Genomic DNA, 114,412 nt, shown 5'->3' on the forward strand with positions numbered 1-114,412 from the left:
GAACGTGCGTTTGTTGAGAGGAAATCAGATAAAAATAACGATGATATCGTCGGTCGCAACACATAGTGGCGTAGAGCGAGTTTCCAAATTTTCCGTTTCACATAGTGGCGTATAGGTTTAGAGCTAGCTATTATCCAATAATAGTTCTTCCTTGTTAACTAGTAAAGATACAGTTTAATAGTTTGAACCTTAAACTTCAATTTCAAATGGAATCGGGCCACTGAGAGATAACAGTGGAGGAGTATTGACTCCGTTACTAGTGGCATATCCTTCAAAAACGTTTTGCTCGGAGACGTATTTTGTCCTTCACGTACGCCACTATGTGTTGCGGCCGACGATATGAAAGTAGATTGATATTAATCATTATGTAGACTTGCACTTGGAGTTGCTACTATGCTCTCAGGAAAGCACTACATGAAGATCGTCTAGGGCTCACACTAAAAACAAGGAAAAGTCGGAGGATATGCCCGCAAACAATTGAATATATGAATACAAAACCCACCCAAGTCCATACTGTGGCTAAATTGAGTTAAGCATGTGAAATTGTTGCTATACATAGGCCTGTCATATGTATGAAAAAACAACTCAAATTTATCCTCTGTGTCTATTGAGCATGTGAAAAATAGCATGTATGAAAGAACCACCCAAGTCCATGATTTGAGTCTTGTAACACATTGATTGAAATCCAGTATGTATAAAAGTCCGCTTGTAACACATTCATTGTTGGAGAGTGACTTTTGAAGAAAAAAAATGGGTTTAATAAAGGAAAGTGTGTGGTTTATATTACATGGCAGAATGCTTATCAACATTATACATACCTGTGTGCTTTATTTTGTATTATCTTACTAGTGGTAATCTCATTCCAACATTGTTGTCTTTGTTTATGATTCAAAAAACCACCCAGATTTAAAAAAAGTCCAGATTTAAAATGAACCCCACGAAGTCCCTGAAATGCTAATCGTCATACTTAAGGCCAGAGTAATCATGGTAATGGAAGACACATTTGTTCACGCCCGAATTTGAGATTTCTTGATATTTATCAACACTAAGATGTATTCTTTCACTTGAAACTGATAAAATACAACAGCTAATATTTACTCGTATTTTTGCTTGATTTGTTTCACTTTTTTCAACTCTAAAAAGTCACATGGCTCAAGACAGCTTAAGCAGTATACATACTTTTTATTGTACGTACAATATTGTATGTACAATATGTACGTTATTTAATCTATTGCCATTCTATTTCCAGTAATGTTTAAGTTCTAACGAATGTTTGATGACGTAAAATCGATAATATATTTCTGCTAGGTATTGTATGTAACATATTATTGATTTTTCGTCATCAAACATTCGTTAGAACTTAAACATTACTGGAAATAGAATGGCAATAGATTAAATAACGTACATATTGTACATACAATATTGTACGTACAATACTCGGAGTCTGAAGCGCGCTTTAGACTGCGCTGCATTCCTTTTTTTGATGAACAATTCATACGTTTCCATGCATGAAACCATTTAAAATCTCCAGTGACTGCCCAGCCAGTTTTCTCATGGATAGCTGAGCTGTTGAATCAGAACAGGAATGATGAGTTTTCCATGGTCAGGTCAGAGAGATTAGGGAATGATAAATTAAACTGGTCTACTACAGTAGACTAAAGACAGCTTAGTAAATTGGCGGGAAATATTGAATCAAAAATGCGCGAATGCGAAATATTTTGATTACGCGCGCGATTCGCTTAGCGTGACGCGGCGCAACTCTGCGCGTATGTCCAACGCAGTCTAGGCGCATTCGGTTTGTTGTTCACGCCAGCAAATGTGGTGTAAACAAAATAAAAATTTGCAGTCAAAATGCCACTTAGATTTTTTAATTATTTGAATTTTGGCGCACTGAAAGCAGACATTATAGATTTATTGGTGCAAAAAGATGCATATTTAGACCATGCACCAGATACAGCTGTTACAAGCGTGAAAGTCTTACCGTTTTAAAATATAAGGACGTTTTGTGCATAATTTTGACATTTTTTTACTAAAACATCGATTTCTCAGAGTTCACTTTTGACAATATTGCACAATTTTTGTGACAAGATAACTCGAAAAATATGCAAGCAAAAGGTAAACTTTTTGCACTATCGTTTAGAGTACATCAAAGCCAAGGGAAGGTTTTCTCATTTTTTCAAAATATTTGTTTTAAACAAAAATATACACCATTCTGTACAATTTTTAGCTTAAGGTTACACAAAGAGACGTATAAAAAACGTATAAAAGACGTATAAAGTTGTTCTCTAAAACAGAGTTTTCTCAGTAATCAAATATCGCAGCGAGTGAAATGTTGGTGCATTGGATGTAGCTTAACATTTTTGTGTGTGTTATATACAAATTATTAGAATAAATTAGAAAATCCTTCGTTTAAAGCATTTTTACCCACCATGTTCACAAGATCAAAAACACGTTCCATGAGGTTTTTTTCAAATGTGCGCTCCGTATAAATCCACACCGAGCGATTGTTTTCTTCTTTTTCGTATTGTATTACAAATCGATCAAAGAAATAATGTTGCCATGGGGAAGAACCAAATACAGTACCGATTAAATTTTAAAAGCCCGTTTTGGGGGAAAATTTTGGAGAATTTGCTTGAGAAAAAGCTGGTTTGTGAAATTATCGATATCTTGATTACGAGACGTTAATTTAGACATCTGAATACCTACATTATTTCTCAACATTCTGCCAATTGCTATTCCATTTGATTTTCACTCCAAATTGAAGCTAGTTTTGCAAAAACGAGGTTTTCCTCCATCGGTTCGTTCAAAATTTCAGCGCCGACATGCGTGTTTATTCTAAGAGCCATAATGCGGACGCGATTGTAATCATGTAAATTATTGCATCCAATTATAGTTATCATCCGCTTTGAGAACAGGCAATCGTGTAAGCTGATCGATGGCCGAGTGGATAGAGCATTGGACTGGGAATCTAGTATGAACTATTTTTGTGGGTTCGAGTCTCCGTGTGGCTGAATTTTCTTTTTTTTTCTCTTTCCTCATTTTTACTTCCTTTCTTTCCTCTTTTCTTTCTCCTTTCTTTTTCATTTCTTTCTTTCTTTCTTTCTTTTCGTTCATTTTCTTTCTCTCTCTTTTTCACTATTTCTTTATTTTTTCTTGCTCCTTTCTTTTTAGTTTTATTTGATTGATTCGCTGAGTGCAATGAATCGTGATTGATTGTTTTTCACTTTATATAATTCAGAAATTTGTAGGCCTGCTAAGTCTGTCTTGTTGATTTTCATCCCAAATTCGATTTACAAATAATTGTAATCAGGGGAATAGCAGCATTGATTTCATCAAAGATATCAAGGCTATAAATTCAAAATCAACACATTTTCCAGGGCGTAGCTTGACGAAGTGCCCCCAATTAATTTTAAAATTTTTAAAATCCTTGTGAAAATTGCCGAAAACGGCTTGTGGCACCCCCCCCCCCCCCCGGCATCCGAGCTCCGGGCACGAGCTAAGCTAAGTTTCATAGCCTTTTCATGTCTTGACCGTGGATCGATATTCTATTGTAAGTAGGCCTACGTCCCGGTACGCTTGTTCATTTTCTGCATGGCTGTTTCTGTTATGAACTTACGCCCCTCTGAAATCAAGCGCATGAAAAACTCTCGGCTAACCTTAATAGAGTGACAAAATTGCTTTTTTCACATGTTTTTTTCAATATTTCGAAAAAAAGAGACAAATTTCAAAAAAAATAAAAAAACCTTCCCTAAGTTCATGTCTCTTCTTTATGAAAAGCTAACTGAATTTTTTTTTATCAGAACGGATTTTTTGTCACAAAAAAATTTGGGTAAAAAAGTGTATTTTTGTGATTTTTTCAAAAACTCGAGATTTTTGAACAAATCTGACGTCACCATGGGATTCCTTGACTCATTTACTTTCCAAAAATGTATAGTTTTATATACTTTTGACATACAATATAATAATGATGCTCGAAAAGGTCCATGTTCTCTCCCATTACGCTGGCCTTAATACAGTTTAACCCGCTCATTTGCAAGTAAAACTTACCATATTGACCAGGTAAATATAACTGAAGGAATTAAAATGATACACAGGTTTTTCTCTCAAATTCACTTCCCATGGACTTGGGTGGGTTTTGTATTCATGTATTCAATTACAGACCTCGACTTCGCTGACGACATAGCACTATTGGCCGACAGTCTCAGTAATGCCGAAGAGCTACACCATCTTGTTGAGACTGCAGCACTAACAGTCGGTCTCAGCATGAACGCAAGAAAACCAAGGCATTGGTTTGCAATATGGCCGCATCCCAATCCAAACACTTGATGGAAGCGAGCTTGAAATAGTTGACGATTTCAAATACCTTGGGGCTTGGATTGGCATCTGTGAAAAGGATTTTAACATCAGGAAAGCCCAGGCATGGAGGGCCTGTAACAGCATGAACAAGATATGAAAGAGCAGCCTGCCTAGAAATCTTAAAACCAAGCTTTTCTCCACCACAGTCGAATCAGTTCTGATGTATGGTGCAGAAACCTGGACAATTACATCAAAGTTTAGGAAGGCGCTTGATGGTTGTTACACAAGACTACTGAGAAAAGCACTTAATGTTACCTGGCAGTCGCACACCACAAATAAGGAGCTGTACGGTAATCTCTTCCCAATCCACGAAAGGTTGAAAACTAAAAGGCTAACATTTTCTGGACACTGTGCCAGAGGTGAAACAGAGGCAGCTTTCAGAGTTTTGCTGTGGCAGCCTACGCATGGTAAAAGATCAGGAGGACAACCTCGGAAAGACTACATTAAGCAACTAATCGAGGGTACTGGGCTAGAGAGACAAGACATTAGGAACTGCATGCAGAACAGAGTCGTGTGGACTAGACAAGTCGACATAAGTAAGTAAGCGTTGTTATCAGCGTAACAAAAATAATGACTCATATTAAAATATCAATATAAACAAACGACAAACATCCAAAGAAGACATAATATACCAAAGACAAAGTATTAAAAGAATACAATCATACCCCGAATAACTGCCAAGAAAAGAATCAACAACTCACGATTTCACAAAAGCTTTTTATAACTTACCCTTAAATAAACTTAAATTAAGTGGGGGATGTCCTATAAAACATTACGTATAGGAAGGAAGTATACTACCATAAGATATTTTTAGAAAAAATTGAAGAGTTGTTTGCATAAATAATTTGTTTTGCCTCCTATTTTGTTACCTCGCTAGGAAATGTGCGACTTCATTGTTTCAAGATATATCCATTTAAACAACAAAGGTAGAATTGCTAAACATTTATGCAGAAATTTCAATTGACTTTTCCTCTTTAATATGTGACACGATCTGGTCCATGGGGGCCAAAGGCGGGAAATTTGAAACTGAGATAAAGGTAAAAATATGGAGTAAAAAAACAATAAAATACATAAGAAAGTAGACATCAAAAAACTTTATAACTTATGAACCAAGTATGCTAGACCTTTGGTGTTTTCAGTAAATGATAGACTATTGAATGTGTAATGTAATAATTACAATAACTCATTTTTCAAAAAAAAACCCAGATCATGTCACATAATTAACTTGTACCTTGATAGAGGAGCAATTTTCTTTTTGTCTTTAAATTACAACCAGTATTAGCGAAATAACAAATTTGTCTAAAATAACGATTTCATGTAAGGTTTCATAGTAGTTGCCCCTTATTTCAGTGTAATAGGTGTATTTTTTACGATTGACGTGATAAATTCTTATGAAGTTCATTTAATTTTTTACAAATATAATGATAACAATCATATATCAACCATTTGTCTAAGCTATACAAATGTACCTTTTAGTGCGGTGCACCAATAGCAATTACCTGATAATCAAACCAAACTATAAGATGAAAGGATCCGTCTCATCAAACATAATTATAATATGATTAACTGAAGTAATTAGCATGTAATTTTGTATCATCGTAAAAAAATCGTTTCTTTTTTTAAATTCTGATGAAACTTTAAATTCTTAATCCGCCCAGACTACTACTCGCCGCTACAGTGCTTCTACGATCAAATAATGACTTCTGAATGTAATTTTATATTCTTCATAGCTCCTGTGGGAAGAGAATTAAGGGCTTCAGTTACAAAAGTATTACAAAAATTATATATAATATTTCATGGCAACAGAATTGCATTTGTGTTCAAATTACACTTCAATTTGGTACACATCGTGAGCGTAAGGCAAGATTAAAGTTTTATACATTTACGCTTTTAAGTTGAATTCGTAATGAGATCTTACCCTCAATTGCAAACGTCTGACCCGGAAACATAATTTCTTGTACTTGTATAAAATATTATGTAGGCATTTGACGTAAGAGCATTTCAAAATCTTGCAGAGTGTTGCCATAACTATACCTCTTATATAACTAGGTACATATTTATCTGTAAACATGGTAATGAATAAACTGAATTTGATAAAATCTTAAGTAGCATTTATGCATTGATGAAACAGATCTTTTAGAAAATCTTGCGCGAGTCGGATTGCCCATTTTCTGGATAGCGAAAAGCTTATTATCAATAACTAAATTAAAAAGTACCTCATATTTGCGGTACAAGGTGATAGTAAAGTTTGTCAAGAACATTTTATATACAGCAGACGTAGTAATGTGGACAATTTGTTCACTAACGTTCTTTTTGTCTTTTGAATTACAATCTCCAAATGATTTCATCATTTAGTATTCAGTTTCGTAGTAGTTGTCGTAGTAGTTGTCCCTGATTTAAGTGTAATCATACATTTTTGCTCAGGGATTTTTTTGAAGATTGACGTGATAATTCTTATGAAATTCATTCATTTTTTACTATATCATTCATTTTGCCTAAACAATACAAACGTATTTTTATTTTTTATTATTATTTCGGTGCACCAATAGTAATTACCTGATAATCAAACCAAACCATAGGATGAAAGAATCCATCACATCAATATGATCAACACCAAGTATCAACATGTAATTTTGTATCTTCTAAAAATGTTTTTTTTTTTAAAATTCTGATGACACTTCATATTTAAATTCTTAATCCGCCCAGACTACTACTCCGTCTCTACAGTTCTTCTACAATCAAATAATGACTTCTGAAAGCAATTTTATATTCTCCACAGCTCCTGTGGGAAGAGAAGTAAGGGCTTCAGTTACAAAAGTATTACAAACAACAGGCGCGTATACAGACATCCAGCGCGAATTTCCTGGTGAGCTAAGAAATGATCATGAAACGTGTAAATATAACATATTGAAGCTTACAAATATGGTTTAAATTGGAATATAATTTGCGGGTAGCGGGCCTAAATTTGATATTTAAAAAGCTGAAAAGGTCAAATATGAGATTAATCTCATCAAAATCACCTGCATACAGGCATTTCTCTTCTCCCTTTCTCCAATTTCTCTTCTCTTTTGTTTGATACCTGGGAGCGTGCGCCCGTTTAAAAAGGGCGCTACTGAAAAAATATATTATATTTCATGGCAACAGAATTGTATTTGTGTTCAAATTACACTTCAATTTGGTACACATCGTGAGCGTAAGGCAAGATTACGATTAATAACTAAATTAAAATGTACTCCATTTTCGTGAAAGTAGAAAGTTTGTTAAGAACATTGTATTATATATCAGACGCAGAACCGTGGGATCTGCACATTTTTATATATGATTTTTCCATTTGAAACATCTGACCTACGAAACTGTTAAATATAACCATTTTGGTTGCATGGCCCCTATACTGAATAGCAAATACCTGGTAATCAAACGAAATTATTAGATGAAAGGACCCGTCTCATCTAATGTAATTAACATGATTAACACGAAGTAATTAGCATGCAATCTTGTAAAATAAAGTTTCTTTTTCAATTCCGATAAAGCCTAATTTTTATGTTCTTAATCCGCCTAGACTCCTACTCTGCTTTTACAAAGTGCTCCTATGATCACATAATGCACTTCTGAACATAATTATATATTCTCCACAGCTCAAGCACAGAAAATTAAGAGCTTCAGTCAAAGAAAGTATTAGAAAAACGTATGCAATGTTTTATGGCAATGGATACGCAATCGTGAGCGTAAGGCAAGATTTAAGTTTTATACATTAACGCTTTTAAGTTGAATTCTTAATGAGATTTCAACCTCAATTCCAAACGTCGACCCCGGAAAACACAGTTTCTTGTACTTTTATTATTAAGGATTCAATGCCCGTCTAGTGGTGTAAGAGCATTTAAAATCTTGGGATTTTATCATCAGAGAGGCAGAAGTTTGAAAAGCATGCACCAGCATGGACAATGATTGGAAAAGTAATCTGCCAAGCGACCTAAAGATCAAGCTATTTGCCATCACCGTATTATCTGTATTATACATTTTCATACATATTATTCTGTCATCTGATTGGTTAAAGTGGGGTCACACTTTGTTTTTTCTACCATGTCTTGCTTTCAGGCAGAAACAAACAAACACATGGTGATACCCTTCCTGAACCTACTATCACCTTGCGATAGGTCACGGGATACTCTTAGACAGTAAGATGATTTCGATGTGTCTGTGGAAGAGATGGTTACTGCACATTTCGAACCACAAAACGAATCTTAGCCGATCTCGCAGAATGAAAGCCACTGCCGCACAATCCACCAATAAAGTCTCGTTTAGCCTGCTAAGTTAACGGATGAGGATTTGTTTGGAATTATAATAGTTGGAGCAGAGCTGCAGATAGTGCTCACAAAAAGCAATTTAAATTTGAAAAAGTCGTCTTCGAGCAATATTTGAAAGCAAACAGGCTACTCATGGCGGTGTTGGAGAGGTTTCAATATTTTACGGTAAAGGTAAGCTTCAACCATGTGTGCTGTACATGCATATGGTCGAATCCAACCAAAAGTGTCCACGGGCCAAAAATAAAAGTCCGAAATAAAAATGTCTCCACAATTTTTTCCTTTTGCCCATTGATTGATGACATATTGGCCTTATAGGAACCAAAAGTGCCATTACTAATCTTGAAAAATAAATCCAGGACGTGTGATAGTAAATGTGATATCAAAACCCAATGTTACCTACGAATACCACTAGGATGCTTTCACTATCGCAATACTAATCAACCTATAACAAATGGAATATTCTCATTAACGCTTTTTTCGTGTAATGTAGACCACAGGGTGTCAGGAAAATGCTAGCTCAACCAGAAAATATTTGTTTTTATTTTTATAACGCGATCAATATGATCTTAGTAAATTTATGCTAGTTTATTTTTGAAAATGAAGTTTAGGTCAGTTTCTGTATTTTATTTATCAAATGAGTATGAATCAATTTACACATTGTATAAGAACGAGTAAGATATATGTTTTCAAGAATACTAGGAATTATAAGCATACACCTAACGCTTTATACAATGAAAAGGTGAACAAACCCGGGTATTCGTAGGTAACATGAGCGATTTAACAATATCTATATTGCGTTTAGAGGTTTTAAGTTTGCTATTATGGTAATGAATTAATAAAATGGTAGTTTTTAGAGCTCTTTCAGATGGTACGTCCAAATGAATAAATGCTATTACCTTAGATCAAAAATTTTTGATGCTTTTAGCAAGATTTTGACCACTTCATTTTGATATACAAGTAGTTAATCAGCAATTTTACATAATAAATAATTGTTGAATGAATCCGTATATGGGTAATAATAGTGTCCTGGGGTACCGCTTAAAGTTTTTGACAATTAATTTCCATTGGTAGCGACACTTCATTACACATGTCATGTATTATGCTGTATTCGTAAGTAACATTTCAGTATTTGTAGGTAAGAATTAGACTTTTGGTGGATATCCCAATCAAAACTTCATTTTATAAAGCACTTTGAATGTATCATTTTCTTTATGTGCGTTTATTGATACTTTAGACCCTATCATGTATTAATAATGTCGGTTCACAGCGGTTGAAAGAGTATTGAAGTAAGAAACAAAGGCATTAAAGTGACTTTAATTTGCTTAATTGCACACAACTCGCTTAAAACCGTTATTGCAGACTTGTGAAGTCCATCTTGGAGTCAGTTACGTCTTGTGGCCTTTCATTTGAGGGCAACTACAATTAGCTTTATACCAGGGTCCATCATTATGTTGTCTAGATCATGTGACAATGAGAACAGTCGTTTTTTCTTTTTTTTTTGTAGGTAACATTAGCGAAAACGTCAAAAGTTACCTTCGAATAAATCAATTTGGACACAAATTACTCAGACACCAGAAGGTCGGTAAACATTTAAAATGAAGCACACATGACAGTTGACAAATCCAAGTATTTATCCCTTCTAATCTTCTTTGAATCTGATTTTTTTTCAAATGAGCAGACCGTCGTCTATTTCAGTACATATTTTTCAACAATTAAGCCGTATTCAGTTTTGCATGGTGGGCATGTATGTGAATTCGCAACTTTCATTGACATATGATTTGATAGCAAACATACAGGCCTTCGTTATGTACCAATATGGGCATTGGCATGAATGGCGGTGTTTCACAATACTGTCATGATGTCAAATTGTATTCGTAGGTAACATTCGGTTACCGAAATTTACCTACGAATACTTGCTTTTATTGTTGACATCTCAGAAATATTTAAACGCAGGCTATTGAAACTTGGTAGAAATAAAGAGTGTATTACCCTGCACCTATTGCTTAACTATTGTTTACTATTCTCTAACTTTGTGGAAATGACACAGCTTTTAACATGTATTCGGAGGTAATGCATATTTTTTACCAAACCTACCTTTGTGCCATTTAGAATTGCTGGCAGCTAAACACAATAATAAAGATGCCTGAATGCAATGCATTTCAGTATTGGACATATCAAAGCTTGTATCAATTGTGCATTTATTAGTGATTTCCATTTTTAAAGATATATCTAGTGCTATGAAAAATTGTATTCGTAGGTAATGTAAAAAATACCACTCAAAAATGATCACAAAAATTCATAATTATGTACAAATATGTGAAAAATTGAACAGGCAATCTTTGAATACACGCCTTTCAGGAAATCAATTTAGATTCAATCCAATGACTTCTTTTCATAACTGATTTAGACGTTTTTAAAAATACTTTAAGAAATATTTTGAAAAAATGGGTAAAAATAGCATGTTTTGGGGTCTCTGTGTCTAAGTTTTTCACAGAAGGGGGTCTTATTATATATGGCGCGAAGCGTATGATCAAGGCGAATAAACACAATACAAAAATGAATGCCAATTGATTAATACTTTTTAAGTTATGGCCCTGAACATGCCGTGTACACTTTTCGTTGGATTCGACCATATACGTACATGTGTGTTCAATCAATAATACAAAAACAAGCCAAGGCCGGTCTAGCCTTGACTAGGCCTAGCCTACTGATGCCTAGTTAGGCCTAGGCCTCTGTCTCTTTTCATTGCGGGTTTGTTTATGTTGCGTGGGTCAATACTTCCCAATCTTACTACTAGACTTGAATACAAAAATACTAACCAAACGTATGCCAAAAATATGTATCAGGTGTATAAAATAAATATAGACTGCTCTTTATTCTGGAGATGGTGATAACAACCAGCCTTGATTCTCAGCAAGACTCTCTTGTATTTTCTTCCATCTTGACTTTTATAATTGACCAGGTACTAAGTAAAGAGGAGTTGTTATATGTCTCTTATTTTAACTATTTAAATAAGCTTTGGTAAGTACGCTTTCATTTAAATAAGCGGTGGTTAGTACGCTTTCATGTTAAAGAATTGAGTTAGCTTGAATTTCCCTGGACAAGGAGCTTACTGCTAATTGTCTCGTTGTAACCCGTACGAAACTCGGGGAGGTGATCCTGGCTGTGAAATGGAATATATTATATAGCTTAACTTAATGGAATATTATGGGGACATAGTGATCAGCGACAACTTGTAAAGTGTGCTGAGGCTTGTAGAACAACGTCTTCATGGTCTAGGCGTTGTGCCTGTGCGTAGCGCAATACAAATCACTGCGCTTTTTCTTTCTTTTTTCTATTTTTCTTTTAACTTGCCCTTAATATTCATACGCATTGACTCAGAAAAGAGGGGTTACATAATGAAGAACCCTCTCGGTATTATAAGGAAGAAACTAACTTCTATTTTTACTACCTACCTTTAGTTGCATAAAAACTAGTTTGATTACCCAAACATTCAACCCCATTCAGACTGTAGAATGAATTCAGCAACATGATATCAGCCTTCCAGTAATTATAATGACGAAAAGCAATGTTTAATACATATATTTTCCATCTTAGTTTACGAATTGTCGCCGATAGTCTTATACATGGGTTGTATTAATGTCAGCTCAGAATTAATTGTAAACTTAGACGAAGAAACTAGAATAACTATGTTCTCATGTTTTTCTCTGTCTGGATAAGATATACAGTTTCTAACTAAGGAATATTCAAAATCTGACGTGTCCGGGATTTTTGTTACTTAAAGCTTCTTTGTACCAGAGGGTGATTGGAAGGGTCATTTGCAGGCACTTTCAAGTCAATCACAATTGGTCTTGTTTTTAAAAACATGTAATTCATGTTACAATATCCTTGAGCAGTCATTTGATTACCCTTGAGGCCTTGTGGCCTAATATATTCCATATTTCGCTAATTACTCTGAACACATACGCAAAACAAGTGCACAAGGATTGTGAAATGAGGTACATAATAGTGTAGGAGTATTAGGCAGCTATTGAATAATGAATTATAAAATGAAACTAAATATACCATCAATATCCGTTTTCCGTAAAGAAACTGATAAAACCGATATATCTGTGGTAGATTGTTGCTTTCGACCGCCTCATCCGATTTCAATAAACAACTGAAGGTCGCATTAATATTTACGTCTTGCTGTGATGCAACAATCAAGACTACACAATAAAGCAACGTTTGTTTGAAAAGCTGCTTCGCCATTTTGTTTCTGCTTAAAATGTAAAAATGTAAAAACAGACTATTTCTGTTTCTTTTAATCGAGGAAAATTAAACAAAATTTCCAAGCCGTTAATAGCTGCTGAACGTTTATATTTACAGAATTCCAGATGAAATGGGATTACTCTGGGTTCTAATATTTTTTATTACATTAAGTTCGCTTTTTGAAAAATTAAAATTTTAATAAGCCCAAGAATATTCGCTTTCTATGATTATACTATATGGTGCATTCAACAACAATTCCCGGATTACGAGACATCCACCTGTAGACAGAATATTACAGGTGTTTCACTTGCCACGAGCTATATATGAAAGCCGATAGAAGACGTTGAATTAATACTACAACCCCTTTGAGTAGTCAGTAAGATTTAGTTTGAAAACGATAGTTCCTGGGATAGTTCAAGAACAGTTTAAGAACATACAAGAGATGTTGTCTATGTCGCAGACCCTTGTGTCAAATGTCTAGTTTAGATAGAGACTATGGGTCTATGACAAAGACTAATAGGAGAATTTTAGCTTGACCTGTTGAAATATATATAACTGTAATAATTTATTATGTAGGACAGTTTTGGTTGTACATACAGGTGTAGTAACAATAGTGTGTAATGGACTATGGATAATTATGTTACATTCGTAATAAATCCATGACTGTTTTTTTTTTCTGGATTTAATTTAAAGCGAACAACACACCCGCGCCCTTCTCCCCCCACACACTCACCGCCCACACCCCCTCCCCATACACACACCCCACACACTGACCTAAACATTTGAAAGAAAGAAATTCAAAAGGAAATAAACTACACCATCACCTTAATAATGTACTAATAAGCTACTAGACTACCCCGTAGTCCACTTGCCCATTGTGCATACTCTGGATATTGTATTTAAGCTTAAAACTCTGATTTAATTAATGTGTGCACAATTGATAGATTTTCACATCTGATCTTTTCAGTCACCCTACTCCCTCTGTTTGTTAGCTTCCCAAATGGACTACTGACTTTGGTTTGCGGTTTACATGCTTAACACGGCTGTCTATGAGCTTCTATGGATGAGATTGTCGGAAATCTGGCCTACTAAAATTGGCCATGATGTAATGCATCTTTAAATGGATCTGGCTTGTGATTGGTCGCCCAGATCTCGTTATGGTTTAAATCCTCCGGGTACCTGTCATTACCATTAATAACTACATGGAACACAAGTATGCGGCCTTTGTGTTGTGTAATTGCATGAACGCGTCAGTGAGTGCATGAGCACGTCTTGTATTTGCTTGCGGTTAAATTTGATTGATAAACAAGTATGATTGACAGTGTGAGTGTTAGGGACTTTGCCCGTTCAAAATCCCGTTTAAAATTGAAAGTCCATAGTCGATTTTTAACCTGGAATTTCGCGATTAATAAACTGGCAGATTCTAAAATCAGAATTGTTCAGTATTGAAGTGCCAATACAATTATGACATTATGATATGTTGCATTCAATAATATAAGCCTACGTACACTTTACTTTTACTGTCACTAATATAATTATATAAACTTTTTCATAACAATTTTATACTAGTATTTTGATGTAATAAATATCAGTATAATTTCGAGTTCAACTGAATGCTTTCATCATGATTAACATTAATAACATGCTTTTATTTATCAAAAATCGACTATGGCATAGTCTAATAAGCTACATATCTCATCAAAATATTGTTTGTGATTTAAAAAAATTAACACAATCATTCTAAGATGAGTAGGTAATAATACAGGGTATGTTTTGATAGCATAACCAAACAGCTCGTCCTGCCTCCTATAATCCCTTTAAGATTTAATAAACACAGCCAAATTAAAAAGTCGCCACTAGTTCCATCCCCACTTAATCAGAGTCTGATGAGTTTATGGCAAAATAATTTATATAATAATTGCTCACGATGATTAAACTTTTGATATCAAATTTGGTATCAACCTTCAAAGGAAAGTCAATATACATGTATATGTATTATATAAATTATTTTGCCTTAAACTCGTCAGACTCTGATTAAATTGGGATGGAACTAGTGGCGACTATTTAATTTAGCTGTGTTTATATAGTTTCCAACGTTGCGATATCGTAATTTAGTCGAAAAATACACCTTTGCCTAATTACGGATTGGTTATTATGTTTCATGGCATAATTGTATTTGTTTTCAAATTATAACTGAATTTGGTACCCATCGTAAAGGTAAGGTGAACTTCTGATTTTATACATATACGCTTTAAGTTCAAATCGTAACGAGATTTCAATCTCAACTCCAAAATTCCAACGTCTGATCCGGAACACATGACATTATATTCATGTGGAGATTAAACTAATCGTTTGAAGTAAACATTACATTGATAAGCTCTTGGATAGTGTTGGAAACGAACGCCTCATTCATCGTATCTTGTGTTTCAGTGTTTACTTGTACACAAAGGTATATAAAATACGAGTGACAATACATCTCAGATGTAAATTGGTTCTATCTTTATTGAATTGAAGATTAAGTTAAATTTATTCATGAAATTCTATTCTATTTTCTAATTTTATTAACTTATTGTGAGTTTAAAGTAGATCTAGCGTTCACAGTATATGATGAAACAATCTTCATGACATCTTGTCGAGTATTTTACTATCTCGCAAAAATAGCTACGAGCTAAATATTGATTAAATGAGCAATAAGGTGAAAGATATGATACAAGATGAAAGCAAAAGTTTGTCAAGAGCTTTGAGAATCTTTATTTTAGACGTAAAAACCCTCAGATAACCCAATGCAAACTTTGCCAATTTGGTCGAACTATTTCACTCGCTCATACTTTAAAATGTCCTGCAACTTAATCCTAAATCTTAGAACTAAATATTATATCTTGTATTCTGTATAAAGTTGAAACAGTCGCAAAAGCGCTACACGTTGTAGAGAGAATTGGATCCCATCTCTTCTATGACACATAAACTTGATAACCTGAACCTTACATACATCATATCACCATGATCACGTTACTTCTAAATATCAGGAGATGACAACGTAGGCCTATATGTTTTTAGTACAAGGTAACCATAGTTTATATATACACTTAACCTGAAAGAAGAGCTGAGAAGCCTAACACTTGAGAGCCCGCATTGAAGGTGAGCAAATTATGAATGAAGCTTTTCAACACGTTTCAAGGTTTTCAGATATCAAGAACTCGGAACAAAGGTATCTTGAAAGATGGGTCTGCAAATATCATATTTCTGAGGCTTGATATTGGTTGAGAGCATCGGTCTTATAGATTACCTTTGCAATCTCACAACGCCAATAAATATTTCATGAATTATTTGACTTAGTCTTCAAACCAAACAGATGCATTTCAAACACAAGTCTTGGATTTAATAAATCGTACAAAATATGTTGTTTTGTGACAGTGTACTTCAAACAGAAAGAGATCTGATTGGAAACAGCACTTGTGTACGAACTCCGAGCTTTATAATAGCCTGCAGCAAACCATTTAACGTTATAAAACAAGCTACAATCTTGGAAATAAGTACTTGGAACGCTTGGCACACTCTGCCGTAAATTCCGTGCAGAATTTCTAATGATCATTGAAATGACGTAAATTGTGCTTTGGAACCAACATGACATCTACAACCCTTCCCCCTCCGAGTCCCCCATCAATCAATGTTGGACAAATTGGGAAACCACTGAAGACATCAAGCATTTCTCAACATTGCATGGGGAAACGGGGTGACAAGCGTTCCAAGACTTATTTCCAAGATTGTAGGTAGTAAGGCTGGTGTAAGTTTACCCTTTGTATGAAACTTGGATAGCTTTTCTGTTACATTCTCGTTTCTGGGTTAATGCGTGCTTACTCTCAACGTCACATAATAATTCGCTTACATCAGGCAATAGTTCAGTATTGGTGAACTAGTTTTTGATTTTGAGCTGGCATTTTCAATTCGATTACAGTTGGTTTGCTGATGACTCTTATGATTCATGTACAGGCCAATTTGCTACTATGATGACGTCAGCAGTGGGCAATAGTAACTTTAATAGGAGAAAAATGTCATTAAATGGCATAAAAAATTGGAGAAATAGGCGAAATGTTTTATGTCACGAGATGTAGTATGCACAAAGGGATCACTAAGCAAATCACAGTAATACATATAGGCCTATTCTCATGCGTTAGATAAGTAAATTTACCCTAAAGAAGCCTGGTTTTATTTCAATAGCTGTTGATTTTCGGCGCTAGAGCAAACAAAATGGGGTCAACAGTTTCACAAGTTTCAGGATCAAGCTACTGCCGTTTGAGTACGGCCTTTTGAAAGGCTAGTCCGCCCTTGGGTCCAGTGACTTACTAAATAATTGATTTTGATTAAATCTAATATTTTCAAGTAAAGAATAATGGGAATGTTATCATGACTTATAAGTGAAAAGAAGTTGAAAATATTTCAACCAATAATAATAATCAACTTTTCAAAATTATTGTTCAAACGACAGTTTCGAATTCTTAAGTATTTCGAATACAAAACACCTGATCAAGATGACCCAGATATGCTATGCTTATGACAGTTTTCATTTAGTGATATAATCTTTAAAGCGAAGTAGGTAAATTGATTTTATGTCATTAACAACTTAATGTGTTATATTATCGTCGTGTTACTCGAAGAAGAAAAACAATTATTAAATGTAAAGGCTGCCATGCATGCAGTATCTTCAAATAATATGATTAATGAAAAACTCCCAAAACTTGAGAACATTAATGAATCGTTGATCGGAAAACAAAGCATCAAAATGACATAACTTCCCCGCCACAATTCTCTGGCAATTGTCACAGTTGTGTTAGGTACCCGAATTGTCGTGTACAATGTTCAACAAATAATATACCGAATTCAATGGCCTGATTTAATCACCATTCCACTGCAGTATTTGCACAATCACAGAATACAAGTGCGAAAAGATTGTGACTTGAGGTAACTCAAAAGGACTTGGTAAATCGAGGAAATAAGAGGCAGCAATTGAGTATCGTAGCAATTGTAGAATGAAACCAAATCTACTTAAGCACCATCTTTAATTGTTTTCCGTGAAGAAACGGAGGCCCTAAACAGAGTTGAGATTGACATGATTGATGACTACGACCTCCTTATCCGATTTCTCTACGGCAATAAAGGTAAAAGACTGCATCAATATTTACGTTTTGCTTCGAGAAGAGATAAAATGGTAAACAAAATAATAAAGAGCTCATCAACAAAAATGAGCATTTAGTTGAAAAGCGTAATCTTACTAACAGGAATGATCTAGAGTTTGTATTTCAAATGTACTTAAAAGATTACTTAAAAAATTATGCAAAGTGTACAAAAAGCGTGCTAATTGCGTAAGTACTGTAATGCTATATTGATGGCGAGCTAATGCTTTAGCATGTTAAAATAAGAACAAAGCCAAGAATATTTGATTGTAATAATTAAACTATACTACGTATAGTCTATTGAACAGGAATTCCTAGAATACGAGACATTCACCTGTAAAATATACCAGAGGTGTTTTGCTAAAGACAGGTGACTTTTCCACTCTATTTTTTATCTTAATAGTATCGCGAAGAGTCATATGAGACGCGTATTGAAGATATTGAATTGTGATAAACCTTCTGCGTACTCAGGAAGGTTTAGTTTTAAAGACGGTAGTTCAAGAACAGTTTCAGAATATTGCCAACACTGGAACAAAAGATGTGTCGAAGATATTGTAATTCTCCATCTGATATGAAGATAAACCAAGAGCCTTTGGCGAAGATTAAATGAATTATGATGTGCCACAATTTTGATAAGAATATGATCGTGTAATCATACATTATAAAAAATATATCACTATAAAAGCAATGACGTCATATTGTAAAAAAACTTCAACCTTTGTTTCACATTTCTGATGTGTTTTTTTAACTAAATGTTTCATTTCATGTTCAAACCCATTTCAATTGGATGAATTCCGACCTTGACCTCCACTCAGCTATCCCTCAACATGTGCACTCTTTTTGACCGGATTTAAATATTAATCCCAAACGAATTGTAATTAATGAACAATTCTATTTAAGATTAAAAGATTTAATAACATATCGTTAAATTTCGAATATTTAAGGTTACACATAGTTAAGGTTAATGTTATGCATAGTTAAGGTTACGCATTTTTAAACCTTGACGGACTGGGGCCCATTATCAACAAAAAAGTCAATGTCGCAACCCCAGCGGGACAGAGGCCGGAAATATCCATAGTGAGGACTTGTAACTAATAGAGTTTCGATATATAATGGCTCCGCGGGGCAAGAAACAAATTTGCGGATTTTGTATTTATTTTGTCATTTTTACCAATTAATTTCCCTCATTCTTCAGGCTCTGCCCTCTATCGGGGCTAATTTATAGTGTAAGCTTGATCGCTATTGTTTTGGAGCAATATTATTTAGAATGACCCGGTATTCTCGATGGGATATATACATATATCGATTTTTAAATAGAAACTGAATGTCATTGAGTTTGCAAAAAAAAATGTCTTATTGGGACAATGTGCGTGCGTAGCAAATATTTTGTATTTTTACACTATTTTGGCTCATGATCGGGGTGAATTTTGATGGAGCTCCTTGCTCCTTTGCTTTTTCTTTGCCTCCCCGATTTTTTCTTTCCTTTTTTAACAGAGGGGCACTTTTCCCTCCCCCTTCTCCGTTGGCTACGGTACTGCCTGAAGCTCCCAGGCATAGGAGACAGGAAAGCGGTATATGATGCGACGTGGCTTTCATAAATCCACAATTTGCCTATGCTGTTGGCTTGGTGTGTAGGGTTTAGGTATCTATCCGCAAACATTGTTCGTGTCCACTTCAGGAAGGTTTCCACCAGGTGTAAAAGTTCTCTACAACCATCAACTTTTCCTGCTATGAGATCCTTCAGTTGGCAGCCAATGTCTTGTTTGGTCTTGAGAAGGTCTAGCAGGAGATTTTAAATACGACCAAGAGCACAACTTATAGAGGGCATCCTTGGAATAATACTATCTTGAAGATGAACCAGTCAGTGGTCCACTTCTGCGGGCTCACTTGCACAAGCAGCGCATCGTAGTATAGTTGTGTTTTATTTCACGTATGTTAGGTGTGACTTGATACGATTCATGAACAAGCTGGATCACTGGATGCATATGCATTGGCCAAATCTAGCCAGGTCACAACTGCTTCTCAAGAATTTTGATTGGCATTAAGTAAGGTTTCCGTCATTGCTTGAGTATGTTTCACACATCCTGCGATACCAGGGAGAAAGTCTATGCACATAAAAGTGGTCAAGCGGTTGGAAGGACCTGAAAGAACATCTTTCCACTGACCTTGGTCAAAGTGATATTTCTAAACAATTCTGCTTTTGATTTGTCGGTTTTTTTCGGTATAAGGATAGCTTCTTCAACGCAAATACATGAAAATAGTTTTATTACGACCTTACAATTTCATAAAGTTGTTATTTAAAATTCCAATATGTTAATGATATTATTCCCCCATACTTTCACTCGCTAATTGATTTGTTCCTTGATGAATAAACATCGTGTCCTATTTCAAATTATTCCATTCTAATGAAACTTTATCCTTTAAGTGTTCCAGACTACTGCGTTTATTATGTGCTTCTATAAATTCACTTGTAAAGTATTTGTTCTAAAATTTTCTACAGCTCTTGGGAGAAGTGACTTAATTGTTTCAGTTAAGAAGAAACACCTGTTAGCCCTATTAGAGATTTGTTCATACATGTTTCATGGCACCATAATTGTATTTGTTTTCAAATTATTTCTAAATTTGGTACCCATCGTGAGCATAAGGCAAACTTCAGACTTTATACATTTACGCTTTTAAGTTGAAAATTCCAAACGTGCGATCCGGAGCACATGATAATTTCTAGCGCATGTTTATGTGCAGATTTTATTATTCGTTTGACGTAAGAAGTTGAAAACTTCTTGGATAGCGTTACTTTATTTAAGGAGAGTGTGGCTTTATTTAAGGAGATACTTACCTTTGAGTGTTTATTTTGTATACAAATGATAAGTGCGTCTCAATTATGTAACTCGTTGTTACATTTACAATGCAAATGGGTTCTATCTTCAGAAATCTATTTTGTTAAAAAAACGTCATGTGAGCTTCAAGTAGATACATTCACGGTATGATGAAACAGGTCTTTATGACATCTTACGCGATTCGGTTTTCTATACTCTCTGGTAAAGATAGCTACGAGCTGAATATCGAGTTAACTACGAGCTGAATCGATTAAATAAGGAACAAAGTAACTTTAATTCTGATATCAGTTGAAACAGTCGCATAAGCGCCACACGTTTTACCGCGGGAGAATCGGATCATGTCACAGCTCTTCTATTACACATAAACTGGATAGCCTGAACCTTCTATATGATATCACGTTACGTCCAAATATCAGGAGATAATAACGTATATGTTTTTACTACAAGGTAACAATAGTTTACATATACACTTAACCTGAAAGAAGAGTTGAGACGCCTAACACTTGAGAGCCCGCATTGAAGATGAGCAAATTATGAATGAAGCTTCTCAACACGTTTCAAGGTTTTCAGATATCATGAACTCGGAACAGAGGTGTCTTGAAAGATGGGTCTGCAAATATCATGTTTCTGATGCTTGATAATGGTTGAGAGCATCGGTCTTATAGATCACTTTTAACAGACGACTTCAATCTCACAACGCCAATAAACATTTCATGAATTATTTGATTTAGTCTTCAAACCAAACAGATCAATTTCAAACACAAGGCTTGGATTTAATAAATCGTACAAAATATGTTGTTTTGTGACAGTGTACTTGAATCAGAAAGAGATCTTATTGGAAACAGCACTTGTGTATGAATTCCGAGCTTAGCCTGCAGCAAACAAGATAATGTTATATAAAAAAGCTAGGTAGTAAGGCTGGTGTACGTTTATCCTTATGAAACTTGGATAGCTTTTCTGTTACATTCTCGTTTCTGGGTTAATGCGTGCTTACTCTCAATGTTACATAAAAATTTGCTTAAGCAGGCAAGAGTTCAGCATTGGTGAACCAGTTTTGAGCAAATTAGTATCCTTGGTGGTAAACATGGTAAATGGTGGTAAAGTTTGAATTGTCATCTGTTAGGGTATAAAAAACCTGGCATTTTCAAGTCGATTACAGTTGGCCTGCTAATGACTCTTTTATGATTGATGTAAAGGGCATTTTGGTGTTATAAAAAGGCACTATTGTCCTATGATGACGTCAGCAACGGGCAATAGTAACTTTAATAGCAGAAAAAAGTCATTAAATGACATTAAAAATGGGAGAAATAGATGAATTATTTTATGTCACGAGATGTAGTATTCCCTAAGGGATCAATTCAAAACTCGACCGGCGGTTACCCGCCGGCTCCGGGCGGTTGTCAGAGGTCATTGGTATACGAATATTTAAGAATGCGTGAGTAACAGGAAAATCAATTTTTCCTATTGTACTACATTTGTATAGAAACCACTTAAAATCACTCCACTTGAAAATTGTACGACTGGATGATATCAACCAGTCATGTGAATTAGGTGTGACGACTGACCTCATTACTGTAAGTGACTTATAAGTGAAAATAAGTTGAAAATATTTCAACCAATAATAATAAATAACTTTTCAAAAATTATTGTTCAAGCGACAGTTTCGATTTCGTAAGTATTTCGAATACAAAACACCTGATCAAGATGACCCAGATGTGCTATGCTTATGACAGTTTTCATTTAGTGATATAATCTTTAAAGCAAAGTAGGTAAATTGATTTTATGTCATTACCAACTTAATGTGTTATATTATCGTCGTGTTACTCGAAGAAGAAAAACAATTATTAAATGTAAAGGCTGCCTCGCATGCAGTATCTTCAAATAATATGATTAATGAAAAACTTCCAAAACCTGAGAACATTAATGAATCGTTGATCGAAAAAAAAGCATCAAAATGACGTAACTTCCCCGCCACAATTCTCAGGCAATTGTAACAGTTGTGTTAGGTACCCTAATTGTCATGTATATATATTACAATGTTCAACAAATAATATACCGGCCTGGTTTAATCACCGTTCCACTGCAATATTTGCACAATCACAGTGCGAAAAGATTGTGACTTGAGGTAACTCAAAAGGACTTGGTAAATCGTGGAAATAAGAGGCAGCAATTGAATATCGTAGCAATTGTAGAATGAAACCAAATCTACTTAAGCACCATCTTTAATTGTTTTCCGTGAAGAAACGGAGGCCCTAAACAGAGTGGAGATTGACATGATTGATGACTACGACCTCCTTATCCGATTTCTCTACGGCAATAAAGGTAAAAGAAGACTGCATCAATATTTACGTTTTGCTTCGAGAAGAAATAAAATGGCAACCAAAATAATAAAGACTAAACAGCTCATCAATTGCAAGAAATGAATATTTGGTTGAAAAACGTAACAGGAATGATCTAGAGTTTGTGTTATAAATGCACTTAAAATTTATAAATGTCTACTCCATTTAATCAAACATTCGCATTGTACTTTATTAAGTTAAAGCAAAATCAAACTTATGACACAACATTGAGAAATTCCAGACGTAGTGCTATTATCCAATAAGACTGAAATTTTAATCATATGTCTTTCTATTCGATTTTGAATTTGAAAGCTTAAACAATAAATTGCAATTATCGAAACGTGTTTCTAATAATGATTTCTAAGTTCTCTAAGTCTTATATTTATATGTTCTACTTTATGCACGTACGTAATGCTATATCGATGGTGAGCTAGTGCTTTAGTATGTTAAAATAAGAACAAAGCCAAGAATATTTGATTGTGATAATTAAAATATGCTACGTATAGTGTATTGAACACAAATTCCTAGATTACGAGACATTCACCTGTAGATGAAATATACCAGAGGTGTTTTGCTTAAGACAGGTGACTTTTCCACTCTATTTTATCTTAATAGTATCGCGAAGAGTCATATGAGACGCGTATAGAAGATGTTGGATTGCGATAAACCTTCTGCGTACTCAGGAAGATTTAGTTTTAAAGACGTTAGTTCAAGAACAGTTTAAGAATATTGCCAACACTGGAACAAAAGAATTTTGTGTGTGTCGTAGATATTGTAATTCTCCATCTGATATGAAGATAAACCAAGAGCCTTTGGCGAAGATTAAATGAATTATGATGAGCCACAATTTTAATAAGAATATGATCGTATCACCATGCATATAAAATTATATATCACTGTCGAAGCAGGCAATGACGTCATATTGCAAAAAACTTAACCAACCTTTATTTCACTAGGGAAGTGCCTGATTTCACATTTCTGATGTGTTTTTTCAGAACTAAATATTTCATTTCATATTCAAACCCATGAATTCCGACCTTGACCTCCACTCAGCTATCCCTCAATACATACACTATTTTTGCCAGGATTTAAATATAAATATCAAACGAATAATAATTAATGAACAATTCTATTTAAGATTAAAAGATTTTATCAATTAAAAGATTTTATAACATATTATCGTTAAATTTCGAATATTTAAGGTTACATATAGTTACTGTTACCCATTGTTAAACCTTGACGGGCTGAGGCCCATTATCAACAAAAAAAAAGTCAAGGTCGCAACCCCAGCGAGGCTGAGGCCGGAAACTTCCATAGTGAGGACTTGCAACTAATAGAGTTCCGATATATAATGGCTCCGCGGGGCAAGAAACAAATCTTAAGTTACCGATTTTTATTTATTTTTCATTTTGTCAATTAATATCCCTCAGGGGGGGGCGGCCAAGATTGGCTGAATTTTGACGTCGTCATTGGTTTTACACGTAAACACAAAAATGTCCCAAATTATTCCAAAACTGTACGTATGTTATTAAGCACTATTTTATCAGTCTAAATTCGTTGAGGTTCGCCAGTGAACCTCATTGTAAGTACTGTTTTTTGAATGTTTTGTATGAATAACGCACGGTATGTTTATGATATATACCTAAAATTTTTCCCCATTGTGTATCACGGTTAGCGTGGTGTAATGGTAAACGTTATCGCCTGCGGTGCATAGGGTCCCGAGATCGAGTCCCGCTCACTCCCGGCTATATTTTTTTTCTTCACATTCATTTTGAATCCCAACATATTTATTTTTATGTGAAAATTTATACATTCACTGAGAAATATATTTTGTGCATTTTTTTTTTCTGTAACGGGGCCAATAGAGCTAAAAACACAACTCGGCACGGGGCGTCCAATGTCCAGGCAGTGTTGCCATCATATTGTCTGTTTTGTTTACGATATTGGCTGTTGCCACAGTGAATAATGTAGTCCACCGTCGTCTGAATATCCCTCATTCTTCAGGTTCTGCCCTCTATCGGGGTAAACTGATAGTGTAAGTTTGATCGCTATTGTTTTGGAGCAATATTATTCAGAATGATCCGGTATCCTCGTTGGGATATATGCATATATCGATTTTTTGAAAAGAAACTGAATGTCTTTGAGTTTGCAAAAAAATTGTCTTTTTGGGACAATGTGCGAGCGTAGTAAATATTTGGTATTTTACACTATTTTGGCTCATGATCGGGGTGAATTTTGGTGGAAAACGGGCTCCTTGTTCCTTTTCTTTTCCATTGCCTCTCTTTCCTTTTTTGACAGAGGGGCATGGGCATTTTCCCCCGGCATTTCCCCTCCCCTTCTCTGTTGGCAACGCTACTGCCTGAAGCTCGCAGGCATAGGAGACAGGGAGGCGGTATATGATGCGACGTGGTTTTTTATAAATCCACAATTTTCCTATGCTGTTGGCTTGGTGTGTAGGGTTTAGGTATCTACCCGCAAACATTGTTCGTGTCCACTTCAGGAAGGTTTCCACCAGGTGTAAAAGTTCTCTACAACCATCAACGTTTCCTGCTATGAGATCCTTCAGTTGGCAGCCAATGTCTTGTTTGGTCTTGAGAAGATCTAGCAGGAGATTATAAATACGACCAAGAGCACAACTTATAGAGGGCGTCCTTGGAATAATACTATCTTGAAGATGAACCAGTTAGCATGGTTAGTGGTCCACTTCTGCGGACTCACTTGCACAAGCAGCTCATCGTAGTAGTTGTGTTTCATTTCACGTACCGTAAACGTTCGCCTAATGGCGCTTTTGGATTCTTAGAAATGTGAGAGCGCCATCCTTGTAAAATCTCAACAGCATTAAGGATACGTGTATGTTAAATTGAGCAACCTGGACATAATGCCTCAGAAAAAATATCGTGACATGACCCAATACTTTAGGTCACTAGGTTAGTTGCTAGAGCAGCAAATATTTTTGGGTTTCTTCAGGTATTCTTTCTCAAAGTGCCATTGGACTTAATTTGTAAATCGATTCATACGTTATATCTAACTCATTTTGGTAAATCTTTTTATAACATTGTAATTTCTTTATATTTGTTTAATATTCTTCAGTTCAAAATTACACCCTTCTATTGTCTGACCCGTTAGCTCAGTCGCTAGAGGGTGCGCCTTGAATGTTGAATGGTATTTGTTCGAATCTTGATTTCTGCCGCCACTTTTATGTGAAGAAGGGTCAAGAAATGGTTTTGGATTTTGTCCCCATTTTACGAAAGAATATTGTGAATTTTTTTAAATTTAATTTTAATTTTGTTATTTTTTTTAGGTAAATAGGCACTGCGAACAAACGGCAACAAAAACCGCTGACAAAATTTGCTCCACCTGCTACCTATCAATGCGTGATATATTCCACTACATTTAACAGTTAAATGACCTTTGAAAAATAGAACGGCCTCAATGTTTCAAATGGTGGAACTACATTACTTAATTCATTGATGCATATAAATGATCAGCTATTTTCGCTTGTCGTAAAAGGATCGAACCAAAGTAGATCAGACCATTGATCATATAACTATCAGACCACGAAGTAGTTACGTAACTCCGTGATGGTATCGGAACCAAGCACTGTTTGTATGGCGGGATCATTACGATCACGCTATTTTGGTATGCCTTTTTGTGTACTGATTGTTTCGATCGTGGTTCATTACTTAAGCGCGTGATCCCGTTGACATAGTAACATTACGTAACTTCGATACCGGGCTTCGATACTGAATAGTTGTTGAGTGCACATAATATGGAAAGCCATTGGGGTATTGTGTGCCTTCCAAGCGCCTTATAACATGTTCTCATTGTGTTGTGGAATCCTAGCCAGTATTCAATGATAGCTATAGAGGCCTTGCGTTTATCGATTGGCTCCAAACAAAGGATTTGAACCGGTTTCGTCCCCGTAATCATGGCGCAGTACAGTCCATTCAATCAAATGTTGTCATCAACCTATTTGATCGTAGTGCATTTTGTTATGTGTGTGAGACGAACTGTCGCGGTAGATGCAATCATGCTTTAGTTGAATGCATTTGAGTAGTCCGCCATATTTACGGGATGATATGTCATATGCACAGTCTCTATTCAGTTGGTCGTTGTATGATTTTGTTCGTTCACTCATTCAAATTTTATTTATATCATTTGAAGACTGAGCCTATTATGATACATCCTCGGTGGAACAGTTTCAAACAAATATAGCTAGGGATTATTGGGGCAGAGGTTATCTTTTGAATCCTCTTAGAGGGCTATCATTTTTTTCGGAAGAGGGGTCCCAAATTTACAAAAAGGCTGCGTCAATAAAATTGCGTACCTCCTATTTCGGCATCAAAAATTTTATGATCCCAAACCCCAAAATTGTATTGAAATCAGTCTTTTTGAATAAAATAATAAACTTTCTGTGGTCATCGTGTGACTCCCTACATTTTGATCATAAAACATTTTATGACCCCCTCCTATTATTCTTTCCAAGACTTTATGACCCCCGTATATTTGGGACCCCCCCCCCCTTTCGAATAAAATGATATACCTCTTATGACCACTGATGCATAGGCAAGGACACTCGCGCGAACTTAAAGACTTGTCGCACGCGACAGTTCGTCTCACACACATAACAAATGCCTATACAATCAAATAGGTTCATTACAACATTTGATTGAATGGATTGAGTTACTCTAAAATGAAACGATAAAAACAAAGAATCATGAAAAAAGACACATACAAGATAAAATAATAAAATTATATAAACAATGTTAAAGATAAAATCAAGAAAATAGAGAATAAAATTTCCTCAAATCAGAAAAAAAAAAACATTGACAGACATCATAATCTGTCAGAAATTACTGCATGAGATTCGAACCATCAATCTTCTCCACAAGTTCTCTTTATCCTCGCACTATAGTCTAATGCTCTGCTCACTGGGCCACAACGTATCAGGTGAATGATTACCGCATTATCATGAACAAGTTTGTTCGATCTTATTCATAATTGTATGTGTCGATAGGTTTCACCCTTTAACTACACGTACCCTTAATGATCAGTGATAATAGTCGGCTTTTACAGGGATGGCGCTCTCTCATTTCCATGAACTCTATAGCGCCATTAGGCGAACGTTTACGGTATGTTAGGTGTGACTTGATACCATTCATGAGTAAACTGGATCACTGAATGCATATGCGTTGGCCAAATATAGCCAGGTCACAATTACTGCTTTTCAAGGATTTTATTGGCATTAAGTAAGGTTTCCGTCATTGCTTCAGTATGTTTCACACATCCTGCATTACCAGGGAGAAATCCCTTCTGAATGGCTTGGTCTATGAACATAAATGTGGTCAAGCGGTTGGAAAGACCTAAAAGAACATCTTTCCACTGACAGTGGTCAAAGTGATATATCTAAACAATTCTGCTTTAGATTTGTGGGTTTTTTGGTATAAGGATAGTTTCTGCAACGCAAATACATGAAAAAAAGTTTTATTACGACCATACAATTTCATAAAGTTGTTATATAAAATTACAATATGTTAATGATAATATTCTCCCATACTTTTACTCGCCAATTGATTTGTTCCTTGATGAATAAACATCGTGTCCTATTTCAACTTATTTCATTCTGATGAAACTTCATCCTTTAAGTGTTCCAGACTACTGCTCTGCGTTTATTATGTGCTTCTATAAATTCATTTGTAAAGTATTTGTTTTTCTACAGCTCTTGGGAGAAGTGACTTAATTGTTTCAGTTAAGAAGAAACACATGTAGCCCTATTAGAGATTTGTTCATACATGTTTCATGGCACCATAATTGTATTTATTTTCAAATTATTTCTAAATTTGGTACCCATCGTGAGCATAAGGCAAACTTCAGACTTTATACATTTACGCTTTTAAGTTGAAAATTCCAAACGTCGGATCCGGAGCACATGATAATTTCTTGCGCATGTTTATGTGCAGATTTTATTATTCGTTTGACGTAAGAAGTTGAAACCCTCTTGGATAGTGTTGCTTTGTTTAAGGATAGTGTTGCTTTAAGGAGAGTGTTGCTTAAGAGGATACTTACCTTTGAGTGTTTATTTTGTACACAAATGACAAATGCGTCTCAAATTTAACTCTTTGTTACATTAACAATTGGTTCTATCTTCATTGAATTGCAGAATCAGTTTGCAGAAATCTATTTTGTTAAATAAACTTCATGTGAGCTTCAAGTAGATACATTCACGGTATGATGATACAGGTCTTTATGACATCTTACGCGAGTCGGTTTTCTATACTCTCTGGTAAAGATAGCTACGAGCTGAATATCGAGTTATCTACGAGCTGAATCGATTAAATAAGGAACAAAGTAACTTATCAGTTGAAAAAGTCGCATATGCGCTACACCTTTGACCGCAGGAGAATCGGATCACAGCTCTTCTATTACACATAAACTGGATAACATGAGCATTCTTTACATCATATCACGTTGATCAATCAAATATCAGGAGATGACAGCGTATAATGTTTTGACTACAAGGTAACCATAGTTTACATATACACTTAACCTGACAGAAGAGCTGAGAAGCCTAACACTTGAGAGCCCGTGTTGAAGGGCAAATTATGAATGAAGCTTCTCAACACGTTTTAAGGTTTTACAGATATCAAAATCTGGGAACAGGGGCATCTTGACATCACGAGATTTGGATACATGTACAAAATATGTTGTGTTGTGATAGTGAGTTTGAAACAGAAAGATCTTTGATTGGAAACGGCACTAAGTAGTTCCGACACTAGTTAGTTCCGACCTTAGCTCGTAGCAAACCAGTAACAATATTAATGTAAAGTACAATAATAAAGTAATAAAGTAACAATGTTAATCTAAAGTACAATAATCGATTCCCTGATTTAATCACCGTTCCACTACAATCATACACTATAAGTGCGAAAGGATTGTGACTTGGCACTGTTATTAGATTTGGACGGAACTTGTTTTTCGGAACTTATTGTTCTTGGAAACCATTTCAAAAGGCAACTCAAAAGAACTTTGGTATCTGAAGCACGTTATTGAAAATCGAGGAAATAAAAGGCAGGAATTGAATGTCATAGAAATTGTAAAATGAAACCAAATATACTTATGCACCATCTTTAATAGTTTTCCGTGAAGAACCGGAGGCCCTAAACAGAGTGGAAATTGACATGATTTATGCGTACGACCGCCTTTTCCGATTCCTCTACGCCTATAATAGGTAACAGAAGAATGCATCAATATTTACATTTTGTTTCGAGTAGAAACAAAATGATGACAAAATAAAATCTAAGCAACTTATCAATCGAAATAAATGAACATTTGTTTGAAAAGCGTAACAGGAATGTACTAGAGTTTCTGCTTAAAATGCTCTTAAGTAAGTTGCAAAGTTCTACCGCTTTTAATCAAATCTGAAGTAACGTTTTTCGCATTTGTTCTACTTGAAAAAGCATAATAAAATCGTGGCAACATTGAGAAATTACAGACGTAGTGATAAAATACGATTACTTCGGATTGAAATTTTCCTCACCTGTTTTTCCATTCGATTTTGATTTGGAAAGCTTTAAATGGTAAATTCCAATTATCGAAACGGATTTCAAATAAGGCGTTCTAAGTTTTTGTAACGTAAATATTCTACCTAGTGCACTTAATATGCCCTATCGATTGCGAACTATTGCTTTTGTACAGGGTGTCCTAGAAAAAACAGAACCCTCATTGCGCCCTCTTTTTCTCCTATTTCAGAAAAGTTTATCAAATATATTTTGGTAGATTACACAACCTTTAATCGTTAGCGTTAATAAACCGAAACACATATTTCAATCGGCTCACAATCGTTTACATACATACATTAGGCATTTATAATGCGCCATTTCATTTAGACCACGGCGCAACAAATAACAATAAATACAATAATGCAATGTGAAACAAAATATATACAACAAAGAAATGTACCCGTCTTTCACTCTCTCCACTGAGGAGGTTTGGCTACTTCAAAGATTGACCAGGAGTAAACTTACCATGCATGAATATCAAACATTATCCCCAATGATAACTTTATAAGATAGCAACTTTATTGAGGAAATGGGATTTACTGGTGGGCTTAATAGGCTATGGTCATTAATTTGTGGGCAAAATCGATGTGGGATGGGACTTATTTTGATATACTTGCAATTACCTTTTTTTCTTGGTTATTTATGCCTTTCTGTTTTATTATTTTTATTACTTTGCTGTTTCTTGCTTTCCTTCCAACATAAGTCATTTCTCTTTTAGGGATAAAATGTCTTTGATGTAGACAAACCTCACCCGTGGAGAGAGTGAAAAACGGGTACATTTCTTAAGAGTGGCATACCTTTCAAAAGTTGTGAGCCGATTGAAACAATTGTTTTGGTTTATTAAAGCTAACGATTAAAGGTTTTTTACATACCAAAATACATTCGATTAACTTTTCAAAAATGAGAGAAAAAGAGGGCACATTGAGGGTTCCGGTTTTTTCCCGGGAGACCTTGTATTTAATAAAAAACAAAGCCAAGAATATTTGCTTGTGAATATGTGGTTCAGTAAAGAACTTTTCCACTCTATTTTATCTTGTTAGTAATAGTATCGCCACGAGTCATATGACATGCGTATAGAAGATGTTGAATTGCGATAACCATTCTGAGAACTCAGGAAGATTTAGTTTGAATTACTAGCAGACGTTACTTTAAGAACAGTTCAAGAACATTGCCTTATACAAAAGAATGTTGAGAATTGTGGGTGTGTCTTACACATTATAATTCACCATCTGATATAAAGGGAAGCAAAGAACCTTTGGCGAAGATTAAGTGAATGATGAGATGCTAAGATTATGATCGTATCACCATACAAAAGAATATCACTGTGGTAGTAATGGCGTAACATTAGCGTGTAAGAACAAATCTGTTACCTTAAACTCGCGTTTCTGATGTATTTGTAGCTATTCAAATATTTTATTTCAGGGAGGTAAATAGCACTTGAGATCTTTTCAACTGCATGGTCAACAACAATGGAGCTACCCACCTTGATGAAACAATTTCACTTGTTATTCACCTCCCTGTCCCTGTTTTATTTAAAGTTTAAACCCACTCAACTATCCCTAAAACCTATAAACTATTTTTTGTTACGGGATAGTAAACATACTCGTTAATCCAAAATGAATTGTTAGTAGTATTTAAGATTAAAATCTAATAGATTTAATAACAAATATTTAACATTCGAATATTTTAGATTTAAAATTAGGGCATTTTAATATAGCGTTGAGGTCGTGTAGGGTTTGGCTTGTAAATATTTCTGAACATCAAAATTAACGTGGCTTCTTATTGGAAGATTGTCTATGATGTTAATTAGAACTGAAACATCTTATTGATACTTTAACGAGGACATTTTTTCTTTTATATTACGCTTCAATCTATTTACATCTCGAAGGCTGAAACTCTCATAGAATGTAATATAAGATTTACTTTAAACTCTTTAACATTTTATTTGAAAATGTTTGTTTATATAGGTTAAGTAGTTTTTATTCCAAAAGAGAAGATACCTTTACATATCAATGTCAGCCTTTCAATTCGTCTGTTTTTATTTGTCTACCTTTGTGTTGGAAAAATACGCTGAAAGCCTGTATCTGATATTAGTAATCTTTACAAAGTCAATATTTAGTTGTGATAACTACAATAGAGAACAAGATATGTTTCCAATCTCGGCAAAAGTATTTTCTTTCCAAGATTACAAATTTCAATCAAAAATCAAGAAGCGAGAATCAAGAAATTTAGGTTTCAGGTAGTGAGAAAAGGATACGTTTAGTGTAACATGAGATGTTTACAACGCAAAATTTGAAAACATATAATGAAATATCATCCATATAGGATCGCTAGTAAGTTTATCGAATGGACAGATTCTCCTCCTTCAGATTTCTTAGTAATTGCAAACATTAAAAATATTATATTTTACGACTTTATAAATTATTGTCTTGTGTTATGAAGTATTTAATTCCTTGGTGTGAAATTTAAATTTACTGCAGTTGGTTTCATCGAAGATATAGCCTAATCCTGATTCCTGATGGAATTTCCCAATATAAATTGTGAGGCGATCAAGCAAAATCAGTCGGAACTCGGAAATATTGATTTTAAGATAAAAAATAGGCAAACAAAGGAACTATTTCCTTTTGTTTCATGTTGTTTTGGAAACTCTTTAATTGCTCATATCTTTGGAACTGGTTGTTCAATTTCAACGGGGTTTTCTGCAAAATCCAGCTTTGTAAATACTTTTTACTATCCTATAAGAAACTGAATTAAATATTTCCGAGTTCCGACTGATTTTGCTTGATCGCATCACAATTATGATGTAATAAATCTTATTTAAAGGAAGGTGACCTGATATATTTGGAAAATCAAATTCTTTAAAACTTACCTATAACATAAAATGTTGTCCCTTTCAAACATTCATGCAAAAAGAACACGTAAATGTTCCTTGTAAATGTGACTAATTCCCTATGGAATTATTGCCATTTTATAAAGCGTGATTTGGCAGTCTACAGTGTTTTTATTAATGATAATCATCATGATCATGTAATAAATTGATATCAAATGAGAGATCCCATTTTTCTTATTAACATATTGAAATTAGGAGTTCCAAATCGGTGTATTTCCGAAGATGATCAAAAAACTGTTGAATTAGTCTAAAATATGGTATACCTTATTTGAGACCAATTCAACAGTTTTTTTGATGATTTCTCCGGAAATATACCAATTTAGCATGCCTAATTTCAGCATGTTAATGAGAAAACTATGAGCTTGCACCTGATGATACCAAAAAGTGTAGCAAAAACAGCATTTTGATGGGGTAAAGTGAGGGAATGAGGTTGTCAACCTTTAACCAGATTCCAAGACAGTTTCAAATTATGTTTTAAAATTCTGTTATTTATACGTGCCTGGAGTATCGTTACGTTACTGCATACGAATATCACCTTATTGGTTAGTACAGCTGTCAAATTCATACAATTATGCACATACTGGTAAACGCATGAGAGTTTCCACACATGAAGTGTCTGGTCCAAAGTGCCTTGACCTCTAGTGACCGCTATAGAGAGGGCACGAAATATCATATAGGGTAAAATTTTTCAAAATGCTCCAATCTTGTCACAGATACACCAATTATTCATCTGAGCATAAGGATTTCAAAAATGTATAATTTGTGCTACATATGGCCTATCGTTACAGAAACATTCTACAAAACATCATGTTTTGGTCAAAACGGCACATTTTTGGTTGTTCGTGGGATTTTTTATACAGAGTTAAACAAAAGCAGAGCAGGTTGAAACACGTAGTATATCATGTATATCTAAAAAATATTTTGGGAAAAATGCCCATGAGCAATCTCCACATCTTACAGTGTGAATGTTGTATTTCCGTTTGATATTTTCCCACAGGAAATGCCCCTAGTAGTATAACAGGACACTACAAGACATGAAAAATTCTGCAATGCGTGGATGGAGACAAAGAATTGTCAAATTCCTAGAGTACTGAGTAGTAAGTATTCTATCAAAATTTATATTTTAAAAAATCCCTTTATTTTGTTGTAACCCATATATGATGTCGACGGTTAACAATTTATCTAAATCTGTCCCTTCTATCCATTTTCTTTTTTAGTTTCTTCTGCTTAGCTTGTGATTTTCCGTTTCCATGTTATTTATTTATTTAACCCGTTCCCATTATTTTCTAAATCTGTTCTTTCTTACATTTCCCTTTTAGCATCTTTTTTTATTTGCTGCTTGTGGTGTCCCGTTTCCATGTTTTTTACTTAATTCTGTTTTCATTATTTTAGCTTCTTTTTTCGTACATTTCCTGATTCGTTTCTTTCCTTCTTTGTTTCGTTCCCGTTTCATTTAGTTACTTTAACCCGTTGGCCTATTACTCGTACCCTTTTGTCCTCATTTTAATTTTCTTTTTCTTTATAGTACCGCTTCATGTTGTTTATACAACACACATCTTTTTCCCGTATTTATTACGTCCTCTCATAGCCTGTCTGTGGACGTGTTCACCCGGTATCCTGTGACCTGACCATGCACCTTTTTGTCCTTTATTTTTCCTTCTTTCCGTATTATCGTGTCCACTGGTCTCTGGCTCGCAAGTTGTGTGCCTCTGCGCCGTTTACGCGCGCATTGGCGTAATGCGCATTACGCACGCGGCGCCGACGCGATGCCGCCGGCCAGCTGCAGTGACGCGTAGGCTGGTAACCGATTTTCATAACAAAAACCCCGTTTTTGCAGCCAATTCTTGCCCGTTTCCAACCAAATTTTCGCGTAACCGTCTAGGTATGTTCCTCGATCTCCCGTATGAACTTGGCGACATTTGGATCGAAACTGACGGAGCCTTTATACATGATACATACATAGATAGATAGATACATACATACAACATTCCCCTATTTATAGTAAGATGGATTTCGCTCAAACTTCTCATGGGGCTGTGGATTTACCCGATGTTCACGTAATGTAAGGTAGAAAAACGAAAACTACCGCATTCTCCTGTGAGATTTGATGAAAGGGCAAAATGTGACCACTTTAAACTGCCATTATTTCAATGTTCATTTTTCTCGGTAAAATACGATTTAGGTACACGATAATAAATACAGCATCTATAGGTAAGCAAATATGAATCGATCATCGTAAAAAGCATGATCGACTCATGTTTTAAATATTTTTGATTATATACCTCATATATAGATTCCTGTCATCTGATTGGTTGAAAGTGCAGTCATTGAATTAACCATGCCCGCAAAATGAACTATGGACCGGTCCATGGAAATGAACTATGGACCGGTCACGTGCGTCACGATCAAACTGCGTGTTTTTCCAGCGTAAAATGATATTACGCACGCGTTAATGTTTTCACGCGTTATAATTACGCAGAAATCGCAGATTGTAATCTGTGTGCCGTTCGCATTGAAACTATTAATTTCTCTTCCCAAAATCGATGCTCTTTAACCAAACAATTGACAAATGACAATCTTAAGATTTGGTATATAAAACAAATATTGACTGCTTTTTATTCGGGGCATGGTTAAAATTATACGCCCGCGGTGATCTCAAAACCATGACTATGCCCCTCGGCTACGCCTCGGGGCATAGTCATGGTTTTGAGATCACCTTGGGCCTATAATTTTAACCATGCCCCTCATAGCAGTCAATATTTGTATACTATTGCCGATTTTAGGCATCATTTTGTGCAAATAGGCATTTGTGAATTTTTAAAAGTTAATTTTGATGCCTTATATGGTCAATATCTCAAAAAATAAGGCCAATATCAAAAAAATTTAAAAAAAGGTTTTTGGAATGGAGCTTCATGATTGAGATAAAAACAAAATAAAATATTTTGGAAAGAGTGTTTTTTGTTATGATGTACCAAACAAATATTGCCAAAAACTCACTTTTTTGTGATTTTCTTCATAATTGTTGTTTTTACTAGGCATATCACCTCAACAATAATCGCAGCAAAAACACGTTATTTAATGTTCCTACATTATTGAGCTTTATTAAAGCATCAAAAATCACAAAACAGAATTGAAATCGGTCAATGCATTGTGATGTAGTGTCAATTTAAAGATGCTCGTAGATGGAATGAAATCCTGCCACAAATGGCTGTAATGATAAAATTGGCACATTTCGAGATTTTGAAGGTTTAATTGGACGCTTGCTTGAAAAAGCAGCGTTAATTTAAATATCACATGTTAAATGCCTATCTTTCCTGACTTCGTTACAGAAAACAAAATTAAAAAATCTATCATTGAATAATTATAATAAATTAACCAAATACGGTATACTATTTTAGCGATTTCGGCCAATCTGCAGACAAATTAAATCTCAAAAAATGACTAAGTTAATTCAGCTAATTAATATGCAAAATTGATGCCAATAGAAAACCGTACATGATATAAAGGTGCGGTTTTTTTGCACACATATGTATACAAAGTTCTTTCAATTGATAACAAAAAATACACAAAAAGTAATTAATTATGCAAATTAGGTAATTACAGCTAATTATGTATTTATGATATTATTGTGCAAATTAGGCATGAGTAATTTTGGTGTTTTTTTTAAATATTTAATGAACGTCTGTTCATTCATCATAAATTTTTTAAGTATGATCCTGTTTGACATTTTGACGGTGTCTGGAATATAATTTTAATTTTTACTGTAAACATGGTATGTGTCACCATTACTCAAAGCCAAGTCCGAAAAGTAAAAATAAAAATTCAGTTGCAATGAGACTTTAAATTAACATTTTGTCATCTGGATTAACATGGGAGGACAATCGGTAAAATGAACAGCTATTCTACTGTACCGCGTATACAAAAATAGTATGGCCTTGGACACACACAATGGCTTAGAGCTATTGTGGTTTGGAAAATTACTCCCTAAAAATATCATTGATTAATGTTTTGCTTCAAATATATAGTTTTAGGCAAGTGCTTCATTTGTTGTCGACGGAAATAATTTACATGCTAAGAAAGATTAGTATGTCAGCTAAATGGTGGTAGGTCCTTTTACTTCAATAGGCCTATATTTACTGATTTATGAGCGATCTTCAAAAATCCATAAAAACAGGCAGTAGCACTTAAACAAAACAATTTTTAATTTTTGAGGACCCGATGTTAGCCTCGGAAAGGTCTTCACACACCATATATTAAAATTTTAAACAATTTGGATAAATGAATCATATGAGGAAATTCATTTATCGACATGGATGTTTTCTAAAATTGGCCAAATTTGAAGCGCGCCCTTTTCAATTCACTGTTATGCTTGCATGCACAGTGTAGCAGAATTATTGTGCAGCCACTGTGACATACCTATTTTTACACCAAATCTATATATGTATATCAAGATTCATTGATGTCTTGCCTTTATAAAAATGTATACTTTTATATGTCTTGCGCGCCGAATAATTACAAAGTTATTGCACTTTTACTACATGCATGTCTGAGAGTACACAGCCACCTTAATGATATATTATAGTCACCTACACAAAAATGGCAAAACTCAGAATTACCATGAAACAAAGCAAAACGCAAGAAACTTAAACATGGGTCAGCAATTTTTACGATAATTTTAAAACCCTTTTTAATGATTTCTACAAATCTTCATAAAGTTGTTGCATAATTTTACGCGGAATGTAAAAACAGAGAGTTGATATTCTTGAGAGGGCACTCTATTCACGTGGTTTCTTTTCCAACGCTAAAAGATCACGAATTTTGGTGGTTTGCAAATGAAAAGTGTCCGCACTATCGATTGATTACGTAACTGTTATGAATAATTTATTAGGTTTTTCAATGCAATCGCCTCGACCCATTAATACATATTATCTGTATTATCAAAGTAATAATTGGAATAGCAATACGGTGAGTTCACTGAACTACGCCCTAATACTGATGGAGTTTTAATGGCGCTAATCCTCTCCATACACAGATGAACAAATACAATAGATGAAGGTCAACACGTATGACCTCCTATGTGACATGTTATATGTGATGTACAAAAACTTGAATATCATAAAGATCAGTATTCGTTTGTGCATATGAACTGCACGTTTACGTTGCTAAATATTACTCATTATATATTATGACAAATAATGGTATTATGACAATACGGTATATACATTGTATATAAAACGACTAATAGATCCTGCTATCATGGCGTCAGGTCAATGTTCATCATATCCCGTATATTTCTTAAAAGTCACTCATATTTGAGACAAATTGCTGTGCCCATTTTATAGGTGCACATGTAGATCCGTGTTGTTTTTAATTTTCATTTCTTTTTAATGAAAGAATTAAGGTTTTCCACTGCACGGGGGCCACAAGGGTGATACTTATTTTAATGCTATATTTTCAAAACGAATACGTGTTCCCGGTTGGCTCTATAGCGATTTCACAGAAAAGGTATTTCTAGTACAATGCAGCGTCGGACTCTAGCTGAGAGCGTAGCCTAAGTCATTATAGACTCCAATAATGGCTCTCCATACACAAATGAACAAACACAAGGAGGTAGTCTCCTCCGTGGCCAGCTTGATTTCGATGGAGCGAAACCAAATTGGCTGCGGAGGAGACGGGTAATTTTGCCATGCAAATGAGCTGAGTGTCGTAGCCCTGGTAAAAATAACCTGCTGCAATGAATTCAAGTGGAACCAGTATTTCATATTGCATGATTACACGGAAATTGTTTTTCCTTTTATTATACCGTAATCTTTTTATAATTACAAGCTAATCAAAAGTGAAGATGACATCTTTAGCGGTCTAGTACACTGTGCACAAAAGTGTTGTCGCGTATCACTGCGTGATAGTTTGAAGTTTGTCATTTGCACCAAAACAAAATCATATTCAGTTAATTTCTCGTATTTTGAGTACACTTTTTGTGAGCGGTGTATTGTGATGTCGTGACAGATTACCCATCTGCGGAGGTGTTCCTATATGCTCTAATGATAATTTGATACTGATCAAGATATTAGTAATCCTTAATGAATCTATTATCCAGATGATTCGATCTAATATAAGGCGTGATTTGAAGATTTATTATGCCTGAAGAGGTCTTAATTACTATGGGTGGTAATAGAGATTATGGTTTAAATTTATAACATGTCATTAAACCTGCCAACACGTTCGGGCGATTATAATGTTTGATTGTTTCAGAAAATTGTCAATATCAGGAATGTGATTGAGAAATGCAGGGAGCATAGACTTCCTCTTTACATGTGCTTCATGATATATTACAGTAAAGCTTTTGACTGTGTTAGCCACCCTCAGATGTGGGAAACTATGAAAAGATGGGTTTCCCAAGTCATCTGGTGCTTATCTGGTGCTTTGTCGTGATAACTTAGACTTAAAGCTTTTGACTGTGTTAGCCACCCTCAGATGTGGGAAACTATGAAAAAGATGGGTTTCCCAAGTCATCTGGTGCTTATATGAAGATCAAGAATCGGCAGTCAGAACAAGTAGTGGGGACACAGATTGGTTCAAGATTGGAAGAGGCTTACGACAGAACTGTGTGCTATCACCAAACCTATTTAACATCTACTCTGAAGACATAATGAGAACAGCTTTGGAGGGGTTTGAAGGTGGAGTGAAGTTTGGCGGTACAAGAATTACTAACCTGAGGTACGCCGATGATACCACTCTTATTTATAGCAGCAGAGTAAAGCTGATTGATCTTTTGAAGCCCATCAAAGAGGCCAGCGAAGAAAAACACCTTCTCCTGAACACAAAGAAGACAAAAATAATGGTTTAGACAGAGAGCGGAAAAGTGATGAGTTTGTGATAGATTGACAGCAGATTGAGGAGGTGAAGCAATTTGGATATCTGGGTTCAATGATTAACAACAGTGGTGACAGCACAACTGAAATTAAGAGAAGTCTGACTATTGCAAGGACAACTGTACAGGGCATGTCAAGCATATGGAAAAGCAGAGGCTTATCCAATGACCTCAAGGTACGCCTACTTCGTGTAACTGTGTTTTCCATTGCCACTTATGGATGCGAGTCTTGGGCTATGACCAAGAATGATAGGAAAAAAATATATGCTTTTGAGATGTGGTGTTACAGGAGGCTTCTACAAGCATGACAAGTGACATGGAAAGACAGGAGAACAAATTCCTGGATCCTCGACAAGATTGGTACAAGTCTGACCATAAGAAGCGGCATAAAGGAGAGAAAGCTGAAGTACTTTGGCCATATTGTCAGGAAATATGGAGGTGCAGAAAAACAGATTTTGCAAGGGGCTATGGAAGGCAGACGAGGAAGAGGACGTCTACCAACATCTTGGACTAATGACGTGCAGCTGGTTTCTAACCAAGGAATGCAAGGAGCAACGCACTTGGCATCAGATCGAGTGAGATGGCGTACTCTTGTGAAGACCACAGCAGCACTACACAGCGCCACCTGACAGAGAGAGAGTTTCAGAAGAATATTATACAAATGCACAGCTTTTAAAACAGCGCATTTTAGACCCTTAGTTTTTGTTCTAAAGAGATTTCGATCTATCACCCGCTAACCTGCCAATAAAAGTCAAATCCTGATATTGCTCTGTAGTATTAGTCGTAATGTTTGCTTTATGTTTCAAGGAAATAAAACAAAACAATCAAATCAAATCAAATCAAATCAAATCAAATCAAATCAAATCAACTCAAATCAAATCAAATCAAATCAAATCAAAACAGAAACAATATGACATAACAACATAATACAACACAACGAAAGAAAAACAAAACACAAACTTATATAATCACCTACCATGACTAAACGTATTTTTATAAAGCTTTCAGCATGTTTAGGCCCGCGCACATTGTTATGTGAACTCCAAGTTGGCGCTTAGCGCTACGCGTTGGCTGTAAAATGTATTTTCTTTTTTGCCCATATGTTCAATTTTTTATTGATATTTTTCAGTATCGTATAGCGATCCAATTTATTGTGTCTGGTTTTTTTTTGTGCAGTTTGGTTGTTGTTTTTGTACACATTTCACCATCATTGTAAAAGAGCCAAACAAAACTATTCATGGTGTATATATATATATTACTATGTCTCTAAAATTATTTGAATATCAAAAAGTACATAAATATTGTGCCTTGTCTGTAAAAATAACCAAAAAAAAAATCTCATTTATCGCATAGCTCATTTTCTTAAAAAAATTAAAATTAAAAACGCATAGCACTTAGCTTTTTTTTACCAAATGTGTCAGAGACAGAATTTTTTTTGGCCTTAATAGGATAATACAATACACACGATTCATAAGATTTGTATAACAATCAAACTTAATTATAACATGACAGATCCCGTCTCACGAGATTAACACAGGTTAATATATCTTGTCAATATTGCACTAATATTGCAATGTAATTATGATTTCTGGTTGAAGAAAAACACACTGTTTTTTCAACACTTTCATATTATAAAAGAATAGACACATAAAATAAATTACATACATGTATCACAGTACTTATGAGAGGTGAGAAATAATTATTCCAAACACCCGATTAACTGGGGTTATTTGACCTAATTATAGAATTGTTCATAATTTAAATCGCTACAGATTGGAACTGTATTTCTATGTAAACATCTCAAAAAAAGTAACTAACCCCCCTTAAATAATGGCCATTACTAAAAAGGGGCTATTGTATTACCAATCTGTAAAATGCGTTGGAAGCAGAATTTATTTCTGCGCATTTTGACACCTCATTAGATACGATAGCCCAAAAAACAATAAAACGCCGGTCAATTTAATGTAGTGAGGTCCAGATTTGAAAGTTGCACTAACATCCACATTTTTACAATACAAAAACACTCAGATATTATTACACAGATTTCCTTCCATTACACTGAATACAAAATCAATACAATTTACTGCAACTTTCAAATCTTGAGTTACATTGATTTAAATGTACGATGTGACGTCAATATTTAGTCAATTGCTACAAATAAGGTGTCAAAATGTGCAGAAAAAAATTCTGCTTTCAACATATTTTACAGATTTGTAATACAATCACCCGTTTTTGAATAATGGTCATTATTTAAGGGGGGTTAGTTACTTTTTTTTGAGATGTTTATATGTAGGCCTATATATAAACTCAATTGTTTACACTTTGGAGCAACAAAATGTTATACATACGCTTTTAGATGTGATGGCTTATCTGGAACACCCGATACTTGTACTTGTTTGTAAATCATGGATTATGCTACTCTTTTTTACGTAAAAGCATTGAACAACTTCCAATGAGTGAAAATTACGCCTCAAATAGTAGGTCATTTTCAATTTTTTGGTAAGTAGTCTTAGTTTCATTGAATTACAGCATTTTGTCATATTTATTATAATATTCTGAATAAAATGAGTGGATACGTCAAGTATTTATATATGAAACAGTATTTTATTCTCGAATAAATACAAATATTCTGACAATGGTTGCAACTTTAATTGCAACGATAACGACATGCATACTATCATATTTTACGAATTACGGTTAAACTCGGGATATAAGGGGAAATGTCATTGAAAACTCTAAAAAACAAAAGTTTCAGATATGAAACAAAACTCGGATAATTCTGTTATGGCCTTGATATAATATTGATTGTTTCCACATTTAGCCAAGACGGTCTGGAACTTCATCTGAAATATGACTAATTTGCTGATATGATCCGAATTGTATTCCTTTGTTGGTGTTCTTTCTTTTCAAAATGTAATTCATCAAATGATATCTTTATAATCTAATAATATAGCTTAATGGTACTAAAAATAAAGAAAACTAAAGCTCTTATCACATATCAGTTCGACAAGATGAATAAAATACGTTTGAAGATTTTAATTATAAACTATGATAGCATAGCATAGCATAGCATAGCATAGCATAGCATAGCATAGCATAGCATAGCATAGCATAGCATAGCATAGCATAGCATAGCATAGCATAGCATAGCATAACATTGGATTATAGTTACTTGTGATGTATAGATGTGTTTTACTTTCGAGCTTCAGCAAACCAGATGATATTATATAAAAGCTTTAGGTAGCCAATTTGGTTTAAGTTTCTTCTTACGATACTGAGACAGGTGGATGTCAGTTCATAAGAGCAATGTCGGGGATTTATAGATCAAAATGTTTCAATCGATGGGGAGAGATGAGGTTCCACCAGGTCCGACCGAGTCTCCTACACAGGTTACGCTCCCTGTGGAGGGGCGGAACCAAACTGGCTGATGTGGAGACTAAGCCAGTTTGCGTCGGTCTGATACTCGTCTATCCTCGTCTTTGACCATGCGCAGATCTGGCTGGTCAGGAAGATATTTAATATCCCGAATTTATAATATGCCTACCAGTTCCACCGTATAACCGATTTGCTAGAGAATATTTGTTACCATGTTTAATAAATTCGTATTAATCGTATAATAAAATGTGGCCAAATGTATATTTGTGTACATAGTGTGTGGATCCACTCTTCTACGGACTTGGCTATTAAGCATGTCGGGAAGGATATGGCGGTATGCTGACCTGGGTCAATATGTTCTGGGCAGATGAGGTCCCACCAATTGCCTACGATCATGTGTGACAGGCAATTCCCGATAATAATAGAGGTTCCCTGACTGAGAGCGAAGACCGTTCTACAACTTCTGTTACACTCTCTTCTGGGTTAATGCGCGTTAATGCACTGTTTGGAATTCGCTGTAGAAGTAGTGACACCATGATACAACAGGATTAATTGCCATCGCAACGAGTTAACACTATTTTTTTTAATGTATTGCCATTTACTAGTCGTTAGGCTGCCGAAGAACAGGGATCAAAGACCGGGGTCGTAATTCCATTATGAGTCCATTTATCACTCGCACCTGTAAGACAAGTGTCTTTGCAAAGAGCGGTATTGTATTCAATCAATGATTTTACACATACACAGGTGTTGATTGCGGCCTGATTATATAGTGCAGGGAATGCTTTCAAAAAAGTGTTAACCGATTGCTATGGTAATTGATCCTGTTACATCACTACTTCTACGGCGAATAGTATTCTCATAACGCATCTAGAATTCAGAATTGTTGAACTACTCAAACTGAACACGTGCCAATGAGGCAAGTGTTTTATAACTAAACATCTCAAAAAAGGTAACTACCCCCCCCCTTAAAAATAACCATTATTCAAAAACGGGTAATTGTATTACAAATCTGTAAATTGCGTTAGAAGCAGAATTTATTTCTGCATATTTTGACACCTCATTTGCAGCAATTGACTAAATATTGACGTCACAGCGTACATTTAAGTCAATGTAACCTAAGATTTTAAAGTTGCAGTAACTTGTATTGATTTTGTATTTGTAATGGAAGGAAATCTGTATAATGATATCTGAGTGTTTTTGTATTGTAAAAGTGCAACTTTCAAATCTGAGCCTTACTACGTTAAATTGATCAGTGTTTTATTGTTTTCTAGGCTATCGTATCAAATGAGGTGTCAAAATGCGCAGACATAAATTCTGCTTCCAACGCATTTTACAGATTTGTAATACAATAGCCCCTTTTTGAATAATGGTCAATATTTAAGGGAGTTAGTTACTTCTTTTGAGATGTTTATATCCATTATTTAATCGCCTGACTCGTCCTACATCAGAACCTTTCTCGTAAAGCCCAAAATTAAACATATAAAAGAATATTTATATAATTTCTGTAGGAGTGGGTTGGGCACAATTTCAACACGCATCTGGCTAATATATAAATGATAAAGTCAAGGAATCAGCACTTTCTCATCAATTGTAACACAAAGGTGATAGAAAATGAGAAAACATGTCGTGTGACTTGAAGTTATGAAATCCTGGTTGAAAGTGATAGTAGGTTTCTTTCTTATTGACGTCATTGGTGCCAATATCAAAATACGTAGTCCTTTGAATTTTTAAATAGAGCATTTTGGTAAAAGAAATTGAGAAAGTAACCCTGCTGACATATCATCGATGTGCACATATTCATTGCAAACCGTCTAGCAACAAGCTCGAAATAATGATAGCTGATGGTTTATAAAATATAATTTTTTGGATTAATGGGCAATAAGAAGATATATTTTACAAAATATTCCTAAGATAGTCCTGGATCGCTGAGCTATACCTATTGGTTTTTAGCCAATGAGATAGAACTCCGGGAAAAGCGAGCTACCTTATTGGTTAAATACCAAACGCTCACCGAGCGCGGAGTATAAATTCAACTTATTTTGTAAAGCCACGTGATTTGCTACAGGTCGTATTTCTATTAGCTCTTTTACTAATTTTCAACAACATGTGGTGTGTTTTTACACAAACCAAATAACTTTGCAATAATTGATCTTTTAACTAGATAATACATAACAGGTATTTTTGCAGTCAAAGGCGGAAACTATTGTTTTTAAATTGATGTATTTTTGTTCTTAATTTACGGCTCACTATAGATTTTCGCGTTCACTTCGACTTTTAGAGGCTTTAATGGCAAAGTGGTTTTGAATAAATAATCCTCTGTAATTATCGAATTTTGTGCTTTTGATCTGCATTTCACAAACTCACTAATGTTGTTTACCACACGCCCAAATTTTGAAATGCGTAACACGTATGCTCCAACATTGCTTGGTGGGGGCGGGAGGGACGTGACGTTCGAGGCTGGCGAAAATACAAGGCTGACAGCCCCATTCAAAATACACGGTTAGCAGTTATAAACTGAAAAACAACATACTTAGAGTGTGGTACATTGTATATCGTACCCCAACGGTTTCAGAGTAAGATAATTTTGCTTTGACACCACATAACAAATTTAGAATTGTTTGTGAAGATTTCATGATTATGTGTTAATCCAATGGCGACGTCAAAAATGACGATATCGCTTCCACCACCGTCTGATTGGAATCTATACAATCAAAATATCACATGGTGAACTTCACATGGACGGTTTTACTTAATCACGTGCACGAAATATGTCCAGGAAATTTTGCACTTGATAGTAGGGGGCGGAAGGCCAGAGCATCAGCCATGTAGGTAAATGTGCATAAATCATTCAAATTAGCTTATTTTAGCCAAATATGTCCCGAACGTTTACTATTGCTGAAGTTTTGTTTTTAAACTAACAATTCTCATAATAAAATATATTAATAATGTAACATACAATAATACCTGGTAAAATATTCAAATAAAAAAATTAAAGGCTGACATGTGCTTCAAGCCGACTCCTTTCATTTTCCATAGGTGTAAATAAGCTCACTTTGGAATAAGCTTTTCCACAACCATTTACCATGTTTCAGCCCTATTAATGCCATGTGCCCTATTTACAAATTATATATCCGGCAGGTTATATGATTCTGTATTTGTTTTGAATTGTCATAATTATTTTTGTTAGTTCATTGGCGTGTACAAAAACCCGACTCAATTATTTTGAGTTATCGTCAGTGGATCTATTTGCATAAGGATTCACAGATAGATATATGGACTGTGATATCAGTGGTGTATCCGCGTCTATGAGAAATGTAAACTTGAACTTTAGAAGATGGTCCCAAAATTAATTTAAAACAGGCTGGTACTTCCTTCTGCGATTCATTTCTATTATTCACCTGGGAGCTACAAGCACATACAGTCACTTTGTGCATTTTGCACCATTACTAAGTTGACTTTAAAGTTTATTTAAACTATTTATTATAGCTATTAAACTGACATCAATTCAATATTATATATAATATAATATTCGATATTATAATTTTATGTGCGATAAATTCAGCGTGAACGAACATGTTTTCTTACCGGCATTTATACTTCTGTCTTTTGACAACTTCAATCGGTTTTGTCGCAGAGTGTGTACCTTTGGATGAACTGATGGGGGACGCGGAGGAGATGTCAGGAGATTGTCACGAACACAATATAACGAAGTATGAGATCATTGGCTTTAACTGGATGGAAGTTCACGTGCCCTACACAATTTTGATTTGGGTCTTCTTAGCCAGCGCTGTCAAAGTAGGCAAGTATTTGAAGAAAAAAAATTGTGTCTATAAAACTGTTTCATCGTATTTATGAAAACAAACTTTCACGATGTCATTATGCCCGGATACCATTATATTTTCATTTTATTTTCCGCGCCGGACAAAATAAAATAATTATGTAGCATGAAGAAAGCAAAATTAATGTACATATGTGACCGGACACTACGAATCAGCCGTAAAGTCGGCCCCGGTCAATAATGTTTAATTTCGTGTTTAGAAAATATATATCATAAGCTTTAAATGTTATATCATTTTGACATCAAATGATATCAAGAAGCGGGGTTATGGTTTGTTGAACCCTGCTCCTTCAACAAAATGGTACCTTTTTCGGTTCTACATGTGTCTCTTTTTCCACATTGCTGATAATAAGATCATGATTGGCGGTCATTTCAAATCATCCCAAGTCAACGAGGTTCAGGTATGTCCTCTCATTCTTAATTGTTGGTTATACATACCTAGACAAAATATAATTGTAACCCACCACCAGCAAACAAAGACTAGAGCTATGTAATGATTCCATTGAAATAGGTAGAAGATTATTATCCTCTTCAGCAATAGGATTATTGATTGGTTTAAATGCTATACAATGAGAAACATGTCGCGCCTAATACGACCTTCACGCACATTTTACACTCATCTCAGAATACAATTTGCCGACTTTACGGCTCATTCGTAGTGTACGCTCACATATGAAACATCATTTAGATTTAGATTGAGATTTTTTATGTATCATACAAATTTTGTTCATTTTACTTAAAGGGGCGTGACCCGATGGACAGCCTCAACACCATTCTTCATCATAACTGAGATTTTGGTATCAGAAGAAAGCTCATATTGTTCTCACAACCCCATTGAAAATTAACGCCCGAAATATGTTTCGTTTAGATAATGTGAATAAAAACGTGGTGAATTGTGTTATCACACCAGAAGTGTACTATCGTTATGTTTGATTATGAAAACCGCTAGAGCAATACAACTCAAAATTGTGAAAGATGCTGTTTTAATGGCAGGCTCCAATACAAAATAGAAGATAGAACATAGAAACACCGTATCCGCCATTTTAAAGAAAGTATTCTATGTCGATACATTATAAGGATAAAATCAGAATACCACAATTAATCCTAGGCCCTATTTCCATTTCATTCATGTGTTCTTTTCCACAGCTTTTCATCATACACAAGGTCCGGATTATTTTCCCGAAAGTTGTTTACTTATCGTCATTGGGTTCGTCATTGGTCTCATTATTTCTTTTGCACCTGATGAATACCACGGAGAAATATCAGGAAGTCTTAATGGTGAGCTGTTCTTCATTTACCTCTTGCCACCAATCATGCTGGAAGCAGGCTACTATATGCCATCCAAAGCATTCTTCAACAACGTTGGCACTATTCTGCTCTATGCTGTCGTGGGGACTATATTTAACGCAATGACTATTGGATTTTCTCTGTATGGAATATCACTGTGGTTTGAGAAAGATGTAGGTACAATTATTGAGATAGCAGAATCTTATTTAAAATCGCACATTGTCAAAGTCCACGAGTGCTATTTATATTTTGAGAAACAGTGTGAACTTTAAGATATATTTTTGTACTTCCCTATCATTCAAATAGATATCGAAGGTCATAATTATAAGTGCCAATTTTTTTTCGAAATTACGTTTTGTAGTATTATGAAGTTATAGGTAATGCGCATACTAAAGCTAATATTACAAGTTACAAGTCTAAATCAATTAAATAATTAAGACGTTATTAAATAATAAATAAGTCACAAAAGTATGGGGTATCCTCCTCAAACCATGAAGAATAAACCTTGCACTGTTTAGTCTTTTTAATATCAGTCTATATTTTTTTATTGTCAACATCAGATCCGCCTCTTGGAATGCCTTACATTTAGTAGTCTGATCTCGGCAGTAGATCCAGTCGCTGTCATATCCGTATTCGAGGAAATCCACGTCAACGAAGTTTTACATATTCTGGTGTTCGGAGAATCGTTGCTGAATGACGCCGTTACAATTGTAATTATCCCGTATATTGCTTGTTTGCAGCATAACGTAAATATATCAGGATACCTTAGTTTTTTCTGCAGCAGAATTTCACAAACATTTGCTCTTCATTTAACACATAATTATCGAATTATCGAATTATGTCATATGTATTTATGTTTCTGTTTAAATCAACAAGATATTATCATCATTATCAACTTTTTGGATTTTAGATGAATAATATGGAACAATTTTTTCATACGCAACTACGTCTAAGTATGAATAGAATTGGTAATATGTGACATGAGTGCCAATTTCTTTAAAACATTATCCCTTCAGGTGCTTTATAGAATGTTTGAAACATTCAACGAGATTGGTGAAGAAAATTTGGACGCAGGTATTGTTATTTCTGGGCTGTTTTCCTTTTTCGTGGTTGGCATCGGTGGAACATTAGTCGGCCTGACATTTGGGTTTTTAACAGCTTTTCTGACCAGATTTACACATCACGTGATCATCGTTGAGCCAATCATAGTGCTTGCAATGAGCTATGCATCTTATCTGACAGCCGAGATGCTCACATTATCACCTATATTATCGTAAGTGTTGGTGACATTGTCAAATAGTTTGAGTATTATTTCCCCGGGATGTTTCTCTAAGTTTCAATGGAGGACGAAGACACACACACACACTGCAAATGTATGTATAACACTCTCGAAATGCTTGAAGCGATGTAACAAGTTGAAGGTTGCTAATGGGTTCACGATCAAGCCAACAAAACTTGACAACCATTAGGTCCATTAACCTTTAAAAAGCTCTGATTATTATGTATTAAGACAAGGATGATTTTATTTCAAGATTACTTCGTATCACAATTGTGTTTTATCAGAATGTATTGGTGGAAGCATCATTAGTAATTTTACTCTATTTTGATTATAAACTTAACACGATCCATTCATGTTAAATTGTACTTTATTCGAAAATAATATCTGTTCATAATATGCCTATTTTAAATAGCAACAATCAAAAATCGGAGTATTTGCCTGTTTCTTCTATTCTGAAGGAAAGAATTGATATAATGATATTCTTGAAGGGCACTGATTGAAAAACTTACTTTAAGTGGAGCTTTTTTTAAATTGTATATGGTCTGGGTGAGTCTTTCACGACATTCCACACACTCATTAAAATGAAACCTATTATGGTTCTGGCTGGAACACATTGGAAGGCAAATGAAGCATAACGACACAGTAATCAATTTCACTACTCTGATTTTACTAACACATGATATGTTTATTTATCATTACAGAGTCGTGTTCTGTGCAATGTTTATGAAGCCTTACGTAGAGAAAAACATTTCTGCTCAATCTCGGACTACGTTACGTCACGTCATCAAGATGTTGAGTAGTCTCAGCGAGACACTCATCTTCATCTTCCTTGGTGATACAACCTTAGCTGAGCGCGATATTCACAAATGGGACACCGTTTTCGTGTGCTTCACACTACTATTCTGTTTTGTGTATAGATTTTTGGGTATGTAGATTTTGGTAGGAGTGACAAACAAAAAGAACGCTTGTTGTTGCCTTTAAACGTTAACCTTTGTTAATTTGTTTTTGACTTAGCATCTTGCCCGGGGGAAGGGTAGTCAAACAACCCTCGAGGGTAACGGGGTTGAGGCACAGGGATATTTATTTTAACTCAATATTCTAAGAGGTGTTGAGTTCCAACTTCCAATTTTGCGAGGGCACACTTACATTATGACGTCATTAAGACATTACGTATAGAATGCTAGTACTTATCTAGCAGTACATGTAGTTATACATAGGTACCAAATATAATAGGATGGTATATAAACCCAGCAGAAAGGGGTGCTTGTATCAACCCCATCCCCATGGCAAGGCATGTAAACAAGAAATACCTTCGTAAGACACGGGTTGATATTATTATAACATTGTTTTTGATCATATACCGTAGCATTGATGACATACGTATCTGGGAAGTTACGTTAGATTCACTGCTTACCACAAGAATCTTTACAATCTTTACCATTCTGGGAAGGTACATGGTTACCATGCAAATTGATTTATGCATGTTTTAAGGTATAACAGGATTTATAGGAAAAAATATCCGACCTTTTTATCGCTCTGTATTTCTTCCAAGCTCTTAAGAATATTCTATTACATTTCACTGATACGAAGTAATAGAAAAGCTTAACTGATAATAACTTATGACTGACTTTGTTGCAGGTGTTATATGGCAGACAGCTCTGATGAATCGATTCCGTCTCGCAGAGATCAGCAAAAAGGATCAGTTCGTGATGGGTTATGGGGGCATTCGAGGAGCTATTGCCTTCTCTTTGGTGGCGCTGTTATGTGAAGATATAGTAGCTAGCAAAAAAATCATGTTCACGACTACTGTTGTCGTGGTCATGTTTACTATGTTTGTACAGGTACGTATCTTGCAAACTACAGTTAACAAGAAGATATAGGCCCTAATGCTAGGTTTTTTTGAACAGATTTTTAACAAGAGACTGGGACGACAGAGTGCGAGTGCGCAGTAGGCTTTGTATTATTAGCACCAATACGATTATAATAATACTACGTACCACACGTCTAGTATCACCGCAGAAGTGATGATGTAATAGGATTAACTACCATTGAAATAGATGAATACAACTTTTGAATATATCGCCCTGCATTACTACATTCACGTGGTACCTAAGCATTGAACCATGGATGTCAGAGAAAGGAATGAAGACCTGGATCGTAATTATCTATAGAATATTCATATAAATGATGATTCCTCGCCGCACCTTCTATATTAGTATCTTTGAAAAGAGCGGTATTGTATTCAATCTTTGATTGCAGACATACACAGGAATAAATGCAACCTATTACATCATCACTTCTACGGCAAATAGATGAGATAACCTGCGACGTCATTGCCGGGCAGTTTGTCGGCGATTCCCATTCCCATTGTTCCATGGTTCCTTGCATGGCAGTATGCGCGCCCATGCTTTTAAAACTCCCGCCACATCACAACAAGGTTATTGAACAGTGTAGTGGTTGTATGCAGTTCCCTCAATCATATCGATATACCAGTCCTTTGCCTTTGTTAATAAGCATTGAGGTCAACCCATCTATAGGCAAATAGTTATTTTAACTTGCAATTCTAGCCTTATATAAAATCTCACTTATGTATGTTTTTCATTTATTGCGGCATTGATTTTCATTATACAGCAACTAATAATGTTCTCATCATTGCTTTAATTTAACTGTGAGGTTTTTATCTCTTCAACAGGGTATCACAATTAAACCTTTGGTAAATATTTTGGATATAAAGAAACACGAGGTAGCTAAACCAACCATGAATGAAAAGATATATAAACAGGTAAGCGCCCATTACTATGTTTTGACGAATGCAAGTGTGTGAGAATATTAATGATAAAATTGAATGTTTTACGCCCAATATTATTTTATTGGTCTCGCTTTGAGTTTTAAATATTGGGTTTGATTAAGTCTCGCTCAATATTTTTAAAATCTATACCAATAAATATGGGCTCAATCGATCCAATTTATATCATCAAAAAGAAAAGCCATGTCAGCATGTCACATACTCATGTCAAATGTTCAAGACTGAACGCTGGATCTGTTCTTAACTTTTGCTCTTTTATCCTAAATTTGTTCAAATATCTTTGCCGAAAATGCAAAATATTACCACACGTTTGTTGATGTTGCATAATTTAAGCTTTGTCAGTATAATCCTTTACCTTTATGCTAAATTTCGTTCTTTCAAACTCACATTAAATCCAACTTAATGACTTATGATGCGCTATGCCAAACCCGCCAGGCTTCGGCACAGTTTAACCTGCTCCATGCGGGTGTCGACTGCAGACAAGTTCCAAATTCAAAAATTTCAGAATTGTATATAAACAAGCCTACTATTGGTTCAGTGGTTTTTAAGATAGCTCTTAATATTTTGAGAAAATATCTCAAAATTTGGACTTTTTATGTTACAGCCTATGGCTAACACACAGAGCATTAAAAACATACTCGTTATCAGTCCGTGAACAATTTAACAATAACGCATGAACTTTATTATCTCAAGTAAAGAAGCGCACTTATTATTTGCATTGTTAGTAATTGTCGATTTACGATGATGCATGATAATATTGAACTTTGTATCTGTCGCAAGCTTCAATAATTATATTGGTCAATGGTCACGAAATAATTATGCTTCTATAATTATAGAGTTCAATGTTCATCAAAAACGAAGCCTTCGCCGTACCGGAATTTCCCCGTTTTCTACCGCAATCTATGTGTAAATAAATAAATACCATAACTATATATTGGCTAATAATTATAATTATAATTGACTATAATCATCAACAGGATAAATCAGCATTTCACAGCAAGGTGTACTTGAAATAATATCAATCACCGTATCCGTGCCACCTGCTGGCCCTGGTCCTGTCAGAAACTATTAAAAGAGTTTTTTTCTTCGGAAATGTAAATGACATTTTACGTTGAGCTACCTCCAAAAATAGGGATATCTTGAAGCCCTCTGTGTGTTCTCAGATCTCTTGGAGTGGACGTGTTAATGTTGGATAGATTGCGACAATCCCCCGCTACCCAAATGCCCGCTGTCTTTGTCTTTAAATGGGGAAAAAGCAAGCGCCGTTTGCGCCCACAAAAGTTTGATATCCAAAACCCCCGAAGAAGGTTCACATTGGAGTTAATTATACTCGTCTAAATGTGTTTTATATTTCCAAGGTAAATGCCCATGTCATGGCTGGAATCGAAGATATTCTTGATCATTTTGGACATTATCAGTTCAAAAAGAAGTGAGTATAACACTTTCTTTAACTATTTCTATAATTAGCCCTTTCCAGCCGTTGATGTTTTTATCACACCAATATCTATAAATGAAATAACGAAAGCGTGGTCAAGAGTGATTATTTTGTTATGCTCAGTATAATCACGTGATACCCTTCTTGATCTCGTTTTTGTTGATGTAATACTAGGGATGACCACTGTTAATACAGCCTCTTTCTGTGATTTTGCTATTAATCATAAACTGGACATTATTGCTGTAACCGAGACATGGTTTACTGGAGGAGTAAAAGACCATCGCACTCTTGCCGACATCGGCAATACCCTTCCAAATTTTAAGCTGCACCATGTTCCACGGACTTTTAAGCGAGCTGGTGGAGTTGGTGTTCTTATCCGTGATGGGGTGTCTTTTAACATCAATGATAGCCCCACATACAAAGCGTTTGAACACATGGATGTAACTGTTCAATCAAATTCCACCTCGATGCGTCTTGTTGTTATTTATCGACCACCAGAAAACAGCGAAAATCAACTCACTTTCCGCATGTTTCTGGATGAATTCTCCACACTTCTTGAGTCGTTGGTTGTAATTCAAAATCTCCTGATCATTGGTGATCTTAACGTCCATGTTGACGATCCAGATGATCGCGAAGCTGCCTCGTTTTCCAATCTACTCGAGCTATCAGGTCTTCAACAACATATCACTGGACCTACCCATGAGAAAGGACATACGTTGGATCTAATCATATCAAGAAAGGATGACGATCTCGTGATGTCCCCCTCAACGCACCATGATTTGCCATCGGATCACTCTGCAATTAAATGCTTTGTCAACATGTTACGACCAGCGCCAAGTGTTAAACGTGTTGAAACCCGAAGAATTCGCAGTATCGATACTGAAACATTCACCAAAGACATACACGAGTCAGTTTTGTTAACCTCTCCGTCCGGTGAACTGGAAGATCTTGCACATCAGTTTTCTACAACTCTGTCAGATATTTTGGACATACATGCCCCGTTACTTCAGCGTTCTGTAATACTCAGACCTCATGCTCCATGGTACACGGACACTCTCCGTGCTGCTAAACAAGAGAGACGTCGTCTTGAGCGAAAGTGGTTGAAATCGAAACTGGTTGTTGATAAAGAACAGTTTAAGCAACAATGTGTTCAATACAAAGACCTTCTGAATAAAGCGAAGAATGAATTTCATCGTTCTCAGATAACTGACTCAGAGCCTAAAGATCTGTTCAGAGTCGTCGACAAGCTATCTAGTCCTAAGCCCGAAGAAACCTTGCCGTCATATGATTGTCCGAAGGCACTTGCTGACAGCTTTGCACAGTTCTTCGTTGACAAGGTGAAAAAACTTCGTGATAGCTTAGACAATAATGTTGACCTGCCAATTTCGACTGAAATCCCGGAAATCTGCTCTCATTCATTCTCCGAGTTTTGACTGTTTCAGAGGAAGATGTGCTAAAGATCATAATGTCTGCTTCAATTACATCATGTCGCCTAGATCCCTTCCAGCTTCGCTCTTAAAGTTGTGCTTACATGACCTGCTGTCGACCATTACTACCATCGTTAATGAATCTCTTTCCACTGGCGTCGTACCCTCGTCCTTTAAGCATGCTTGCATCCGTCCGCTGCTAAAGAAACCTGGCCTGGACAGAGACGTGTACGCCAACTATCGTCCTATCTCCAATTTGCCATATTTAGGCAAAGTTATTGAGAGAGTTGCCGTTCTGCAGCTACAATCTTATCTTACCGACAACCACTTACATTCCCGCATTCAATCCGCTTACAGACGTCATCATAGTACGGAAACCGCCTTATTACGTGTCCAGAATGACATCTTAAGCGCCCTTGATCAGCGCCAAGAGGCTTTTCTAGTCCTCTTGGATTTCTCGGCGGCATTTGATACAATTGATCATGGTCTCCTGTTTCGCCGCCTTGCCACACGCTATGGAATACAAGATACTGCCTTAAGCTGGATCCAGTCGTACATGAGTGGACGTACTCAGTCTGTTAGCATCAAAATGTTCTCTCTGATGCACTGCCATTAATCTACGGTGTCCCCAGGGATCGGTTGCTGGGCCGCTGTTATTTACACTCTATAGTGCGCCCCTTCATGACCTCATACAATCGCATGGTGTCAGTAGCATAGTATACGCAGATGACACTCAGCTATACTTGACATTCAATCCTGAAGATCGAGAGTCCGCAATAAAGAAGATTGAAACCTGCATTGCTGATATACGTTTTGGTGCTCAACTAATAAGTTGGTTCTCAATGATAAGAAGACTGAGTTTATCCATTTCTCCTCTCAGTTCAGCAAGTCACCTGCAGTGCATTCCCAATTATCCATCGGTGAAACCGTGATTCAATCTTCACCACGAGCTCGTAACCTCGGAGCTGTTATGGATTCTTCACTTCGTATGACAAATCACGTGGATAATCTTTGTAGGTCTGCTATGTGTGCCATCAGAAAAATCGGTCAGATACGACAATATCTGGATAACAACACGACTTGCAGGCTAGTACATGCTTTCGTGACATCGCGGCTGGACTCCGTCAATTCCCTCTTGTATGGTTTATCTCAATCTGAAATCGCGAAGATCCAACGTGTTCAAAACACCGCCGCTCGTCTTGTTTTGTGTGCATCTCGCCGTGAGCACATTACACCTTTGCTCTGTCAACTGCATTGGTTACCTGTTGAATACAGATCTATGTTTAAGATCCTGTTACTCACATACAAAGCCATGAATGAAATGGCGCCTGCGTTTATTTGTGATCTTGTTAATCTGTATGTTCCTACAAGACCGTTACGATCGTCATGTGCAACACGTCTCCAACTCGCTCGCTCAAACACGAAATTCTACGGTGATAGATCCTTTGTAGTCGCTGCAGCAACTCTGTGGAATCGCCTGCCCGCAGATGTCCGTCAAGCTACATCTCTGCCAATGTTCAAGTCAAGATTAAAGACACATCTTTTTCGCCAATGTTTTCATGTTTGATATGTTTTTGCTTTTCGCGAATTTATAAATGGAGCTCTTTTATGCATTATTTAGTGTATCACACCAGGGTGAAGTGCTAGTAACCTCTCCCCTGGTGGTTTTTGTCTATGATTTCGTCATCTACTATGTTTGCTCACAGTTTTGCGTGGATTAACCATCACCACAACACTTGGGTGACGTGCTAGCAACCTCTCCCCTTGTGTCACTTATCGCTTCATTTTGCATACAGTATATCATTCCATCTGCTTCTGATTAATTTTCGCAATATTATTCTGATTTAACTAGAGTGAAGTGCTAGTAACCTCTCCTCTAGTTAATAACGTCATTGTTCTGCATCATGTTAGCATTGCCATCATTTTCTGTGCTTCGTGTATCTTCGTGTCACTCGCAAATTTTTTCATCATTTGGATCTTGTATACTCATTGTCTGAACTATTACATTGTATTTTGATATTATTGTATTATGAATTATTATGCAAGTTTTGTTATTAATTATGTTTAAAAAAGTGTGCAATATGTTTCGCATAATATTTTGTCTACACCTCGTATAACTCAAGTTTCTTCTTGGTTGCTCTCATGTCGTGTCTTGCTCTTTTCATTTGAGCATTATACCTGGTGTAGATAATTATGTTTGCTTCGACACTTTGCTATTGTTTGTTGATATTTTGATATTATTGTATTATTAATTATTATGAAAATATTTGTTATCAATTATGTTTTAAAAAAATGTGCAATAATATGTTTCACATAATATTTTGTCTACAAATCGTTTTAGTTATTTTTTCTTGGTTGCTCTCGTGATGTGTCTTGCTCTTTTCATTTGAGCATTATACCTGGTGTTGATATGTTTGCTTCGCCACTTTGGTATTGTTTGTTGATATTTTGATATTATTGTATTATTAATATTTGTGCAATTTTGGTTATTAATTATGTTTAAAAAGTGTGCAATATGTTTCGCATAATATTTTGCCTACACCTCGTATAACTCAAGTTATTTTCTTGGTTGTTCTCGTGATTGCTCTGTTCATTTGAGTATTATACCTGGTGTAAATATGTTTGCTTCACCACTTTTGGTATTGTTTGCGTTAAAAGTATCCATTTGTTTGGAATTTTTCATATTCAATTTGATTTCTGTTTGCCATTTTTGATATTGCATTGAATCGATCATGTGTTTAATTGCTTCGCTGTATACTTCATTTTTTTTTTTTTTTTTTTTCTACTCTCGTGTTATCAATGTAGTGTACAGCTTGGCGTTTAAAAAAAAAAAAAAAAAAAAATGTGTTTTATGATTCTAATTTCATCTCTGATATTTGTTTGCAGTATATTGCCTTTGTTTATATAAAATTGTTGTTTGGTTAAACTTATTTTGCTTTATTGCTTATGCCGTCACTTTGAACATTTCACTTAGTTGTTTCTCTGCTCATTTTGCATGCATTTTTTCCGTGCAATCCCTTTTGTGCAATGTTCATCGTGTGCCTATTTCATTTGTTTCTTATTTCTTAATGATGTATATTTATAATTCATTGGGTATTTTGTTTTTATGTACACATGTTTTAATTGTAAAGCGCCTTGTGGTCTTTGATGTAATGCGCTATATAAGAATAAATTATTATTATTATTTCCACTAGAACGATTTTTCATTTACTGTGTGCGTACACTCACACACGTATTGTCTATGGAGAAAGTGATCGATACAAGAAATCCCAGGCCTGTTAAATGGCGCACATACTTGTTTTGATCCAAATGTGGGCCTATATCAGGGTGTTTCAAGAAATTCCTGATTCCACCAGAAAACATTAACCAAACTTTTTCCTGTTTGGTCAGTAAATAGAGAGGACCTTCCTTCATGAAGAGATCAAAATTTTTAATGAAAAAATTTAATGAGATGAGAACTACAACAGGTTGAAGTGACACCATTCCGTGCATCAGGTGTTCAAACGCAATTATCTCCGAATTTGGAGTGAATCAGACAAGCAAACTTACATACTCATAAAATTTAACTATTTTTGAAGACAAAATGTGCAGGATGTTAAGAAATTTAAGAATGTTTAAGCCTACCGCGGCCCATCTCAAATCTTTTACTTCCCCGTGCACTACTCACTACCTAGTCTGTGTTACAGACCGTGTACCTATATCCATAGGGAGAGAAACTACTGGGAACCACACACTCTCGGAAACCATAGTGGGCACATGCACACACAGTGTATTGCTCAATGTAGTAAAGATAACCTTTGAGTTGGAGCAAATTTCTCAAAATTGGTAGTGATTAATGTTACCAAACTTATGCCATGATGAAATATAATAATTTTTGAAGATAAAATGTGCTAACCTTAAAAGATTGAACAATGTTTAAGACTACCGCTATTCATTTGAAATAATGCACTTATTGTTCATCTCCTCTATGGAGATATTTTCCATGGCGGCCATCTATGATCATGCTTGAGGTTTCACCAAACAAACCATGGGTTTTGAGGTCTTATATTTTTTGTTGTATGTCAACAAAATCGATTAAATTTTCAGGATGATCTTATTTTCATGTTGTTATAAGCAAATATAATGTTCCAGATAACGCTAGTTAATAAATACATTAAGAAAAAGTACCTTAAAGTTGCACTTTCTGTTAGTATTCCTTTTGGACTTTAACTTTTAACATGTTCTAGCAGCCCTATATAAAACCGTGACACTCGAAAGGCCATATCTCTGGAATGAAACGTCCGATTAAGATTATTTAAACGCCAAAATGTTTCTTTCATCAATTCCAAGCCAATAAGTTAGGTCTGAATCAATTTAAATGTACTTCAATTTTTAGTGGACATGCCTAGTAATACGTGATATCGATATGTATCGATGATCACCCCATCAACGGCTGGAAAGTACCAATTTTAGGAATAGTCTATATACAGAAGACCGAAGGCTGAAAGCACCTTTACTTATCCAGCAGTCTTGTTCTTGTTGTTGATCAGTTTCGCTTATTAAGTCACAGACGACTATCAGAAGCAATATCCACTTCCAAACGTATGTCCCATGAAATCCATTGTAGACTTGGAGACAACTGGCACATACTTTGGGGCATCGAAGAAACACAAAATGATGTCACTTTCCCATTCACTTCGCAAATGTTCTCAAAACAGATCCAAATAAGTAAAGTTAGGTACTCACTAGAAATATTTCGATTCCTATCAGGAATCTTGTTCACTAGTTTGGTGAGTGGTGGTGTTTCTAGCTGTTATTGGCAATCTTTGTGACGGATTTTGATGACGTCACAATGGGTTGCTTGCTGATTGATGATCGATTCTGATCGTAGATCCGATGATCAAGTCTGTACGTCTGTGTTGCCTCTAATTCTAATCCAGATGGCCTCTTTGAGCCAACAGGTTGTTTTGTTAGCCTCTTGGTCGATGACTTTGGCCTCTTCCCACCAAATCACGTGATTATTTGTTGCAGTGTGGTCTGCTATGGCCGACTTGTATCGGATCTACGATCAGATCATCAATCGGCTAGCAATATCATATATTAATATAGACTTGACTGATGATGTTATTGTAAACAAACATTAGGCGCTCTTTATCTTACATGAAAGGGACTTACCAGCTGTCATGAAATGATCTTAAATGCCAACAAAAATAACTGAACAAATAAAATTAATCAGGGAACATCACATTATGGTTTAAGGCCATAAGTCTCATCTGACATGATGGTTCACCCAAAACTATATGAAATTAATCTGATTGGGGATGCAATTCGGAATAATTCTGTTATTTCGAATATATATACCTTTATGAACAGAAACAAAATCAATATGCATGTTTTTCATTTAAAAAAGTTAACTATTTATTGCTTCGCAGCAGACAGAATAAGTTTTCTTCTTTAAAACAATTCATAAATGTCGACAGAGATACTTTTCAAAATAAATACAATTTGTAATCATGATACTTTATTTTCTTTGAAGATGGGAACACTTCAATAGTAAATATATTGAGCGGGTCTTACTGAGAGACTACGAAGAAAATGAAAAACAAAACAAGATCTTGGAAGTGGCTGCTCAGTTAGAAGAAGACGAGGCTATACAATATATTCAAACCTATGGAGCATTACCCATTAGCCCTTCGGCAATTAATCTTCAAGCATTACATAATGATGGATTGACAGCATACATCAATGGTGGATTGTAAGTGTTAAAATACTTTCTAATACTTTCTACCCAGTTTTTAGACTACACTGTTTCAAATGGAAAGTATAATACTACACTAAGCCAAGAAAGAAACATAAATTTTTTGCAAGGTCATATTTTAAATCCTGTCCATCAAAATTAACCAAAATTACACACAAGATTACCTCAATACTCTACTCTAAACACATGTCAGTAACCAAGCAGTTGTCCAACTGACACAACAGCAAAATGCATTGACACGGAATAGCTTTCCGGACCACATTCACAGGCGAATAATTGGCACCCAGCAAATAAATCTGTGAGAATGCGTACAAGATCCATACACAGGTGACAATTTCCAAAGAGTAAGTGGAATAGTGTGGAACGTGGCTGCTTCTGCTTTTCACACACTTTCTTCAAGAAACAGTTCTTGTTACACACTATTCCACGTACTCACAGATTTCTTGTGTTGGGTGCCAATTATCGGGCTGTGAATGTGGTCCAGGAAGCCGTTTCATATCAGTGCATTTTGCTGTTATGTCAGTTGGACAACTGCTTGGTTGTTTAATGACATGTGTTTAGAGTGGGGTATTGAAGTAATCATGTGTGTAATTTTGGTTCATTTTGATGGACAGGATTGTAAGATATGACCATGTGAAAAATTGTAAGTTTCTTTTTTGGCTTAGTGTGTATACGTATATTTAATTAAGTATACCTTAATTTTGACCTATTTGGGAATTAAACTGGCGCACAAGTTTTTGCTCTTTGTGCGAATTTGTCCCGGCTATATCATTCTGTGACATTGGACCAATAGTTATCAATTAGTCATCTGTTTGACCTGTTTATTTCCAAAATTCGTCTTGATTATGGAGCAAAATAGGTGTTTATTTCGCAGTGCAGTCATTTTTGAAGCAGGTTAGCGTCAAGATTTTACAGTCTCGCAAATTTATGATGTTGGGTATTTAGTTCACTGATTTCAAGTTAAGGTTATGCATTATAAACATTATATCAGAGATTATACTTGTATAATAATTATTTGTTTATGATATGCAACTAATTCTAAGTAAAACTAAGTCAAATCTACATTTTTATTTATGAACAAAGCAATTATAATATGAAGTTAATAAATATACTATCGTTTATTTCTTTAGCTCTCGCGAGCAAAGTATTATTGAAAGTGTTATTGAAGAAGAAAATGAGATGGATATCTTGGACCAGAACTTCATTAGACCACATAAAACGGTGAGAATGCGTTTTGATTGTTCTTGAAAGAAAATAGTTATCAACAGTTAATTTGGGTGAACCCATGCGATGTCTCAGGTCAGTATGCCAAATTATAACGACATTCAAAATTTGGCTTGTGGTCTGTATATCATATACGGATGGAATATAAACATGACAAACTGTTTCAAACCAAACGGTACCATAGTTCACTCGTTCTTGGCTTCAGAATGTATCAAATATTTGTACACGAATACCTATATCATTTTTCTTGCGATCGAAACACATCTTTATAGGATTGAAGCGGTCAGCGGTCATGATCTCTTCAATGTACCAGGTTACAAACATTTTGTAGAGAAAGCGGTAAATTAAAAATGGTCACGTTGCATACTAATAATATCATTTTATCTGTTAACATTTTCTGCATATTACAGCATACTCGATATTCCCGTCAATATATGGATGACGATGAAGTATTCGTACCAGCAGTTGAAGCACACAGTCGCCTTGACAGAAAGTTATCACTACTAAAGAAGAGGCGACAGAGTCGGTTAAATTCAGGATTCTTAAGGCGTCCTAGCTATCAAAGACCCTTCAGCCTCTTTGAGACTACCAGACGAGAGACTATACAACCAACTTTTGGTAAGAACTGTGATATTTTAGTTGATGATTAGGCCTCGACTTTTCTTATTTTCTGATATTACAGGTTTAGTTAAAGTTATAATCTTATTATATCGTCTCGAGTTTTGCATAATACCGAATAATAGTTTTCTATAAACCGTCTCTCTCGTACGCGTGACCCACAAAGTGACTCACACGATTCGCCAAGCGCGAGTACATGCAGCAACCACGGCAAATTGGATTTTCGCCGCGCCGTTAAAAATCGGTAACCATGGTAACCTCACCCAATGTAGTCGCATATTAGAAAGGGGCGCTGTCGCTGATCGTTCATAGTTGAATGATTTTTGTCAGATTTGCGGTGATACAATTTGTTATTATTCATATACTTAGAGTTTTGCTTCTAATTTTATGATGGTTATATCGATATAAATAAATATAACCATACAAGTAAAACTTGTGGAACGAAAGGTGTAACTCTGAGTAACGCTAATGTGATCATCAGACAACTGAGGCATGAGGGCTATTCGCTTTACTTACTTAAATATAATTATATATAGGCCTACTCGTAAATCTTTCAGCGCCATATCTTCGATTTCTTTCGATAAATCATACCAAAAAAATTGTATCTGTTTTTTTTTCAGAAACCGTCGATGGTTTAATGCTTCAAGTTCAAGAACGTAATAGAGCAGGTAAAAATTAAAAAATAGTTAAATTGGGCTATTATACTCAATTGCACTTTATACGGACAGGCTAAGCCTCCCACTTTTAGTGAAATGTCCAATTTTACTTGCAGGGTATGTTAGGATTTTTTGATGATTTGTCAGATTTTCATCTACGTTATCCGTCCCAACAATTCATGAGAGGAATTCTGAAAGATTGGTACATCAGCTAGTGTGGATTCTTTTGCTTACTTGCAAGGATAAATATAAAACTAGGAAACACAAAGTATGGGGGTTTGTCAATAGAAGACTTTTTAAATCATCGAATTTACTTATGTTGTTTAGGAAATATTTTCTTAACAACATTAGTTAATTCGATGGTTTAAAAAGGATAATATTGGTAAACCCCATACTTAGTGTTTTTGAGTTCAACTAATTTTATTGATATTATCCTTAAAAGTAAAGCAAATGAACCGGCATTGGCCCGCTACCAATTTTTCAGAGACACCCTGTAGTTAAATTATATTTCCTTTGCATTAATTTGCTGTCACTTTTAAACATTTTTCCGTGTTTAATTTTAGATTCGGCGCCCGCAAAGGTTTCGATGGACATCATCGATGAAACTCAGAGTGACATGTAACATGAATTACAAAACACAATTCAAATACATGCACATTCAGGAACCTATCGTCGATGTAGTAGTGTAATCGAAACAATACCTGTCATCAGGGAAGTGAGATAGATGTTTGGAGGTTGAAGGGTCAACATCCAGGGCCAAGACATCATAATATCACACACATTTAGATGATCTACCATTGCCATGTGACGTCATCAGCTGCGTCAGCCTGCGTGAGATGTGAGGTGATTGCTGGTATTCCAAGTGTTGACAAAATATTTGGCCAAAAATGTTTGCAAAAATAATTTACAATGACATTTCAAAAACATTTTTAAAATATTGTTGTAGTGTGTTTTCATACAAAACGTTTAAAACGATTTCATGACCTTTATATAACCCGACATTATTAAAACGTTTTTACCTAAACCAAAACCCAAAATATAACTTATCTAAAACGTTTTAAAAACGGTTTTGTGTTTGCTGTGATAGAGAAACACAATGAGTAAATACATGAAATATGTAAAATAGTTGTATATAGCTGAATACAAAAATGCAAAAACTTGAAGCTTTTTTTAGTATGCACAATGTGTAAATATGTAAATAGAATGTTACACGTTCTAATGTTTGAATTTTACACGTTCTAGTGTTACAGGATTTTACACGTTATAGTGTCACAGGCCTACTTGGAAATATAAAACAATGAAAAGATAGAGAAACACAATGAGTAAATACATGAAATATGTAAAATAGTTGTATATAACTGAATACAGAAATGCAAAAACTTAAAGATTTTTTTTATATGTACAATGTGTAAATATGTAAATAGTTGGATATTATAATGTAATAAAGTCGAAAATGTCGGATATGATTGAAAGTAGTAAGGCATAACATTGAGACTTTTCTTTAAGAATAGGGCCTAATATCCATGTGTTATCACCATGTAGTACATAAAGACTGCACAAAAAAGTAACGCAACTGTTATAAATACGCTTATAGCGTCGGAACTAATTATTGTGTTCACAATATTTTAACTTTGAAGGAAGGATGATTTATTTACGCGCATTTTGATATCCCATTCGTCCAATTTCGTTCAATATTAACAACACAGCATTGTTTATAATACAATATATCCGAATTTAAAAGTTGCAGCTTTTGAAGTCAGCGCTTAGATAAATGGAGGGTTTTACGTCACACAGTGGTTGCGAAATAACCATTGATCGCTGTAAACTTTTAAATTTGGGTATTTTTTCTTTAAAAGCACTACTGTGTTGAATAATATTGAACGACATTTGACAAATGGGGTATCAAAATGCGCGTAAATAAATCATCCTTCTTTCTATGTAGAAATATCGTGGAAACAATTATTAGTTCTGAAGCTATAGGCGTATTTATAACAGCTGCGTTACTTTTTGTGCAGACTTTATATAGCGAGAGCCTACTAAAGGTTTTGCGCAGCTTCGTAATGCGTATTTTTGCGAATAGTTGTATTACTTCGCTTTTTTGGGGAGAGGCACGTTCTTCCGATATGCTTTACAATATACAGGGAAAATTAGGGGAGGGGGAAAAGAAATATTTGGCCAACCAAAAGAGGGGGATCAAACAATTATTGGCAAGTCAAGGGAGGATTTTTGTTACTCATTCATGGGACCCCTTTTAAATAAAACGTTATAAAAAAGGATTAGGAAAACTGTACGGGGACGCTTAAATTGGCAGGCCGAGAACGGAATGGGGTGAACATTTTTTGGCGGGCTGTACCCCCAGGATTAACGCCCATAGGAATACCAGCGTGGCTGAAAATGTTTGTCTCACTCCTTGTGTCAAGCAATATCTTAACTTATCCCGGTTTGGAAAATTTTCTTCCAATTTGTTTGAACGAAGAAATATATTAATGAAATAATGAATGAATGATTGATATCAACTTCATCCTGATTGAGCTCAATACCTTAAAACCTCGTCTACAAGCATATAGAGTGCTTTTGATGAAAGCTCAATTAATCCGGGCGCCATCCATCGACAAAATTATAACATTGTGGAGTTTGAGCAAATAAATTACCGATACAAACATATACAAACAAGTATTATTGTAAGACCAATCTATTGTGGCATATTAACGGCTGTTTCATATTAATTTAGCTTTCATCGAAAACACTCTGTATATGCTTATAAACGAGGTTTTACGGTATTGCCTAATGTCATCAACCGCTATAATAACCCTATATCGTGCCTGGCATACATGCAATTGAAGTAGTTGTCATGGTTGCAGCATTTAAAATAAAAATTTTAATCAAATAATAATCCATATTTATCTCCAACTAAAATGTTTAAATACATCATCCAAATATGAATGCTATGTATTCTCAAATGAATCACATGATGCACTTTAAAAAAACAAAGCAAAATGTTTAAAAATCAAATTCCGGTATTAAAGCTGGCTTTCGCAATGTTTTCTCTAGTGGCAGAGAGGATCATTCTTGATCTCTATGTCCAGCGGTCAGACAAAGACTTCATCTTGCGGTCAATTTGGACCATAATCTATATGACTCTTCGTTATTCTTTGAAGGTATAGAAAGAGTTACTAGTACTATTAGCTAAAAATAAAGAATAAAATAATCTTCCAGAATAATACTTTCCGAAGATATGTTGAATCATCATACATTCATTCCAATGTCCATTTAATCCTCTGGTGATTTGGGCAGCACGCCAATGCAGAGATCACTATATCCATTCTAGGAAAAAAGAGAACACAACTAATTCAGGAGAAAAATAATTCAAAACGATTTTAAGGTTATAACGCTAAGTCCTCAACTTTAATGCACGTAGCCTCATTCAAAATTATATTCTTTCTGAAAAAAATATCGTATGAAGTAAATCACAGTGCATCTTAAAGGTAAAGGTCTAAGGATAGTTATTTTAGTAGTCGTTTTATTCTCAGTGCTACATTCAAGCACCATGCCTTTTTAAACTCACTTCATTTTGTAAAGCTTACTACGAACGGATTTCGTTAAAATTTTGGATACACGTTTCTAACACATTAGAGAAAAAAAAAGGAGGTCACAATAATCTCATATTTTTGTTTTCGTGTTATATATAATATATTCTTTTTAAATATTATTGTTTTCGGCAATCCTGTAAACGTTCACGAAACTCCCAAAATATGACAGTGTATTCAAAGTTCATAAAGTCATCATTTTATAAAAGCAACCTGACCATGGTACTTCAAGTGTTGGAAAACGTTATATTTACTCATTTGAATGATTTCAGAATAATGGTAACTTGTTTTGATTACAGAAATCAAAACAATTTGAACGTCTACTATGTAGACTCTCAGTCTCATTCATATGGTAATGTTGAAAATAAACACGTAAATATTATTGAAAACCCGATGTACCTTGCACAGTGTCATCGCCCCGATATCTTCATGGTAGAAATCGCCATGGTAGGTTGAATCCACAGCCACGCATGGCCATTTTATTCCGACCTTTAATATGAGACGCAGTAGCCAAGTGACCTGACTAAGGCTACGGACAATAGCCGGGGTAATTGATTTCTCGCTGTGTGAGTAAGCTAGTATACGACATTGCGGTCAATGGTCATACTGCCTCCACTGGAGTAGTGAGTGCAGCTATAGCCTGCGCGCTGTAGTCCATACAGGACCAACACAATATAAAATTAGAATTTTGGTCAGATTTTGAGTTCAAGACGCACGGCCTTTTCTCAAGACGCAAACTAACGACTATCATATCTGTTCAACACGTATTTTCAAGTGTATGAGACCAGCTCTGGTTTCTTGAGACGAAATCATTTACGGGAGATATTCATCATTTTCCACCCCGGTATCCAAAGATTTTCGTCTGATATCAAAATCGTGCATAGCAATTCACGTGTATCGATCCCGTGTATTTATTTTAGTATCTCTGCTGCACCAAATAATTATTAGCCAGGCGATGTCGGTGTGCCTTGCTGGGGCAACCAACAATGAGCATCATTTTATGGTTCAGCTAGTGGGGACCTTATCTGAATTCTACACGTTCTAGTGTCATATCCCTAGTACTATGGAAAAAAATGTAAAGAAATAGAAACATTAAGAAGCTTTTTTAGCATGCAAAATTATTAGTAAATATGTAAAATAGTTGTATATAACTGTATAAAGAAATGCAAAAAAGTTGAAGTTTTGTTTTAGAATTTTTAAAAAAAATTATTTTAGAAATCGTTTTATTCTGAGTGAATTTGTTGCTAGTGTTTGAAGTTTTCTACCGTGCCTTTTTTAAACTCACTTCATTTTGGAAAGCTTACTATGAACGGATTTCGTTAAAATATTGGATACACGTTTCTAACACATTAGAGAAATAACAAAAAAGAAAGAGCAAATATAATAAAGGACCTCACCTCCTAACAAACTTTTTTTCGTGTTTATCTTAATATCATATTATACTTTTTAAATATTATTGTTTTCGGCTATCCTGTAAACGTTCATTAAACTCCAAAATATGACAGTGCATTCAAAGTTCATAAACTCATCATTTAATAAAGCAACATGACCAAAATATTGCAAAGGCCGTGGCCGAAACAGTTACTAATATAGCAAATAAGTAAACTTTAAAAACTTTGTCATCAACATAGACATAAGTCAGATCAAAACGTTCTTTATCAGTCATATGACTACCGGTGTAAAAGTATAACCGCACATGCCACCAGTTATTTCCGACAAACATCCCATAGCTGGCATGGACAAAGGATGTTGATTACTCCAATCGGTGCTATCCACTTTCTCTGTTGCCAACTCTGTTCAAAGTAGGAAACACGGAGACTACTTCAGTCTCATGTTTGAGTGTTTAGAGCTAGAATTAAGACGATTAATTCTATATATGAGATAGCAGGTGATTTTTGTGAAGCTTACAGAGGAACACCAAGTCGCCGTCTGGAAGTATAAAGATCTCATCATGTTGTTGTCAATACTTAAACGGATTGCTACCAAAAGAGTTTCTCGCTTTGTATTTATCCTTCTTGGCGTGTTCTTCTCACTACCATTTCGAACTCTTCAGCAAGAAGGCGAATACGGAGCAGATGGCCTTGATGGAGAAGGAAATGGAGAAGAGGAAAGGATGATACCGGGAGAGTTACCTGAAGAAGAAGGAGCATGTTACGCACGAAACGTGACAGAATATGAGGTAGTGGCGGTCGAATGGGTCGAGGTGTATGTGCCGTATATCATTTTCATATGGGTAATGCTTGCCAGTTTAGCCAAAGTCGGTGAGTATAGTTAATTATAAATAAAGTACATAGATGTGTAAGTTTATGAAACATTAATGAGGATCTCTTGAAAAGTATGTCGATAAGTGACCTCTTTAAAGAGCTTTAAAGGAGCATGTTTCGATTTCCTCACTTTTGTTGAATGGCCTTGACCTTTATTTCCCACCTACACGAAGCTTACCATGCTATTGTTATAATCTCGTTTGATATGAAAGCCAAAATTTACTTGTTTGGAAGCCTCATAGAAAACTACAAGTAGATTATATAAGTAGATAATAGGTTAATAACTGAGTATTACTTGTTGGGAGTGAAATTGTGCAATTTCATGAGCAACAAGTTTACTATACAAGAGGAAAAAAATCCGTGATTTTTAACAAAATTGTCACTAAAAATGTTGGAAAATACGAGCAAATATTAATGTATCAACCCGCAAGAAAATGAATACGCCTGTGCAATTAAATACACTTCTGTCATTTTCTAACATTTGCTCTGATTGGTTCTCGCTATATAACATATCTAAGAGTTTATGAAACCGAATGAACATTTTGCTTTAAAAAATTCAAGCTAAATATCCTAATATTCCAGAGGCCAATGATAACAGATATACCGTATAAGCTTTCCATTTGATGGAGAATAATGAGAATAAATGCGAATAATGAGGGGATGAGGTTGATCGGAAAATGCCTATCACTGACTATTCTGATTTGAAACCTGCATGGAGCTTTAGAATTTGCGGTGTACCATACTTCCCCGCATATCATACTCAACAATATTCCTAAATACTTACTTTATTTCATTTTATTGGAAGAGAGTGGTCTTATTGCATCAGAAGCAATCGGTATTTAGCTGTGCTTCATTTAAAGTTTGTTGTTATTGCTTTAAACACCAAAGGAAATTAGTAAAACAGAAAGGTTTTGTCATCGAAACAAAACAAAACGCCGACCATGCCGATGGGCTTGACGTACATTTAATGGTTGAATTCATATGAAAATCCCACAGCTTTAAAATATAATAAAATAAAAATGTTGTATCGCTAATGTATGTAAGGTGTGGTTAATATACTCATCTTATCATCAAATCGGGTCAAATCTGCTCAATAGAGGACCACTTCAAAGAAAATATTACATAAACTCCATGTCGATACAGATACTAGCGGTAGTATTAATACTACAACATATTTTTGTTGCTTTTGTAAAAGCCATATCTTTTGATTTTCATCTTGTCTTTTCTACTTTAAAACGACAACTTCCACTTTGCTTAATTTAGCTTCGGTCAAATTAATAAAACTACTGAACATGCTAAAATAAACAAATATACTACTTTAAAATAATAGTAAATAACTATGTGACACAATAATGAGACTTTGGTGATATATAATAGAGATTTGAATAAACTTGACAGAAATTACACATAAAATTTGAACACTTGATTCAGAAGGAGAATAACATTTCAATCAAAGGAATTAATATTACGTTCTCTTGGCCGATTGGTGTCATTTTGTTTAAAGCCATAATGTACGATTTCCATCAACTTTAAATTTTGTTATTCTTTACTCAAAATGCTGAAATGATTATTAGTAATAACTGCCGGGAAGGCTTTCTGTCCATTTTAAGCTTAATTAACAAGGGAAAGTGAAAGAAAGTCATCGTACATTGTAGATTTAAATAAGGAACATTTATACTGAGCTAAATACACGTAAATTATGTAAAACGGAAAGTGATATCCTGTTCTGTGGCAGTGGTATCTGATATACAGGGTGTATCAAAATGATTGGTACCCATCAATATCCAGTATACAAGTATTAACAAGAATACCACATTGAAATGCAGTTGGCCTATAGCATCCATCTCTTGTAGAGTTATGTCATAAAAGGTCATCAAACAATAAATTGTAATCATTTTAAGAGGGTCTAATGTTGAATGTGGAAGAAGCAGTCGTTTCATCAGACAACAAAGCTTATGGGTACCAATCATTTAGATACAGGCTGTATACATACCCTTGTATTGTACTTTTAAGACTTGATTTCTCAACTGCTAATTTCCTGACAACGAGGTTTACAGCATATTGTTGCACTAACTAACTAACTAACTAACTAACTAACTAACTAACTAACTAACTAACTAACTAACTAACTAACTAACTAACTAACTAACTAACTAACTAACTAACTAACTAACTAACTAACTAACTAACTAACTAACTAACTAACTAACTAACTAACTAACTAACTAAATAAATAAATAAATAAATAAATAAATAAATAAATAAATAAATAACATTTATATCATTTTATAAGAGAATAAACTATAGCATACACACTTGAAGATGTAAAGATAGCTTTGGTGCATTATGATGTAATACGGTATCGTCAATCAAGGATATCTTTGAACTTTTGATGCACTTTGCACTGTGCATGTGAACCGTAACAGTGAATAGCTAAATGTTTATACCAGTATCAGACTCATCATCTTCTATAAAAATGCCTACCAATCTTTTATATTTTGGCGCCAAAAATAACACAAGTCACGGGAAAAGTTGCAGTAAAGGGCAAAACAAACTTTCTGTACTCTATAGGCATTTTAATTTATACTGGACCCAGTATTGTCACATGCAGAAACGCTTGATTTTATTTACCTGCGGATATGAGTACTTAAGGTTCTCTATAGTTCAAAAGTAAGGTTCACGAGTCCGCAAAGAGGTACTCTCGTCCGGAAAATAAAAAGCTGTAGCTAGTCTGAAAGTTAGGGTTAATGTTGTAGGTTTAGGTTTAAGGTTGAGGTTAGTGTTAGGGTTAGGGTTATGGTACTACCAAACATTTGGACTAGCGACTCTTAGGACTAGCGAAACTAATAGCGGATAACTAGCGGGTGTAGATGTGGATTAGGCCCTTTTAGATAACAAAATTATACATTATCTTTTCCTGATGGTATTTTCATGCATGAAATACAATATTTATACCCTTTGTTTGCCTTGTAGGTTTCCACCATACTGGATTCTCGGCTTATTTCCCAGAAAGTTGTTTACTGATCGCCATTGGATTCATCATTGGTTTGATTATCTCATTCTTACCCGAACGTTTCCATGGAGAAATATCAGGAGGACTTAATGGCGAACTGTTCTTCATCTTCCTTCTGCCGCCAATTATGTTGGAGGCAGGTTACTTCATGCCAGCCAAAGCATTCTTCAACAATATCGGCACTATTTTATTGTATGCTGTTGTGGGAACACTCTTCAATACATTTACTATTGGATTCTCATTGTATGGGATATCTGTCTGGCTGTTAAATAGTCAAGTAAGATGATAAATCAATGTTATATATTGTATGCATGGTATCCCAGAATGATTAGTAGCCATCCGGTTACACGAATTAAACAGAGTTAACTTGTTGTGGCAGTCGCAAACTTGCACCAACACGATTTTTGAAAAATAATTTCGAAAAATAAATAACAATTAATAACAAAAATGTATGTAACTTTATAGACAAACGTATTTAGTTTTGAATGTTTCTTCATGTACTTCTTCAGGTATCCCAGAAAGATTAGTAGCCATCCAAGGTTTCCATGGTATTTTTCTTGCCCCCTAACATAGCTAAGTGAACAATGTATGTCCTTTATGTGCATAATACAAGATCCAACTTCAGAAAAGTATCTGTCTTCATAAAATCATGAATGGGTTCCGTATAAAATGGTTGATAATTCAGACGGTCACTGGAGAGTATTGTCGGTATTCGCTGTATAAGTGACGTAATTAATCGGATTAACTACCATAGCAATAAAGGAATACAATTTTGAATATATCACCCTGCACTACAACGTTCACGCGGTACATATGCATTGAACCATAGATGTCAAAGAAAGGCTGATCACTCGCACCTGTAAGATTAGTATCTTTGAATAGAGCAGTATTGTATTCAATCTATGTTTGCTGACATACAAAGGTGATTAGTGCAATCTGCTTGTAGTGGAGGGCGATCTACTCAAAAATTGTATTCCCGATTATTAAATTTCATTCAAACAGTGTGTAGACATGCCAATGGATTTTGTCGTTGTAGTGGTTTCCATATTCAACAGCAATTGTCTTTAATAAAGACACCTTTTGTTCTTTCCATTACTTTCTCTCCCTCTCTCTCAGATTAGCCTCCTGGAATGCCTTACCTTCAGTAGTCTGATCTCCGCTGTGGATCCAGTCGCTGTACTCGCCGTATTTGAGGAAATCCACGTCAACGAAGTGTTACATATTCTGGTGTTTGGAGAATCATTGCTGAATGACGCCGTTACAATTGTAAATAGTTTGGTTACTTATCTATTTGAAATGCTTTTGAGATCATTAAATTGATCAATTTTAAAAAAACAAGGAAACGGACACATATTATTAACAAACTGGTCGTTTTAATTTTTTTAACTTTAAATAACGCAATGTATGTAACTGTACCACTACACGTATTTTGTTTGGAATGTTTCTACAGGTACTCTACAGAATGTTTGAAACCTTTAACGAGATCGGTGAAGAAAATCTAGAAGCGAAACACGTCATTCTGGGTTTGTTGTCTTTTTTTGTGGTCAGCATCGGTGGAACAGTGATTGGCTTGATATTTGGGTTTTTAACATCTTTATTGACTAGATTTACCCATCACGTGATCATTGTTGAGCCAGTCATAGTGCTTGCAATGAGCTATGCATCTTATTTGACAGCAGAGTGTTTCAAATTATCACCTATTCTATCGTAAGTGTCAATGTCAATTTACTGACTTAAACAAAATGTTATTTGTCATGATTGTAAAAAAGATACTGATAACAAATGATAACAGTTACAGCCTTATTTAAACTTGAATATAAACTGAGCTCAAAAAGAAACCAAAATTACCCACAGATTTATTTCAATACTCTACTCTTAACACATGTCAGTAACCAAGCAGTTATCCAATTGACACAACAGCAACATGCACTGACATGGGACAGCTTCCTGGACCACATTCACAGCCCAGCCCTGTTTCATGAAAAAAGTGTATGAAAAGCAGAAAACAGCACCGTTTTATCATCTGTGCAAGGATCTTGTGTGCATTCTCACAGATTTTTTGTCCTGGGTGCCCAATGTTGGGCTGTGAAAGTGAAGGAAGTCTAGGAAGCTGTCCCATGACAGTGCATTTTGCTGTTGTGTCAGTTGGACAACTGCTTGGTTACTGACATGTGTTTTGAGTAGAGTATTAAGGTAATCATGTGTGTAATTTTGGTTCATTTTGATTGACAGTATTCTAAGATATGACCTTGTGATTCACAAGTTGTAAAAAATTATAAGTTTATTTTTGAGCTCAGTTTATAATGTTTTAGAAACTCAACTGATTTTAGTTCAAGGTTAGGAATTGTTCCATATTACCTTTTTATTGCATTGCAAAACTGCTTTTCTGCTGTTTGTTGTCATCGTATCCTATAACAATTAGAACATTACTTCATATTTAACATATTTATGTTGCAGTATCGTGTTCTGTGCAATGTTTATGAAGCCTTACGTAGAGAAAAACATTTCTGCCCAATCTCGGACTACGTTACGTCACGTCATCAAGATGTTGAGTAGTGTCAGCGAGACACTCATCTTCATCTTCCTTGGTGATACAACCTTAGCTGAGTTAAAAAACCATGAATGGAACACAGCATTTGTTATGTTTACTCTACTGTTCTGCTTTGTATACAGATTTCTTGGTGAGTTAATTATTTGTTTCATTATTTTAAATCTATCTTTCATGTGTAGAAGCAATTGCAATTAGCGAGGTCATGATGGATACGTATGATTATTATTTACAGTAAAGTTTAAATTCAGTATGTGATGTAAAATTACGTATTTTCCTGCAGAACACAATTGTTACCATAGGAGAATATTTTTCTAATAAACACCCATAGAGAACATAGACAACATCTGTTTGACCCCGCAAGAAAACCTCATTTAATTGAACCCATCTCGCTCAGTCAGTGTTACCGATGCTAAGCAGTAAAAGAAGCACAAATATTAAGCTCCAAGTCCGCGCCAAATGTCCTTGAATCCAAATGTATGGATTTCAACTGCAATAGCCCAATGTCCTTTTTGGGGATAACTTGAATCTCTGGCAGTCTTTTGAAGAAAAAAGCAAGAACTGATATTCACAAGCGCCGTTATCAAGAAACTCTGCATAGGCTAATCATATAATTTAAAAATGTTTAAACTGTCGTTTGTTTTACTCATTAATGTACTTTTTTGTAGTGTGTGTCAGTTTGTATAAATGGTATTACACCCATATTACACTCCTTTTGTTTCGCTCATTTGTAATGAGTGTGAGTTTCTATAAATATTTGTCCACTTGGTAAAACGTTCAAAACTATATTTAAATAGCTCTGATGTATAGCAGCCCGATGCAGGAACAATGACACATATCTCTAGGTGTGAGAGGAAGTAATTCGCACAAACCTCACGGTCATTGATCATGTAGATAGGTCGCCCAGTCTTATTCTAGGCTTATTATTATTGCCTATTCCCATTATTAATATGAAAAGGGCAGGTCGAACAAAACCTTTTGCTTTAAAATTGTAATAAAAGTGTGAAATTTCTAGTAATACTCAGCTTTGAAAATGATGATGGTCTCATCATTATCTAGTATATCTACATCAGAGAAATCCCCGAATAATTGTATTGTATAGATATAATTCACAATTTATAAAAACCGCATGGCTAAATCAGGAAGTTGCTTTCCCCAATGTTGGGTGGTAAATTTGGTTTATTCGTTTATTTGTTTGCTAAGGTTTTTTTTTATTCAGGAAGTAGTAAATAACAAGCTCTGATTTTATACGATGTTATAGCGTATGACTATCCATGTTTTTCAATCATTATTTTCTAATATTGTACATCAGGTACACAATTTCCGATGTAAGCGAAACGTGATTATGGCAAAATAGGGCACGTCAATTAGGTACAACTTAAACTAGAACATCCAGGTATAACGATTTTTGTAATGATGGATATTTTGCAGGTGTTATGTGGCAGACAGCTCTGATGAATCGATTCCGTCTCGCAGAGATCAGCAAAAAAGATCAGTTCGTGATGGGTTATGGGGGCATTCGAGGAGCTATTGCCTTCTCTTTGGTGGCGCTGTTGTGTCAAGAATTAGTAGCTAGCAAAAATATCATGTTCACGACTACTGTGGTCGTGGTCATGTTTACTATGTTTGTACAGGTCAGTATTGTAAACTGCTATGTCCTACAGGTCTTAAGACAATAACTTTTACTCCCTAAAATCATTTTTTTGCAGTAACGATGTATTTCAAGGTGATTCAATTGTCCAAAAGTACATTAGGTCTTAATAATTAAACATGATCACTGAAATGCTGCTCATTTTATGCTCGAAACTAATTATGCTAATTCGAAGATCGTTATGAAGTCATGTAGCTTATGTTTGAAAAATCAAGTATGAAGAACACGGAAGACTTTACTACTAGGTACAATTTTCTATTTTTTCTATCGCCCCCCCCCCAAGTTACATATATATAATGTTGTTTGCATCAAAATAATTTTGTTTCTCTCAATAGGGTATCACCATTAAACCTTTGGTGAATCTTTTGGAAATTAAGAAGCAGGAACATAGTAAACCTACTATGAATGAGAAAATATACGAGCAGGTAAGGACCAATTTACGGTTTACTATCGCTATAATGTGTTTTTTTCTGCAAACAAACAGCTTAAGGGATCTGGAATGAGCGTTTTGAGCGTTTCGACAGTATTGTTTGTGCGACATGAGAGCACATCAGACATATCGAATTGGATTATGAATACGAGGAATGTCTTTCTGATAGCAAATAATATTGTTTGTTTTTTTAAATTCGCGATATAATACAAATTTTATGACAAATTATTAAAATTTGATATTGTTCAAATTTTTGATATATAACTGTCCTCGAAGTAAATTTTATAAATCTAATGATATATTCTGAAAGTGTATGTAGCTGGGAGGAAAAGCCGACGATCAATTGAAAATTTTGACCTTTCATATTGAAGATATGGATTTTGTCCCCAAAAGACCTATTTTTTTGTGTGTTTTGGGAAAAAATCCATATCTTCAATACGAAAGGTCAAAATTTTCAATTGATCGTCGGCTTCTCATCCTACCTACATTACACTTTATCAGATTTATAAAGTTTACTTCGAATACTGTTAAATATCAAAATTATCAATTTTAATCATTTGCCATAAAATGTGTATTACATTGCGAATTTCAAAAATCTAAATTATTTGATATCAGAAGGACATTCTTCGTATTCAGAATGCAATTCAATATGTCTGATGTGCTCTAATGTCCCACAATAAATACTGTCCAAACGTTCATACCCCATCCCTTAACACTTTGCGTAAAATTTTCCGCCATGTCAGTATAATGCACGAGTGCATCATACGTACACACTAGTTGAAATTTATAATTAGAATTCTTTCAAAAGCGATGACAAAATTATGAGAATTGAAAATGTTCTCATTTTTATGCAATTTTAACCCTGTGGGACTGATCGGGGCATGTTCTCTCATCAAAATGAATGAGAAATACTAATTATCGTGTAAACAACCTGTCATATTGTTTTAAATGAGAAAATTTAACATGATTATTAGTAAAACATACCCCGATCAGTCCTACAGGATTTAAAGTTTCATAGAACATGTAGAAATGAGAACATTTTCAATTCTCATTTTAAGTTTCCACTTGTGGCAGTATACACCAATCCGACTTCGCCATTACTGCGGTGTCCCCGATGTAAAACTGCGGTGTCCCGAGGTCGGGGGTTCCACCCATTATTGCGTGCTACACAGAATTGTACCCGGGAATTGTACACAGCAGTGATATTCAATACACGATCATGAGTATTGAATTACGAATTAAATCTCCCGCTCTGGTACATGTGTTACCACCGTCAATAGAGGGCCAAATACAGTAAACGCTTCTCGGATTGGTGTATAATACAGTATGCATCAGTGTAACACATTTGTACGTCTGAAAGACACGCACAACACGTCAACGTCAATAACAGACATGATGAGTAGACAAATGAAACATGTGTTTATATTCATTACGCCCTCTGTTGGTCTGAGATATAAAAAAAGACCCTATTTAAGTATTAAATGTCTAGTCTACATTGATGAATTTGGATAAAACTTGGTTTTAAAGCAAATTATATATTATCGAATTATTTTACAGGCGTAGGAGCATATCACACAATTGTGATTTTTCATATAGAGACTATTATTATTTTGTCTTGTTTGAAACAAAAGAGGGCATTATGAATAAACATGTAGCATCATACTAGTAGGTCAACTCATCAAGTCGTATAGTACACCAAAAGTAATTACAATATTGGACAATTTCTAGTTAAGTCGTCAGATTATGCGCAATGCTTTATCAGATAAGTCATCGTATTTTGTCCAAATTTGTGTAATGTACTTCCTATTCCTTTAATTATTTTGAACTTGAAAAGTACGATATCCCCGATATACATGATATTAATTGATGTATGATAAGCACAATGAAAATATTGATGGGAAAACCCCGAAATGATATCTAATATTGATAAGCTCTACAAATTCATCATAAATTATATTATCTGATACGCATGTGATAAAGCTCGAATCAGGGAAATCCCTTTGGTAGCTGTTTGTCGTTGACCACAGTCCAATTGACCTGCTGTGGAAAACTAGATAGGGAAATACATAAAATAATATCGGGGGATGCACGTGGGAAATAGTAATATTTTGCACTGAACACTTTACGAGTACCCTTTTTCACTACGCTACGTATCGGGCAGGCAGTTTTATCCAGCTAGGCATATACCGTATCTTATAATCCAGAAAACTGAGAAAAGGCAGATTAAATCAGAGCTTGAATTGGTCGTTTAACTGAATACCACTATGTGCTTGATCTTGGGGATAAAATAGATCATAAAAATTAATGTAGAATACATTGAATCAAATCATATTGTGCATCTGACCCTTTGAAATTTGATACAATGTTGTATTTGTAAATCAAGTTCAAAAACATAGCAAAAGAATTTAATACTCTGACTGCTAGCCATAGGCTCACTTTTTGTTACATACATATTTTATTTATATCCAAATAAAAAGTCCAAGTTTTGAGATAATTTCCCAAGCTATATTTGAAGAGCTTGGTTCCAAACAGGGGCGTAACCAGACCTGACCTTCCGGGGGGGGGGGGGCAAGATTGAAAAATTTCCCTATTTTTGACCAAAAGTTGTATTATTTATGTGCGCATCGCGAGCGGCTTGCCGCGAAGTGATAAACAGGTGGGGTCCAGGGGCCGCCATAGGGCCCCTGGTGGGGTCCAGGGCAAAGCCCCGTGGGGGAATCAGGGGGCGGAGCCCCTAAAGCTCATGGTTTTTGGCATATTAGAAGCTAAAATCCAGTGTTCAGAGTACAAAATTACACAATGAAAGTAGTATAGATCTTCTTCCCTCTTTCTTTCTCTTTCTCTTCTCCCTTCCCTTTTCTCTTCTCCTTCCCTTTTTCTTCCCTCTTTTTCTTTTCTTCTTTCCCTTTCTCTTCTTCCTCTTTTTCCCCCCTTTTTCTCTTCTCCTTCCCTTTTTCTTCCCTCTTTTCTCTCCTTCCCCCCCTTTCCCCTTCCCAATTTTTTGCTCTTCTTCCCAGTTTATTTGTGTCCGGGGGCAGCTTGCCCCCGCCCCCCCCCAACTGGTTACGCCACTGGTTCCAAACCATGTTATGTCCACAAACACATGTTTCTGATTTACCTGTGCGATATTGCAATGGGTTGTGATGCTATAGGTATAGTAATTTCAGTTGGATGCACGATTCCAAAGCAAACAGTGGATGAATGCGCAGTAACAATACTGTGTGAGGCCTTTGGTTACCAAATGAGAACAATAGTCTGCATATTGTTAAGCAGCATTGTTGCGGTAAATAATGGCTTGTTGATGGTACAACTCATTGTTGCTAATGTCAAACTTGTCAAAGTAATTGTGATTGATCACACAAGTAAATAAGAAACATGTGGTTGTGGACTTAACATGGTTCGAAACAAGCTCTTCTCTAATTGTAACTCATTGGCTCGGGCGTTCACCGCACAACCGAAAAGTCTTGGTTTTAAATCCACGCATAGGCAGGTATGTCCGAAGTTTTTGTTTATCTGCCTCTGTATTTATATGTTTCACCTGTTTTTATCACCTTGTCTAACATTTTCCTTACTTCCAACAGGTAAATGCTCATCTCATGTCAGGAGTGGAAGACATTCTTGGACACTTTGGACATTATCAGTTTAAAAAGAAGTAAGTAGATTGATCTTTTGATAATTATACACAAAGTATAAGACTACGAACAGCAAGGCCTTAGTATTTTAATCAATAAATTAACTTTTGGTCAGTAGCTATGCGGATTGATATAATCATATCAACATCCTTTATGTATACCTGAAAAAAATGTTAGAAAGTTGATCATTATTTTTGTTTCAATGTAATTCTTCTTCTTGGAAAATACTGCATTAACATTATTATGTCACTAATTATTTGTAATTTCTGTTATGACTTATGTTTAAAATGTTATCGCTTTTACAAGGTGGGATCACTTCAACAAAACGTACATCAAACGGGTGCTCTTGAGAGATTATTACAAAATAGAAGAGGAATCCAAATTTCTGAGAGTTGCCGCCCAATTAAATGAAGAAGAGGCTATAGAATACATACAGAAGCATGGTGCCCTACCCAATACAGCATCTTCTAATGATCTTGCAGGGCAGGGCAACAACGGATTGTAAGTCAATTTCATAGCATTTTAATGGTATAGCTTTGAATGGCGAGATCATAACATTTGTATGAGCATTTTAATGGTATAGCTTCTGAATGACGATAATGTTTAACAACCATAAACTTTATAATTAGAACTATATCTAGCGATCAAGCAGCAGCAATGTATTGAAATTGGGTCTCAACTATCAATGCATTTGATATACACATCAAAAAACGTATTACAACGCATTATTGCAATAATTTTGTTGTATAAAAGAGCAAATATAAAATGAACAGGACTGATAACGATGTATTTTAGATGAGTTCGTAATATTCTAGTAACGAACAATTACATTCTGTAAAGAAAGTATAAGAAATGACAAATTGATAACGTAGTTATATTAACTGTTTTGGGTTTCTTTTACAACTGCAGTTCCGATGAGACAGTAGTCGAGTTACAAGGCGTCAACGGAACTGAAGACTTCCTTAACACCGTTTCTAATGTGAACGCTAATCCAGTCAATCAATTGAATCTCTTGGATCAAAACTTTCTTAAACCCCATAAATCGGTAAGAATTAGTTCTAGACTATGATCATCAAAACTATCTTCAAAGATCGTGTAATGTTCTTCAATGACGCAATCAGAAAACGTGAGACAGTGCGGCATGCGGTTCTTTAGAGGTTTTTCAAACTTAATTTTTTTTTTATCTGTGGGACGCACTTTTGACAAGAATAGAAAGAGGTTTCACTGTGGGCAAGATGATGAATTACGATTTAGGCTATGTCAGACGTGAGATTTTTGTGTGGTGGTTTTGAAAAAAGAGCAAAAAGCGGGGGATTTTACTAATGCGCGCGAGGGCTTTGAGACGAACTTTTAAATTAAGATGGCCTAATGTCAAAAGATTCACTCCTTTAAACAGGTGAAGTTTCACATTGTGAAAATATATTGAGTAGCATTGTCCTCATTTCTAGTATGTTCCAAAGGAGTCGCATTGTAAAAGTACTTCGAGTTTCTGCGGACCGGACCCCTAGTAGTACTGGTTTATATTTCTCGCTTGTTTGTATGCACTATGTGCTAAATGAACTTGTATTAATACCATTCATCAGTTGCGTAAATAGAGGGGTGATGGGTAGCTATGTAGAGGGCACACTAGCACTATATGCACCTTCCACCGCATTTTCGAAAGTCTTGTTATACCACTGATATGTATGAATTTGAGGCAAATTAATTGTTTCTTTTGTATACACAGCATAATAGGTATTCCCGCCATTTTCTTGATGATGATGACGCAGACTACAGCGCTCCTAGTCGTATGGAAAGAAATATATCCGTTCGCATGAAACGGCAGAGCAGACTAACTTCAAGGCATGGAGGGCGTCGTGGTATAATCAGTATGGCAAGCAGAGGAGGAACGCTAGATCGACTAAATGCTCAAGCAGGAATAACTGCAACTGGAGCAGATGACAAAAAAGCAAAAGCAACCCCGCCTGTACCGCCATCAAAACGTAAGTTAATATAGATTGAATATCCGAATCGATTTGTTTCAAGCGCCATTTAGAATGATCAAATATGTAACTTCGGCTTTTTACAAATTTCATTATGCTGGGGTGTATTTCATTTGAACCCTTCGTATTTAAAATCAAGTAAGCGTTCGGAAGTTACAAATACCCTTTTACTGTTCGTAAGATTGTGAAGGATCATCCAGCTATTACCTACGAAAGATACACGAAAATATCACTTAAAATGGATTTTACGATGAATAAGTTACAATGGATTTTGAATCCCTTTAATAGGCAGGCTCACATCACACACTATTGGTGGCGTTATTCGTCCATAAGGAAATGGTATGTGCATGTACGGTCCAAAATGGCTTTACTGTGGAGCTCAAAGGGAAAAATCACTAAAAATTAATTGTTGACAACCAAAACCTAAGTGATGTTGACTTATGTTGGTATCGGCATAATACTGGATTCATAAATTATCACATAGTGCAATCTATGTTCCACCAAGTCGACGCTCTTTAAAGCGCAAAAGTAATTTGTGCGTAGATCAAGACCATCCAAAACAGAGCTCTTACCGTAAAGAATAGGAGGTTATCTGGGGTCACATACAGTACACTCTCAGAAAAAAGGTGCTACTTAGAACCTTTTTTTGTCCTGTATTTAGAACCCTAAGCAGTAATAAGGTTCTAAAAAGAACCTTAAAAGGTTCTATAAAGAACCTTAAATATTTAAATAGGCCTGGGGACATTCTAATTCATTCATTCAGGGACTCATTACAAAGTTAAGAAAAGTAAAACATAGTGTTAACCGTTTTTGTATTAAAAAATCATTTTCTTGGATAAAAAACCTTTTTTTCTGTTCTACGAAATAAGATTCCTTAAAGGTTCTTCAAGCTTAGGTTCTACAAAGAACCCTTTGTTAGCTACAGAACCTTTTTGGTTCTACAAAGAACCCCATTGGGTTTCAATTGGGTTCTCTGTAGAACCAAAAAAGGTTCTGTAGCCAAGAAAAGGGTTCTTTGTAGAACCTAAGCTTGAAGAACCTCAAGGAATTTTAAAGAAATAACCTCAAAGGGTTCTTCGTAGAACAGAAAAAAAGTTTATCCAAGAAAATAATTTTTTAGTACAAATGAGTTAACACTATGTTTTACTTTTCTTAACTTTGTAATGAGTCCCTGAATGAATGAATTAGAATGTCCCCAGGCCTATTTAAACCTTGAAGGTTCTTTATAGAACCTTTTAAGGTTCTTTTTAGAACCTTATTACTGCTTAGGGTTCTACATACAGGACAAAAAAAGGTGCTACGTAGCACCTTTTTTCTGAGAGCGTAGTGTACATTGTACATGTGCCTGCTGTCACAACTTGTTAGGCAATTTGGTGACATCAAAAGTATATGCACTAGAAACACGATTGACCCCTGATTGTTTAGGTAATTTGATTCTCTTTCAAATGAAAGAGCATTCAGCTAAAAATATAGAACTTCAAAATTGTATGAACATCCCTACCTTTAAATAAGTGATGACAACTTCTAATTCCGAATGGCTGATTTCTTCACATTACTCGTTGACTGCCGATAAAACGCCCAATAAAGACTTAAATATTTAAAAATATAATCGCAACTTCAACATAGGCCTACCACGTGACAAGCAAAGGCAGAAAACGTATTATATTTTGGAATTTTATCTGCTTAAAACATTAATGTGTATTATAATAGAGCTACCATTATTTATATTGTTGAATTCTCAAGCGCATAGAGACAATTAATACGAGCGTCCTATACATACACAATACATAAAATCGATTTTGATCTTCGGCATTACTCGGTGACCTCCGATAAAACGCCCAATAACGCCGGTCAGATAAAAAAAAAATGCTTAAGTACATGCCCTATTGAGATAAGCAATCCTTTTGTGATATGTCCATTCATCCATATAATAATAGCAATCAGATTTTTGGATGGATGTTTTACACAGTGATTGGAGAAGAAGCTATGTAAATAATCAAAAGTACATGTCTACAAATTGACAAGGACAACTCCTTTTGTCAAAATTGTTTTCACCTATTGCTCAGTATGTTAATTAATCCGATTAATTACGTAATTTCGCCAGCGTATGATATATCAGTACTAATATGTAGGCCCAAGGAGGTTAGATATAGAAAGAAGAGGAAATAGATTACGTATCGCATATTGGTCCTTTGTGCCTATTAGAGTTTCCGCCAAGGGAGGAAGAAAAAAAAGGAGGAGGGGGGGAGGAGAGAGAGGAGAGGAGACCGATGGAGTCACAGGGCTCTAAATTACATAGGCGTAGATCGGGGGGATAAATGCCACAATATTTTGCCAGGGGATGGTCAATATAATCACCCCCCAATATTGACGCCTGTGTATTGGTTTGTGTCGAAATTAACCTCATATTTGGCCATTTTATAGCCACAAAATGCCATTTTTAGCGCTTTGCGCGAATTTATTCCACTTTTGTCCCATATTTCACCAGTTTAGTTTCAATAGGCCTATGCTAAAATTTTCGCGCGCATTTGTACCATAAGGTTCACTGTACTGGGTACTTTAAAAAATCCTAACCTAACCTAAACATAACTTTAACCCTTAGATTGGAGCTCTACTAGAAGTAAAAATATAGATAGTGAACGAATTTAGTATTTCTATATCTATGTGAGAATGATACAATAGAGGCCCTGCATGAAATTATTGATTGGCTCCAAACAAAGGTTTTCAACCGGTGTCCTTCACCGTAGTTATGGCGGAGTGCAGTCCATTCAATCAAATGTTGTCATCAACCTATTTGATCGTAGTGCAGGATTATGTGTGTGAGACGAACTGTCACGGTAGATTGCAATCATGCTTTTGTTGAATGCATTTGAGTAGTCCGCCATATTTACGGGATGATACGTCGCATGCAAGGCCTCTATATGACATGATGAACATAGTCATTGATGCATCAGTTTTAAAATAGACTAGGCGGTTACCCATATTTGGCGGTTCTCGGCTGGGCGCGATTACCAGGCTGATGGTGACATGCCCATATGACAATTTTTACTAATTTGACCTCAGATGACCCCAGGGTGACATTGGATGACCCCAAAATGACCTAAACTTATAACTCTAAATGTTGACTGTACCTACCAAGTTTCATGCCCATATATGAGCTTTTACTAATTTGACCTCAGATGACCCGTGGTGACCTTGGATGACCCCAAAATGACTTTCAAAAAATGCTGCTTTAAATGTTGACTGTACCTACCAAGTTTCATGCCCATACGACACTTTTTAGTAATTTGACCTTAGATGACCCCTGGGAGGGGACCCCGTGGTCAGATGACTTAACGAACATAAACATCTTCTTGCCAGCACAGAACTATACCCACCCACCGAGTTTGAGCCCCGTACGACCTAGTTTCATGCCCATATGACAGTTTTTAGTCATTTGACCTCAAATGACCCCTGGGAGGGAGCCCCGGGGTCGGATGACTTAACGAACATAGACATCTTCTTGCCAGGACAGAACTACACCCACCCACCGAGTTTGAGCCCCGTAGGACCTAGTTTCATGCCCATATGACAGTTTTTAGTCATTTGACCTCAAATGACCCCTGGGAGGGAGCCCCGGGGTCGGACGACTTAACGAACATAAACATCTTCTTGCCAGGACAGAACTACACCCACCCACCGAGTTTGAGTCCCGTACGACCTAGTTTCATGCCCATATGACAGTTTTTAGTCATTTGACCTCAAATGACCCCTGGGAGGGGGCCCCGGGGTCGGATGACTTAACGAACATAAACTTCTTCTTGCCAGGACAGAACTACACCCACCCACCGAGTTTGAGCCTCGTACGACCTAGTTTCATGCCCATATGACAGTTTTAGTCATTTGACCTCAAATGACCCCTGGGAGGGGGGGGGCGGGGTCGGATGACTTAACGAACATAAACTTCTTCTTGCCAGGACAGAGCTACACCCACCCACCGAGTTTGAGCCCCGTACGACCTACGACGGCCTCACATTAGCAGTCACAGACAAAACCTAAATCTACAGAATATATCCATTACTCGTCGATACTCGAAAGAGCTCAAAATAAATAACTTAGAAAATTTTCTTGATGTCCTTTAACATGTTTTCATAGTTAACCATCGTTAGCCATGGAAATCTATCATGAGAACTGACCGGTGACTAAGTCCGATTTATTGGGACGTTTATCGGCAGTCAACGAGTAATGTTCGCCCGTCTTTTCCTGACCAGTTTATCAGTTTGTCATCCAGCCAAAGGCTATATTAATAAGACCGGGCCAGATGACATTGTTCAGACCAGCTTTCCAGAAATTAACCTTCACCTGTCCGGATCCAGGAATTTGGGAAAGGGGGACACGTTCGAAGTTTTTGCTGACACTTTTATGAATGGCAGCGAAAGCACCGTCGCGCCTCACACGACACAGAGGGGTGTGTGAAGGGGGGGGGGCCCTCAGAATTGGAAACGTTGTCAAAATAAAGGCAATTAAAGTGTACTGTACGGATGTCCATAAATGAAGCCAAAACGGACACTTATTTATCCATACACAGTGTGGGTGTGTGTGTGTGGGGGGGGGGGTGTCTGAGGAAAAATCCAAAATAAAGATTGAAGCCATTTCGTGGACCATTTTGACACCAATGTTGTTATCATTACTTTAAACAAGGGGGGATCCGCGCTTGCCTGTAGCAAATAGTTGTCAAATGATGGTAGCAGTTGTCATGCCGGCATAATTTTTTGGCCATAAGGTGAATGATTGTTACTCTCCTTTTCACGTAGGTAAAATAGGCGCAATTGTTTAAGGAGTGTAAAGCGTAATAATATATCGATTATCTGCATGTCATTGTGATATAGATTACCCGCCTGTTATTGTCAGTACAAATGGTATATTGATAATGGTCGAAAGGAAAGTATTACAAAAAGTCTGTTAATTTTTGTGTTCTTCAGGTAACAAACCGAAAGGAGATGGTGTAGAAGCAATTCGAGGAAGGTACCAGCAAAAACCCGGCGCCGGCGGTAAGGATAAACTTAATAATGCTTTGTGTGCTGGCCATAGGCTTCAATATTTTCCAAGTTTTCAGATATTTTCTCAAAATATCAAGAGCTATATCAAGAATTACTGAACCAATACTGACTGTAATGATAAAGGTTATACGATTGCAATTCCGCTTCTCAGAAAAATAAATACAAGAGACCATGGCAACAATGTTATATGCAATGCACGATAGTGGCCCAATCTGTTTTAGGACTACTTTACACAATTGACCATATCTTCGCTTGTAGACTACCGATTTTATTGCAACAAAACTTATGTAGTATCTTAAGAAATTACCTTAACGACTAAGTAATATCTGTAGTGATTGACATTATTTCCTTACTGACTTTTAACTATTTATTTAATTCTCTACAGGACCTGATCGTACACCACTGATATAGGAAAAGGCATGGATGTTGCGCAATTCTGTCATTTTTCTGCGGGTTTCTTCACACTTCTTCGGCTGATGTTACGAAAATCGCAAATTAATTCATAGAATAGATAAAACACAACGCTACAGACTACAGGTCCCATAAGTTTGAAGCAATTTTTCTTGAATACCCACAATTTGTCATGACAGATTTATCGTTCAGTTCCCAAATCAGTTATTTCCTTGTTGCTGTATCATTTAATAGTGTACTAGAATGCCAGTTTACCAGTTTGTAAGCCAAGTACTAGATATGACCCAGATGGGCAATCAGACATCAGATAACCTTGTTTAAAGATATCATTAGGTCCAGCTTTCCAGAATGTGACCGTCACCTTAGGCAATTAATCGTCAACTGTTGACGGTTGTGTTGGTTGGTAAAATGTGTCATGTTGGAGCCATAGTAGAGAGATTGCGATTTCCAAACGTACGTATCGAACGTAGGTGGAATCTATTCAAAATCACTCTCCTGTGACGGGATTTTGAATAGATTCCACGTGCGTTCGATGCTACGCTTGGAAATCGTAATCTCTCGATTGTGTTCACATTGTCGGACGCACGCCCAGCGGAGCTTAGTCGGCGCAAGTTGCTAGGAGTAGCGCCTAGGCGCTGCCAGGAGTAGTGGCAGTGTAAACGATGGTCAGCGTAAGTTCCGCCAGGCGTACGTCCGACGATTTACTCCTGACAAAAGTCAGGAGTAGAGAGCTGGGTGTAACCTCCGCCAGGCGTAAGTTACAATGTGAACGTTGCTACTCCTGGCACCCGGTGTAAGTTTGACCTTTTTTTTTGGTCGATACCTAAGACAAATACATATCGCGTGGTTGAAAAAGGTCACGGTAACACCGGAAGTGAAGCCGATGTTTACGCCGACCAGAAGTGAATACTTGGTGGAACTGGTCGGCGTAGTGCTAACTACGGAGTAAACTAGGTGTGGACACGCGGTAGGAGTAGCGAAAATATTTGTGGAATTTTTTATCAATGTTAGCGTAAGTTTACGCTGGGTGTAACTCGACATGTGAACACGACTTATATGCATGTATGCGAGTTATTACCCCCATGAATCGGTTGGTTTAGGAGTCTGGAGCGTAGAAACGGTAGAAATACTCGTAGAAATGGTGCACGAAATTAAGATTAAGTGAAGACTTCATATATAAAATAAGACAAAATGGATTAAATATATGAGAATGGCAGCAGAATGGCAAAGTGGTGAAATAAGTGTTTGAATAATAATAATAACCGTGGAATTTATAATCTACCATTCATTTTATGGAAGTGCAATTAAGAATCTCGGCGGCTTATTATAAAGTAGTGTACTTCAAAGCAATAGTGCATGATGATAATTTAAAATAGCCATATCAAAAAAAGAGGGGCTCAATATAAAAACGCCCTATCCCACATTTTGGTGAAAATAGAGGGCGCTGCTGAAAAATGTAAAGGTCACCAAACATGCCAAAGGTCATTATTACAAACATGAAACATCATGAAAGTAACTTGGTAAAGTTGTAAAATCAACCTTTTAAGATGTGAAATTGTTATGTAGGCCCTATTGTATTGAAAATTCGCACACAAAAGTCGTTTTTATATTTATGTGGGATTGTTATTCCCATTACCTAAAATAACTTCTCAATGAGACAATGAGAGTAGTTAGCACGAATTTCCGGGATTAATAGTTAGTATTTTTTTCTTAAGAATGATACGACAATCAGGAGCGAAAATACTTTATTATACTGCCTTGTCGTAAAACTGGATGACAAGATATGTAAATATCTTTTATTGGCGATGAGAAAGCTTGTCATTTTGGTTTTGAAAAAGTAGTTATCAAATTTTAAAAAGAGACATTTTACCACCTGCTATTAATTTCTTTGTCCTTCTTCATACAATAAAATGCTGATAAAAAGAATATCTTCCAGCGGCGGCGGAATGATTTTGAAAATGGGGGGGGGAGACAGTGGATGAAGTATAAAATGGCCTTCTCGTCGCAATTTCGCCACGCAGAAGGGTGAGACGAAATGAAGGCCCAATTGAAGCAATTTGGTGGACCATTTTGGTATTATTATTGAGTACAATCAAAAAAAAAAAGAAATGAAGGCCGAATTATAGCTATTCGTGGAAAGGTTGTCACTGTTGTTAATTGTATAAGTATCGGGTGTCCAAATCAGAAACTAAATAGGGCGAACGCAGCGGTGTCTTTTAGTTTTGAAAAATCCAAAAATGTGTTAAATGAAGGTCCAAATTGAAGGCATTTGTGCACCAGTTTTGGCTATTATTGTATGAATTATTGCTTTAAACGTGTAATGTTGGGTGTCCAAAGCAGAAACGAAAAGGGGGATTTGTTTATCCATACACAAGGGGGTTGGAAAATTTGTAAAACTATGGTTCAATTGAAGCCATTTGGTGCATCATTTTTACACTAGCTTTAAGGGTCTAGAATAGAGATTTGATTATTTATGTTCACCCAGATTATAATGTGACACACAACAAATTATGGGTTTGATTAAAGCTCCCCAGTCAAAAAAGTGAACCCCCCTCCCCATTCCGCCGCCGATGCGCTAAATCTTTTCTAAAATCTGATCAAAATACAATCTGTTTGGTTAATTTTACAGTATTTTGATAGTCGTTAACGGAGGTCAACATAAGTATTGTACGTAAGGTTGATGTAAAAATGTAAATAATGTACATTATAGTAGTTTACATTGTTACTGATAGATGAGTATTATCCAAGACCGAATTAAAAAGACTAGTTTGCGTATGACGTCGTGTCAACCAGACCGAAATTGCCATAATGCGCAGTTCAGGAACCAATCACGCCGCGCCTTTGCTCTGACGTCAGACGCAAACTAGTCTTTTTAATACGGTGTCAAATTGTCAAATGAATTCAATAAGTTTTTTTTTTTTACAAATGTTGAAAGCAGTTATAATTAAAAATGAATTATGGTTTTCATATATACCCGATAAAAACGTACTGTTATGAACTGGGTCACTTGTAATCAGAAATTCAAGCTATATATTGAAATATAGTAGAACGTGTGATAAAGTCAAAACAAACTTTTAAATTGGATGCGCTGATGATCTGCTAATAGACATTTTTTACATTAAGATGCAATAAAGATGCGAATCTCTGTAATTTTAATTTGAAAATAAACACTTTGCTAGAATATCCACAATATGGTATTTCTTTACAAGACTCATTCACTTATCTTTTATTTCAGGAATGGCGTTGAAACCAATCAATGGCCACGCCACAAAGCGATTTATAGAAAACGTTTAAATGTCGGGTTATAAAGGGTATAAAACGTTTTAATATAGTTTTTTGAAAATATCTTTTCCAAATATGTTTGTTTTTGCTGGGGAGCTACTTTTACAGTCTGATTAAAGAATTGGACATTCTTATCATAGCATATTATACATCTCATAGGGCGTGTCTTATTTTCAACACTGAGTTTGTAGGGTTGAGCTTGCATTTGAATCGCCGCTATATACTTATAATTGAGGACTAGCGGACACTCACAACACTATTAGGACGTGCGAAAATGCATAGGCATACATGTTAAAATTTGCCGAAATAGGCATATTTTTGCATTATTTGTTTAACAGATTTGCGGGAGGGCGGGAATGGGCACCTATTACGCTTCTTCTGGATCCTGCACCGCTGACGTCGTGCGAAAAGTCATTGATTTAGTGGCGTCGTCCAGGGTACAAACATAAACTTGCAACGATTTACTTGATCCTGATCTTCATCTCTACATATTTTAGGGAGTAGTTATATCCCTTCCACTGTTTCCAGTTGATACCATCTGCAAACGATTCATGAGCACCTCCGAGATATTGTCCATTTAGGTTTGAATCATGACACCCTTTATACCACCAAGCACCTTTGTACGTAATGGCACAATTAGAATCTATCTCATCATGGTCGGCATCCTTCGTAGAAAAAGGAGCACCACTATAACGTGTTAACGAATCACCTGCAAATTAAACAGAAATAAGGAACAGAATAGAGTATTCTTTAAACACATCAAAATTATCTATTTAATAATACGCTGTGCTGTGAGTCTGTCTGTCTGTCCGCCCCCCGGGGGGGGGGGCACTCCAACTTTGGAGATGACGCGTATGTAGGGCTGTTAAGACCCCTTTTTCAGCATCGCTGTCACCCAAAGACCCCATATTTTTTTACGAACACATGCTCGCTCCGCGCTCTGTCACCCGAAGACCCCTATTTTTCCATTTGATCTGTCACCCAAAGACCCTTACAAGTTCAATTTGAACAGCAACTTTCATTTATCACTGATTTTGTTACTTATTTTGAAAAAATAAAGAAATTTGAAGCCATTTAGAACTAGAAATTCGATTTTCGAGGTTTTTGTGGCGCTGTTTTGGTTCTCACCCAAAGATTCCATTTAAAAAAAAGGTCATGTTCTCACCCAATGACCCCATATTTTTTAAATTTTGCTCTCACCGAATGCCAAAATCATGCTCTCACCCAATGACCCCATATTTTTTTACATGTTGCTCTCACCGAATGCCCCTTAGTGCGAAAGCGCCAGCCCTACACCTATATCCATTTCAAATTGAAGTGCCCCCCCCCCGGGTCCGCCCCTATTCTTTGTTAGTGGATGACTACCCCGAGGACCCCATCCTGTAGGTCTTCTCTCTTGCTCCCCATAGGTTGCCAAGGCCAGTCTCTCTTGTTCGCACGAAGTTACTAACATAATACGCTTGGTGGTGGATGACAATTAAAGAATGACCACCAAAATGAGACAAAAATGTCAAGGTTATTTTTCAAATCGGCATACATTGTCGCAGGCGCGGGTTCATGAAATTTGGTGAGAACGACCACCGAAGTGAGGTTAAAAAAAGTCAAGGTCATTTTAGAGTCATCCGGGGTCAAATCGCCATACATTATCGCAGGTTCATTAAAATCATTTGGTTGAACCCACCACCGAAGCTAAGCAAAAAAAGTAATTTTGGGGGTCATCCGGGGCAAAATCGCCGTATATTGTTACAGTTCCATGACATTTGGTGGAAACGACTTCTACAGAAAATTTAAACCTACCGAAGTCATCGGCCACCGCCAGGCCAGGAATTCGTCAGGTTTTTACGAGCCGCAAAAGCCGGGTGACCGCGCCCTAGTAGTCATTAATACCCTTTGATTGACATTTTTTATTTGGAAGGAGACCTTGCACTTGCGTACTTTTACGTAAAAAACGCATTATTCAAGCATCCTTTTGAAACAAACTTGGTAAAGTAGGTATACTCTTAGGGTAAAACCTCAAATTTATTATGTTCAAATGATCATAGTCACTATTTCTCTGCCGAGTATAATAATATGTTAATTACCTGCGTTTCCACTGTATGAACCCAATATAAGCTTATAGTCAGTGCTGAAATCCCCGATTCGAAACTTGGCATATTCAGCATGAGAGGTATTTCCGTCGAAGTCAGCCATGTCAATTCTGAGTTCATAAATAGCTTGCGATGTAATTCTGTGAATTTTTCGATTTCCAAGCCAATGTTCGGAGTTGGTATTACCGAAACCATTCTCATAATCGGACCAATTCCGATAGAAACTTATCGACCCGTCCTCACGCCTCTGAATCACCTGTATGAAAAATAAACGGGAACTCAAGATAAGTAAGGCAAATCCTAGAAAATAATGATAAAGTAACGGTAACAGGGAGTCACAGTCGACAGCAAGCTAATACGTCTCATCCAGAGCAGGACAGAAGCTGGGCGCTTAGAGGAGAGCTGCATATAAACTTGGTGTCAGAGGCAAACCAACCGTTTACCAGGCTTACGTTCGCAGTGTGATGGAATACGCCTCACTGAGTTGGATGAGTTCCAGCGCCACCACTCTGGGATTAAGTCTGAGCAAAGATGATCACGTACAGAGTTGAACATCACATCTTTCCATCAAAGACGTAAAGTGGCTGCAGCAACAGTCCTCTACAAAATGCACACCAGCTTGTACCCACACCGGTACCAGTTTCTAGAACCATATCGATTGGCACACAGTGTCATCGCCCCGATATCATCATGGCAGAAATCGCCATGATAAATTGAATCCACAGCCACGCATGGCCATTTTGTTCTGATCTCTGAGACACATAATGAGCCGAGGGACATCAGACTAATAGTCTGGTAATTGACCTCTCTGTGTGTGAGTGAGCATGTATACGCCATGATAAGGTCAATGGTCATCTGCTTTTAGACTGCCTCCACAGGTGAGTGCAGCTAGCCTACGCTGCGCTATAGTTCGCCACATATAAAATCAAAATATTTTTGTCAGTTTTTGAGTTTCTTTCTCAAGACGCTAGCTAACGACTATCATACCCGTTGAACACATATATTCAAGTGCAAGGAACAAAATCTGGCTTCTTTAACTAAATCAATTACGGGAGATATTCATCATTTTCTACCCAGGTATCCAAAGATTTATCGTCTGAATATCAAATCGTGCATAGCACATTCACATGTACCGATCCCGGGTATTCATTTCAATGTCTCTGCTGTATAATGTAATTATTAATCGGGTGATGTCGGTGTGTGGCAGGACCTTCATCCACACTGCAGTTCTGCAGTTAAATATTCATTGGTCTAATAACCATTTAGTCTAAAACCATTTAGTCTAACAACCATTTAGTCTAATACCCATTTGGTCTATAACCAATAAGTCTAATAGCCATTTGGTCTAATACCCATTTGGTCTACACACCATTTGGTCTAACAAGCCATTTAGTCTACTAGCCAATTGGTCTACTAACCGGCAAATAGACGAAATGGTATTAGACTAAATGGTTATTAGACCATAGGAGTATTGGACCTAACGGTTATTAGACCAAACGGTTATTAGACCAAATAGTTATTAAAAATATTAGACCAAATGGTTATTAGACTATATGGTTAGTATACATACTGGTTATTAGACCAAACAATATTAGACTAAATGGATATTAGACTCTATGATTATTAGACTAAATGGCAATTAGCCTTTCTGGTAATAGACCAATTGAATATAGACGAAACGGGAATTAGACAAAATGGTATTAGACCAAATGGCAATAGACCGTATTATAATTATTAAGAAAGGTACTAGTAGTAAGTCAAATTGGCAGGGCGGCTTTTTATTTTGATATACGTGGGGATTGTGCCTCTACGCTGTTTCTAGAAACTCACCCTACGTTATGTAAAACGAGGTTATGTATTCGCTTAGCATATGGCATGAAAATCTTAACGTATTACCAAGTCGCTATTTTACCTGATTTAAGTATGTTTTACACAATTCCCAGGAAAGTAATTCCGATTTGTACATAAATTATCGCTTTACATGTTGAAAATTAGCCTAGAGTATTCAAAATTACTTTGCCGGTAAATGTGTTAATACAAATTCCTTTAAAAGGAATAGGGCGAGCAAATGAATTGTCAAGATAAAGGTGTAGTTCCATATTGATATTGCAGTATTACTTCGATTTTCACTTGTCATCATTAGCAGAGGAGTGAAATTTTGATTGAAAGAATTAAACTATATAGGAAGGTTGGTGTTGGAATTATCTAAATGACGAAGAGACCAAGGAGAGCAATCAAATTAGGACAACAAAATAAAAAAAATAAAAAACCCTACACCATAGGACTGTACGGTAAAACATGTACCAGCAGGCTACTTTTTAGTCACCCCACCTTTGTAGGACTACACAACAAAAAAGCCCTCCACCATAGGACTTTATGGTAAAATATTTAGAGGAGTAGGCCAATTAAACATTCAATCACCACTCATGATTTGAAGTCAAAACCATTATGTAAATAAGATAATGGCCACTAAAATGGGCTCACAGATATGAGTTCATTATTATGTAAATGAGATGTTCAATGTTTGCATGCGATCTCAAAAAAGGACATGTTGACATAAATTAATTGACTGTGAAGTTGACAAATAAATCCGTGTGTGAATAGTTGATTCGGTGACCGACTATCAGTGGGCACGGTAAATTTATTTATTATTTATTTTAAATAATTAATCTGTTTACGCCCTCGTGATACATTGCGCCCAACGTTACGTAAAAACTGGCAATCATGATTAACAAATAAAGAAATGAAAATAATCTGTTGCAACTTTCGGATTTGCATATAAGTAATTCTAATTCTACAACAACAGATTTATTATTTCTTTTAATACAAACACGTTGCTGCCTAAAATGACTTTATAGCACTGATCAGATATCAAAATGAAGTAATAATTACAAATTTTCATGAACACTATCGCCTCTGTAATTTCCCGAGTATATAGACAGCACGAATATTTTCTGCAACGCTGTGACCAATATGTATGTCAAAACCCAGCGCAAAGGGCGAGAAATGCAGAACGCTTTACGTTTCTCGCCCAAAGATAACTAAATTAGCAGCATGTAGACTGATATTGGACTATGTCATATTGACATAAGCTTAAAAAGTTACCTTTTCAGAGTCTGAGTTGAGCAAAGACGTAACTTGCGACGCCAACACGGCGTCTTCATTCAGCGTAGTGATTACAGGAAGCCCACCCACACTGACCAGTACTTTTAAGTACTGGTCACACACTGACCTTTGACTCCAACCACCATCTTGAGCACAAACGGTCAGTGGTAAGAACGCTACTGGACAGAGTTGACAAACTTGTTACCTCGGAGGAAGATAAAGAACAAGAAAGAGGCCATATCAAATGATCTGCGCTGAAGGCTACGGTTATAAGAATTGGATGCTAAAAACGCCGAACCCAAAGAAAAAGAAAGATCTTAAAGACACTACAGGCCAAATGAGAAAGATCAATATCCCCCTACCATATGTCAAGGGCCTGTCGGAAAAGCTAACCAACATCTTCCGTGACCACGGGGTCAACGCATACCACAAGCCGGTCAACACAATAAGGTCGTTCCTAATTAGGTAAAATAGCTGATATTTCCCGAATAATTTTACCCAGCGACTTGGTAATACGTTTTGATTATTTTTTCCATAACCTATGCAAAACATTTATATATAGTCCATAACTTCGTTTATTATGGTATTTATTATATAACGTAGAGGGTGAATTCTAATAGTGCAATAATGGAAAAATTCCTATTTATATATTACCGTCCAAGAGCCGCCATCAGTATCCATATCACAAAACACTCGGAACGGTGGCCCATCATCTTGTGGAGAAATAATATACTGTCCACTGTGTGTATTGCCTCTGTCACTGACCTCCGAACAATCTCTTGGAAGAGTCGCAGGCTGGCAAGGAGCTGGAGACGAAGCAAAGTGTCAGAAACGGCTATAAGACCTATACAGGTTGAAAGAACTGTATCGTCGGGAACTGAATTTTGTGGGTATTTTAACGCCCAAAACAAACTTAAGTAAAGAACCGATGTGGTTGAGGAATATATCAGCTATCACATACTTTTTGAATTTTAACAATTGACCGCTCCGTTTTTGAAATAGAAGAATTTTACGAAGCTCCCTCATTTTCAATTCGTTCCATGGAGTCAAATATCTATCAATGACAATGGACGCTTCATGCGCTGATAATGCGCAGTGATTTTGTACAGATCATCGATTGTTATTCTTATATTTCAAGAACGGAGTGGTCAATTGTCAAAATTCACTAAATGGGCCTTTAATATAGTCAAAATCAAAAGCATGCTGAAGTAGAGTAGACAGGACCCTCTAGACCGCTAAATATCTTGTTTGTCGCCCTCATGTGGCCAGCACAAGCGTTGGTCTTGGTCCTAGCCGGCTTGTATTCCTTTATCAAGAGTAGCACAATGCAACTTGGAACCGAGACGATATGTACGCACGTATGAACGCCCGTATGAACGCATTGATGAGGATCAAGGGAGCACACATTTATATCTACTGTACGAATACATGCAATATGAATAATGACTTACCCGCGGTAAATTCGTTTCCAGTGCAGCCATTCGTGTTCTGAAATTAATTGTAAAGTACACGAATACATTGTTTTTTACTTCTAATTTGCAGTAGCAAAATGAGCACCAAAATCCTTTGGCACACTTTAGATAATATCAGTTCAATCTTGTTTTCAATTTATCAGTCACTATGATCAACACAAAATGTCTAATTCATGATTATCTATTTTACCTAGCGTGGTTAAATCTGCGAAACGAGCTCCTTGCATCAAACACAGTGACAGTTTGTCATCGGTGCAGGCATCCGGGCAGGTCATATTCTTTTCTTGTAAAGTAATAACTAATAATGGTGTCAGCACAATAAAATGTGCTATTAAAAACAATCCAAACATCCAAATTGTCAACAAGTCACTTATTTAAAATTGTTTATAAATTGCTTAAAAGTGAAGGATAAGTCATTCAAACTGTCATATGATATTTTAGAAATGAAAAAATTGGCCAAAAACGAATAAAATAAAAGTATTGACAAAATTGAAGCCCCATTCAAATATCCACTCGTATACCCATTCAAATACATGTAGCTAATTTATATTGTCAGTATATAATTTACAGATTCATGTAAATTCCTTATTTTTGTCTTAAATACACCGGGCTTTCGGCTGAACCACTAGCAGGCTATGTTAACACATTTATGACATAACAAAGTACCAAAATCTGAATTTTGATGATTTGTACGATCGTCCTGATGAGCAAATCACTGAATGGGCCTTTAAAATATGCCTGAATTCTTCATAATTTTTTTCTTTTGCTTTTATTAAACAACATAATAATAATTTTAAGCAATGATGGATAATCAAAGTCAATTGTGTAAATGAATTATCAAATATAATCGAACTTGACCATGGAGTTTACACAATCAAGCTATACTATTCTTAAGGTTATAACTGTAAAGAAAAGAAAACACGTTAGCCTATTTGGAGAATGACAAAAGAGATTACAGAGGATATCTTACCTAGACTCGCTGAGTCTCATGGACGCCGTTCCTATGTCCATCAGACTCGTATTTCCCATTTTGGATGTCAATGGGAAATACACACTTAACGCTTTGCGCCGGTTAGAAACTTTAAAAAAATCTTTAAAATTTTATCAATGTATATAAAAGTGGTACCAACCTTATTGTGCTTGCTAATTTAAGACTCGGTTGAAACAAAATTAAGGATCGAATGCATTTTAGTGTCCAAAAAAGGCAAAATTATCGTCAAAGTTCTGCCGAAATCGGCACCCTTGCGAAGGGTTCAGAATTCGAATCGGGAACGAAAATATCCGATCTTTGCGATCAAACACACAACATTACAACTTTAAACATACTATTGGCAAAAGACATTATTGCCAAACAATATAGAATAGAAAATTTGACATCATTTTCTCAAAATATTGAAAAATTTGCTCACTAGACATCGAAAAAGTACGCAATCCAATTCCCGTTCAAACGCGTGGGAAACTGAAAGTGCGATAATCGTGACTAATCTTACCGGATGAACGTGAAACGACGGATTGCAATGGTAATCATTTCCCGACGTAAATGTCTCCTGCTGACCATTTGCATAGCAGACCGTATACAACCACACAATAAACGCGATTTTATACATTGTTATCAAGCCTTTATCATATTCGTCGACGAAGTAGTGAAAAGTCCTTTGACTAGGTTGATGGGGAAACTGACTGTAATGTTGGAGAGACAATTTTGAAATAAATTCACCGGAGTATGAGCTATCTAGAGCTGATACCTCGAAGTTTCCATTTGCTCGTACATGTCGTATGATGCAAAGGAAGTTTGGCACAGGTTGTTGTTCTTCCTTCCTGGTGTGATATGAAGTTTGGCAAATGGTACCACCAGTTCAAAAAGGATTTGTTTCGATCGAATTACAGTTATATATATTTTTTTGTATTGGGCACCATTCTGCAGCACTATTACAAGTATAATTGTGAGAGAGGAGGAATATCGTTTTTACTAGTGTGTGTGAAACAGAATAAGCTTAGCAATGATATTCGAGGCCTGGTAGTACCACCGGTTTTGAATAACAAATTGCCTGACCTGTCTCAGAATATATTTAGACTGTGTTAGCATCACAAACGGGTTGAATTACGGAAGTCCTGTTCTATTCGCTACTTGCACGGTTCCGCCATTATGCACTATGTGCGGGAGAGCCTCGAACTGGCAGCATACATGAATGGGAATTGAACTAGTCATAACGTTCTGTGTAAGGTTACATAATTCTTCCTTTCATGTATGCTGCCAGTTCGAGGCTCTCCCGCACATAGTGCATAATGGCGGAACCGTGCAAGTAGCGAATAGGCTTATGTTATCGGTCTTAACATACGAGGGCGGTCAATAATTCATAATTTGTTGCGCCACCTATCGACTAAGCAAAATCGGCCGAAAATCGCAATGCACCATGGTATTTGTCGACATCCAACCCCGGAAGTGTCCGTGTTGCTATGCAAATTGCACGTACACGTTGGTAAACAAAAATACTATGCAACGATGGGTGACCGACCCTTTACTGCAACCAATTTATTAATTCATAACTCTTTATTTTCAATACTCTAAATTAATCCAACTTAAGAAATTAACGAAATCAAAATTGATGATACCATCTTCTCTGCTGATACATATCAAATCGCACATTTGGCTTATGAAAGTCCTGTTTTGTTTTTGCTTTTTTACATTTTCCAGTTCTTTATCTAGATTAAAAAATAAAAGTCATCCTGCAATTAATTTCTTATATGTCAAAATCGTAGAAAATGATGTCTCGATCTTCATTATGAAATGTTCTTCATGTCAAATTTTAAAGATAAAGTGATCAAAATTCATCAAAACAAATATTCAATGTGTCTAACGTCATTGTCATACGAGCTCACTGCATTACGGGAATTCATTTTATTTCATTTTCATTGACGTTTGTGTCGTTTCCTGGTCTTGTTGCTCATAAACTAACCCGACCACACAATGCACGCCATCGGGCCATTTTTATTTTCTTCAGCTTCAGTATTTTCCTTGATTGGAATCAACAACATCAGAAACACAGGTAGAAAGAAAATACCGTGAAGTGCCCCGATAGAAACTACCAACAACACTAATTTGAAGAACGTGCGATAAATATACGATTGAACGGCCAAAATAACGCACACAGCTAAGATAGATGACACGGCGCCCTGAAGAATAGGTGTTCCTAAAGAGTAGAGTGCAAATATAGATCGTTGTCGTCGAGTTGTCGCTGGTGCAACTGTAAAGCCGTACGCTATATGAGCTGTGTAGTCTACGCTGAAGCCAATACCGATCACCATGCCTACCATTGAGATCGAGTCCAGAGGTACATTCCAGATAGACATGAATCCTAATACTCCTAAAACGGATGAAGCAACTGCAAAGGTTACTAAAAGTGAGCACAATGGATGAGGAATTAGTAAAAGCGATATGATAAATATGGTTGATAGTCCAATGGAGAGAGTTAATAGTGTATTGTATCGAATAGATTCGTACTGTTCGAGCAACCAAGGCGCAATAGCGTGGAACGTTATCAAATCTAGTGGACTTTTGCTCAAAACACGACGGATCTTCCAAAACATGTTACGCTGTTTAGCTGAAGTGTCCAATTCTTTACCAGTAACATAAAATCGTGAGCTTATGATTGATGTATTAGCCGCATTGAAAATTATATCCGGAACAAATTGTCTATATACGGGTAAAATCAGGAACTGGTTCTGAAGGATTTGGAGGAAACGTTGCTTTGATGGATTTTTGATACCAAGGACGTTAAGAAAACGAAGATATTCTCTCAGCCAAGAGACACTCAGTGAAGAATCAAAGAAGTATTTGCTGTCTTCGAGCTCTGTCATTACAATTTCAATCTCTGTTTGGACATCTGGATCGAAATAGTCCAGCTCTTCTGTTACAACTACCATCATGTCAGGTCCATAAAGACGAAAATATGATTCCTCTTCTTCGTAGTACGCACGAAGATAGGAATCATCAGAAGCAGCGGTCTTCAAATCTAGTCCTTCCTCCAAATGAATAACACCCCATATTGTAACTGCAAGATACGCGAAGTACAGCACCACAACAACTATTACAGATATCTTGGTGGTCAAAAACGGTCCGTAGTATTTCCTAAAGAAGATCATCAAAGCAGAATCCGATGGATTCGGTGCATGTGTATCGTTGCTTATAGGTTGCTTCTCGTCCGATTCATATGGCCATTCAAATGATCCTCCAGCGCAGAAGATAGAGTATGCTGTTGAAGGAGCACATTCTTTAGGGAACACTTTTTGAAAGGTGATCGCGTGACGGTTCTGTTCTTCTCGGTAGCCGGTGACTACCATGAAAGCTGCAAAGAATGTTATCATGTAAACATAAGTGAAGAATACGGCAATGGCGGCGTAGGTACATAGCAGTCGTATGGAGTAGAATGGTGAGATGCAGCCAATCCCAAATGCTACAATATCAGTAACGGTTGTGATGGTAACGGACATGGCGGACTCTCGCAGAGACTCTCTTATTCGGGTTTCAGTTGATTTGCAAGGGTTAGTTTGTCTCCAGGCTGAGACCATTATGAACATGTCGTCCACTCCAATGCCTATACAACAAATAGAAATAAAAGATTCGTCAAAGTCAATAGTTAGGTCTATATACATGATGATTCAAAAGTTTTCTGTAGGTTTAAGGCAAAAGTATGACTCCCAACATAAAAAGAGATAAACAATGATAAATGAAATGCGGTTGTTAGGTTCATCATGTTAAGTCACATCAGTGTTATCTTATACACACCAAAGAATAAGCAAATTTTAAAATAAACATTCATCCAATATCTTATTACATGTTAATGTTCTTTGCATGAAATAAGTGAGATTAGAATGTTAGCAATGAGGTAAAAGGTGTCACCTGTGTTGGCATCGCGCGCGTATTCCAGTGCTTACACTGGCTGAAATTGCTAATTGTAAGCCATGCAGTTTATATGCCATTTCAGAGCAGTAAACAACTCGGTTTAAAGACAAAAAACATTATCATTTTAACTTTGGGAATTAGAGAGCACAACTTTACCTGGAATCAAAAAACCGTACTACACCTGCCACATGGTGTGGAGTGTGTGGTGGGGGTGTGACCTAGCGTAATTATTTAACCATAACTTACCAAGAATTAAAAACGGCACTGGGCCTGCTGCATTGCCATAAGGCAAACCTGCATAGCTAAGCAATCCAAAAGTGCTTCCCAAAGCGAGCGAGGCAGCGCCGATTCCCGAGCAGGCTAGTAAAGGTTTGGTTCGAACCCAATCAGAGACACTAAGAGACAGTATGGAGAAGCTTACGACTATGACACCCACAATCGCGATTAAGTACAAGCTTATTGCAGATGATTTGTCCAATTCATCAGAGAAAGAGCTAGATACATATGGATAAATGCTTAGTTCGTCACTCTGGAAATTGTTCACTACGTTCAGGAATTCTTTTTCCCACACTCTCCCCAGTAATTGTTCGTCATTCGTGTTAAAGCGCAGACTATAAGTAAGCATCATTGCAGACGACTGGGCAACTACGCCCGCCTCATTTAAAGTAACACCGCCAAGTTGCATTCCAATAAAAATCTTTTCTCCATTGGATTTATAAAGCAGAGGGTACGTCATATTTATGTTCTCAACTTCTTTAGGGTCATAATGAAGAGTAGACAAAATGTCGATTTCAGGACACTTGTTTTCCCATGTCAGGCAAAGATCAGTATATTTGTACACGGATCCGTTATAATTAATGGAGATGTCAATAATAATATCGTGCAATTTCAACACATCTTCCATTACGGGCACATTCAAGACATTGTTGCCATTGTATGGTGTAATAATGACTTGTCCCCAAATACCAATTTTTGTACGGTGTCTTAGTAGCATATTTTTGCTGACAACATCCGAGTATAACTCGTCTATGATGACCATGTTGTGCAGAGATTTTGTCCCTTCAGGTCCATATAAAATCTCTGCATCGGTTTCCTTTGTAAATGATACAAACACTCCGGTAAAGAGAACGGCCGTTATCAGGAGTGGGATCGCAATGAAGAATAACGGATACTTGGTGACAAATCTGCCATGATGGTAGAATGCCCAACGTAGTCTTTGCTCGAGTGCCTTCATGGTGCACAGTAGATATTCCACAATAGAGGATAAGCATATGCGGCGACGATTATTGAACAATCATTCAAATATTTCTCGGCTCATACCAATCTGCGAAAAAATGTGTAAAATATATCAATTTATATATAGAATAATTTGATAGACTTATTTTTTCACTGAAAAAGGATTGCTTGAAAAAAATACGAGTATTGAACAATCAACAGATACCACATTTAATTCATTTTCAACCATATTTTCTGGTGTTTTTAATCAACATCTGCCAAATACTCCAGAACGTTGCAAAAAGCAATATCTAATTGAGATATGTTTGTATGCTTGGTGCAAAGAACAATGAAAGCTTTCTAAGCTGTGAGTGCAGTGCAATGATTTTGTTTTAATTGCTAATTTTAAAGATGCATGACTGAATCACTTGTCGTGACCAGTCGCTATAGACATTAATTATGTAGTCACTATTAGCATGATTAGTACATGGTGCCCCAAATGTTTTTTAAATGCTACATCTCTTGTACATATTATCTTATAAACACAATACGAATGGATTTTCGCAAAGCAGAAACTTATCTCAGAAAATATCTCAGGATATTTGAAATTACTTATGATTATGCTCCCAAATCTAGCCTACAAAATAAAAGTTAATTGATGAAAATGTGATATTTGTTTGTTAAGATATGTTGGTTAAAGCGAATTTGGTACATCGAAAACGGTTAAAAACTTTAGAAAGCATCATATTGTAGCTTTGGATCGCCATAAAAATATTTTCAAAATGTGGTTGTCCAACTGCTTACTCGGGATAAATGTTTGGTCCTATTTGAGCTCCCTGACATGCCTTGGGACTTCAAAACAACAAGAAACCTTTTTTATATAAGAAGAAAACATCGAAGGGTTCAACAGACACCCAAATGTTAGTGAAATTTGCCCGATTTCGACTAGACCACATTTAAGGGCAATTCGTAATTACGTCCTATTTTAAGCAATGGATGCATCTTGACGTGGAAATAAGGTTGTAAAAAATAAGCTTGTATGTTGTATATATGTACTTACAAAAAACACAAATTGTGCATACGACTTATTTGATTTTAACTTATGAAGTTAATACGACTTGAACCAACAAGTGCTCACCCGATACTACACTTCTCCGTAGTCCACTTGCCCATTTTGCATACTCTGGCTATTACATTTAAGCATAAAACGTTGACTTGTATTAATTTGTGTGCAATTGATAGATTTTCACATCTGATATTTATATAGTCTTTTTAATTCGGTCTTCAATTACATCAAAACAGAAGCTATCTGTTCGCCTCCATGATCACAATGATGAACGGGCTGTTTATAGCTCGCGCCACGATATTTACACATTCCCCGAGTTGCAAGTGTGACCTCGGGGTTATTGCAGATATACCATAGTGTTTAAATGGTATCCCGGGATGTTGTGCTGCAGAATGGTGAATCATATCAAACATATTTTTAAATTTGGTGAAAAGCCTCAAAATTGGCACAGATGTAGCTCTTGATATGCTTAACAAATTTGGATCCAGGGCCAATTTAAATTCATTCAAAGTTGTCCAAATTGTGTTTTAAGCCATGCCAAAGTGTTCCTCTGGTCATAAGGATTCAAAAAAAGTATAGTTTGACCTATCTGTGATGTACGGTTCTCAAGTTATAAGCAAAAAAGGTCAAAGGTCAAGGTTTGACCTCTACAGGGGTCAAATTTTAAAAATTGCTCCGATTGTTATCAAAATGGTCTCAAATTGTTCCTCTCAGCATAATATTCCATAGTAGGATAGGTATTACATATGTGGGAAGTTTGCTTCCCAAGGTTGCACAGGCAAATAGGTCAAGACCATTAAGCTCCTTATCAAACGTTACATAGGCCTAGTCCTAAACCTTAAACATCATTTTCCGAGGCGCGGAAGTACACCAAATTGGTGTCGGGTGACCTTTGACATTCTTTTGTGGCGAGTGACATGGTCTTTCAATTCACGCCGAGTGTCCTTGACAGGCTTGACTATGCTTCAGTGGTCATGAAAGAATTCAAAAGATAACCTTTGCCCCAATAATCCCAAGCTATTGTCTGAAACTGCACCTCGGAAGATGTATGGTAAGAACTCAGTCCTCAAATGATAGTCATATAACGATCATATTTCGCCAAAAGATAAATGACTGACTATCATTGAGGACTGAGTTCTGCAGTCTAACATAGGCCTGTTGACTGACCAACATCTGTGCCAATTTTGGGGCTTTTTACCAAAAGTGAACAATACTTCCACCATTCTGCAGTGCTAATGGTACATGATTTGTGCAGTATTTGTACCTATCGTACACGATGTGCTCAAAACTCGGTATATGTGACTGGACACGGCGAATCAGCCGTAAAGTCGGCCCCGGTCAATTTTGTTTTATTTCGTATAACTTACAAAATATGTATCATAAGCTTTAAAGCTTTGACTTCAAACGATATCCAGAAGCGGGGTTATGAGTTGTTGAACTCTGAGACACCTATGTACACGACCTTCACACATATTTTACACTTTAACTCAGAATACAATTTGCCGAGTTTACGGCTCATTCGTAGTGTCCACTCACATATTCACTATAAACACGTTGCATGATGATAAGTATTACATACTACAAATCAGAATATTACGCCTATTTATGATTCATACTACTGTGACTACTATTATAACTGCGGTAGAAATATCTTACCACTTCATGCAGAATCGTCCAACGTCAACGTCTTCGATCCCGGGAAATAAAATCTCGGATTCAGGAGCTCATTGAATTAGCCCACTATGATACATGTGGCAAGGAGATGACAAGAAATTCACGTTTTATTAGCGTGTTTATTCGCTGTCGTAGTGCACGTTACAATATGGCCGTTGCCAGGTCAACTGGATCACGCTTTCTTTGTTACGAACCACTGATCGAAATGATCACAACACAAAGCCTATGGCATATCAAAATTCAGAACAGGTGTATGAGCCCAGGCTTGGAGCAGTAACCAATGGTTACTAACGTGCACTACGACAGCGAATAGCGGCTGTATACAGAAAGATTATACTGCAATAACATTATTGATTCCACAGTATACTTATATGCTAAATAACGGATAAGCTGGCTCACTATAAACACGCTCTATGCATTATCCGTTCTTTTGACCTTAGCAGGCCAGGCAGAGATTCGAACTTTCCAATGAGTCATAGGTCCTGACTGAACGCAAGATTGAACACGATAATACGATCGATTTTTTGTCGCGGAGAAATACCTCATGGAGAAATCGTGTTTATCGTATAGACGAATCCAATTTCACGCATTCCTATACCTCAATGGATGCCAAAGTTGGGTCCCCGTCGGCTCAATCTCACCTAAAATGTGAAATAATGCGGCCTTGGAGGGTATTTTAAACTGCATTCTATCACCCGTGTTACACGTAGACAAAAGCATGATGACAGTTAGTTTACAACACAAAAGAATCTAACATCGATTTTTAAGCGGCTTTTTGGTGTTGCGGGGACCCAAAGATGGCCGACCAAATCCTGACCATGACTTGGCCAAATATAGACGAATCCAACGAGCCAAGTCATGGTCAGGATTTGGTCGGCCATCTTTGGGTCCCCGCCTGCACCAAACAGGTGTTGTGAGTGCCCAATTGGGTGGATTCAAACTGCTTAAAATTCGATGTTAGATTCTTTTGTGTTGTAAACTGTCATCATTCTTTTGTCTACGTGTAACACGAATGCAGTTTAAAATACCCTCCAAGGCCGCATCATTTCACATTTTAGGTGAGATAGAGCCGACGGGGACCCAGCTAATGACTCCATTGAGGTGTAGGAATGCGTGAAATTGGATTCGTCTATAGAGTGTATGCAATAAACCAACCGGAACGGTATAGCAATTGAAATGGCAGCCATGTGGACAGCATAGCTTAAGATGACAGAAGGGTTTCAGGCGCTAGCGCCCTAAAAGCAGCACATTTTGATGTATAGTACAATTTTTTCACAAATTTTTATGCTTTATCAAATTTTACCGCCCTTTTGTATTTACTAATTCTATTTACCGCCCCCTTCGTTTTGGCCGCCCCTCTTTTTGCCGCCCCTTCTTCTTCCGCCGCCCCTTCATTTTGGCCGCCCCCTGCTTTTACCCCGGGGGGCTGGCGCCCCCAAAGCCCCCTCCAAAATACGCGCATGCTTAAGATCGATTCTACAACCATTCATACCTATCACCTGTTTTATTGCATTATATTGTGAATTCCCCCGTGTTACCTTATGGAGGACAGAATTTTATTTAAATGAGATGATTCTGTCATTAGTGACGTAGTATTGAATACCCTCTATAGATGAGTTGAATTATGACGTCATTGCCTGGCAGTATGCGCACGCATCATCACAATTTCCATTGTTTTTTGCGTGGCAGTATGGGCGCGCATCATATTTTGTTCAGGACCCGTGCTTTTAAACCTCCCGCCACATCACAATAAAGCTATTGTTCGCTCAAACATGTCGATATACCAGTCCCTTGCCTTTGTTGATAAACATTGAGGTCACACAGTGTCGACGCCCTATACGATAAATATAAATTTAATACTCCGTTGGTGAGCGACGGGCGAGTGGTATAAGTGAGCGACGGGCGAGTGGTATTTCACCGAACGCAAGAAAAGGAGTTCTATCTGATTGGCTAGCAATCGATCGCTTAGGTCGCTCAGTAGTCAACTACAAACTCAAAATGGAGCAATGTATTCAATTCGATTGAAATCGATTATTCTATTATTGACGTAGATAAAGAGAGTGATAGTGTGTCAATAATGTACATTTTATCGCACCTGGATTTTACATGCATTCCTTTATATAATTATTTTCTCAAAGAGTTGAATATTATCACAATTTTTACAGCGGATTTCAAATGTTTTACATCAAAATTGCAGTTAAACATATCCACAGCAAAATACCGGTCCTCACTAATTAGTGAATTTAATTTCCAGTTAGTGTATTTAGATAAAACCTGTCATTTACCTGACAACAAATAAAATTTTCTTGCAATAGAAATATCATATGGGATACTGATATGGTAGGCCGCAACAGCCACAACGTGGAGCTGCTACGCGTAGCTGACTTTTTGCTCCGTGGAGCCAAATTGACCAATCATGTTAGAGTTTTCATTACTCGGAGGTAAAACTGACCAATCAAGTACGACTTACTCATTACGTGAAGCGAATTTATTCATTAAGAATTTGCCAGACGAGCTTCACGTAGTTGCAAGATATCCTCGGTCACGAAAGTTATGATTCAAAAAGTAGTTTATGAAAAGTACGAACCGACTTATTATTAAGATGGACATGCACTCATAAGAAACCCATACAGTATTGTAGATAACTATATAGCTAGGCAGAGTGGTGGTAAACCATGCACACAATTCTGCGATCTGCAGTGTATCGCCGGGAGCTAATTTGTACATCTTGCGCGGCGTGGCCTGCGGAATTCGACCTTCAGCAAACCAGTTCGGATTTACTTTATATACTAGTAGTAGGCCATACATACTGTAGTTACTGTCCGTTTTCCTATACACAATACTCAGTGCGCTCACCATTGACGCGTGACCTCTACAAATAGTGTATGTTAGAAGTATAGGCCATTGCCTAGTTGACGTCACTGTGTGAAAAATAACCAGCCAATATTTAAAGTATTCTCTGAAATTCTAGAAAATATAGTTTTGTAACATTTCCTAAATTTTTAGCTAATTTAGGTGTTTGGAAATATTGGTACTTTTGTGTTTTAGGAAGGATATGTAAACGACAGATAACACCAAAAAATATGAAGAAATCATTTCTAAACCGTGTTAAGTCTGCAAACCATTATGCTTCTCATTTTCAAGAACGCTGGTTAACAATAAGCAGACTATTGTCTCATTTCGTAAACAAAAGCCCACACAGTATTGTTACCTTGCGTTCGCTTTATAATCATTCACCCAACTGAAACTATAATACCAGCTCATTGCTCATTGCACAGGTAAAACAGACACAAGTGCAGTGTGTATTTAACCAGAGAAGATCTGATGTAACATAGTTGAGCTGTTTTCATTGAGTGTTATCTTGGTTTAATAGCTTTTAATGGGGTTTAAGTCCTTCAAAGGGTCGGTTCATAGTGAATATTCGAAGGCGAATATTCGTTGTCGAATACTTTTTGTGACGTCAAAATATATACGGCAACGAATAAAATATGATGACACGCCGAGTTGAATCGGATTAAATATCTCGCAACTGATAGCAAGATACTATTGATTTATATGAAAGGCTCGAGTTCACCTGAAATTCGTTCGACGAACGATGATTTCAAAAATCCCCAATGAAAATTAACCTGCACAGTTGTGCAAAATACGCCTGGATAGTTCCAAAATGGCTGATAACGAACTGAAAGAAAACGTTATTATTAGTACGGTACAAGCGTACCCATTTTATTTGACATAAAAGTAAGGGACTATATAAAGACGTCCAGAAAAAGGAAAATGCCTGGCAGGCAATAGCATTCCATGCTGTAGTGATGGTAAGTTATGTTTTATGCAAATAATATGATATTTAGGCTTACAAACATAACCTACAAATGTACAAGTGAACGGTTCATTGTTTGCTAAATCCAAGCGAGATCACCCGAAAATCTATGCAAGAGAAATTTCTACTGCTGCTGATGAAAAATCCTAGAGTGCGTTTGGAGGTTTTTTTTCTGCACTTTACCAGTAGGCCTAATAAATTCATAAAAAAATAAAAATAAAATAAACATTAGAGCGAATGTTTTTACTCACTGCTCATCTGATCCACTTTCCCAGGAAATATCGATTCGATACTCCTTAATTTTTTTCCCTGACTTTCCAGACATAATTATTATGAGTAAACATCAAAATTAACGTTTACAAAACAATCAAATATATACGAGGGGCAGTCAGTATGTTTTAAGAGTTGACTCGTGACGTCATTTGTGGATCGTTTTCATGGCATTTCTCAATGATTACATAAACACTGTACCTTTGTCTTTCAAACAACACATGTAAAAATTATATCACACACATGATTACGTAACAGCATTAGCATAAAATCAATGGTCTAGAGTCACCTGGTGAAATTGAGTCGTTTTGTTAAGGGAAATAAGAGGCCGAAATGAGGTATTGTTGTATTTTCTATATTTTCTTGGGAATTAAAGAATGGAGAATACTGCCGTTTGGAACAGTAATAGAACACAAACTACCAGTTCATGAAACCATGTTTGTTGGGCTGGAAAGATTTTAGTTTATTTAAAATGCGTGGTCAAATATGTCTTATTTTGGACAAAAACAAGGCTTTTCTTTCTTTAAAAATCTTGATATTGTCAAAAATAGCAAACGTGGAAATTTAATTTTTTTGGCCAGTTCTGTTGACTAATCTCTAAACATTTAAACGGGAGTCTCCCTAGAAAATATTTGAATCCGTGATTAAAATATAACTGTTATTCTACCATTGTTACATTTTTACAAAAAGTAGTGGTACAAAGAGAGAGACCATCGTTTGAATGAGAAATTAATTTTTAAAACTTTTCTGTTCATTTCAGGTTGAGATCATCCATAAAAATTCATATGAATATTTAAATTACAATTTTCATAGCATTTTGTAATATTTTAGGCCCTATTTACATGGAATTTTGCAATTTTCGTGCATTTCCACCATGTTGTATCGGTTGTCCCACCTACGCATGCGCAGATTGTTTGATTTGCACCAGTTATCATCGCACTGAGTACCAGCTCTCACACGTGACCAGTCATTATATTTTAGTATGTTTAATTTTGGAGATAATTGATGTCATTTGTAATAACTGCTTTTTCATTTTCGCCATTTTTGCAGAATATTTTCGCTTCCATTCAAGCCCTAAAGTTGTTGAAGTTTCCAGACATCCCATTTCCACCAAAGTTTAATGGCAAGTCTCATATTTTACCAATTGCAAACTGAGGACCTAGTGTTTATTCCTGCCCAAAACTAGCCATATGCACCTTGTACATTTGCTGTTCTCGGACATTGTAAACACGTGTTTTTCTGTAATTTAAAAGGCCCGCCTTTTTGCGTGATTTGGCAGTGTCCCTAGACTATTGATTTTATGCTAATGCTGTTACGTAATCATGTGTATGATATAATTTTTACATGTGTTGTATGAAAGAAAAAGGTACAGTGTTTATGTAATCATTGAGAAATGCCATGAAAACAATCCACAAATGACGTCACGAGTCAACTCTTAAAACATACTGACTGTCCCTCGTATATACATGTACATTCGTTTGCATTTTGTACATTAATATTAATATAAATAATGTACAAATATTAAAAAAGGGGGCCTAAGAGTATGTCTATTTTTAATCATATACTAATTCCGCCATGCCCAAACATATTTTATATATGAAATCGTGTAAAAACTGACCCTTGTAAATCTATGGAACCCCAAATTCCAATCAAAAATAAAAACAACTTTGTTATCAAATACACTAGGACTATTAATAGGCCTACATTGTATTACAGGACTTTAATAGATGGTGCATTTTAATAAATAAATAGATTAACACGGGTAATGGACGAGAAATATTTGGCAATACCGGATTTACCACATAGGCAGTGAATAAAGAAATTAATAAAAATAAAAATAAATGAGAAAATGAAAGCAAGGACATTTGGTGAAGTATTTTTTTAGAGTGCGAATGAGTCCTACATGTTATCCTGGCCCAGGACACTGATTAATGTAAATTCGACCCATAGTTATTTTATCTACTTTTGCCAGCATTCAACCTGTTCAAGGTGATTTATGCCTATTTTAAATAAAATTCCGAAATCTGAAGTATCAACGTTGTATCGTGCACAAATTATGATCCGAGACTATTTCATTTGACACGGTTGTATGGATTTCAAAAGATCGGTCCTATAATAAATATCGATTAGAGAATTACAGCAAGAGACTTTGAGGATGCCGTAATCCTCGTGACCATCAACCAATCAGATAGACATATTTCAGAAATATATTCGTAGAGTTGAAACTTGTATTTCAAGTAATCTCGTTTCACATTAGCAGCACTTTGGCTTGCAATAAAGCCACGAAGGGGCGGTAATGCTAATATACGATTTCAGTCAAATATTGGTGCAAATATATGATTTCGGTCAACTATTTGGCTATTCTTTGCCCAAAATTATGAAATGTATATCAGTAACAACTCTTAGGAGGGTTTTCGAGTAATTTTAACGAAATAATGAGGTAAAATAAAAGAAAACCCACTTACAATTTTGGACTTGACGCTTAACTGTGGTGTTCTAGGGGAATTAAAATATCACAATTAACATGTTTAATTAAAAATCGTTGTCCTACAAGCACATTAGGTATAAGTTGGGACATTGTCAGATTGTGTGAACATTACAAATACAAACAATAAGGTTGAAAAAGAAAAAGCCATTTAAAAATGAATTAAAAAGATCGTCTCAGTGTTTGTAGCTTTATGACACTGAATAGACCAAATATCTG

General features: G+C 36.0%; 4 protein-coding genes and 1 long non-coding RNA gene across 5 annotated transcripts; 3 read left to right on the forward strand and 2 right to left on the reverse strand.

Annotated features, from left to right (window-relative positions):
- Positions 1-43,890: 43,890 nt before the first annotated feature.
- LOC140147687 (uncharacterized) lies at positions 43,891-44,214 on the forward strand. Its single transcript, XR_011858388.1, has 2 exons — positions 43,891-43,934; positions 43,968-44,214. It is a non-coding gene; the product is annotated as an uncharacterized lncRNA (long non-coding RNA).
- A 3,392-nt stretch (positions 44,215-47,606) lies between these two features.
- On the forward strand, positions 47,607-64,911 carry LOC140147252 (sodium/hydrogen exchanger 2-like). Its single transcript, XM_072169032.1, has 13 exons — positions 47,607-47,752; positions 48,938-49,251; positions 49,639-49,788; positions 50,095-50,351; positions 51,059-51,282; positions 51,996-52,198; positions 53,050-53,139; positions 54,522-54,592; positions 61,541-61,759; positions 62,893-62,983; positions 63,397-63,604; positions 64,225-64,272; positions 64,824-64,911. Exons 1-13 carry the CDS (start codon positions 47,611-47,613, stop codon positions 64,880-64,882), a joined length of 2,076 nt encoding a protein of 691 aa, XP_072025133.1. The 5' UTR covers positions 47,607-47,610; the 3' UTR covers positions 64,883-64,911.
- Positions 64,912-69,556: 4,645 nt separating this feature from the next.
- On the forward strand, positions 69,557-91,578 carry LOC140148476 (sodium/hydrogen exchanger 3-like). Its single transcript, XM_072170455.1, has 13 exons — positions 69,557-70,108; positions 73,085-73,401; positions 74,241-74,390; positions 74,575-74,831; positions 75,582-75,805; positions 77,104-77,306; positions 77,659-77,748; positions 81,335-81,405; positions 81,692-81,886; positions 82,295-82,430; positions 83,112-83,367; positions 88,329-88,397; positions 88,792-91,578. Exons 1-13 carry the CDS (start codon positions 69,799-69,801, stop codon positions 88,815-88,817), a joined length of 2,304 nt encoding a protein of 767 aa, XP_072026556.1. The 5' UTR covers positions 69,557-69,798; the 3' UTR covers positions 88,818-91,578.
- Positions 91,579-92,119: 541 nt separating this feature from the next.
- Positions 92,120-100,539, reverse strand: LOC140148477 (fibrinogen C domain-containing protein 1-like). Its single transcript, XM_072170456.1, has 5 exons — positions 100,254-100,539; positions 98,743-98,779; positions 97,946-98,097; positions 94,181-94,442; positions 92,120-92,808 (listed from the first exon to the last, which is right to left on the reverse strand). The coding sequence occupies exons 1-5, from the start codon at positions 100,368-100,370 to the stop codon at positions 92,561-92,563; spliced, it is 816 nt and encodes a 271-aa protein (XP_072026557.1). The 5' UTR covers positions 100,371-100,539; the 3' UTR covers positions 92,120-92,560.
- A 728-nt stretch (positions 100,540-101,267) lies between these two features.
- Positions 101,268-107,931, reverse strand: LOC140148478 (patched domain-containing protein 3-like). Its single transcript, XM_072170457.1, has 3 exons — positions 107,604-107,931; positions 103,913-104,990; positions 101,268-103,358 (listed from the first exon to the last, which is right to left on the reverse strand). Exons 2-3 carry the CDS (start codon positions 104,898-104,900, stop codon positions 101,716-101,718), a joined length of 2,631 nt encoding a protein of 876 aa, XP_072026558.1. The 5' UTR covers positions 104,901-104,990; positions 107,604-107,931; the 3' UTR covers positions 101,268-101,715.
- Between the last annotated feature and the right edge of the window lie 6,481 nt (positions 107,932-114,412).

The sequence above is a fragment of the Amphiura filiformis genome, chromosome 3 (genome assembly GCF_039555335.1).
Source record: "Amphiura filiformis chromosome 3, Afil_fr2py, whole genome shotgun sequence".
Taxonomy (NCBI): Eukaryota; Metazoa; Echinodermata; class Ophiuroidea; order Amphilepidida; family Amphiuridae; genus Amphiura; species Amphiura filiformis.

Bases quoted from the DNA above. Each gene is read 5' to 3' on its own strand.
- LOC140147252 (XM_072169032.1), top strand. From the start codon at position 47,611: ATGGGGGACGCGGAGGAGATGTCAGGAGATTGTCACGAACACAATATA. The intron at 47,753-48,937 runs GCAAGTATTTGA...TCTTTTCCACAG, and splicing joins AGCCAGCGCTGTCAAAGTAG to CTTTTCATCATACACAAGGT. The intron at 64,273-64,823 runs GTAAAAATTAAA...GTTTAATTTTAG, and splicing joins TCAAGAACGTAATAGAGCAG to ATTCGGCGCCCGCAAAGGTT.
- LOC140148477 (XM_072170456.1), bottom strand. From the start codon at position 100,370: ATGTATAAAATCGCGTTTATTGTGTGGTTGTATACGGTCTGCTATGCA. The intron at 98,780-100,253 runs GTAAGATTAGTC...AATTAATTTCAG, and splicing joins CGTCGTTTCACGTTCATCCG to AACACGAATGGCTGCACTGG. The intron at 94,443-97,945 runs GTAATATATAAA...TTTTTCATACAG, and splicing joins CTGATGGCGGCTCTTGGACG to GTGATTCAGAGGCGTGAGGA.
- LOC140148476 (XM_072170455.1), top strand. From the start codon at position 69,799: ATGTTGTTGTCAATACTTAAACGGATTGCTACCAAAAGAGTTTCTCGC. The intron at 70,109-73,084 runs GTGAGTATAGTT...TTTGCCTTGTAG, and splicing joins TGCCAGTTTAGCCAAAGTCG to GTTTCCACCATACTGGATTC. The intron at 81,887-82,294 runs GTAAGTCAATTT...TTACAACTGCAG, and splicing joins GGGCAGGGCAACAACGGATT to TTCCGATGAGACAGTAGTCG.
- LOC140148478 (XM_072170457.1), bottom strand. From the start codon at position 104,900: ATGAAGGCACTCGAGCAAAGACTACGTTGGGCATTCTACCATCATGGC. The intron at 103,359-103,912 runs GTAAGTTATGGT...TTTGTTGTATAG, and splicing joins AGTGCCGTTTTTAATTCTTG to GCATTGGAGTGGACGACATG.